Consider the following 144,179-nt stretch of genomic DNA (forward strand, 5'->3'; position numbering starts at 1 on the left):
AGGCATGAAGACCTCATGATTACTTACTCGGATTAATGAGTTACATTTAACGCCACCTGGGCACTCACCTCATAGGCTAAAACTCAATATTTACAGAACAAAAATGGATGAATATGAACAGAAAATATACAAGTATTATCAAATAAACCTAACAGGCATGACTCCCTATTAATATTATTGCACAAATTAAATTTCACAAGGGAGAATTTTAAACTCATAAATATTTCACCACAAGGATCTCGCCTTACATAACTTCCACCGCGGCTTGCAGCCCGGTTTAATTATTTCACATCATATATAAAATACGAGGATCACAAGTATTTTGCGCATTGTGCCAAATGAAATTTTCAATTTCCTTTCTTTCTTCTTTTCAATATATTTCATAAATAATTTTCACAACATATAATGAACCCCCATACCGGCAGGGCGTATAATTCATAAAAATTGGAATCAATTATTCCGAAACACATTAAACCCACTGTATTGAATAATAATTTATTTATTTTTTCTTTTGGACTTATAGCCCTCAATGGTGCACAAAAATTAAGTGACAGACATAGGCTCATGTCTTTAAATCTCCCAACAGGGATACACATATAAGTAGGTCACAAATTTATGAAGCTCACCCATAAGTGGAGCATAATAGGAGGATTCACCTCAATATTCAGAACCGAATCAAATTAAGGAAAATATCTTTTTATAATAAAAATCAGGATCGTACCTGTAACGACACCATTTGGTATATTGGCCTCAGCCAAATTATAGTGATTAAATCAACGGGTCGGGCCTCCACCTCTTAGGCGCCCACTACCCACCTGTCCTCCACCTCTAGCTGACTGTGCACGTGGAGTATTAACTGGAATAAAGGTTGTAGCTTGAGTACTCTGATGAAATCTATCCCTCCCAAGTCTAGGACAATCTCTCATGATATGCCTAGCATCACCACTCTCATAACAACCCCTCTGAGGTCGCGGCTGCTCGAACTGAGTCTGTGGCAGATAACTGAAATAATCATTATAGGAATCTCGTGTCGGTGGTGCATTGTAAGAACTTGCTGGAGCAATCTGAGTAATCTTATGTGCGGACTGAGCTGACCGACTACTCGAGCCTCCGCTATAATGGGTTGTAGCTGAAGAGTAAAACCCACTGAACTCTCCAGATCTTCGAGACCTTTGGGCCTCCTTAAACTCCCTTTCCTCGCCTAAAACACCCTCAATCTTCCTTGCAATCTCCACTACTTATTGAAATGGAGTATCAGTTTGCAATTCTCGAGCCATGCATATTTTAATATCATAATCGAGCCCCTCAATGAATCTGCGGACCCGCTCTCTAATTGTAGGAACCAAGATAGGTGCATGACGGGCTAACTCACTGAACCTGATGGCATATTCTGACACTATCATAGTGCCCTGACGCAACCGTTCAAACTCTATGCGCCGCGCATCTCTGAGAGTCTGGGGAACAAATTCTTTCAAGAACATTTCCGAAAATTGAGCCCAAGTTGGTGGTGTGGCATTGGCTGGTCTACCTTCTTCATAGATTTGCCACTACCGATACACTGCGCTGACAGTTGAAATGTAGTAAAGGCAACTCCGCTCACCTCTACAATACCCATGGTGCGGAGAATACGGTGATAATTTTCTAGAAATTCTTGGGAATTCTCTGTAGCTGTACCACTGAAAGTAGGTGGAATATACCTCTTAAACATTTCAAGTCTCTTTTGTTCTTCTTCTGATGCCTCGGGCCTGATCTCAGGTCAAACCGGAATAACAGGTTGTACTGTTACTGCACCCGGAACCTGACCAACGTGAACCTGTTGCTCTGGAGTGGTGGTAGGAGTTTGAGTTACTCCCTCAATCTTCGAAATATTTGGTGCAACAGAGATCAATCCCGCCTGAGTTAATGTACCAAACATACTCAGGAACTGTGCTAAGGTCTCCTAAAGTCCAGGGGTAACAACAGGTGCTTCTGGTACCTGTCCCCCAACTGGAGCTACTAGTGGCTCCCCATCTGTTGTTCTGACAGGTGCTATAGTCGCAGCACGTGCCCTTCCTTGACCTCTACCTCGGCCTCTACCTCGGCCTTGGCCTCTTGCAGCCCTAGCAGTATGTGCGGATTCCTGCTCAGCTAACTCAGTAGCACGTGTCCTCACCATCTGTGAGAGAATGGAGATACAAAGATTCAAATTTCAAATTCAACAAATTCCGCACGACATGAATGAAAGAAATAGAAATTTCCTAACAGTTCTGTAGCCTCTCGAAGATAAGTACAGACGTCTCCGTACCGATCCGCAAGACTCTACTAGACTCGTTCGTGACTCGTAGAACCTATGAATCTAGAGCTCTGATACCAACTTGTCACGACCCAAAATCCCATCACACGAGTCGTGATGGCACCTAGTCTCTAAGACTAGGTAAGCTGATTTCCATTGAATTTTTTTTGAAGCCATTTTTTTTAATTAAATAAATAATCAAAACCAACAACAGAAATAATTACAATATACAACATCCCAAGACTAGTAGTACTGAGTCACGAACTCTAATTAAAGACATAGAATGATCACGAGGACCGAATATACAATATTGTTTGATTACAAATGAACAGTACAATGAAATGAAAAGACTCCAAGGGACTGCGACAACCAAGCAGCTTTACCTTGAATCCTTACGATCCCGTTTTAACTCTGCTCAAGTCCGTTATCTTCAATACTGGCTCTGCACAAAAATATGCAGAAATATAGAGTGAGCACACCACAGCTTTGCCCAGTAAATATCAAGACTAACCTCAATGGAGTAGAGACGAGGTACAGTCAAGACACTCACTAGTCTAATAACCTGTGCAATATAATATACAAAATAATAGGAAACAAATAATCATAAAGGCAGGATAAAACAACCAGTGATATGCGCAACCGACAACAAGAATACCATTAATATCACTCAACAATTAATAAATACAATTACACCCAATTAAATCAAGCCCTTCAAATAAATGTCTTTCACATAGTTCTTCCAGATAACTCTCTTTCAAATATAATTTTCTCAAATAATTATTTTTCAAATATAATTCTTTCAATAAATCTTTTCAAACACAATTTCCTCAAATAAATATCTTTCAAAATACAATTCTTTTATATAGTACTTTCTAAGTAAAACTCCTTTCAAATAAATATTTTGAATATAATTCTTTCAATTAAAAAGTCACCATGTGACACCTCATTTCAAAATCATCAAAATACGGGTCTCAGCCCATTTTTATATTTTTCGTAAATACGAGTCTCAGCCCATTTTCATATTTCCACGGTACCTCGTGCCCATAATTAAATCATCATATTTGCCCGGCACCTCGTGCCCTCATTTCATATCACAACTGCACGGACAATTCACGTGCCAAATATCATTATCATTTCATTGCAGCACCTCGTGCCCGTATTTTTATATCACATATGCATGGATAATTCACGTGTCAATATCCCCATCTCATATCACAATTCACGGCACCTCGTGTCCATATTTTATTTTATAAACCGCCTGGCAATAGCCACATACTTCCAATTTTAACATAAATCAGATTATTATCAATTTACTAACAACTAGACAATTTGCACAAGGTATAAAAATAAATACAAGAAAATCACATCACATGAAAATTGTCAACACCACAACCCCACATCATCACATATCGTCCCTGACAATAGCCACCCTTATCGCTCCTATTGCCACCCTAATCGCTCCTATAGCCACCCTTATCGCTTCGCCCAGACAATATCAATAACCATCCTTATCGCTCCTATTGCCACCCTTATCGCTCCTATAGACACCCTTATCGCTCCCCCTAGATAATATCAATAGCTAACAAACACAACAGTGAAATGCCACCCTTATAACCATATAATATCAACGGTAAAATGCCACCCTTATCTCCCCAAAATAACAACTCACAACACAACAATTTACACGGGAAATTATCACAACAACATAACAAAAATCAATTCATATCACAATTTGCCCAATGGCCACAACCAAATTTCAAAGCTACAACCAAATCAATTAATTTCACAGCAAATAGTCAAATGCTTCACACAATGTGTACAACACCCAAAGACAATCAATAGAGATAGAAATTACTCAACATAAAGCAAAGTCTTCATAAAAGATCAAATTTTCAATAATTATATAAACACCTCTTCTTAAGCTCATTTAATTAGTTATTTGCAGAAGGGAAAATCCAAAATAAAATTAAATTCTAATAATTATCAAACCAGCAAATTTACGAAATTTCATAAATAATCAAATAACAATCACATCACATTGTCATATAACAACAGAGTCAACAACCGGGGTTTAGGCACGACAAGTAGATTATTAAATATATGACAATAATTATCCAATTTACTACACAATATGTTCAAGACTTTAACTCAATAAAATTTGCACATATAAACCAAGTACGTACTCGTCACCTCCCGTACATGGTTTTCAATTACCCAAGTTGCACATAAAACTCAATGCCTAAGGGGAATTTCCCCGACTCGAGGTTAAGTAAGATACTTACATCCTTGAAGTTATGCCGATATTCCAAAATCGCCTTCTTGCTTGAATTGACCTCCTGATAGATCAAATATATCCAAATTAATTGTATAACTTCATTAAAATTCATCGAAAATAATTCCGGATAATAATACGTCGACTTAAAAATTTTATTCCAAAAAGTTAACGAGGAACCCGCCCCTCGGAACCTGACATAATTTTCATGAAATCCGAACACCCATTCCGATACAAGTTTAACCATACCAATTTTATCGAATTCCAATAACAACTCGACTTTCAAATCTTAAATTTTCGTTATTGAAAGATTTTACAAAAATCTTGATTTTTCCTCCATTAAATCTGAATTAAACGATGGATTCAAAGACATAATCATGGAAATTAATCAAAACTGGATAAGAATCACTTACCCCAAACACCCTCGCAAGAATCTCTTCAAAAATCGCCTTCTACCAAGCTCCAACTTTGTTTTGAGTTATGAACTCAAACCCCCACTTTTGGCACTTTTAATTCTACCCAGATAGGCCCTCTTCGCGTTCGCGACCATTTCCTCGTGTTCGCGAAGGCCAAAACCCAATTGCCTCAAATCCTTCATCGCGTTCGCGACCTCCTCATCGTATTCGCGAAGGCCAATTGTTTCTGCCCCATCATTTCCTCTTCGCGTTCGCGAACTCCTCAGCGCGTTCACGATGACCAGCTGACCAACTCCTTCGCGTTCACGTTCCATGCTTCGCGTTCGCGAAGGCCAAACGACCCCAGGCCCCTATCTTCCTTTCTTCTTCGCGTTCGTGTTGCCTGGGCCGCATTCGCGAAGGCTTGTCATGCTCCTTCTTCGCGTTTGCATTCATAGCTTCGTGTTCGCGAAGGACAAATCATCAGCCCTTCAAATTCCTCTTCGCGTATGCGGGACTTCCTTCGCGTTCGCGAAGAAGGAAACCAGACTTCAGCAACAGCAGTCCAAACAGCTCCAATTTGGTCCGAAACACACCTGAGCCCCTTGGGACCCCGTCCAATCATGCTAACCAATCCCATAACATATCACGGACTCTCTCTAGGTTTCAAATCACATCAAATTATGCCGAAAATACAAATCGTACCACAAATCAAACTTATGAACTTCAAAAACTTCCAACTTCTAAAACTCATGTCGAAACCTATAAAACCAACCCGGAATGACGTCAAATTGTGCAGGCAAGTCCCAAATAACATAACAGAGTTGTTCCAACTCTCGGAGTTGTATTCCGACCCCGATATCAAAAAGTCAACCCCCCAGTCAAACTTTCCAAAATTTTGAGTTTCGCCATTTCAAGTTTAATTCCACTACGGACCTCCAAATAATTTTCCGGATACGCTCCTAAGTCCAAAATCATCATACGGAGCTAACGGAACCGACGAAACTCTATTCCGGAGTCGTCTTTATAAAGTTTTGACTACGGTCAAAATCCTAAAACTTAAGCTCCCTTTTAGGAACTAAGTGTCCAAAATCACTCCGAATCATCCGAAATTCAAACTTGACCACACACGCGGGTCATAATACATATTGCGAGGCTGCTCGAAATCTTAAATCACTGAACGGAGCATAAATGCTTAAAAAGACAAGTCAGGTCGTTACACTACTTTGCTGATTCCTCACTTGGCTGAAAAAACATGCTGGTTTTGTCATGTTTTTTGATGTCCATTACTGAAGCAATCGCTATTTTTTCTACCAATATATGGATGTATTCATTCTTGAGGTTTCTTTTTGGATTTGGAAGAGCTACAATTGGTACTTGGGTGCTTATCTTGTCCACAGAACTCGTGGGAAGACGATGGCAAGGCCAAGTTGGAATCACTGGCTTTCTCTGTTTCACTATGAGATTTATTTCATTACCAACTGTCACGACCCAAAATCTAGCTAGTCGTGATGGCACCTAACCCAACCCGCTAGGTAAGCCAGTTAACCACTAATTAATTCCAATAATAATTAATAAAGTAATTAAGTAAAGAAATTATCTGAATCTTATACATTCCCCAAGAACTAGTAGTACAAATCATGAGCTTCTAAGAATAGAGTTTACAAAGCTGGTATGAAATAAATACATCATCTGTTTGAAAAGTACATAAAAGAGTTTTATGAATCTAAGGCTACCATGAACAAGAGGCAGCTACCACCGAAATGCAGGTACGTCTTCAGTTCCGGCTCCCGTCGAACACAACATCATCAACAACCAACATCTGCACGCAAGGTGCAGAAGTGTAGTATGAGTACAACCGACCACATATATTCAATAAGTAACAAACCTAACCTTAAGTTGAAAGTAGTAACGAGCTTGTACCAAGGTAGGGTCCCAACTTCAATAACTAACAATAGTTCATAACAACTTAAACAAGTAATAACCAGAAGTAACTCAACAATCAAATGATCAGCAAAAATATAATTTCTGAAAATAGTTCTGCCTTTCAAGTATATCAATGAAAACCCAAATCGTTTATCAAAAATATAAGTAAGTTTGAAAAAAGTAATTTTTCCCAAAATTCCTTTCAACATTGATAAAATATTTTATTTCCTTTCCAGATAACTAGTGGAAAATGCATCACTATGCCTGTATGTAAAATATGCATGTCAATGCGATGCAACTCAATGATAAAATCATTTCATTCAGTCCTCCCAATCACTCAGTCCTCCCAATCACTCAGTCCCCACAGTCACGCATGCCTCAAAGTCACTCAATCCTCCCAAATCACTCGGCACTCGCGCTCAGTAGGTACCTGCGCTCACTAGGGGTGTGTACAGACTCCGGAGGAGTTCCTTCAGCCCAAGCGCTATAATCTGCACGGACAACTCGCGTGCTGCACGGACAACTCACGTGCTATAGTATCAATATTTGTATTCGCACGGATAACTCACGTGCTATAATAAGCCAATCTGGCCTGCTGCGGTGTGCAGTCTGATCCCATAATTATTCTCACAATCAGGCCCTCGGACTCACTCAGTCATCAATCTCTCCAGTCTCTCAGGCTCACAATGTCATGAAAATCAGCCTAAAATGATGATATGATGAATCAATAAATAGGAACAGAGACTGAGAGATGATATGAAATGAATGAACATGACTGAGTTTTAAAATTTCAATTTAAATAAATTCAACAATAATATGACCTCTGTGGGTCTCAATAATACTGGCATATAGCCTCAACATGATTTTAACATGATTCTCAGCTCAATAGCTCTAGTACGTAGAGATTTCCATGATTTCAGATAAGTTCAGGTAACCAGTGTTTTAAAAGGTGTGGGCGTAAGGCGAGGCGTTTTACATATGCCTCAGCAAGGCGGAAGCCCCGAGGCATGGTGCGTAAGCCCCATAGGTATTTAATTTTTAATATTTTATAAAATAATATAATTACAGTAAATATTTATAAATAAGTAAAATTGCATAAAAAATAAAGAAAACTATAAATATGTGACATATATATATGTGTGTGTGTGTGCGCGCGCGCGCGCACGCACTTCATCCCCACAAAAAACTAATTAAAATAATCTATTATACGCTACTTAGAAGTTCAAGTAACTTGAGTCGAAACGAATAAAGTTTTCTACATGGAGGAACAGAAATGATGACTAACCTTCAATTTGAACTTTGAACTTGTTGCTGCGAAGGAGAATGGAGTTCTATTTGTATTTGTAAAAAAAATTGAATATTCGTTGCTTTTGGAAGATATTAGCAGACTAGCAGACAAGATAAAGAATCAGGAAAGACCATGAATTGGGGCTCCAATCAATAAAAAAGGTCTTGACTTTTAAATTTAATACATTTCATATCCTTTTTAAAACTTTTGAGCAATTACCAAGCTGAATTTTGATAATTTGGGTATTATATGAAGGACTTATTCAACAAATTTTATTTTAATTTGAAAAAAAATCTCTGGGGCTTACGCCTCACTAAAAACACTCGCCTCAAACGCCCGGGGGTACGCCCCGAATTACTTGGCGTACGCCTCTTGAGACTTTCTCCCCACACCATCGCCCTAGGGCATTTTTGGTGCGCCTCGCCCTAGGGCTCGCCCCGAAAATGCCTTTTAAAACACTGCAGGTAACTACACAGTACCACCAGAATAACGGAATCAAAGTTCACACGGTGCACGCCCGTCATCTAGCATGTGCGTCACCTCAACACCAAACACATAACACGTATAATTCAGGGTTTATACCCTCAACTCCAAGATTAGAAGAGTTACTTACCTCGAACAAGCAAAATCCAATACCGATCAAGCTGTACAATACTCTGAAAATTCCATTCTGCGTGTATCAACTTCCATACGCCTTCCTATTTCCTCAATTCAAGCCAAACGACTCGTATCTATTCAAACAACGTGTAAATTAATCACAACTTACTCTAATGCTTACAATTTAATAATTTACAAAAATTTCCAACTCCGCTCGAAACATTGACAGTGGGGCCCACGTATCGAAATCTGACGAAACTCACAAAATCTGAACACCCGTTCCGATACGAGTCTAACCATATAAAAATTATCAAATCCCGATATCGGATTGACCTTCAAATCTTCATTTTATATTTTTGGAAGGTTTTATAAAAATCTAATTTTTCTTCCATAAATTCACGGATTCATGATATAAATGAATATGAAATCATGAAATATAATCAATATAGGATAAGGAATACTTACCCCAATGTTTTCCCGTAAAAATCGCCCAAAAATCGCCTTTACCGAGCTCCCCAGACTCAAAAATGAGTAAAAATGGTAAAACTCCCCATTTTATGGGGTTTTTACATCTGTGGCACCACAAGTGGCATGGGGCGCTGCCTGTGGCGCCCTTTTCAGTACCTCCAGCAGTCCCAACGCCAGGGATAGCGCCCCACGCTACCCTGGGCGCTGACGGCGACAGGAAATCATTCTTGACACGAAAATGGGCATAACTCTCTCATACGATGTCCGAATTCGACGATTCTTTTTGCTATGGCTCTGTAATTCCAATACGGACCTAATGCTTTAATAAAACTGAATTTTGAGCTCATTTTATTAATGTGGTACCACGTATTCTTGAAGAATCGACATCGAACATTCTATGAATATCCAACTTAAATTCCGTTAACCACCAGAAATCCATACGAGGCCCTCGGGACCTCAACCAAATATACCAACAAGTCCTAAAACATCATACAAACTTAGTCAATGCCTAAAATCATATCAAATAACACTAAAACCACGAATTATACTCCAATTCAAGCTTAATAAACTTTAAATCTTTCAACTTTCAAACCTCGCGCCGAAACATATCAAATCAATCCGGAATGAACTCAAATTTTGCATACAAGTCATAAATGACATAACAAAGCTATTCCAATTTTCAGAATATGATTCCGACCTCGATATAAGAAAGTCAACTCCCCGGTCAAACTTTCAAATTTTTAATTTCCTATTTTCGCCATTTCAAGATAAATTTAATTACGGACTTTCAAATAATTATCCGGATACACTTCTAAGTCCAAATTCACCATACGGAGCTATTGGAACCATCAAAACTCTATTCCGGAGTCGTTTGCACAACAGTCAAACACCGGTCAACCCTTTTCATTTAATCTTCCAACATGAAATTCATTCTTCCGAACTAATATCGAAACACCTGGAAATCAAAACCGGCGATTCACACACGTCATAATATATCATATGAAGCTATTCAAGACTTCAAATAGTATAAAGGAGAGTAATTACTCAAAACGACAAGTTGGGTCGTTACACCAACTTTAGCATTCATATGCAGAGGTTCTACATGGAGAATTCTTTACTTTTGGACTTGTTTGCCTACAATTTTATAGGGAACTTTATATAACTGTCACAGTTTAAAAGAAATATACCAAATTCTTAGCATGAAATCCAATATTACACTTGTGGCAGGAAAATATTTATATTTGTAGCACACAATTCCATTAAAATAGGAATATTAATTATTAAACTCTAAACATAAGCAATTTTAATGTAAAGTCAATAATTCTTTGTACAAAAATCATGCCTTTTTTCTCTCTTTATCTATTAGTTTTTCTTCTTTTTTTTCATCTTCTTAATTTTGTTTTCTGCCAAAACCAATATATTTTCTAAATTTGTTTCATTCGTTTCTTTTTAATTATCTTTCTTAAGTTTTTCTCTTCCTTCTTTCTTCCTTTCTTAGCATAAAGATCTTACTTCAATAATAATATACGTTAATATATACAAAATGTATATATATATATATATACACACACACACACACACACACACACACACACACACACACACACACACACACACACATTGACTTAACACATATAAAATGTATAAAAAAATATACATTAAAAATACATCTTCAATTAAGATGACACTTAGACATGTGAAATATACATAAAAAATATATATCTTAAATTAAATTAAGATGACATATAAATATACAAATATATATATATATATATATATAAAATACATCCTGAATTAAAATGGTACTTGACATATAAAATATATTTGAAATATACATTAAAAATACATCTTAAAATAAGATGCCACTTCACAAATAAATATACAAAAATTATATACATAAAAATACATTTTGAATTAAAGTGATACTTTATATACAAAGTATAAAAAACGTATAAATCAATACATCTTTAATTTATGTGGCATTCACATATATATATCAGATTTTCAAAAATGGAGTAAAGAAGATGAATGTTGGAAAGGGAGAATGGAGATGGACAAAAAAAGTACTTCCCTTGATTAGTGAGTTAGTTAACTTATTAAATGTTGGGCTTAATTTTTATAATATGCTAATAATAATAAAAAGTACTATTTATGAAATAAATAATAAATAATGCTATTTTTTAAAATAATAGTTAAAAAAGGATCAAGCGCGTAAAAAACTCAATTTTATACCCATTCTTAGTCGATCCCATATCTCTATATAAGAAAATAATAAAATCTTATATTAATTAAAAAGACTTGAAAAAATACTTATAGCGTACTATAAAAGGAGATAATGATGCAGCCAAAATAATGGCTTTAGGCCCCTAAAATTTTGGGGGCCATTTTTCACTAATAATATTATTTTTAAAAAAATTAAATATCTCAAAATAAAAAATATACAATTTTTAATAGAAAAAGGAAAAGAAAATTTTGATTTGTCATTGATGATGATGATGACCTTTGAGATTTAATAACTGAAGTATATAAAATTATTTTTTATTTTTTATTTAGTAAAAAAATTGAGATCACTAGAGGATAAGAATCTAAAGAGATACTGCCTTAACCTCGATAAAAATATAATGGTCACTCTTATATTGATAGTTTAGACTTTTTTTTTTGAATTAAAAGTATTAAAGAAAATTTACAAATAGAAAATAATACTATAATCGATATACTCAATTAGATAACAAGACTTAATTCATATATCAAAATTAGATAACAAGACTTATTATTTTCTAAATGTCTATATTTCTTATATAATAATGTCCCTATAACAGTTGCAACTACAGAAAGAAATTGTAATCTTACTTAGGATCAACAATATTTCAGGAAAGATTAAATGGATTAGATATACTATTAATTGAAAAAAATTATTTAGAATAACTCAATTGTAAAAAAATAAGCTTCAAATAAAAATATATAGGAAGTTTTCTTAAAATAAATTAAGGCCCCCGAATAAAAGAAGTAAATATTGATATAGCCCCCATTTGTTTGGAACTAAGACGTGTTGGTACCTTCTTTTATTTTCCCACTTCTTTTCATCCCTTTTTCCCAAACAAAGGATAAATAGAATCAAATCTTCATATATATATTTCCGCCTAAAAACATTATCAGCTCCCCCCCCCCCCCCAAACCCCCGCCTCCCCCATACAAAAGAATATCTATAATATATATAACCACACTACTATACATTTACACGAATTTTATACACAAAATCTCATTTTCTAATGGCAGAATCCGAATTGGAATTGAAGTCTCCACCAAACCCTAACTCCTTAATTGTATCAGCACCGCCCTCAACTCCACCGGAATCACCGCCGTCGACTGCCGGCAGCAGACCGATATGGCTCCGGCAACGGCCAAAGATAAGAGTAACGACTGAATTTGACAGCGACAGCTCTGTATTCTTCCACAGGATTTCATGCAAAGTGCTTGATAGTTTTGCGAAATTGAAGTTATCGTTTCAGAATAACGGTAAGGGAGAAATATCGGACCCGCAATTGGCGTTATCTACGAAGTATTTGTCACTTCAGTATGACATTGAAGACAAAAATGCTCTTGTTAACGCTTCATTTAGTATGGCTCCTGGTTTGCAGTTTAAAGCTGCTCATGCTGTAAAGGTGTGAACTTTATTTACAGCTTTATGCAATTTCTTGTTGTGAGCCCTAAGTAATTGTGTTTGTATTCTGATAGATTTTAAGACGGTGTAAAGAGTATGCACTGACGGTATTAAGACGAATTACACTATCAAGTAACTTATTACAATATTTACACTATCAAGTCACTTATTAGTATTTACACTATTAAGTCATTTATTAGGTAACTAGAGGTAATTTCTTGATAAGCTTAGGTAATATGATAAAAATGGTAACTAACCTGGTATGTCGGTGTATAGAACTTATATCCATTTTGATATGGATTTTTGTTTTGAGTTTAACATATGACACCATAGTGTAAGGAAAATTTTACACTATCAGGTTGCCCAAAAGATATCTACATTTAATACTCCGTAAAAAAAATAGAATTCGTAATCTCAAAAAATAGGGCTAGTCACCTTCTATAAGAGATACAAGTGACCTGATAGTGTAATATGCTTTATGTAACACTTGTTGTGTGTACTGTGTAAGGGTGTTTGTATTTTGCCATGTTGTGAAGAGCGTGAAGCGAGGAAAAGCGACAACCCCCATTTCGCTTAAAGCGAGAAGCGAGAAGCGAAGCGCTCGCTTTTTTGAAGTGAAGCGGAATTTTTAAAAAAAATAAAAAAATAAATACTGCATAGACAACACATGTAATTGCAAGCAAATGTTCAATACTTCAATGTAAAAGATATAAAAATTAGAGGAAGGGCAGTTTTTCTCTGTTAAAAACTGGGCAGAGAAAGAAGAACCCAAGGATTGGCATCAATTCTGAGAAAGAATCGAAGGTAAAAAAAAAAATTCGCCAGCATTTCGCTGCTATTTGGACGTTGAAACAGTGAAAGAAAAAGAAGAAGAGGAAGAAGAAGAAGAAGAAGAAGGAAAATCAGAACATACCTGTTGCCGTTGAAGACTTGAAGTTGAAGAATAAAAGACAGAACAACTTCGTTTTTAATTAAATAGCCTGGGTCTCTTTAAAAACAAAGAAGCGGTCGCTTCCTTCGCATCGCATCGCTTGGTCGCTTTTTGCTTTTTAGTGGGAAGCGGTCGCTTTTTTATACCTGAGTCGCTTCACCTATGTGAAGCGGGCACTGAGTCGCTTCGCATCGCATCTCGCTTAAAGCGACGAAGCGAGCGCTTTTTTAATCACTGGTATTTTGATATGGAATTTTGTATTGAGTTAAATTTTTATACTATCAGGTCATTCAAAAGATGTCTACATGTAACCCATATCAAAAATTTTGATATGAGAATTTGTTATCTTGGAAGTACGGCAAGTTACACGCCACAACATGTATAAGTGGCCTAATAGTGTAAATATGCTTTACACCCTTGGTGGATATTAGTTAAACTCGAATTGTATTCAATGCAATTTGACCTTCATTTGGTTAATTTGTATACTTCTTTCATTTCGAAAAGAATGATGGGTGGGGTAGGAGGGTTAAATTTTCTACTTTTCAGTGAAAATGGGATATGGGTTCTCATTATTTTTGAAAAGTAAGATTGCTGAAAAGGTACTATAGTCATGCTTTTTTATAATTAAAAATATTTAGGGAATTTTGGAAAATTTAAATCAAAGAGTACATTGCTTGACTTCCCAATCTTAAATAGTATCAATGCTCCTTAAATTGTTGTTTGCATTTTATGCTTTACACTTTACTGAACACTTGTTGTGGGTACTGTAAGTCTGTAAGGGTGGTTAATAGCCTGTTTGGATAAGCTGAATTTAAGCAGCTTTAAGCATACGTGCTGAAAAACACTTTTTAAGTGCTAAGGCTGAATTTTTGAATAAACCGTTACCGGATAAAAGTGTTGAAACTGAAAATAAGCAATTACTATGTTTGATAGATACTTTTTGTCTTCGGACTGAAAAGTCCCTTAAAGCTGTTAAAACTAAAGATAAGCTTATTGGTGCATTATTTTTAAATTATAATTAATTCAAATACAAATTAATTTGTGTATCAATTCACTTTAAGTTATAAATTGATTAGATAAGATTATTCTAATAAATATAAATTATATATTTAAAAGACAAATTCTAATCAATGATTTGAGTAAAATTTGTAAATAAAAAACGTACTTTAGATAGTTTATAAATAAAGCGATGTTTAATTATAAAAAGAAATTCAATGTAAAATATTTTTCAAAATCAAAGAATCATGTAAATGCTTTATTTATGAAAAACTTGATTCGATGGAACTTGATTCGGCATATAAAAAGAATATTCGATTTCCATTGTAAAGAAACAGTACTCATTTTGCATAGAGAAGAGTATATAAAACTTGAATGAAAACGATACATTGCTACAGTACCTCCTTCCTAGCCTACTTTAGTTTTCTTATGCTTTGGATTTTGAATATTGAGAGAAATTTCAGATAGCTGATTATGACATTGTGGTTGAGAGGAACTAGCAACAAAGGAAAAGAATGGATTAGGGCTTTTAAAATGGAAAGGGTAGTTTGGGGCTTATAAAAAATGTAACGGACAATAATGTAAATTACTTGGTCAAATCCCAGTTCTTTTATGCAAAAACTATAAGTTAGGGTACGCCAACTTAGGGCTTTTGGCTTGTTTTGAGTTGTTTTGGTTCAAAAGCACTTGGCTCAAAAGCACTTTTTGAGTTTTTCAAACACCAAAACAAGCCAAAAAGTGATTTTAAGCTGAAGTTTTGTATTCAGTGCAGTTTAACCTTTATTGGGCTAATTTTTATTCTTTCTCTATTCCAAAACGAATGACAGTGTTTGGGTATCGACAATTTGTTTTGTATATATATATATGCTCCATCTATGTAGATTCAGCATCTATTTTCAGAGGTCAAACTCCCTAGTCCTATGTTTCCTTGTGAATTTGGATAGTACAACAACAACCCAGTAAAATCCCACCAGTGGGGTCTGGGGAGGGTGGAGTGTACGCAGATCTTACCCCTACCCCAGAGGGGTAGAGAGGTTGTTTCTGGGAGACCCTCGGCTCAGAGACAATAGATCTTTGACAACAAAACCCTAAAAATAATCAGCAACGTGAGAGAGCAAATAAATGGAAAAGCAGTAATACAAATATTATGCAAAAGTGTGAAACACAACATAAATCGCTAGCAGTGCTAGACAAAACACTATCATACTCGTCGGTACAAAGAGGGAAACCGGGACAAAGAGGAAAATCGCTCGACTACCCTTTAACCTACAACCCTAATGTTCGATCTCCATACCTTCCTATCAAGAGCCATGTCCTCGGAAATCTGGAGTCGCGCCATGTCCTGTCTGATCACTTCGCCCCAATACTTCTTGGGCCGCCCTCTACCTCTTCTCGTACCTGTCAAAGCCAACCGCTCACACCTCCTAATCGGAGCATCTAGGTTTCTCCTCTGTACGTGTCTGAACCATCTAAAGTCGCGCTTCCCGCATCTTGTCGTCCACCGGAGCCACGCCCACCCTCTCCCGAATATCTTCATTCCTAATCTTATCCGGCCTAGTGTGCCTACACATACATCTCAATATCCTCATTTTTGCTACTTTCATCTTCTGGATATGTGAATTCTTGACTGGCCAACACTCAGCCCCATACAACATGGTCGGTCTAACCACCGCTCTATAGAACTTACCTTTGAGTTTCGGTGGCACATTCTTGTCACACAAGACTCCAGACGCTAACCTCCATTTCATCCACCCCACCCCAATACGGTGCGTAACATTCCGTCGATCTCCCCATGTCCCTGGATAATTGACCCTAAGTACTTAAAACTTTCTCTTTTGAGGATGACCTGTGAGTCAAGCCTAACTTCCACATCCGCTTCCCCCGTCACGTCGTTGAACTTACATTCCACATATTCCGTCTTAGTCCTACTCAACTTGAAACCTTTAGACTCCAGGGCTTGCCTCCATACCTCCAGTCTCCCATTAACGCCGCCTCGCGTCTCATCAATCATAACTATATCATCAGCGAACAACATACACCATGGCACCTTTCCTTGGATATGGTGTGTCAGTGCGTCCATCGCCAGGCCAAATAAGAACGGGCTGAGCGCAGATCCTTGGTGTAACCCCATAACCACCGGAAAAGGCTCTGAGTCACCTCCCACAGTTCTAACCCGAGTCATAGCTCCATCATACATATCATTTATCGCCCTAATGTAAGCCACCGGCACACCTTTCACCTCCAGACACCTCTAAAGGACTTCCCGGGGACCTTGTCATACGCCTTCTCTAGGTCAATAAACACCATATGCAAATCCCTCTTCCTATCCCTGTATTGTTCCACCAACCTCCTGATAAGGTGGATAGCTTCCGTAGTAGAACGACCCGACATGAACCCGAACTGGTTTTCCGATATAGACACCGCCCTTCTTATCCTCCCTTCCACCACCCTTTCCTAAACTTTCATGGTATGACTTAGTAACTTGATACCCATATAGTTGTTACAATTCTGGATATCACCTTTGTTCTTGTACACTGGAACCATTGTACTCCACCGCCACTCATCAGGCATCCTCTTCGTCCTGAAGATAACAATAAACAACCCAGTCAGCCACTCCAAGCCTGCTCTACTCGCATATCTCCAAAACTCTACTGGAATCTCGTCTGGTCCGGTAGCTTCCGGTCGCTTTGCCCCGACTCATCTTACCTATCGCACGCACGACCTCATCAACCTTAATACGCCTACAATACCTAAAGTCGCGGTGGCTCTCGAAGTACCCCAATTGCCCTAACACGATGTTTCCATCCCCCTCTTCATTCAAAAGTTTATGAAAGTACGCCTGTCATCTTTGTCTTATCTTGGCCTCTTCCATCAATACTCTATCGTCCTCGTCTTTGATGCACCTCACTTGATCCAGGTCGCGAGCCTTCTTTTCTCTCGCTTTGGCCAACCGAAATAACTTCTTGTCCCCACCTTTGCTCCCAAGTTCCTCATACAGCCGACCAAATGCAGCAGTCTTAGCCTCTGTGACCGCTAGTTTCGCCTTCTTCCTAGCCTTCTTATCTCTTTCTCTGTTCGCTCTCCTCTGATCCTCGTTGGTGTTCTCTACTAACTTAATGTAAGCCGCTTTCTTGGCTTCCACTTTACCTTGGATCACGTCATTCCACCACCAATCGCCTCGGTGCCCGCCAGACTAACCTTTCTAAACTCCCAACACCGAAAACACAAATGCGTAAAAGCTAAAAGCCCAACAAGGAAAAATGAAATAAAAAAGGGTAAAAATTGTATATACACAAAGAAACAAAAGGCGAGTTTCCGGCGGATGATGAGATCGGAGAATACAACGGATTTGAGAAGAAGAAGATTGAATCAGAAGTTCGTCTCAAATGTAAATTTAAAATAAAAAATCTGAATTTGGATAGTGATTCTCAATATTTTTGAAATTTAAGATACAAAGTAACAGTTCCAATTTCGGGTTAATTCTATATCAATTTCTTAATGTATTTTAATTTACTTATTTGAATCTTACCTAAAAAGTAATGTAAGTCTTAATTTCTTATAATTAAATTATTTAGGAAATATTTCAAAATAGAGTAGTAAAAGAAACATTGTTTAAATCCTTAAACAGTAATAGTATCATATAAAATTGGATAGGCAGAGTACATCTGTTTCGGCCCTAGGTTTTTGTATGTCTGCGAAGTGGGAGACTTGCCCAAATTCCCCGCTTGCACTACCATAGGACCTGTTGCCACCAATTCTGCATTGTCTCGACCTATTCCTATTTCCTTGCTGGCACAAGCATTGAACAGTCTAGAAACTGTCTGTTGATTATCTTCTGCAAGTCAATGTTAATTTGCAATTCATTTAACTTAAGGAACAGTGATACAAGTACTGAAGGAACGGAAAATTATTTAGGGAATTGACTTTGAAAAATAACTTAATGAATGGAGAAAAGAGGAATTATCCCACTTTTCCATTGAAAAACTAATACTTTCTTTGTTTTATATATCGTCCTTCAGTTTTAGGGTATTCCAACATGTTTGACATCATCCCACTATTAAATTTTTTCTCTATGACTTTCACAACTTTCAAGAATTCAAATGCATTTAAATATTAAAATTTTAAAATCTGATGTGATGTTTTCTCTAAATAAAGTATCTTTCAACCATTACCGTAGCATTTTCTTCTACTGTCACCAATTCAATATATATGGTAAATTTACAACTTAAACTCCCATATCCAGTCATACACCATCACACTAAATGGTTGGAGAAGGTAGATAGCTTGGCACTTATAGAGATGCACATGCTTTCTGTGCTCTCTTTTATGTGGGATCCTGTTGTGAAGCTTATGGAATTTGTACTGAAGTTATGAGCAAGTTATCGTACACTAATATTGCAGGATTGTAATCAAACTCTATTTTTCTTGAAATTTTGTGGACTCTTTGAGTACTTTATGATGATGCTTCAGTCACCATATTCCTATCTACTTCAGGATGTAGTATGATTGATTCTGTTTACATGCTGTGTGTGCACTATACCACTCTTACACCTCTTTTGGTCATGCTACTAGGCACAACAAGGAGAACTGGCAATGGTAGCTGATCTGGCGGGTCCAGCCTACAAGTTTGAGTTGTCATCTGCTTATCCATCAATTGGCATGGTAAGACCGAATCTCTATGTACAGTATTTTATTTGGATTCTTGGTTATCTTTGAGAAAAGTGCTGTTCAAGATATTATCAACTCACTGGCTCTATAGTATCGAGTATGGTTCCTGGTTTACATTTGAGAAGATTATAGGGAATGTAATACTGAACAATACAGTACTTGCAGCTTCTTTTATCATACTTCTTAAGCACGTGTCCGCACATATGGATCAGCACTTCATTCACTGGTAGATATAGGACTGTAAATTCTTGTGCTATACAAAAAATTCTTACCTTCCTGCTGAGGTAGTGAGAAGAAAGCTTAGATTTTCGGAATGCAATTAGTTTCTTGTGTCTGACAATTACTGTGGCATCTGAGAGGTGGCTCTATCTATCTGTGCTTTGTTATACAGCATCTACTTTTTTCCCTTATTCATTCTTTAATCATCCTGCTGCAGCCAAGAGCAACCCTCAAATTTCCTCTGGGTGAAGTTTCACTACAGGAAAAAGAAGAGGAGGAAGAGGAGGAGCAAGCAAAGAGAATTCTGTCAGTGAATGGCATCCTCAAAGGCAACATCCTGAATGGAGTTTGTACTGCAAAATACAAGGATGAAAGTTTGGATCTGACATACTGCTATAAGGTAGTTTCTTTTCACCAACTGTTCATGTTGTTTTGACCCAAGTTTTACTGGATTGCAGATGTTTAGTCATTTATTCTTTTCTTGAGTTCTTCTTGGCTGTTAAGTGGATTTGACTGTACACCCCATGAAATGCGTGGTCTCTCTCTCTCTCTCTCTCTCTCTCTCTCTCTCTCTCTCTCTCTCTCTCTCTCAGTACCATACAAGGTGGCCTATTGCTCTTGAAGGGAGAGCTCATGAAGCATATTTTTTAGGCGCTAAACATGTGAAGCGAAGCAAGTTCAGTGAAACATTTTGTGACAAGGCTAAATTTGTCTTATCTTATAGTGCTTGTGAAGGATTTGTTTGATGTGTTTTACGTTAATGTGATAGACCTTTTTGTATTGAGTGACATATGGGTTTAATAGAAAGAAAAAGAAAAAAAATGAAATAGATAATAGGGTGAAAAGAGAATTATACTAGATGCCTAGAGTGGCAAAGCAATCTTTTGAAATTCTGATTGCCACTTATCTGTTTTTCCCTTCTCAAATTGATACCCTGTGGTAGATATTGAGAATGTCTGAAATAACAGTATTTGCTGCTCAAACTTATGCTGTGAATCACATCATCTTGCAGATTTGCTGTGGAGCTTGAACTTGAAAAATGTGCTTATGTGCATGGTATTGTGGAGTTATTGATCCACAATTGCTTCATTTGTGTATTTTCTGAAATTTTTTCCATTCCGTTCACTTTGAATAGGATTAAACATTCATTTTGATTCAATTGGGTCCTTCTGTGATTTCATGTGTCTGTATATCTGAAACTCGCACCAAATTTTTTTATTTGGAATGGAACACCAAAAAATTATTTTAGAACTTGCAGCATCTGATCCCACATGGTTAGGAATTTTTCTGTCTACATTTGAATCTATATTTGGAGTTGACCATTCCTATGTTGCAGGATGAGCAAATGGCATTTATTCCCAGCATTTCATTGCCTTCAAATGCAATGTCATTTGCCTTCAAGCGTCGATTTGGTCCTTCGGACAAGTTGAGGTGAAGCCTCTATCTTCATTTGACCTCCTTTTAACATAATGTTTCTAAGTTTTAATTTTATGATTTTCTTATGCAAAAGCATATCATATGAGAAAATATTTAGCTTCAATTGACTGAGCTGCTTGAAGTTAGAAAACAATGTCATAAGATATTAGATGTCACTGTTCGATTAGATATCATACAGTGATATCAGTGTGTGATATCATGCTGCAGGAATTTTGTATACTGTGTCATTTCCTAAATATACCAAAAAGGTGGGAACTACTTGTATATATGGCCTGAACTATAGAGCTTCATCTGGAAATAATAATAATACGCGTTAATTTGGAAAATATTGATCCAACAACAACAACAACTTAGTAAAATCACACAAGTGGGGTCTAAGGAATGGAAAATATTGATCCATGATAAAAAATTACATATTTAGGTTCAATAGACTGAACTGCTTGAAGTTATGAATAGCATAAAATGTACGGAAAAGGGCCAAAACTGCCCCTAGACTATTCGATTTGGTATAAAAATGCCCTCCGTCCACCTGCACCTATTCGAATAAAAATACACCTACTGTTATCTTAGTGGCTCAACTTTGCCCTTATTACTAACAGACCTATGTGGAAGAAAAAGAAAATTAAATTAATATTCATATGTTATCGTCCCATTAGTCTAACTTAAACCCCATCCCAAATAGAATTAAACCGGCCTGTAACCCGCCCGATTATAAAACACAACTTCTCCATCTCTTTGTTCTTCCCTCGTTTCAACCGTTCTATTCAATCCAGATATAGATTCAGTTCTCATGGATGGACATAGATTTTGTTCCAATAAAATTTTCATGGATAGACATAGATTCAGTAATCATCAATCCGGACAGCAAACAGAGAGGAAAAAAACTCAATAGCAACCGAGTTCAATGGAGGTCGCCGGATTCTGACAAATCTACCGAAGAAAGAAAAATCATTTCTCTTTTTGTTCTTCTTTCTTTTAGATATGTATGTTGTGTCATGTGTGTATATGTATATAATATAAAAATTGAGGCTCGTCATACATCTGGCGATATCGTAGGCCCGAAAATCTAAAATAAAGTCAAACTTTTCGGGGCGGATTGCTTACTTTGTCTTCTCTCAGCTTACTTTTTCTTCTCTTAGCTTTTTCTTCTTTTTCTAAAAGATGTTGCTGGACTGTTGTTTGAGATCTGGACAGTGATAGATACAACCAGAGAAGAAAAGAGTAAGTTACTGGGAAGAAAAGAGAGATGGAGAAGTAGTGTTTCAGGCGTTTAATTCTATTTGGGGTGGGATTTAAGTTAGGCCAATGGAACAGTGACAAGTAGATATTAATTTAAAAAATTTCCTTCAGATAGGTCCGTTAATAAAAAGGACAAAGTTGAGCCACTAAGATAACGGTGGGGGTATTTTTATTCGAATAGGTGGACGGAGGGTATTTTTGTACCAAATCGAATAGTCTAGGGACAGTTTTAACCCTTTTCCATAAAATGTACTATATGTTGGATGTCACTGGTAGTTTAGAAATCATATAGTGATATTATGATGTAGGAGTCCAGATACATCTGTCATTTCCTAAATCTATACTATATTAGCAATTTTGTTCGCCTTTTTTACCTTTCAAAATTGACAAAGAGTGGGTTGCTCTAGTGGTGAGTACCCTTCACTTCCAACCACTTCCAACCAAGAGGTTGTGAGTTCGAGTCACCCCAAGAGTAAGGCGGAAAGTTCTTGGAGGGAGAGAGCCGAGGGTCTATCGGAAACAGCCTCTCTACCCCAGGGTAGGGGTAAGGTCTACGTACACACTATCCTCCTCAGACCCCACTAGTGGGATTATACTGGGTTGTTGTTGTACTAGACAAAATAATCATTTAATTATTTTTCTAATACTTAAGAATAGACATTTAATTATTTCCCTAATATTTAGGTCTTCAAAATCAACAAAATTAGTGTATTAAATTCTTTCTTATTTATACTATATAATTTCACAAATTTGTAAAGGAAAAACATAACTAAGTCTTTTTTTCCCGATCTAATTTTGGCATATTTACATTTCGAGCACTTCCATTCCTCTTAGTTTTAGGAATGGTTTTCGTCTCAACTAAATTTGTGACATTTGACGTCATGATGCCAAGTAATTGGGTAGCTTATATGTTATGTGACTAATTCTATGGTTTTATTATCTGAATACGAGCATTTTCATATACTCCCTTTGTTTCAATTTATGTGAACCTATTTTCTTTTTAGTCCATGCCAAAAAGAATGACCACTTTCCTTATTTGGAAACAATTTACATTTATGCAATGATTTATAGCCACACAAAATATATGTGCCTCATTCTACACCACAAGTTCAAAAGTCTTCTCTTTTTTCTTAAACTCTGTGCTCAGTCAAATGGGTTCACATAAATTGAAACGGAGGGAGTATATTTTTTTTCAGTTGTGCATTCATTAATTGGCATCACCTTTGTTAAGATGATTGAATTTTGAACCCATAATTAAGTTTGTATTATAATACATTTTCATATTATATTTTAACTCTTTTCTACTAAAATAATATTTTTCTCTTTATCGGTTTTTGTATAATATTTGAAAATTACACTCAACACTTTGAATAAATAACCAAAAAAAAAAAACTAACAATAGAAAAGAGAGAGAGAGAGAGAGAGAGAGAGAGAGAGAGAGAGAGAGAGAGAAAAGTGATTGACAAAGTTAATAATACTAACAGTGCCGTAGACACAAAGATTCGGAACTGAAATATACATCAATGTCTTATCCTTTAAAAATAGAATTCTTACTCAATAAAATTATAATTATAATTAAATACTTAAAATTTTGGATGAGCTAAATTCAACAAAAATAAATGATTTCCTATAATATTGAGAATAAATAATTAAGTATTTGAATTAATAATTATCAAGAAAATCCATTTTTTTCTCAAATTAGTCATATAAGTAAAAAATAATTTTAAGCTTACACAACCTAATAATATTAAGAGTCATTAAATTTTGCAAAGTCACTTATACTATGATCTTAGAGTCAAAATGATTAAAATGCAAGCTCGAAGGAATACATAAATAGGGTACACGCGCAAACCGCATACTCTAAAGCTAGTATACCAAAAAGGTGGGAACTGCTTGTTATACAGCCTGAACTATAGGGCTTCATCTGGATATAATAATACATTTTTTGTTGATAGAGAAAATATTAATCCATGATTTAAAGTACTTTTCATGATTACAAATGCATATACTTGTATTTATTAATGAATTTGTTAATTTTAACTACAAGAGATTTCCAGCCATTTTTTTGTGATTAAGTGGGTGCTTCTCTATTGATATCTTTTGATCTGGGGTTCAGCTACTGGTATAATTTGGACACGAACTACTGGAGCACAGTTTATAAACACAATATTGGAAAAGACTTCAAGTTTAAAGCTGGTTATGATTCAGAAGTGCGACTTGGTTGGGCATCTCTATGGGTAAGTTATTTTGGTGCTTCAGTCCTTTCATAGCAAATAGGAACAAACTGCTTTTCAGCTTTGATTGTTATGCTGCTTTAATTTGATGTAGTAGTTATCTTCAATTACTTAAATTTTTTCACTGAGATCTCCAAGTATATTGATAGCTTTGACGTGTTTTTTCCCTTTCTTCCATTGTTTTTTTTTTTTTAAAAAACAAAGTTTTGTATGCCTTTTTAATTGAAGTAACTACTACTTGCGTTTTTAAATTAGTATTTTTCTTAGTGGCCAGAGGAGACGATTTAACTAAAGATAGAAACAATCGAAAGGAAGGTCTCTTTATTTTTATGCAAACAAACTCAATAGAAAATCGCTATTGGAACAAAGGGTTTTTTTCCTTTTCAACAATAAGTCTATTGCAATGAGCAGGGTTGACAGCTTTAACATTAAGGTTTGCTAGCAAAGGCAATTTTCTAATAGTGTTATTTTCGTTCATGCTACATTACTGATATGAGCGCCCAATCTTGGTGATTGAACATTTTCTCTTGATTTACGTTGATAAAAACTGGACCATGATGACAGGAAGTAAGGAAAAGGAAACAGGAAGTGATGTTGACGATGTTGTGCACTAATTCCCATAGCTTAAAGATATCTATTAATCTTATGGGATTATATGGGAAATCGCGTGTTGTGCTAAATGCTTTTCCTAGCGTTGTCCTTGTGTTACTTTCGTTTTGGCCTTCTGATTACAATACTCAGTTTTAGTTTTGTATCTTTGTATTTTTGCTTCGGTTTTATAATTGGTGTGATTGTTGCTGCCCTTCCTTTTATCTTTCAAGGTCTGCGTATGTACTACCCTCCCCAGACCCCACTTGTGGGATTACACTGAGTCTGTTGTTGTTGTTGCTAAATGTTTTTCCTACTTGTCCAAAAAAAGAAGCAAGAAAAAAACTACAAAGTTATGATACATAATAATAGCATCTGCTCCTGCCACATTTTCTTTGTTAGGCTGGCGAGGAAGCTGGAAAAGCGAAGACAGCTCCGATGAAGATGAAAGTTCAATTTATGCTTCAAGTACCTCAAGATGACATTACATCTTCATCTTTGATGTTCCGTGTGAAGAAGAGGTGGGATATATAAGACTCCTATCTTACCTTGCTGTAATGAGATAGTAATTGTTTACAATGGAAATATGGATGTTTCTTTAGCTGTCACAAATTCTGAACCTTTCCTACCAAATTCATCCTTGTTACTTTCATATGCTAGCAAGTCTTCTTGTTCGCTCTTTACAAAGCATGTAAAGCTTGAAAATATCTCATGTTGCACTCAATAAGCCCCCATCTTTCAGCTGAATGAGAAATGTCATGCTAATTTTCCTGCCATATTTTTCGTTAAACCAATATTGACCTTTATCTCGCCAGCTACGGGAAAAATTTGAGCCCCGTGTTCTAGCTTCTGTGAGTTGGGCAATCTTAAAATGTTCAACAAGAAAGAGACTGGTTACTCACAATCTGTTGTCTTTCATCCTACTTCAATTAGTGCATAACATTGTCGTCTAACATCGTGATGAATTTGGCTTATCAGACTAAAATTCGTGATATTAACTTCTAAGATTGAGTAGGGTAGAAACACATTTTGTTAATAGTTTCTTTTCCATAAGTTACGATTTTTATTGTAAAAGTGGAGCCAATACCATCATAGGATGTGTTCGGGATGATTGGGATCCCCCAACTTAACCATGGAAAAACTTGATACGGATCAAATCTCCATTAAATGAATTCTAAGTAACACAAATCTGAATTAGTCAGACAATTGAATTCCGAATGCTGAACCAAATTGCAAAGCTCAGATACTTAATAATTATTTAGCTCGCAAATGTGATAAATATTTTCAAAACGCAACCTTCATAAGAACTCTTGTGCACTTCCTCTCTCCCTTACAATTATCAATAAAACAAAAAATTAAAGCTATATAATGGTATCGAAAAAGTTACGGGCACTAAAGAGCCAGTTGCCCTCGCTCAGAGCAATAGGCACTCGTCTTAAACATCTATTACTCCAGGTTCTCTTACCCAAGGAGAATGCAAAACAATATTTAGTCCAAAGTGAAAAAAAATGAACTACCAATAGCATAACAAGGTTGGAGTGATAAAATTGACATACTTGACACCAAGAACTTATCATAATTATGTACATGTTTAACAAAATGTACAGACTTTAATAGCATCTTATACAACTTCCAAAGCCAAGATACTATAATTTAAGGCAAAATAACGGAAAAGAAAAAGGCAGAAAGTTTTTTTTTTGTTGTTGGCAAGTAGAAAAGGCAGAAAGCACTCGACCAGTAGGATCTATGATCGACATCCTTGCCCAGTGGTCATAAATAAAATGTCAGATTTACATCATTATGTAAATCCATCGGTTCACTCCCAAGTGAATGAAATAATAGAATTGGCAAGACCTGATTCCTCAAAGGTTATGTTGCTATCGTACTCCAAAAACTTCGATGCGCCTGGGATAGCTTGAGTAAATCGAAATGGCCTTGTCTCGGCTTCCTCAAGCTGAGTAGAACAGAAGGACCATAGCAGCTGAAAAGAGAAAAGACCAATAAGGCAGCTGCATTCCAAGGACTCCAAATAATCATACAGGCAAAAGAATGTTGTGCCTTTATCAGATGTAGTTCACTTTTCTTGCATTATGTAGATAACATTAAATCTAACTAAGAAGCTGTATCCACGTGAGCTAAGGAGAGTTGACTTCTCTTAATGTAAGTATCTTATGCAGTATTATTTAAGCAGAATTTATATCTCTATATGCCAAGAGTATTCTTCATATCAAAGGGGAGAAGTTGACATGTTAGCCTACAAGACTGGCTTCTGGAAGATTAAATCAGAATAAACCACAGGTCAAGCTTGAGAGGCATCAGCTCTATAGAACAGAAAAAAGAAATAAAGCTTTACCTTAATTGAGTCAGTTCGTAAGAAATTCCTTTGAAGCCTGCGACCATCAGGAAAGCGAATTGCAACTCTGCAGAGGAGGGTCCTGTCACCCTTGGGTTCTTCAGGTAAAGAAGGATAAGAAGGCTTCTTTATCAAGTGCTTCTCTTCTCCATCATCATTGGCTTCATTAGTTTCTTTAGAGGCAACTGCACCAGGATCTTCTATGCCTTCCATAGAGGCTGCCAATGCTCGTTGTAGTTCTTCGTCCTCTTCTCCAATTTCATCTGCACATAACAAAGCCTTATAAATGAGGTTCAATCTGTATTTGGTACGGCATCTGACTCTTATGTTTCCTATTTTCTTTTCTACTTTTCATTGCGTGGAGATGGCGGTGAGACATGCTCAATATTGTGTAGTTGGTCAAAATGAAGACGTGTTTGGCTAAGGTGGACCACAGACGCAACTCGTTGCACGATAAGGTTTAAATCAGGATGAAAGAGATAGAGACTTCGAATATGATCTGTGTTTTGAGGCCATATTATGAATCTGGAGTGTCACCTCACCAAAAAGTTTCATTTTGCCTTTAAAATATATAGCTCTTCCGAGAACACCAAAACCTTTTTCTTTGTATACCCCCCCCCCCCCCCACAACAGCTAGCATCAAACAGCAGAGAGACTAAACAGTATTAAAAACATTAAACTTACTCTGAGGTAACAGCATTAAAAACATTGAACTTACTCTGAGGTTGAGGTTGACGAGGTGCCTGAGGAGTTTCTCTAGGTCGTTTATGAGAAAGATTAACATGATATTCTGAGGGGCTAGCATCCATGAAAGATATGAGATCCTGCATCAGCACACAAAAAGTTACTCAAATCCTACAAGTTATGTAGGCAAATATAACAAGGCAAAAGAAAAAACAACAAACCTCTAGCAAAGTTTCTGGCTGAACCATTCCACGCCAAGAACGCATCTTTTGACCTGTTATAGGATCAAGTACCAACACGACAGGCATAGAATCTAACTTGTAGTAAGTGCAAACTTTGCTGCCCTCCTCAGTATCATCATACACCTGCATGTAAACAAGCAAAAAAGAACAGTGAGTGAAGCACAAAAGAGATTCTAAGAGTTTTTAACCAATCTTGACTCGGACCAAAAAAAATAAGGAAAAACACAAAAGTCACCAAGCAACTCCTTTCAGAATCATGCAGCCAATAAAACGATAGCGTAATTTAGTCCCCCTGGGGACATCCAGTAAAATGACAGTAATTTAGTAACCCCTCCACAAAATCACCCCCAAATAGAACAAAGGAGACAGCCCAGCCTGCTTAATCCTTTCTGTCATTTTTACATTTTCCACATAGTACTCTGGTTCCCCCATCAGCTCTTTCAAGTATGAATCCAAGATTGTGACAAGATTTTACCGGCCAGATGTGCAGCATGGATCTATTAATTGAAACTTTGCCCTCTGAATGAATAAGTTCATAGGTCCATTTAGTCTATCAAGACAAAGTTACTCATACTAATAATTATTTTCAAGTTCTCTAAAAAAATCTGACTCTTCGATCTTACCATGTAGGCTAGTCCATTAAGGTTTAACTTGGAAACCAGACTAACATCAACTTACATACCCATTGGTGGTCTTATTTCTAGCTGCTAGCTTACGACATCAAAGTTGTCACAGATGTATTTGGGATCGTGTCCTCATCTAATTCCAACCATTCACCCAGGCACCATCAGAAGTGTAAGGACTGCATGCCATGTGTTCCTTTGAGTGAGTGCAGAACCATATTTTTTACTTGCTTTCTTTCCCTGTCCAAGCTCAAGGCTAAAGAAGCTCATGTATTTCAAACTTAGAATGGACAGATAAAACCTGGCACTATGGTCAGTCACATTGGCATTACATGCGTAAAAGTAGCCATATAATCTCTTATTCTTCTTCTTTCTTTCAAGACCAGAAGATTCATTTCAAGTCGTCTAACATGACAACAAACGGAGCCAAATTTCTACCAGATTTCAGCACAAGTAATTCTAACAAATTTAGTGACCTCTGGAGGATATATCTAGCAAATAAACTAGTTACACATAATGGCAACATTGTCAAAAGGTCAGCGTCATGTGTAGAGAACCATAACTGGTAAAGAGCCAATGAAACAAGTCCTTGATTAATGTAGACAAATAAGAGATGAGACACACAGGTAAAACTGCATGCATTCTGACTATAGAGCTAGTTTAAAAGAAAGAAAAAAGTAGCACCAACCTGCCAGAAGATGAAGTTACTTTTGATAGTTTGAGCAACAGCCTCATTAGCCCAAGTGTCTCGGTTAAGCTTCAAAAGCAGGTTACACAAACCAAAAGTGAGCCAAAAAACGTAACAAGGAAAAGAAATATTGTGTCAGCTTCTATGTTCCCAACATTTTCAGTTAAAGGGGGAGATGTTAAGAGACTACCATATGTGAGCTGAATTCTCGTGTGGATTGCATATTCACCAAGAGCCATTTGTTCTGCGCTCTAGCAGCATCTTTCGCCTGCAATTACAGATTATTCAGGGAAACAGTATCCACCAAGGAACACAGCAATATAGGTAATGTACTCCCATTAGTAACAATATCACAATGAAGTACGATACAAAGTAACTGGGTTAAAAAGTGACAAGCAACCATTGACCACAAGATTTTGCTCTTTTCCACAGTTTAGAACAACCAGCTTGATAGGCATAAAACAAATGGGTTAAGAATCAATTCAATACAGTACTAGTACTAGGCCTCCAGAACATTAATAGAGATTGCTATTCAACTTACTTGTCCTTTTAAAATGAATAAATTATACCCATTTCATAGAACTTTCTCTATTTTTGAAGCTTCAAAATATCCCCATTCGTACAGATAGTAGGCTGTTGTTTGTGGCCAGACACTTGTTTTTGTAGGACTTCCTACATTACAATATATAGTATATGGGTTGTGTTTTTCGTATTTTTTGTGGATAAAATAAGGTTTTTTTTTTATAAGGTATTGATAAAGTAAGGTATATGGTTTGTGTTTTTCGTTATTAATGCAAATACTCTTTAACCAACCAAAAAAAGAATAAAAGATCCGTTGACCCATGACATTACTATTAAAAGAATATGGCTACTACGATAAGATAAAAAGTAAATAAGCAGTGGTAGAAGCAAATAAAATAATAAGAAGAAAAGTTTACGTCTAACATCTACGAAAAACCAAATCCAACAAGATTCGAAGTTACTTTGTTAACCACCCTCTACTTAATCAAAGGAACACAAGTAACCAAACATCATCATAAGTTGTGAAGGGAATAACTTTTTGTTACTTAGTTTTGACTTTTAAAATGCCACAAAATAATAAGGTTCTTTGGCTAACATATAAATTTGCAACCTCTCTACTCACTAGTTGCCAGAACAGACTGCATAAACTTTAAAAGTATAAATCAAGAAAAACCCTCGCAAGAGCAACAAGAGCAAGGAAAATCACCACAGAAACAAATAAAGTACTTAGTGAAGCAGGAAACTGAGCAACAAATCTTTCCGGTAAGAAGGTCCATTTACCTTCTCAAAAGGCCCATGGTACATCAAGGCAAAAGGAGGACGATACAAAGAAGCAAGATTGTCTTGAGCAGCATCTGCTGTAGAAATAGAACGTTTCTCTGCCTCCCAAACTCCAGGACGCTTCATTTCCTCCTCAAAATTGCGGAAGGGAACTACTAATCGAGGTTCACGTGATGAACCTCCCACTCCTGATGAACTAAAGAACAACACAGGAAAATCAATTCAACAAAATAAGGGTACAAATGAATGGGGGAAAACATCCTTTAGAAAGAAAATTAGAAAATGAAAATGGCAAAATAGTATAGATAAGCTATGCACACAACCGCTAGTATTCTTTGTCAAGACAGTCAATTAGCAAGTTTTGATATCTAAGTGCATATACATCATGCATTCGCACTCCAGATACTGAAAAAATTGGAAAGAAAGAGCTGTACCATCTGTGAAAAAGGTAGACAGTTCATAGTACTTTGGTCGCATCAAAACCATAATAATGAAAAGAGAAAGACATGAAGAGGACCACAGTAGGTCTGAATTTATGAGTAGCATCAATTATTCTGAGTGCTAAATATCTATAATAATGAGGAAACACATTTTCGCCTGGATAAATATCTATATGAGAAACTCTATGATGCCTCACATAAGACAAGAATTTATAACAATTCTTGTGCAACACAACAAGCAGAGAACTACAATCCTGAACTACTGCAACCAGCCTGATCCTTATTGTAATTTTGAGTAATTCTATTAGGCAAATGCATCTTATTTCCATATGTAGAAGAACAATGATTTGAGCTTTTCTTTTGATAAAGATGATTTAAGCTTCTCCTACATTGGAAGCCAAAGATTAACCTAAAATCTCCAAGTTTGTTGTGGCTGACGAGTGTTGGAATGTACAGTGAAGACATAATTTCGGGAAGAAACCATATCCCCTAACCCCAAAAAGTTGAGTGGAGATGCAAAATATTAAAGCCAGAAACAATATAGGGAGGAATGTCGTGAACCTGGTGTGATGTGCAAGCTTGACATAGAAAAAGCATTTGACCAACTCAACCGGTCCTATCTCATCTCTATACTTGGGAAAATGGGATTTGGAGACAGATGGATAAGATGGGTCGGATTCAGCATCTCAACTGTGAAATACTCAGTGATAGTCAATAGGGGTCCAGTGGGTTTCTTCTCTCCTCAAAAAGGGATCAGACAAGGAGATCCCCTCTCCCTTTTTTGTTCATTATAGCAATGGAAGGTCTGAGCAAAATGTTGGATAAGACCAAATAACTGCAGTGGATTCAGGGATTCAATACGGGTACTAATCCTGGGAACTTAGTCACAGTGTCACACTTGCTATATGCTGATGATACACTCATCTATTGTGATGCTGTAACATCACAATTATTGTATTTGAATTTAACACTTCTCCTCTTTGAAGCACTATCAGGTTTACATATCAACATGATGAAAAGTATCATGTACCCAGTAAATGATGTGCCTAATTTAGAGGAACTGTCTAACATTATGGGTTGTACAATTGGGTCACTCCCTACCACCTATCTAGGTCTCCCCCCTGGAGCCAAATACAAGAATACTGAAATCTGGAACGGGATCATTGGAAAGTTTAAAAAGAGACTGGCAGCTTGGCAGATGCAGTATCTTTCCATGGGAGGGAGATTAACTCTCATCAATAGTGTCCTTGATAGCATCCCCACTTACTACATGTCATTATTTCCCATCCCTAGCGAGGTACTTAAGAAGCTAGACAAGATCAGGAGGGACTTTCTTTGGAAAGGAAACAGCAGCTCCCACAAATACCATCTCGTCAAGCGGTCCAAAGTCACTTAATCTAAAAATGGAGGACTGGGTATTAGAGACTTGGCCTTACACAACAAAAGTCTGCTCATGAAATGGTTATGGAGGTTCGGTACAGATGAGACAAGCCTTTGGAAAAAGTAATTGTTGCTAAACATGGTAGAAGGGACAACTGGAGAACAAAAACATCTACGTCATCTCATGGGGTTGGTTCCTGGCAGCACATCAGCAAGGTGGGAAATGAATTCTTTGAGCAGGTATCTTTCAAAGCTGGGAATGGTTTGAACATTAGTTTCTGGAAGGATAATGATTAAACTATATTTCACTCATGGAGGTATACCCAAATTTATTCCAGATTTCCCAAGATAAGAATTCCTCTATTGCTCAAAACAGATGTGGGAACAACTGGAATGTATTATTCAGAAGATATGTTCGGGAATGGAGATAGATAGCGTGTTGGAATTACTAGCTAGTGTAGAGAGGTGCATCATTGCTGAAACCAAAACTGACGGACTGATTTGGGGAGACAACAGCCTTTTCACTGTGAAGGAATGCTACCAGCTATTAAGTTCTCAGAATCAGATAATTGACTTCTGGCCTTGGAAGCTAATCTGGAAGACCAAAGTGCCTACTAAGGTCATTTGCTTCAGCTGGATTGCTCTTAAGGAAGCATGCTTAACACAAGACAATCTCAACATAGGGGGATTTAAATTGGTTAATAGATACTATATGTGTCAAAGCAGTTCAGAGTCCGCCACCTGTTCTTGCATTGTAGAGTGGCTAAGGATCTATGGAATATGTTCTATTTTTCTTTGGCATTCACTGGGTCATGCCACAGCACGTTGATGAACATATGCAAGCTGGAGCCTATGGAGAGTTGACAGACTATCAAGAGATCTGGGTGATGATCCCTGCAGTTATTCTTTGGTGCTTGTGGAATGAAGGGAATCATAGATGTTTTGATGGGATCTCAACTCCAACTCACTCTCTTAAAGCTAGTTGTCTGCTTAATTTTTTTTGCTGGACTAACTTAACTCCTGTAATTAGCTTTGATCAATTTTTTGATTTTGTGCTCTAGTGCTTTTGTCTTTTGTAACTCTGCATCTTCTTGATGCCTTTTATTAATAAACACCTTACTTCATCTTTTAAAAAAACAATAAAGGGAGGAAGATTGCTCTATCGAACCTAGAGGATTGGTGTGACGGAAAAAATATGAAGAAAAAGAGTAATTCTAAGACAGAATAACAAAGACTTTGTCTGGTTCAATTTACTTGTTTTCGTTTATAATAAGAAAATGTTCGTAATTATTATGCTTAAACAACTTCCAAAATCAAACTTTTGGTATAGTGCAGTTTTTTTCCCGCAAGCATTTTTAAACTTTAGACTTAAATTGAACGTAACAAAAAGTACAACTTAACCAAACACTGTTTCTCCTTCCTCTCTTACTCCCTTTTGAATCTAAAATGTAAGCTTGTGCTTGAGGACCCTGATCTTGGTAGACTTTCATGCGGACTAGGAGCATTGAAAGGAAACAGTTTTGAATTAAGTAATTGCTAATTGCAGCTTCTTACTCTTCAATGCTTAACCGAATAACATTAGGTGCTGAAGTGAATTTCAGTCCTTAGTGGTGGCGAGCATTTTTGGGTTCACCAACACATCCGGCATAAAACAATAAAAAGAGGTCCTCAGTTTTTTTTTTTGATAAGGACAAAAGGAAGAGGAAGAATCTAGTCTAAGATTGAGGAGGATGAACAAGTCCCTTGCTTCAACCCAAATAAAGAAAAATTTAAAAACAAACAAAATATTGATCAATTTGCCCAGGCATTAAGAAAGAGCATTTTTTTTATGAGAGAAATTTGTCTGCAGCCAACCTGACAGCCTTCGAAACTCGGGGATAATGAGCATGCCCTCTAACCTTCTCCACTTATACCAGGCTTAGTTCACGTGACACAGGGCTTGAACCTGTGACCTAAGGGCAAAGTCACAAGTCCTTCAACCTTCGCCACTCGAACTAAGCCTTGGGGGGCACATTAAAAAAAGAGCATCTTACTCCTACAGTGAGGATAAAAGTTTTCTCCAGCGGACGTGTACTGATTTTACAGCTTCCTAAAACCTCATGTTCTTCATATTTTCTAGCACATGGAATTTAAGGCCGTAGTTGCTATTACATAAAATGACCATGCTAACTCCAGTAAAAACATGAGAATGAAATAGAATGAGAAAACAACAAAAACAAAAGGCTCACAATACAGTACAAGTGAGTAGATTCAGAAGCATGAGTAGAATAGCATACCCATATAGTACCGCATTGTCATAAAGAACTTCCCTTTTTACAGGTAAAGGTGGTCGTATATCATCTCCATCGCCTTGTCCCCAGCTGTTGTCTGCGGACTCCTTCACAGCTCCACTGGACCAAACACAAAAATTGCAAAGATAGAGAAAGTAATTAAAAAGCAGTGTTGTCAAGGGCGAAAAGCGTTAAAAAGCGCTTCGGGTCTATCAAATCTTTAAGCGCAAAGCACAATTGAAGTGTGGGTTTTAGTTTAGAAAGGTGCAACGAAAAAAATAAAAACATATATGCAAGAAAAAAGTTACAATTTTATTCATAATGATTTCCTTAACAATTAATATATCTTTTTGCCAATTATATTTATTGTTTTTTACCGCTCTATTAACATAGAACTTATGGGCAATGAGGCGCCTGCCTTAGTGCTTTGCCTATATTGAAGCGCAGCCTAAGTGAGACGAAGCGCATACTCTGAGTTTTTTTGAGCTTTAGGGCTTAATCGCGCCTCAAATGAGCCTTTGACAACACTATTAAAAAGGACAAAAGAATAACTAAAATAGAAAGATCACAGGGTGTATCTATATTTAAAATACCTCAAGCTCGAACCACCAAGAAGTGCATCATTTCCCAATTGCGAAGAATTAAAAGATGCTGCAGCCCCCGCCTCATTTCCGATGTAGAAAAGCTGAATTGCTTCGTCAAGCTTCCAGCTTGTTGCCTGCGCGCACAGAATATTTACAATCTCCACCTTATAGTAACTAGGCACTAAAAATTACCAAAAAGGAGAAAAATCATCAATTCCAATTGACCATAAATAAATGTTCTGCATAGGCCCCTGATGAAAACAAGATGCAACAAGAGCCAAAAAATAGCTAAAATCAAGCAAATGACAATGCCATCAATAGCAACAAAACCCTCTACCTACTCAGCGTTTCACTATCTGCTTACTTTTCCACCCATTGACTCGTCTTATTACCAATACATGAAATAAATGTATCTTCACACCCCAATAACTAAAAGATCCCAAACTAAGTTGTCACCAAAGCTTGAGGAAATTAATTTGACTGTGATACAGAATCAGAAGGTCCAACTGAATGGAAGAGCTCAATTGATATAACCGTAAGCAAATTTACCAAATCTAATATACAAGTCTCATCCATCTAGTTTCTGTCCTAAAAGTTGTACATGCTTTGCCGAAACAAAAGAAAACCCCTAAATTCATTTAACTTCCACAAGATTGACAGGATCTCATATTTGAGTAACAAGATAAAGACAGGACGTAATAATGGGCACACATCATAGCATAAACTCTAGGCCCCAAAGGTGATAATTCTTCTATTTTCCGTAACGGTGGACAAGGCCGCGAGCACCTCAACCTACATACATCCTTCGACTAGCACATGCCCCAAAGCTGCTAACTTTATCCATCGGTTGCTATTATAAATGGAAGAAGGATCATTAAGTTATTATTCCAAATCTCAAATCTGTATATACTCTAACTATTAACTTTGTTCATTAACGAGTTCTACGGGCCTAAAGCCACAATCTAATCCAAAAATAAAAACACACCTTACGGAAAACATCATACACTTACAGGTTCAAGAACGAAAATAAAGCAATTTCAGTCCAATTTTAAGCTAATCTTTTGTGCCGTAAATCCATCATGGAGTCACTCCTGAGCCATTAACAGCGAACATTCTTCTTTATAAAGCTCGAATCTTTTTCCTATTTTTTATATCTTTATCTTTTTTATGACCGACAAGAGTGGGTTGCTCTAGTGGTGAGCACCCTCCACTTCCAACCAAGAGGTTGTGAGCTCGAGTCACCCAAAGAGCAAGGTGGGAGTTCTCGGAGGGAGGGAGCCGAGGGTCTATTGGAAACAACCTCTCTATCCCAGGGTAGGGTAAGGTCTGCGTACACACTACCCTCCCCATACCCCACTAGTGGAATTATACTGGGTTGTTGTTGTTGTATCTTTTTTATGACGGTGGTGTCTAAGCCAGCTTGGTGTATCTCGAATGTTCCATGGGATACTTGCTGCTCCAACCAGCATAGGTCCCGCGTGACTCTGTCCACCAAGACTTAGGTAGATGCATGTTTTTGCCTTGGCTAGGAATTGAACTTGAGACCTCATGGTTTACCTCACTTCATTGTCCACTACGCCACACCCTTTTGTGCAAAGCTCGAATCTTTATTTCTTTCTTTTGATAAGTAAATAAATTCTTCATCATAAAGCTTGGATCTTTAATAGATAAGATTTAATTAAAATCACCTAGAACAAAAATTAAAGCTCAAAAACATTAATTTTATCTCAACACGATAATGCTGGGGAAAAATCTTTTATATACAAGTAGGAAAAAGTTCGAAACTAACATAAAATTATGCTAGTTCACTACTCTCTTTAACTCGAACTACACCATAGGCGAGATAGGCGAGACTTAAATCATCGATCTACTACTACTGTACAGAAAGTAAAACACATACATTATAATATTAAAAGAGGTATTTTTAGAACCTGGAGGAACTGACGGGCAGTATCGGCGGTTTGACCGACGGCGATTTCAAGGAAAGACGAAACTAAAATCTGCTGGTCCGTCGCAGACATTACGCCGTCCATTGCTTCTCTCTCTTCAATTTTCCGGCTGTTAAGTTTTAGAAAGAGAAAAATTAAACCCTACTTTGATGAATTTTGTAGATTTCTTCTGCAACGCACCGATTGTGTGTATCTATGAAGAAGGTGAGGAGGTGGGATTTTGGGGTGGGGTGGGGTGGGGGTGCCAGGGGTGGGGTTTTGATATATGAGTCTGTTCGTTCCTTCTTCGGCTCGGAAAAGAAATTATTATTATCATGTTTAAATTTACGTATACCTCCACTGATTTTTGTTCTAATTACAGAAAGCTCCCTTGTAATTTTATTACTATATATATTAATATTAATTTGAATGCCCAATACTCTAAATGCTGTTTGATTTTTTATTTTATTTTTATATTTGTCTTGTTAGCTCTCTACTAGTATTTGATAGTGTTCTTAGCATGCTTGTACTTTTAAAATGTTACTCCATTTTTGTTAGCAAAATGAAAATGATAAGTTCAATCACTTTCTTTATCTCAACACTTAATTTGTATTCGTCGTACGTATGGTTGCTAAGATCCACAGAACTTTACTGAAAAAGGATAGACCTTGAAATATAAAATATGACTTGCACTTTAGTGCTTTAAAGAAAGTTTAGTAAATGTAATTGTTTACCCGAAAAATCGGATAGAGTTGAATTTGTACGTAGTTCTAAGGGTATGTGGTACAACTTGATACAAAATCGTAAAAAGAAATAGAAATATACAATCTTGACTATAAGAATGAAAGATAAAAACTGTGGAAAGGAGAAAAATGGATAAACTAGATAAGATGAAGTAAAAGAGCTCGAGGGATTGATTTTTTAATATGAGAAGTAGTCTTTTGTTACAATGTGTGAATGTTTTGATACCTTACAGAAACAATAATCATCATTTTTATAGTGGAGGGATCCCACTTTAGATATAATAAAAAATACATAGTGGGAAACCATGATGAATTAGTTTTTCCCTAATTACCGCCAGGATTCTCTCCCCTAGTGCAGTTGCAACGGCTCTTGTCTGTGAGTTTGATATTGATTCGAGCTCGGTACTGACTCGAGCCCTCGATCTTGACTCGAGCTCGATTCTGACTCGGAGTCCGGTATTGATTCGGAGTCCGTGTCAGTCGGTCTATGCGTCTTAAGCTCGACAATTTCGCTTTGCCTTGTAGTTCGATTTGGATACGAGCTCGATAATGATACCGAACTTTGTCATTGATCGGTCTTAGAACTCGAAACTTGATGACCTTACTTCGGACCTCAACCTGATATTACGCAGACGCCCTTCGATCAAAGTATTATCATCTCGACCAGTTCGTACGAAGGACTAACCGATTTTGACTGTATACAGATAGTCCCCTAGTTTTTCGGGAAGGAAGTAACGAGAAATGATATGATTTTCCAACGGTATGATTAGATATATACTGACGTTTGCATCGAGTTCGATCGTGACGTACGTGGTAGTTGTCCCGTCGGTTCAGTTTATCGAGGCATTTAATGTGTGTCAGACGATGGTCGGCCATTATCGATATTGAACCGCCACCGCTCAGCCTATAAATATCTCCTTTTTCACCATTAATCACTTTTACATCTTCTGATCTCAAAAATTCCTAAGCATTTTCTCATACCTTCTGAATTCGTTTGTGAGTGTGAAACTTTCCTTCTATGGTTTTTACTGCAAAATCTATCTTTGAAACACCACATCTTCTTTATTTCCTTCTCCTAAACTCAAAAAATGGTAAAAACATCAAAAACCGTCCCTCAAAAAGAAGAGGCTTCTTCTTCATAGCCCGCCACCGATAAAAAACCGGTGGAGCCACGGCCTGAGGAGTGTGTTCCCGGAACGTGTCTTCTCACCTCCGATTTTAAGGTCGACAAAGGCTCGTTGGTTCCCGATTGGTGTGAGTCGGTATCGAGGTATTTATGCTCGATAACCAAAAAAGCAACTTGCACAGTTAAAGACAGATTGCAACTGGGATAATAAGGAAGTGGTAATTCCGGCTCCCGACAAAGATATTACCACCCACGTAGAAGGGTACTTAAGTGTGTATACTTACCCTTTTACGTTAGGACCTTTCGACCCTGTTATCATCGATTTTTGTCGTCAATACCGAATAACTCTATGCCAGATTCATCTTTCCTTTTGGCGGATCGTTATTCTAATCCGTTTTTTTGCAAACAAGATCGAGGGGATGCCTTTCACCCTCGATCATCTTATTAGATTGTATAGTCCTCGCCTCTTTCGAGGTGGATTAATAAAACTTCAATGCCGGGCTACCAAGGTAATGTTCTCGAGCATAAACGAGGACAAGGATCAAGGTTGGATGAGCAGGTTCATTCGAGTAAAGACTTCGGACTTGATCCCAACCGAAAAGATGCCATTCTCCGAAGAGTGGAATATGAAGCGTAAGTGTAATTTTGGTGCTTATTCCCTATCGCATTGTCTCTTTGTTTCTCTTGCCGATATCTCTTTTGTGATGCAGCAGTTCCTTGGATGCCCGGTGTCGTTCCCGACCTTAAGAGCTGGGTTCGGGCCCTAGCTTCAACCTCTACATACGCCGAACGTTCGTGGCGTGATTTGGCAAAGGGTCGATGGGAGGCCAAAAATCATGGTAAACCTATTTCTCATGTCTTTGAGAGTTCGAACGAAATATTTTCCACATAATCAACCAATTTTCTTGTGCGTAGGCCTGGGCAAGGATGCGGTTTTGAGGCCTCTATCCGGTGAGGAAGAAGCCTCAGCCCCGGTTTCTAAACTGGCGAAGGGAAATAAGAGAAAAAAGGGCCTCTACTTCCAAAAATCCAAAATCGAAGGCAAGGTCGACTCGTAGGTTATCTGGATCGATGAAGATGAGGAAGAAGAAGACAATGGGTCCGTACTGGTGGCCCGAGCGAAGAAAACCATTGATGATCCACAGGCAGCTGGATCGATGGTGGTTTATAAGGCTCCGCCTCGAACTGAGGATATATCAGATAAAGATTTGGGCAGAGTCCCTGAGTCGTTAGAGATCGAGGATGCTTCCCATCGAAGCCAACGGATGGGGGATATGTATGAAGGGGCTGTCCCAGAATCTCTTCGAACCGAAGAGAACGCCCCAAATGACTCACTTGGGGCAGTAGCAATCGAAGACTCGACCACCCTTCCTGCTTTTTCCGAAGGGGTGATTCGGGAAGCCCAAGTTTTGGGGGCCTTCGAACTAGACATGCCTCATGAGGGAGAGGATCCTTTTTGTGACATGTTTATCGGTGTCGAGGACGCTACCAGCACTAGTGATATATCAGATCTTTTTCACGGAGTGCAGCTGGCTTTGAATCAGGTAAGCCTTAAATTATTTTGTTGGTATTATCTCTTATGTCTGTTTTTCTTTTCTTACTTCATTTCTTCTTTCTTCGTAGGCCGTAGCAGCTCATCGAGAAGCATGTTCTCGATCCCGAGCTAAGCTGCATCGATACGAGTCCGACCTCCAACAGGTCACGGAGGAGAGGAATGCCCTTAAACTCCTCTTAGGGAAAAGGGGATAGGAAATCAAGGACCTCCGAGCTGAGTTGGCCAAAGCTCACCAAGATCAGACCGATATGTCCGAGTAGGTAATGATACTATTAAAAGCTTATGGGTTCGATAGTGGAACGATGGCTAATCGTTCGGTCTCACAGCTGCAGCAAAAGCTTGAGATGATTGGGAAACTCTGTGAGGAGGTCGATGTGATAAAGGCAGAGTCCTTGAAATGGAAAGGAAATATGGATTGCTTTGCTGCAGAGAAAGAGGCTGCTCGAGCCCAATTATCATCGGCCGAAAGTCAACTTCAAAGGCTGAAGGAAAAAAGCTTGGTTCAAGCAAGGAAAACATAGGAGCCCGAGGCTCGGTTGGCTTCTAAACTTGCCAAGGCTGAAAAGACAAAGGCCGATGCAGACACATTTGTGGCTATTTATCGGGTCGATGCTGAAGCCGCTCAGTCACATGCGAGAGAGGTAGCCGAGATCGCTCGAACTCGGGCACATTGGATTGCTGAATTTGCCAAATGCCAATCTCAGAGAGAAACCCACGAGAAGATCCATGCTCGAGGCTTCGATCTTGAAACCGATGATGGGGCCTTGGCCTCCGACGATGACGATAACGATGACGGGAGCAAGAGCGGGTCTAAGGGTGGGGAGGAACCCGATGGAGAAAAGACTGCTCCCGTAGATAATTAGGGTTTTTATTGTTTTGATCTTTTCGTGTAAGGTCCTGATCAGACTTTTTAAACATCATCATATATATAAAGGTCGTTTCTTTTCCCAACTTGTCTCTGTTTTCTTTTCTGCCTAGTGAAGATTTTGTTTTACTTGTGCCTTATGAAAATGTTCATAAGTTTGAGGCTTTAGGCAATTTTGATTGAATTCGGACTTTGTAGTCTTTATAACTGAATGAGTACTTGAATTATGAGTGGCCCTTAGGCTTTATAGTTGAGTGAGTGTTTGCTCGAACTTTAAGTAAAATAGCCCTTATGCTTAATAGTCGAGTGAGTGATTGCTCAAAACCAAACTCAGAGTATTGTATTTCGTGGGCTTTATGGTCGAGTGAGTGGTTGCTCGAAGTAAGATAGCCCTTAGGCTTAATAGTCGAGTAAGTGATTGCTCGAACTCGAAGTATTATAGCCCGTAGGCTTTTATGGTCGAGTGAGTGATTGTTCGAACTCGAAGTAAGATAGCCCTTAGGCTTAATAGTCGAGTGAGTGATTGTTCGAACTCGAAGTAAGATAGCCCTTAGGCTTAATAGTTGAGTGAGTGATTGCTCGAACTCGAAGTATCGTAGCCCGTAGGCTTTATGGTCGAGTGAGTGATTGCTCGAACTCGAAGTAAGATAGCCCTTAGGCTTAATAGTCGAGTGAGTGATTACTCGAACTCGAAGTTTCGTAGCCCGTAGGCTTTATGGTCAAGTGAGTGATTGCTCAAACTCGAAGTAAGATAGCCCGTAGGCTTTATGGTCGAGTGAGTGATTGTTCGAACTCGAAGTAAGATAGACTTTAGGCTTAATGGTCGAGTGAGTGATTGCTCGAACTCGAAGTGAGATAGCCCTTAGGATTAATAGTCAAGTGAGTGATTGTTCAAACTCGAAGTATCATAACCCGTAGGCTTTATGGTCGAGTGATTGATTGCTCGAACTCGAAGTAAGATAGCCCGTAGGCTTTATAGTCAAGTGAGTGATTGCTCGAACTCGAAGTAAGATAGCCCTTAGGCTTAATGGTCGAGTGAGTGATTGCTCGAACTCGAAGTGAGATAGCCTGTAGGCTTTATGGTCGAGCGAGTGATTGTTCGAACTCGACGTAAGATATCCCTTAGGCCTGTTTGAATCATGAAGTAGAACGAACCTTTCAAAATATGAGGTATCGGTAAAGAAGAAGTTTCTCTTTATAAGTCATTATATATGTGCCAGGGCTCGAGCAAAACTATGCGGGCATGGTTCGTTTTGACCATTTGGACCTTACACTTTTTCCCTATCGAGACCTTGCTTGACATTAATTTGATATGAAATAACTATCTTGTACTGAACTCGATTTATTTGATGGTAAAGCCCCTCATTATTTGAGGTTGATTGTAAAGAAGCCTTGGATACTATTGAATTGTCCTCAGGTAGCACATAGTTGTTGTCTCGTTAAAAACCTCGCCGGAAAAACCCAGTTGGGATAAAAGTCGATCTAAGGGAAAAATAGTGCAACACGTACTTTAAAACCTGAGGTCTCGATGTCTTTGGTTGAACTCTTGCAATGAGTTAGCGTCGAATATATATGTATGTATGTATATATATATATATATATATATATATATATATATATATATAGAGAGAGAGAGAGAGAGAGAGAGACGAAAGAAGGGAGAAAATCATACCTTAACAATAATATCGTTTGAGAAGTGATATGTTCTAGTTGTCCGATAATGGTTCGCCATCCATCGTTCCTAGTTTATAAGACCCCTTTCCGACTATATCGAGGACTTGATAGGGTACTTCCCAATTAGGACCGAGCTTTCCTTCATTAGGATCTCAAGTGTTGATGGTGATCTTCCTTAGGACTAAGTTCCCGACCACGAAGTGGCGGAAGTTGGTTCTTCTATTGTAGTACCTTTCGATTCGTTGCTTTTGTGCAGCCATTCAGACAAGTGTCGCTTCTCGTTTTTCATCTAATAATTTGAGGCTAGTATTCATAGCCTTGTGGTTTGATTCCACTGATGTATGTCGAAACCTTGCGCTGGGTTCTCCGACTGGAATTAAGGTTTCAGAGCCATACACTAAGGAAAATGGAGTTGCCCCCGTACTGGACTCCGATGTTGTTCGATATGCCCAAATGACTTCGGGCAGAATTTCTCTCCATTTCCCTTTAGCTTCTTTCAACCTTTTCTTCAGGTTTTGGATGATGGTCTTGTTTGTCGATTCGGCCTGTCCATTCCCACTAGGGTGATACGGTGTTGACAATATCCTTTTTATTTTATGGTCTTCGAGAAATTTTGTCACTTTACTGCCGATAAACTGCTTACCATTATCGCATGCTATTTATGCAAGTATCCCAAATCGACACACGATGTGATCCCAGATAAAATCTATAAGCTCTTTTTCTCTCACTTTCTCGAACGCATGTGCTTCAACCCATTTAGAGAAATAGTCAGTCATAAACAAAATGAACTTAGCTTTACCTGTGTAAAATATTACGAAGTGGGTAAGTGGTTAAAACGCATATGAGGTGAGTTGTGACATTGAAAGTATGGTCTTAACTTCCTAAAGGCGCTTATTAGTGCAAGTGCCAATTTCTCTAAGTGTGGATATCTAGTCTCTGCTTCTCCTAAGGCTCGACTTACATAATAAACAAGAAATTGCGTACCTTACTCTTCTCGAACTAGGACGCCACTTACCGCGATTTACGATACCACCAAGTATAAGTAAAGTTTCTCATCTGTCTTTGGAGTGTGAAGCAGTGATAGGCTCGACATGTATCGCTTCAATCGTTCTAATGCCTGTTGGCATTCCGGGGTCCAGGCAAAATCGTTCTTCTTTTTGAGTAGAGAGAAGAATCTGTGGCTTCGATCCGACGACCTCGAAATGAATCGGCCTAAGGCAGCTATCCGTCCGGTTAGCTTCTGCACTTCTTTTACACTATCCATGACGGTGATGTCTTCGATGACTTTGATTTTATCGGGGTTGATCTCGATTCCCCGATTTGATACCATGAAGCTAAGGAACTTGCTCGAACCAACCCCGAAAGCACATTTCTCGGGATTGAGCTTCATGTTATATTTCCTTAAAATCTCGAATATCTCCTGCAAATGAGTCAAATGGTCCTTTGCGCGCATGGACTTAACTAGCATGTCATCAATATAAACTTCAATTGACTTACCTATTTGTTCTTCAAATATTTTATTCACTAGGCGTTGGTAAGTAGCTCCTGGATTTTTAGCCCGAAGAGCATTACATTATAACAATATGTTTCATACTTGGTGATAAATGATGTCTTTTCTCGGTCCTCCGGGTTCATTTGAATTTGATTGTACCCGGAATAGGCATCGAGAAAAGTAAGGATCTCGTGATCGGCTGTGGCATCGATCATGCGATCGATGTTAGGCAGTGAAAAAGACTCTTTGGGGCACACCTTGTTTAGATATTTATAATCTACACACATTCTAAGTTTGTTCCCTTTTTTAGGGACTACAACTACATTGGCTAACCATTCGGGATATTTTACTTCCCGAATCGACCCTATTTTGAGAAGTTTAGTTATCTCGTCCTTTACAAATGCGTGCTTTATCTCGGACTGAGGTTTTGTTTTTTTGCTTCACCAGTTTGAACCTAGGGTCCAAGCTCAACCGGTGCGTTGTTATCGACGGTAGGATCCTGCCATATCTAAATGGGACCAAGCAAAACAATCTATATTATCAATAAGAAATTGAATAAGTTTTTTCCTGAGTTCGGGGGTCAATCCCGTTCCCAGGTATACCTTTCTCTCGGGCAGATGCTCGATCAATATAATCTGTTCCAGTTCTTAGATCATTGACTTGGTGGCGTCAGAATCTTCGGGGATAATAAAAGTTCGAGGGGTCAGAAAATCCTCCTCCCTTCTTCTATTTCCTGTTTCCCCGATTCGGTCGAGATTGGCGGTTGTGATTGCTATTTGACTCCTCGTTTACCTATAATGCTCAATCTTTCTGAGGTTGATAGTGTTGATATCGGTGTTACCTATGGGTGTTCATAAAAAACCAAAAAAATCGAATCAAACCGAAAACCGAACCAAACCGACTAAAAAACTGACACTTTTTAGGTTTGGTTTGGTTTTGATTTTAAATTTTAAAAACCGATCAAATTTGGTTTGGTTTTGGTTTTAATAAAAAAAATAACCAAAAAATCGAACCAAACCGACTATAAAAGTAGCTATATAAATTTATTATTACACCTATATATATGTATATTTTTATATAAAGTTTCTAAACTTTTATGGTACATATTAGTCATTTGTATTTTTGGTCTAGTTCTTTGCTATTATAATAATCTAATTCTTTGTCTTCTAGTTTGATTGGTAGTTTTCTTTTGCTAAGTACAAGAATTTATTTCATGTTAAAAATAATTGATTTTTAATTGAGTACTTAAATTATTCATCACTATTTGAGTCAATTATCATCAATATATCTTGATAAATGATAGATTTCTCAAAGAGCAATTAGTTTGATAGTGTTACGTTGAAAATATAGTCTCTGGAATATGCGTTTTGTAGTGTATGTCTCATATTTAAGAAAAAACCGATAAATAACCGAAAAAACCGACAAAAACCGAATCGATAAAAACCGACTTAATTGGTTTGGTTTGGTTCCAATATTTGAAAAACCGACTTACTTGGTTTGGTTTCTTTTTAAGGGAAAAACCGACTCAAACCGAACCATGAACACCCCTAGTGTTACCTCATCGACAACAAACATTTTCTTCGCAACATGCTGTTCCCCGTATACTGTTTTCACGCTGTCCAACATTGGGAATTTCATTGCTTGGTGGAGAGTCGAAGGTACTGCCCTCATATTATGGATCCAAGGCCTTCCAAGTAGGGCATTGTACCTCATGTCGCCCTCGATTACGCGGAACTTGGTATTTTAGATAGTCCCAGCCACGTTCACCGGTAGAATAATCTCCCATTTAGTCGTTTCACTGGCCATATTGAAGCCGTTTAGGACCCAAGATGTGGGCACGACTTGATTTTGCAGACTGGGCTGCTCCACGACCCTCGATCGGATGATGTTCGCAGAGCTACTTGGATCCACTAAATCACGCTTAACTTGAACTTTACTTAATAGGATAGAAATTACCAGAGCGTCGTTTGTGGGGATAAGAAATGCCTTCTGCTTCTTCGTTGTCGAATGATAAAGTGCCTTCAGGCATATAATCTCGGGTTCATTTTACCCAGTGGTCGGTACCTTAGTGCGTTTGAGTACGGGTCCCTGTGGAGTATCGACCCCACCGATGATCATATGAATGAAATGTTGAGGTTCCTCTTGTTCATTTTTTCTGTTAGCGTCCCTTTCTCTGAAGTGATTCTTGGCTCGATCGCTGAGGAACTCTCGAAGGTGGCCCTCGTTGAATAGATGGGCTACCCTCCCTTAATTGCCTACAATCCTCGGTCTTGTGGCCATGCGTACCATGATATTTGCACATCGAATTTGGGTTTCTTTGGGAAGGATCGGTTTGCATGGGTCTGGGCCACCTAGTATCTTTGATTCTTGTAATTGCCGATACAATGCCCGATGCATCGACGATGAAGTTATATTCCGATAACCAAGGTGCCTTTATAGGATCAGTATATTTGTCAAAACCATTCTTGCTCATAAATACCTGAGAATTTTGTCCTCTATCACTTTCTCGATTGTTCCGGGCGGAATTGCGTCCTGAACCATTGTTCCTTCAATCAACAATGTATGGTTGATATCGGTCTCTGTTTGACCTTGGATCTCTGTCGATGTCCCTTTGGTTTTTAATAGCCGACCTATTTGGATGTACTGATCCGGAAGGAGCTCCTAATTGGTCGTCTTCGACCCTGATTTTGATTGGTATCGATTGTGCCTATCTGCCCAAGTTATTGTTGGATACTCGATCAAATTTTGTTTCAGCCGGCGTGATGCTATTGAACTTCGCTCGTTCAACCCTTGGGTGAAATCTTGAACGGCCCAATCGTCTGTGACCGGTGGTGATTCCATGCGTTCCATTTGAAATCGGGACACGAAATCCCTCAGCATTTCATTATCCCTTTGTTTTACTTTGAAAAGGTCTGATTTCCTTGTTGCGGCTTTTATGGCACCAGTGTGTGCCTTTACAAAAGAATCTACTAACATGGCAAATGAGTCGATGGAATTCGGTGGTAGGTTGTTATACCAAATCATTGCTCCATTCGAGAGGGTCTCACAGAATTTTTTTAACAACACAAATTCTATTTCATCGTCTTCTAAATTGTTCCCCTTGATGGAACACGTGTAAGAGGTGACGTGTTCGTTGGGGTTGGTCGTTCCATTATATTTGGGAATTTTGGGCATACGGAATTTTTGGGGGATTGGTTTTGGGACTGCACTCGAGGGGAAAGGCTTTTGCACGAATTGTTTGGAATCTAGTCCTTTTATCATTGGTGGAGCTCCCGAGATCTGATCGACCTTGGAGTTATATATTTCTACTTTTTTATCGTTGGCTTCGATCCGCTTTGTGAGCTCCTCAAGCATCTTAGCAATTTCGGGTGTAGTCCCCGATTCTTGCTCATTTGACCTCACTATGGCTGGCTCCGTTCTGTGGGCAATTTCTCGAGGTGGACTGGGATCCTGCCTGCTTGGTACTTGGGTTTGGCTCTACAACAGAGCTATCTCCACCTGTTAGGCTTGCAGCATTTCAAAAGCCATACGCAAGCTGACCCTGTTTTCCTCAGCGTTATGGGTGTCTCGAGCTGCAGATTGAGTGCCACTATGAATGTTATTTTCAGGTTCATAACATTGGTTTTCCCCAAGGGCCACATGCGAATTAACGTCCAGTGGTACTTCGACTCGAGCTTCAGTACTCTGGTTCGAGCTTCAACGACATCAATAAGCGGCCTTCCGACCTTGGGCGTCATATTGTTGGTTTCATCTTGAAGGCCAGCTTTGTTATCGATAGGTAAAGCCATTAATCGAGGGTTTGTCATTGCTAATTCTGAAGTTAAAGATACTTCCAAAAGACAAGCATAAAATGGTGTGTGTTGTAGATTTGTATCAAACAACCACTGTTATCCTTATCCCCACGGTGGGCGCCAAACTGTTTACCAGAAAAATCGGATAGAGTTGAATTTATACGTAATTCTAAGGGTATGTGGTACAACTTGATATAAAATCATAAAAAGAAATAGAAATATACAATTTTGACTATAAGAATGAAAGATAAAAACGGTGGAAAGGAGAAAAATGGATGAACTAGATATGATGAAGTAAAAGAGCTCGAAGGATTGATTTTTCAATATGAGAAGTAGTCTTTTATTACAATGAGTGAATGTCTATTACAGAAATAATAATCATCCCTTTCATAGTAGAGGAATCTCACTTTAGATATAATAAAAAATATATAGTGGGGAACCATGATGAATTAGCTTTTTCCTAATTCCCGCCAGGATTCTCTCCCTTAGTGCGGTTGCAACGACTCTTGTTTGTGAGCTCGATATTGATTCAAGCTCGGTACTGACTCGATCCATCAATCTTGACTCGAGCTCGATTCTGACTTGGAGTCCGGTATTGATTCGGGGTCGGTGCCGGTCGATCTATGCATCTTAAGCTCGATAATTTCGCTTTGCCTCGTAGTTCGATTTGGATACGAGCTCGATAATGATACCGAGCTTTGTCATTGATCGGTCTTAGAACTCAAAACTTGATGACCTTACTTCGGACCTCAACCTGATATTATGCAGATGCCCTTTGATCAAAGTATTATCATCTCAGCTAGTCCGTACGACAGACTAATCGGTTTTGACCGTATACAGTAATAATTTAGGATTTACCGAAATTCTTTAAATTTTAAATAGTACTCCTTCGAGTCCATTTTAATTGATTTTTAGTTGTTTTCATACATATTATGAAATTCACATTTTAGCATTAATTAACAATAAAATTGATCATTGTCACGACCCAAAATCCAACTAGTCGTGATGGCACTTAACTCAACCTGCTAGGTAAGCCAATTAACAACTATCTAATTTAATGAGATTTATTGAGACAAATGAATGATAAAATAACTGAACCTTTATACCTTTTTCAAGGACTGGTAGTACAAACCATGAGCTTCTAATATTTAGAATTTACAAAGTTGGTATGAAATAAAATACATCATCTATTTGAAATATACATGAACATATTAAAAAATCTAAAGCTACCAAGATCAAGATGCAGCTATGACCGGAACGCAAGTACATCTTCAAATCCAGCTCCCGCCACACACAACAACATCAACATCCAATATTTGCACGCAAGGTGCAGAAGTATAGTATGAGTACAACCGACCACATGTACTCAGTAAGTAACAAACCTAACCTTAGGTTGAAAGTAGTGACGAATTTGGACAAGGGTTAGAGTCCAACACCAACATCCAGGAACAACTCATAACAATATAACTAAAGCGGTACAAGTAATAACTCAAAGATATAATGCTCAGTTCGTTCACAGTTTCGGAAAATAGGCATGCTTTTCAAGTATAAAAATAAAACCCAAGTCTTTTACCGAAATCACCAAAATATGAGTAAGTTTATAAAACTGTGACTTTTCCCAAAACATTCAACAAGTAAATGTTTTAATATGAGAGGCATGAGGAAAGTACATCTCTATGCCTACATGTCAATGTGTATGAGAAGTAACAAATGACGTAATACCGTACATCATGATGAAAATGTATCTCTATGCATGCATGTCAAATGCAATGCAACACAGTGATAAAACTATATGCATACTCTTAGAGTATCAATTCACTCAGTACTCCCAGTCACCCAGTCCTCACAGTCACTCATTCCTCACAGTCACTCAACACTCACTATCGGCACTCGCGCTCGCACTCGACACTGTACAGGGCAGATCCAGCCTAAAGAATCAATAGCAATTGTGCTCACTGTGGGTGTGCAGACTCCAGAGGGGCAGATCCAACCGAAGCGCTATAATAAGCCAATCATGGCATGAATCAATAATACCTACTGCGGTGTGCAGCCCCATCCCATAATGAATCAATAATACTTGTTGCGGCGTACAACCCGATCCCATAAATATCAGTCACAAATAGGCCATCGGCCTCACTCAGTCATCAATCTCTTCAGTCTCTCGGATTCACAATGTCATGAAAATCAGCCCAAAATGATGATATGATGTATCAATAAATGGCAACAGAGACGGAGATATAATATGCAAATGAATGAGTATGACTAAGTATGTAACTACAATTTAAGAAAATAACTCAACAACAAATATGACCTCAATGGGATCCCAACAGAATAAACATATAGCCTAAACATGATTTCTAACATGTATCACAATTCAATCACTCTAGCACGCATAGACCTCGTGGAAAAAAATAAGATAAGGTAACAACATTGTACCACAAAAACAACCGAGTCAAAATTCACATAGTGCACGCCCACACGCCTGTCACCTAGCATGTGCGTCACCACATCACCGATACATAACACGTATATACAAGGGGCCATACCCTCATCACAAAGTTTAGAAGTATTGCTTACCTCGAACAAGCCAAATCTAATACCGAGCAAGCCAAAAGGTACTACAAAACTGCCATTTCGCGCGTATCGACATCCGAACGGCTCGAAACTAGCCAAAAGTAACTCAAATACATCAAATAAAGACTAAGGAAACAATTCCAAATGATAAATGTTGAATATTTAATCAAAAGCCCAAAGTCAACCAAAACGTCAAATCCGGGTCCGCTCCTTGGAACCCGATGAAACTTACAAAATCCGACAACTCATTCAATTACGAGTCCAACCATACTAGTTTCACTCAAATTCGACGTTAAAAACTCAAAAATTCACTCTATGAAACTTTAAACCACCCCCTCCCCCAAGAAATCATCAATCAAATGCCCAAAACGAAGATTGATTCATGAAATAAAATCAAAATCGAGTAGGGAATACTTACCCCAATCCATGTGGTTAAAATCACTTCAACAATTGCTTTTATCCGAGCTCCATAGCGCCAAATATGATAAAATGGCTGAAACCTCCAAAATGGAGTATTTTATATTCACTGGACGAAATAATGAATCGCAATCGCGAAGCAGAAAAATGCACTGACCAGAATTACCCTACGCGATCGTGGAACAACCTTCGCTAACACGAAGGACAACCAACACTGCCTCCCAACAATATGCTACGCGATCGCGTAAACATCCATGCGAACGTGAAGCACACAGGCGACCAAGCATCACAAACACGTCCCATCTTACGCGAATGCGTTGAAGAATTTCCAGCTCCCAGCTTCCTGCCTCCCAGTGCTCTCTCGGCGGCTAGCTCGTCAAAGTACCAAACCCTGACTTTCTACCCCAAACATTGGGTATGGCCTCCACTATGCGAACGCGGACAGTATCCAGCTCCAAGCTACGCGATCGCAGCACTCCAATCGTGACCGCGATTAAGAAACTGCCGAGCTCCAAGTTTTCAGCTACACGATCACATCACATACTTTACGATCGCGAAGACCATTTGGCGCACCAGACTTCAGCAGAAACCAACAATGCGATATGAAGAAGAAATGGTCCAAAATCGATCCGAAACACGCTCGAGCCCCTTGGGACCAAGTCCCATAACATAACACGAACCTACTCGAGGCCTCAAATCACGCATAACAACATCAAAACCACGAATCACACCTCAAATTGAACTTAATGAACTTTGAATCTTTCAACTTTCAAAATGCGTGCCGAACCATATTAAATCAACCCGGAATGAACTCAAATTTTGCACACAAGTTCCAACTGACATAACAAAACTATTTCAATTGCCGAAACCATAATCTGAACCCGATTTCATTAAAGTCAACTCCTAGTCAAACTTATGAACATTCCAAATCTTTAAATTTCTTACTTTCACCAATTAGTGCCGAAACATTCTAGAAATATCCAAATGTAAATCCGGGCACACGTCCAAGTTTAAAATCACCATACAGACCTAATGAAATCATCAAAACTCCAATCCGAGGTCAAATACTAAAAAGTCAAACTTAGTCAACTCTTCTAACTTTAAGCTTAAATCATGATATTCATTCTTCCAAATCAATTTCGAATAACCTGAACATCAAAATCGACGATTCACACAAGTCATAATACACCATAAGATGCTGCTCAAGACTTCAAATAGCTAAACGGAATGCAAATGCTCAAAATGATCGGCCAAGTCGTTACATTCTCTCCAACTTAAACGTACGTTTGTTCTCGAACATACCCAAAGTCGTTCCAAAGCTATCAAACCGCCATGTAACCTTACCATGTGCATACTCGGGGGTGATCCCATGTCACCCTATTCTATATAGGTCCGACAATACAATATAACTGAAGATCATTACTTCAACCTTAGTCCGTAAATCACAGAATCCAATTTCCAACATCCGGAATTTTCTATTAGACCTGAATCTCGCATCTACACACTGTATAAGTCTGAACAAGCTGTACCAAGCCATAACCATAACCCCAGATTAATCACATGATATACCGCATAACTCGCGTACTTGTAGCAATAATTTCCAACCACAATAACTGCTCAAAACAAACCCGGTACCGGTAATAAACCTCATATCAAGCAAAACCTCGTTCTAAAACCTTTGCACATTGCCGATGATGAAAGAAACATGAAGAAACTCATAACCACTTTATCAGATCAGCAAGTCATAGAGTTCCCTTTCGCCTGACAAAAACTTAAGTTAAATCTTAAGCCGACTTTAGATATTATTCTTCCATATATGTTGTAATTAAATCTGATAGTATCCATCCTAGGTCCAATGACCTCGTCTCATCACACAACCACTCTAGTGACATGCCACATCAATACAACCTAAAGCCACAACCCGTGCAATCTGTGCACCAATAAGCAACAACCCAAATGTACCCGATCATGGAAAATGACTCAAACGAGAGAACCATCCCGCAAGTTCAACAAGTACCACCACAACCGCAATGCTACAAACCAATCGAACATAGTAGAACCAAGACAAACGAATCTAACATAAAGGATCATATCCTGACATAACCCAGCTGCAATGTGTGACCCCATCCAAACACTGGTCCATATGAAATACCTTAAGCCACAATGCTCAAAATCAACAACCACATGCAATTCGACATCCAATACCCAAGGTGCATGACCGTAATCATGGTGAAGCAAATAACACAATGCCATAACCCGAAAGGACCATAACCAAGACGCAATCAACTATTCCACACCCCAATCACCAAATCACACGAAGTCCACTATAAGGCCCAAACAGAACCACATCATGTGTGCATATAACCAACAAATTACAATCCCTCGGAGCATAGAAGAGCATTACATAGAACCCATCAGATACACATAAGATCAATTCTAACTGAATAACACACCTTTCTGCAATAACGGTGCTGAGTCAATAAATCCGACCCGGTGTAGGATACACACCCTCATTAGGCCTACCAATGAGCCCTTAAATTAACCCTGGTCAACAACAAATAGATAAATAATCCCTCCGAAAGTCCACACTGATCTAACCATAACACATTCTATCATCTGTCTAGCTTTGGCCATATCTTCACATCACACAACCACAAAACAATTTGCTTCTAAGAACTCCAGTCTCAAAATTCATAGAGCACATGAATCACCATAGCTGATCCCAACTCAAGCAATTGAATGTCTAACACATCTCTCATACACGATCATCCCATGAGGAATACTTCTATAATTCTTCTGTACCACATAGCAACACCTGAACATCGGCAACCGATCAACCAGACGAGTATCGCAATACCAATGAAGCATCCGTAGGTCAAAACTCAGCGCGCCTTCTAAATGTACACTGTCCTCAGGCAATTCCAAGTAGTAACATCATTCATCTAGTCATATGAAACCGTCCATGTTGCCTAAGAATTCATGTCCTTCCCTTCAAAACTGAATTGTGACCTTGCACATGCAAATCTCAATCTCACACAACATACCACATCCACCATGCCATCATATGAAAAGTATGATAATCTTATAATCAACTCTAAGTCACCACCAGAATACATACCCGATCAGTTAGAAACATGTCACTTAATACCATCCAGGAGAAAATCATAATACGCAACATGCTCCTTATGCCGGTAGGAAATATCCATCTCAAACTGTGGTAGAAACCATTGAGAACTCTCCGAAACTGATTTGCACATAACCAAACCATCAAAATTGAATCTCTTTAACTCAATCAAGCCACGCATGTCGCCAAACCAAAGAGTATTTCCACAAAACAACTGTAGAGACTCACCACATCATAAGCACCCAAAGAACTGATCATATCTATTACCGTGCTGATCCAAGCTACTACCAAGTTGTCCTATTTCTCTGAGTTACTTTTGAATTACCCTCAAGTTGACACTTCCCCTTGCTAGAACACCACGATCCTCAACCAAAACTCACCACACGAGACCCTAACATAAAACCACACCGCCCTAAAGCCCATAAGTCGATGTATTCTGTCTTTGCACCCCAAAGTACCACAATCGAGACACCCACTCTGAAGAGACCTCATGTGAACCTAAAATTATTTCCTTTACCTTCCTGATACTAAAAATGTAGAATCCATAGTGATACAGAAATACCGTGAGTCTCGACACCATCCAATGCGAATCCTAGATCTTGCCATATACAAATCCGAATAAATTCTCAATTGTTACATATCAATCTTAAATCCATTAGAACCTTCTCGAGAGTCATATACTATGCTCAAATCTCAATTGCACCACCCAAACGGGCCGAACGACCTGCGCCCCATTAGCATAATAAAACCCAAAGAAGTAATTCATACCTCTAAGCAACCGAGTAAATTCCTACTCCATGTGCATTACGTCTCTCACGAATAACCATTCAAATCATTCCATGATTTCCATATACCTATAAAGTGTAATATACCATGCATCCAGAAATTTCCTTGCTTAAGTCATCCTCCAAACCATCATCTGCAAGCCATAACTAATCCACAAGTATGCCTCAGACCGAAACTAATGCAACACGTAACCATGCAATCAAATCGTCGATAACAGACTCCCCTTCTTGGCTCAGAACCATGGAATCAAACATCTGTTAACTTACAATAACCAACCCCATCACTACCATAATACTGCAATGAGATTTAGCTAAATTCTTCATAAGCTCGTGTAACACAAACCATCTAATATCTCAAATCATCTGCAAATCTTGCATTCATCCTCATGATGGTCAGGTCAACTTTCTCAACCACTCCAAACTCAAATCATAACACATATACCCACTGGTAGAAAAGAAAGCCTCCACACAATATCATAAGGATCACAAATCCGTAGATTACCGCGCAATTGATAACCCACCTGCTTAGCCTCAAACTTACATCTCTTTATACACTTTCACAGCCACAACTACTACACAATCAATTAATCTTCCTGAGTCTGAACTTATCAATAAGAATGGAAATCTACTTCGTTCCACAAATGAAATAACATGAAAGAATCTCTCAACAATCTTCATAACTCAAGACTGTATGACACATCCACAGAAATCGAGCATCCAATAGTCCTTTTCACATCTCAAGCAAACTCTTCCCGTCATATTCAAACCATTTGAACATATCCTGCAGTCACATCCTACCCATCATATAGCCATCCAACCACTCACCGAGCCACCAATCACATTCGTATGGACAATACTGAACATAAAAGTCCAAAAGCATAAGCTCACACAACTAAAACTACCGAGCCTAAGTTGCGGTCTAAACCGGGCCTCAAGTCCTCCAGACTGGCCCATCACCAAAACACAAAAAACACATCTTGCACCTGATCCACGGAATCCACATGCCAATGATGCACAGTTGATACCGAGCGCTCACATGCTCATACGAGTGTGTGGAAGGATTTCAAAGAGTTACGCTTCAAGCTGAATCAATGTCGCACGGTAAGGAAAGAAAGATGGGAAGTTTATCCTAAATGCCATGTAGCCTCTCGAAGATAGGTGTGGACGTCATCATACTGATCCACAAGACTCTACTAGACACTTGCTCATGACTCGTAGAACCTATGAACCTAGAGCTCTGATACCAACTTGGTACGACCCAAAATCTAACTAATCATGATGGCACATAACCCAACCCGTTAGGTAAGCCAATTAACAACTATCCAATTTAATGAGATTTATTTAGACAAATGAATGATAAAATAACTGAACCTTTATACATTTCTCAAGGACTGGTAGTACAAACCATGAGCTTCTAAGATTTAGAATTTACAAAGCTGGTATGAAATAAAATACATCATCTGTTTGAAATATACATGAACATATTAAAAATTCTAAAGCTACCAAGATCAAGAGACAACTATGACTGGAAAATAGGTACATCTTCAAATCCAGCTCTCTCCACACATAGCAACATAAAACATCTAACATCTGCACGCAAGGTGCAGAAGTTTTAGTATGAGTACAATCGGCCCCATGTACTCAATAAGTAATAAACCTAACCTTAGGTTAAAAGTAGCGACGAGCTTGGACAAGGGTCAGAGTCCAACACTAACAGCTAGGAACCACTCATAAAAATATAACTAAAGCGGTACAAGTAATAACTCAAAGATATAACACTCTTCTCCTTCACAATTCCGAAAAATAGGCATGATTTTCAAGTATAACAGTAAAACCCAAATCTTTTACCGAAATTACCAAGGTATGAGTAAGTTTGTAATACAATGTTTCATTATTTGATAGAATGAGGAAAGTACATCTCTATGCCTACATGTCAATGTGTATGAGAAGTCATGAATGACGTAATACCGTACAACATGAGGACAATGCATCTTTATGCCTGCATGTCAGGCGTGCATGCCAAATACAATGCAACACAGTGATAAATCCATATGCATACCTTCATAGTATCAATTAATTCTGTCCTCCCAGTCACTCAGTCTTCACAGTCACTCAGTCCTCACAGTCACTCAGTCCTCCTAATCACTCGCTCTCGACACTCGGCACTGTACATAGAAGATCTAGCCCAGGGAGAATCAATCCCAAAAAATCAATAGCAATTGTGCTCACTGTGGGTGTGCATACTTCGGAGGGGCAGATCTAGTCCAAGCGTTATAATAAGCCAATTATGGCATAAATCAATAATACCTGCTGCGACGTGCAACACGATCCCATCATGAATCAATAATAACTGCTACAACATGCAACTCGATCCCATCAATATCACTTACAAACAGGACCTCAGTCTCACTCAGTCATCAATCTCTCCAGTCTCTCGGTCTCACAATTTCATGAAAATCAGCCCAAAAATGATGATATGATGTATCAATAAATGGTAACAGAGATTGAGATATAATATGCAAATGAATGAGTATGACTAAGTATGTAACTTGATGGTAGGCTATAATCTTGTGTTTTAGTCGCTTATTACATTCCGATTTACTGCACCTTAATTGAGTTTGAGCATTAATTGCTAGTGTTTTGTACTAATTGTGTATTTTATGCCTTGTATAATTGATTTCGAGCTATGTAGATGTTATGGAACTAATTCGAGTTAATTAAAACTTTGAAGTCTGAGTAAAAGCCCAAAGGAATAATTCGGAATCGTGTTCGGGGGTCGAGGATCACTTCTGGGCGTCAAAATTCAAGGAAGAATAATCTGCTAAAAAAATGCACTGGTGCGACGCACTGGGCAACGCACAGTGCGATTCATCAGTGTAAAAATCTTTCAAAAAATAACAAACTTCAGAGACTGGATTTTTGGGGTCTGTCAGGAAAAAGCACTAATGCTACGCACAGTGCGACACATGAAATACAATAAGTTAGCAAGTTTTTCTATTTCGGCTAGGAAAGAGTAATTTCGTTTGGGCCCGACCATACTTAGTATAAATACATGGGAAAATGATATTTTCTAGATTTTTGACACATCTAAGACCTAAGGAGGCTAGAGAGAAGGTGGAGAACCAAAGCACAAGGAATTCATCATTCAATCCTCACTCAAGACAAGAGTTTGGATCGTTTAATGCTTTTCTTTATATTTGTGATGAATTACTCCATATCTATGGAGTAGTTCTCTTTAGGGATTGATGGATTTGGTGTTTTGATGATTGTTTGTGGATATTAACTCTAATTTTTATGTATTGAATTTTTTTGGGTGATTTAATTATTGCATCTATATTCACATGTTCATGTAATCGAGAGAGGCATAACTTGTGATGTTTTTACATCATCTTGTTAGTTGAATTCATTGATTCTTCTTAGTAATCGAAAGAGGCTAGTTGAATTATTGTTTAGACCTAGTTAGGAGGATAATCGAAAGAGGTTCTCCTAAAGACCAATCCACTACGAATTCGTGCATATCTTCACCGAGCACAAATTGGTGCATATCTTGCACCTATCCAATCAACCCCTATTTTCTCCCATTGATATCTTCTTTGCTTACTTTTGTTCAATTGTCATTAGTCAATTAGATCTAGAGTCTTAGTTAATTTTAGTTCTTAATCATATAATCTCAATTGTTGATCATCTTGGATATCATTCTAGCTACAAGCTACAAAAATACTGTTTAACTCCAATCCATGTGAATACGATAATTTTCTATACTATCTTTGACTAGCGAGCATATTTAGGTGTGTGTTTTGAGCTCATCAAATTTTGGCGCCTGGGATTGGCAATCAATAGTGTTTGAAATAGTTTGTAGTGCTAATTCAAGAATTTCCCCTTTTTGTTTTATTATGTTTTTCCCATTTTACGGTTGGTGTTCTTTGACTGTGCGTAGGTTACAGGTTAGATTGGTGCATGAATCGATTTTCTAGGAAAGAATTGCTACCGTACGAGCCAGAAATAGAAAAACAACTGCAACAACTAAAATGGAAAAAAATCTCACCGAGACGTTAGAAAAGGTTGGGAAATCCTCAACCAAAGATATGGCCGGAAACGATGAAGATAATATGGACCTAGCTGCGAGAGAGGAATCCCAACAACGAGAAAAAGTGGCACGAGATGCTGCAGAAACAGCTTTTAGAGATGCATAATGTATTTATGAAGAAGAGAGGGGTCACATACATAATCAAAATCAGCCCGTGTGTGCAGGCCAGTTTAGAAACGTAGCTCCTGATGCTGGGAGACCACTTGGTGATTACTCTAGACCGATTTACAACCAAGGTTTTTCAAGCATTCGACCACCTCCAGTTGCACGAAACAATTTCGAATTGAAGCAAGGGTTGCTTCAAACTCTGCAAAACTGTTGTGTCTTTAGAGGAAATATGAACGAAGATCCAAACAATCATCTAATGGACTTTGAGGAGATCATGAACACCTTTCAATATAATGGTGTTTCACAAGATGCAGTTTATCTAAGGGAATTCCCCTTCACACTGAAAGATGATGCGAAGCAGTGGCTTCAGAGCTTGCCTCAAGGATCAATTCGAATATGGGAAGCGATGACCAGAAATTTTTTTGACAAATATTTCTCCTCAGCTAAAACGGGCAAGTTTAGAAGAGAGATCCATAACTTCTGCTAGAAAGATAATGAAACAGTTTTTGAATCTTGGGAGAGGTTTAAGGAGATAGTTAGAAAGTGTCAACACAATGGTATTGAACTATGGATGCAACTCCAGGATTTTTAGGATGAGTTGACACCGGCCTCACGCAGAACGTTGAGCAATGTAGCTGGAGGTCCGTTAATGAAGAAGACACCAGAGGAGATAATCACTATTCTCAATGAATTATCTGAAGATTCAAATCAGTGGCCCTCTGAAAGTACTGAAAGAAGATGGACGAATGGTGTTCACCCGGTTGATGCTAACACATCTGTCCAGGGAGTTTTACTATACCTTGCTCTTTAGGCTTTATTAAATTTGATAAATCTTTATGTGATTCTGGTGCCTCAATTAATTTAATGCCTTTTTCTATTTACAGGATGTTGGAGAGTGATATTGGAGAGATAAGGTCGGTACCAATATCTTTGCAGATGGCTGACCAAACAACTTTGATACCCGAAGAGATAGTGGAAGATGTTTTAGTGCGGGTAGATAAGTTTGTATTTCCTGTGGACTTTATTGTAGTAAATATGGAGGAGAATAAGGAGGTCCCTCTCATTTTAGGAAGACCATTCTTAGCAACGGGTAGAGCAATATTAGACATACATGATAGAAAACTCATGTTTAGAGTGGGGGAGGAGACTGTAACTTTTGAGATGAATGTAGAAACGGGAGCACAAAAAGAGAAGCCAACTGCAAGTGTTGAGTGGAAGGTAAAGAGTTCGAAAGAAAAGGCTACAACGAGTGAAAAATATAAGTGTGGGGTGTACCCCAAAAAGGCTGAGAAGAAGTTATCTGCATGGATGTGTGCACTGGTTCGGGCGCATGGAATGGACCCCGACTTCGACTCAGACCCCGACTAGATATTCAGGAAAGTTTCCTCTACCTTTTACTTTTTAATTGTGTGTCATAGGGACATGCCACAACTTTAAGTATGGGGTAGGGGATAATTATATGTTGTATTCTGTATGTATGTTAGTTTTAGTTTTAGTTTTGTAAAATTGAAAAAAAAAACATAATTTTTTTAAAAATTTTTGACTTTTCCTGACGATAGATATCATTCGACAAGTTTCTTGAGGGATTTAAGTAGAAAGAAAAAGACAAAAAGATTTTCTTTTGTTAGGTAGTGTAATAATTTTCCCTTGGTTTTTCTTTGTGCCGCGATTCTTTTCCAAGGGTTTTGTTTGAATCAGGTGTAGTTAGTTTTTTATTTTTAGAAGTAGGAAACCTTGTGCTATAATTTGAATTGGAAGTAATGTCTCTTGATTTTATTATGCCTTGAGAATAGTGAGTATTTTAGTTGTAACACTTAGGCTCAGTTTTTGACTCTTGCATAAGTACCTTAAATTGTATAAGTTTAACTTTGCTTAACTGCTTTGACTAGAGAGTCTTGATCATCCAATCTTGAGTGAGTTATGTGCCATGTGTGCATGTGAGAGAGGTTTTTGTGTTATTCTATGCATTGTATTTGATGTCTAGAACTTGCCCCGTGTATTTGCAAAGCAAAATAGTAGTTTTGTTCAGTCTGGAAAGTGATATAGGCATTTCTTTGTTGAGCTAGTTATATGATTTTACCCACCTAATTGTTATGTATCTTAGTTAACCCTGTTAAGCCTATAATCCTGTTTATTTTGGCAACCACATTACAAGCCTTACCCATTTGTTTGAATTGACCATCTATTTGAACCATTTACCTCTTGTGAACACTTGAATTTAGTATGAACTTTGTAAAAGTTAAAGTGTGGGGTGTTGGTTGGCCTTTCGAGTGGAACTATTGAAATAAGGAAAACGATGCACTATTTTAAAAAGTAAGAGCCGCTTGAATTGGAAAAAAAAAATATTAATTGTACGATTGTGAAAATATTCCTTGATAGTGGTTACTTATGATATAATTGTGCTTAAATAAGTTGGGAGTTAATGTATATTGATGTGAAGGTGGAGTTATGGTTTGACATAAGTGTGGGGTTTCGAACAATGAAATATATGTATTAAAGTGCTTAGAGAGGTGTAGTCACTCTTATATCTAAATGTCACGCCCCGAACTCAGGGAGCACAACCGGTGCTCAACCGAGTAAACCCAGTCGAGCAAGCCTAATTTATATTAACCTCTCATCATTACTCATGCATGATTTACCATAATATAATTAGATCTTGACTTTCATATTGAATACATTTGGCTCAATGGCCCATAAATTCTTTCTCATGATGGTTACACAATTTTATAAATAGGTGTAAATATTGTGAGCATAAATACATGACAAAACTCAAATCTTTAATTACATGACCCACAGTGTACATAGAGCTTCTATGACAATAGATACCTAAATACATAAAATGAACTAGACCCAAACACCCACTAGAACTGTAGCGGGCTCACCATAAGTTGAGTAGTGAAGAAGATCCCTATCAAAGATCCATATCATCCTGTAGAAGCATACCTGCATCCATTAAAAGATGCAGCACCCCCGGCAAAAGGGACGTGAGTACATGTGGAATAGTACTCGTATGTAAGGCAGTCAAAACAATATATGAAAATACGGTAACTCAAATAAGAGGCAAATAAAGTACATAAAGAAACTACGAAACATCCCAAAGAATCACATTTCAAGTCTTATTATACTTGCATCATTCTAAACTTCTTTTAGGGTCAACTGATCCATATGAACTGTATGTGGAATACATAATATAATGTAATTGTAACAACATGTACAAACAAGGCCAATGAAAGTGGCACCTTCCTCCCTTATTTTACACATATACATTTCATAGACCGTCCTTAGTGTTCACATATCATATTATACACATATGCGTCTCATAGACCATTTACAGTATCACCTATACAATACACGTGTATGTTTCATAGACCATTCATAGTGTTTACTTACACAAAATACATGTACGTTTCATAGACCGTTCACAGTGTTTACTTACACAATACACATGTGTGTTTCATAGACTGTTCACAGTGTTCACTTACACAATACAAATACACCTATTCAAGGGATTTGAAATACAACATGAATATGATGAATAATGGTAACAATCATAGGGCTTAGATACCCAAAACTCTACACAAAACGTCCTTGCTGCCTTACCCCAATATATGCGGGTGGAGGTGTATTCCACATTACCAAAACTCTACACAAAGTGGCCTTGCCGTCTCACCCCAATGTATGCGGGTGGAGGTGTATTCCACAATACCAAAACTCTACACAAAGCGGCTTTGCCGCCTCACCCCAGTGTATGCGGGTGGAGGTATATTCCACAATACCAAAACTCTACACAAAGCGGCCTTGCTACCTCACCCTAGTATAGGCGAGTGGAAGTGTATCACAATACCACAATCTCTACACAAAGTTTTCCATGCCGCCTCACCCCAATATATGCGGGGGGAGGTGTATCACAATACCACAATCTCTACGCAAGGCGTCCCTACCTCCTCACCCCAATATATGCGAGTGGAGGTGTATCACAATACCACAATCTCTACACAAAGCGGCTTTACCGCCTCACCCAATATATGCGGGTAGAAGTGTATCACAATACCATAATCTCTACACAAAGCGGCCCTACCACCTCACCCCAATATATGCGGGTGGAGGTGTATCACAATACCACAATCTTTACACAAAGCGACCCTACCGTCTCACCCCAATATATGCGGGTGGAGGTGTATCGCAATACCATAATATCTACACAAAGCGACCCTACTGCCTCACCCCAATATATGCGGATGGAGGTGTATCACAACACCACAATAACATATATAACTTAAAGCGACATAACTTGTCATTACATTTAAGGTCATAATTTCCCATATCATTGGAATACTTCATGTTCATGCTCATCATAGAAAAACACAACTCATTACATTAGCACATACATAGTAAATCAATAAATCGATTTCAATGGCACATGAGCCCAATTTCTTTTCTTAAGGTTCATCATCATTTAGCATAGGACATCTCCCTTCCATCTCGTTATTCATTCCCTTGACATCTTGAGATCATTAACTAGGTTCATGACTCTTGGGGACTTAACAATCGAAGTAATTTACATACATTATTTCAGAAGCATACAACTATAGTTGAAACCATTGGGACATACAACACCTCATAATTCTCTTTTTGGCAAACGACTTCATTTCATGTTCATACCATCACTTACTTGTACTTGCCATGGGTGATCATAGGATATCAAGAACATTTAAAATATTTAGGAATACCATAGCCTCTCCTCATGAGGGTGTAGGAGCTTATAACACATTGGAAACATAAGTACAAATACGTTCATCTCATAACCTTTCATACTATATATCACTTCACAATTACTTTCAACTACTTACACCATCATTATTTCATTGGTTCCCTTGGACGTACATATTATTCTTTATTCATGGAACTGTGGTCGTATATCATATTCCACACTTTTATTTCTTTACTTTCAAGGATTATCATCATAAACATCATCATATAGAATACTCTTGAAATACCTTTCCCCAAAAAGGGCAATACACAATCTCGACTCATGAATATGTAAGAACTCAAAACATATTGGAAATACCCACCAAGCATAGCATTAGTTAGAACAACCACATTTGGACATGACTTGAGTACATAAGCTTTTGGATGATTCTATTTTTGGAGTCAATTTGGAATAGTTGAATCAAGGCTCATTTCATAATATTTCACACATCATTTCATTTCATTGGCGCTATTGGCTTAACTTTCATTCTTGGAACGGTGTTCACACTTTATATCCTCAACTCCACACTTTCACTTTCAAGCATCTTTATAGATTATCGACAACAAGGAATCCATAATCATGACTTTTAGTACACCTATGAGAAATTAAGAGTCTTATGCATATTGACACTTCTTACACAATTAAGCATAATAGCCTTTACTTGAAACACTACTTGGAGTCATTTTTATACTCAACTCATGCTTTGAACACATTCTCGAAGGATAACATCATATAATAAGAGCATCTGAAACACATTTTGAACATATACTTTTCAACACAAGGCTTATTCGGAATAGTTAATTTATAATGAATAACTCGAGACTTACAAGAATCTCATGGGATTCAATTCTAGGAGAGAAGTTAAGCCAACATAACTCGCTTTGAGCTTTCCTTACATTACTACAACGTTCTAAAAATCCTAGCAATCCCAATCTATTTAAGACATAACAAAATTGAATACAAATTAGGAAGATATTCATGGTTTCAGCTCATTCGAGCATTTCATCAAACACTAGATGTGCAAATTTGACTACAAGGTTTTTCTACAAGATTTCTTCATTCCACAACCCAATCTTTACTTATTTGAGCTCAACAATCTTTTCACAAACCTTATTGGTGCATGCATGTATAAATAACACCCAAGAATTATACTCCTAATCAACCATCTTCTACCCAAATCCGAAATTGAAAACTAGGGTATGGAACCTTACCTCTTAGATGAAGAACTTGAGGGATTTCTTATTGGATTTCAAGGCTTGAGCAAGATTTGATGAACAAGGGCTTAGGAATTCCTCCTCTCACTCTAGGAAACTTTCCCGTCTCTCAAAATATCATATTATCCATACAAAATGACCCTAATATCGTTTTATAGGAACTAGGGTCGGGTTATGAAATTAGAAAAATGGACCCTCAAAAATTCAGACCGGGCTACAGACCAGGCTAGGCACGGTCTGTAGCGAGCTACAGACCTTGTGCTGCGAGGTATATAGCACGGTCTACCATGCTACAGACCTTGCACCGTGAGGTATATAGCACGGTCTACTGCGCTACAGACCTTGCGCCGTGAGGCATATAGCATGGTCATATTCTTCCAGCCTTTGGGAAGTTGGTCATAACTTCTTGTAGGAGTGTCCAAATGATGAACGGTTTGAAACGTTAGAAACTAGACTCAAAGGGATTTAATTTGATAGGTAGATAACCTTTTAAGTAGTTATAGTTTGGTAGAAGCATGCATTTAAAGTAGGATATTTTGCGAATTGAGACATCTTTTTCACTTAATGTATCCAACTTGTTCCGCACGAATTCTTGCCATTCACAAAACTCTTTAGTATGTTCCAACACACCTTAAACATATATTTTTTATTTCAAAATAATGTGATTCTATCCCATGGGTTTCATTTAGTACACGAACACGTTATTCCCAAATATCGTTGGCACACTTTAAAATCTTAAATCATTAGGAAATTTTTACGGGGACTCACACTAAATGTATCCTACCCGTCCCGCAGCTTACATTAAAACCAATGGAAGTCCTATTTGATCTGTGACTGAATGGGCTTGATTAATTGAGTAGTATACTACGGGAAAGCCTATGGTGCATTTTTTGTGGCATATTGTTTCTGAGAGTGAGTGAATTATTTCTATCTTGAGTTTTTAATTATTCTTAACTTTTATTGTGTGTGGAACTACTATCTATTATTGTGAGGGAACTTGATTCATGAAGGAAATGCAATGTTGTTGACCTCTATATTAGAGTAAGTGAGTGAGCGGTAAATAATGCATGGTACTTTTGAGTTAGTTCTTGCGGTGAAGATGTTACACTATTGTGCTTATTCTATTTTAAATATTATTGGTATAATGAGTTAGGAGAGTTGCTTAGTAAGGTTACGCCTATAAAAAGTGTGGTGTGATTGCTCAAGGACGAGCAATGGTTTAAGTGTGGGGTGTTGATGGTAGGCTATAATCTTGTGTTTTAGTCGCTTATTACATTCCAATTTACTGCACTTTAATTGAGTTTGAGCGTTAATTGCTAGTGTTTTTCACTAATTATTTGTTTTATGCCTTGTATGAGTGATTTCGAGCTATGTAGATATTATGAAACTAATTCAAGCTAATTGGAGCTTTGAAGTCTGAATAAAATCCCAAAGGAATAATCAGGAATCGTGTTCGGGGGTCGAGGATCACTTCTGGGCGTCAAAATTCAAGGAAGAATAATCTGCTGAAAAATACACTAGTGCGGTGCACTGAGCGACGTACAGTGTGACACATCAGTGTAAAAATCTGTCAGAAAATAGCAAACTTTATAGACTGGGTTTTTGAGGTCTGTCAGGAAAAAGTGCTAATGCTACGCACCCTGCTACGCACAATGCGACGCATGAAATACAATAAGTTTTCAAGTTTTTCTATTTCGGCTAGGAAATGGTGATTTCGTTTGGGCCCGACCCTACTTGGTATAAATATATGAAAAATGGTATTTTCTGGACTTTTGACACATCTAAGACCTAAGGAGGATAGAGAGAAGGTGGAGAAGCCAAAGCACAAGGAATTCATCATTCAATCCTCACTCAAGACAAGAGTTTGGATCATTTAATGCTTTTCTTTATATTTGTGATGAGTTACTCCATATCTATGGAGTAGTTCTCTTTAGGGATTGATGGATTTGGTGTTTTGATGATTGTTTGTGGATATTAACTCTAGTTTTTATGTATTGAATGTTTTTGGGTGATTTAATTATTGCATTTATATTCACATGTTCATGTAATCGAGAGAGGCATAACTTGTGATGTTTTTGCATCATCTTGTTGGTTGAATTCACTGATTCTTCTTAATAATCAGAATAGGCTAGTTGAATTATTATTTAGACCTAGTTAGGAGGATAATCGAAGGCGGTTCTCCTAAAGACTAATCCACTACGAATTCATGCATATCTTCACCGAGCATAAATTGGTTCATATTGTGAGGTTGAGACTTAATCGAGAGAGGAGTTTCTACTAAACGTTTGAACTAATAATTGAGTGAATTCGAGAGATTTACTTGAACATTAGAATTTAGAAGTGAATTAACGAGAGTTAAATCCCAAACAATTATCTTGATATCTTCTTTGCTTACTTTTGTTCAATTGTCATTAGTCAATTTGATCTAGAGTCATAGTTAATTTTAGTTCTTAATCATATAATCTCAATTGTTGATCATCTTGGATATCAATCTAGCTACAAGCTACGAAAATACTATTTAACTATCCATGTGGATACGATAATTTTCTATACTATCTTTGACTAGCGAGCATATTTAGGTGTGCGTTTTGAGCTCGTCAATACTGCAATTTAAGCAAATAACACAACAACATATATGACCTCAATGAGTCCCAATAGAATAAGCATATATCCTAAACATGATTTCTAACATGGATCACAACTCAATCACTTTAGCACGTAGAGACCTCATTGATAAAAACAAGATCAGGTAACTACACCATACCACAGAAACAACCGAGTCAAAATTCATACGGTGCACGCCTGTCACCTAGCATGTGCGTCATCACAACACTGACACATAACACGTATATTCAGGCGTTCATACCCTTAGCACCAAGTTTAGAAGTGTTACTTACCTCGAACAAGCCAAATCCAATACCGAGCAAGCCAAACGATACTCCAAAAATGCCATCCCGTGAGTACCGACCTCCGAATGGCTTGAAACTAGCCAAAAGCAACTCAAATACATCAAATAATGCCTAAGGAAATAATTCCAAATGATAAAGGTCGAATCTTTAATCAAAAGCCCAAAGTTAACCAAAAAGTCAAATCCGGGCTCGTGCCTCGGAACCCGATGAAACTTACAAAATCCAACAACACATTCAATTACGAGTCCAACCATACTAGTTTCACTCAAATCCAACTCCAAATCAACGTTCAAAACTCAAAAATTCGCTTTATAAAACTTTAGACAAAACCCCCTAATTTCCCTCTTGAAATCATCAATCAAATGCCCAAAAGGAATATAGATTCATATAGTAAAATCAAAATCGAATAGGAAACACTTACCCTAATCCATGTGGTGAAAACAACTTCCTAACTGATGTTATATTCCACTAGTTACACCTTTTGATGTTCGGTCCACCAAACTTCTTAGCTGTAAATATCCTTTCTCAAGCAACAAGAGATTTTCTTTGACATTCAGAGTCCCTCTATAGAAATTCTCTGCATTTCCTGTCAGTTTCCTTAACTACACTCTGTGGTAAGATAAACATAACTCCCCAGAAATTGTAGATAGAAAATAGTACAGTATTGATAAATTCTTTTAGATAATTGTTGACAAGATCAAGTATGGAGTAGTAGTTTCGAAAACAACAAATTAAACAAGTAATATGTTAAAAGAAATATTTATCTAAATTTGTCTATCGGAAATGGCCTCTTTACCTTACACAAGTTAGGGGTAAAATTTGTGTACACCTCACCTTCTCCATGCCCCAATTGTGGAATCACACTAAGTATGTATTGTTGTTGTCATCTACATCTGTCATTTGTTGATCAAAGCTTACACAAGGGATGAAGGTTAAAGATCACTTAGGTATATATGTTTTTCTTGATAAAGCTATTATTGATTTCTTGGCCTATTTTCCTAATCAATGGGAAAACTAAAAAGAAAAGACTAAACAAATAAAGTTGGACTATAGAACTTAACTACAACAAATGAAGTCTTTTCTTGTTTCCTAAGACTATATATATCTAGAAGCAAGTTTCTATGAGGTGTTTGTCCTGATTATTTTTACCATATTTGGCTTTCCTATCTCTTGAAGGAAAAGACAACATATTTACTATAATTAGATTTTTCTTCTTGTAGAATAAAATTATAATATCTCATATTTGGCTAGTCTCTTTTCATGAAGAAAAAGATTTTAGACTTCTATAAATTAAGGATCCTTCCTTCTCATTCAGTAGCATCCATAATGTAGTCATATGGGATTTTAAAATCTTGGTTCGGGGGAGAATTTTGGGACAAGTGTTAGCGTACCACTTGTGTTTGCCTCTTTGTGAGGTTGTTCTCACAATATTTTGTACTCTCTTTTATATAGTGGATTGCTCATCTCTGCCTATGGACGTAGGTCAATTGGCCGAACCATATTAAATATTTGTGTCTCTTTTAGTATATTTCTCTTTTGTTTTCTAATTCATCGTCGTTCAAGATTTTCTTTGCTAGCTTCCGCATGAAACCTAATTATTTCGATTCTACCAAGTTATCACGACCCAAAATCTCACATGTCGTGATGGTGCCTATCTCGATACTAGGCAAGCCAATAACCTCAATAAATCCTAATTTCTTATAAGTTTAAAAACATAATAATTAGATTTTTACAGAAAATCCCATAATATCTGATACAATTACACTCCCAAAACCCGATGTCACTGAATACATGAGCATCTAAATAATAATAAAGTCTGGATGATAAAAACACAGTATGAAAATATAGAACAGTACAATAACTGAAAGGAAGAGAGTAAAGGTCAGCGGATGCCAGGCAGCTACCTTGATAGTCTCCAACTGATAACACTCTGATATCTAACAGTCACCGTATCCGGAAGCACCTGGATTTGCACACGAGGTACAAGGTGTAGTATGAGTACAACCAACTCAATAAGTAACAAGACTAACCTTTGGGCTGAAAGTAGTGACAAGCTCAGCAGGTACAATCCAGTATGTAGACATGCTTTCAAGTTCAACAGTTAACTTCGTACAAGTAAAATAGATCAATACTGAATGATATGAGAAATATGACATCTCAGGGGAAAACCTCGTGTACTCACGACCACAAATTACTTGGTTTCTCAGCATTGTATATGGCCAATCCAACCCATGGAAGTTCCATCCCGTATATATATACCTCACGTGACAGTCAGTGACTCAGTACCGTATAAGACCAAATCTAGCCCATGGGTAAATTTATCCCCAAATTATAATGATTCAGACTAGATCCATGTCCAGAGAAATTCATCAAAAATATAAATAAGTAACGCAAGTCCATGTCCTGGGAAGTCCATCCCAAATATATAATCATCTACGCTCAAAATATAAATAAGGCAATTCCATGCTATGTGAAATCCATACCGAATATATAATCATCTACGCTTACTGTGTGGAGTGCAGACTCCGGAGGGGCTCCTTCAACCCAAGTGTGATATAAAGCTGATGTGGCTTGTTCCAGGCGGGCATCCCCGATCCATATAATAATAAAGCCAATAAGGCCTGTTGCGGCATGCAACCCCGATCCAGAACAATAAAACCTATAAGGCGTGATGCGGTGTTCAGCCCGATCCCATTATAATAAAGTCTATAAGGCCTGTTGCAGCGTGCAAGCCCGATCCAGAACAATAAAGTCTATAAGGCCTGCTGCAGCATGCAGTCCGATCCCATAATAATAATAATATATATATATATATATATATATATATATATATATATATATATATATATATATATATATATAAAGTCAATATGGCCTGCTGCAGACGGGCATCCCCGATCCCATAAATATCCTCACAATGGATGAGTATGACTGCGTATGAAATATACATTTTAAAATAATTAATTCAATAGCAACACGACCCTATGGGTCCCAAAATATTGGCACGTAGCCTAAATATGATCTTTAATACGAGCCTCAGCTCAATTTCTCTAACACGTGGAGGACACGCGGATAATAACATGAATCTTTAATTTTACAACTCCACAATATTTATTTAAGCCACAATTTCTATGGTGCATGCCTACACACTCGTCACCTAGCATGTTCGTCACCTCCAATAATTGATATAACACAAAATTCGGGTATTCATACCCTCTTAACCAAGTTTAGAAATGTTACTTACCTCAAACCGCGTAATTCTTTTACTTCGCTATGCCTTTGCCTCACGAATCGACCTCTGAACGCCTCGAATCTAGCCATAATTAATTTGATTCAGTCAATACAATTTATAGGAATCAATTCCATATGAAAATATAAATTTTGCCACAAAATCCGAAATTTAACTCAAAAATCGCCCATGGGGCCCACGTCTCGGAACCCGACAAAAGTTACGGAATATGAAAGACAATTCAACCACGAGTCCAATCATACCAATTTTATTAAATTCTGACATTAACTCGACCTCCAAATCCTCAAATCTTTTTTTCAAATCCCTAGGTGCAAATCTCCGATTTACACCTCAAAATTATTTAATCTAGTCAGATTATTCGATTATAATTCAATATTATGGAGTAGAAATGATCATAAGTGACTCACCTCAAGATTTCTCGCTCAAAAATCGCCCCAAGTCATGTTCTTTCGTCCAAAAATGTTGAAATGAGCTAAAAAAAAATGAAACTGCTCAATAAAAACACTATTCTGGTCGCTAACAGCCCAATTCCCGTCGCGAAAAGTGCCAAATCTGGTAGCTAAAGGTGCGCATCAGAACCTGTTGCACTAGCAGTATTTATTTTCACTAAAAAGGCTCTAACTCCATCATACGAACTCGGAATTCCACGATGCTTGTTCCTATGAGTCACAAATAATAATACGAACCTAGTCCTTCAATCGAAACTCAATACGGAGCTCATTTGCTCAATTCGATACCAATTTCGCTCGTTAAATAATTAACTCATGATTTGCTCTAAAAACCCAATCGCGACTTGATGAAATTAGACCAAACTTTCCAGATCATTCCTATAATTCATTATCAAATTCCCGGAAGTCTCGAAATCGAATTTCGATCTCTAGAACTAAAAATGGACCTTTGAATCATTACATGCTTATGCCAAAAACATCAAACTATTCCAAAACTCATCCGAAACTCATCCGAGCCCCATGGGACCCCATCCAAGTATACTAACAAGTCCCATAATATGACATGAACTTAGTCGATGCCTCAAATTACATTGAACAACACTAAAACATGAATCGCACCTCAATTCAAGCCTATTCAGAACTAACAAATTCCAAATTCTACATTCGATGCCGAAACCTATCAAATCAACTCCGATTGAACTCAAATTTTGCACACAAGTCATAAATGATATAACGGAGTTGTTTCTATTTCTAGAATCAGATTTTTATCTCGATATCAAATAGTCAACTCCCCGGTCATACTTCCAAACTTAAATTTCCTATTTTTGCCATTTTCAACCTAACTAGCTACAGACCTCAAAATAAATATCCGGACACACTTCTAAGTCCGAAATCACCATACATATCTATTGAAACCATCAAAATTCTATTTTCTGATCGTTTACACATAATTCACCATCCGGTCAATTATTTCAACTTAAGCTTCCAAAATAAGAATTGTTCTTTCAATTAAATCTCGAATCATCCGAAAACCAAACTTGACCACCCTCGCAAGTCATAATACACATTTCAAGGATTCTCAAGACCTTAAGCCACCGAACGGAACGCTAATTCTCAAAATGACAAGTTGGGCTGTTGCACAAGTTGTATTAGAGCGAGGTTCAAGACATGTTCATCTAAGCGGGTTTAGTTCAAGCCGTAACCTATTTGACAGTAATCATGATTTTTATTAGAGAAATTTGTCTGGAGTGATACTCACATTGAGACAAACTTTGTAGTACAGATTTGGAGATGCGGACTGTTGAAGGTTATGTGAAAAAGGAAGATCAAGTTTGTTTTGTCAAAACATTCAGGCCAAGGGGAGAATTGTTAGGTGTTTGTCTTGATTTTTTTTTATCATATTTGATTTTCCTATCGCTTGAAGGAAAGGGCTACATATTTACTATAATTTGATTTTTCTTCTTGTAGAAGAAAATTATAAATCTCCCATATTTGGTTAGTCTCTTTTCTTGGAGGAAAAGATTTTAGACTTCTTAAATTAAGGATCTTTCCTTCTCATTCAGTAGAATCCACAATGTAGCCATATGGGTTTTGAGAGTCTTATTTATGGGAAAAATTTTGGGATAAGTATTAGCGTACCACTTGTGTTTTCCTCTTTGTGAGGTTGTTCTCTCAATATTTTGTACTCTCTTTTATATATTGGATTGCTCATCTCTGCCTGTGGACGTATGTCAATTGACGGAACCACGTTAAATGCTTGTGTCTTTTTTGGTATATTTATCTACAGGGTGGTGCCAAGGAGGTTTCTATCAGCGAGGATGGTGTTCTGTGACTCCAGGGTCATCTATGTGTTCCTAATGTCGGTGGATTGAGGGAGAGGATTCTAGAGAAAGCGCACACTTCTCGATATTCCATTCACTCAGGTGCTACAAAGATGTATCGGGACCTGAGGCAGTATTTTTGGTAACTGCGGATGTAGAAAGACATAGTTGAGTACGTAGCTAGGTGCCTAAATTGTCAGCAGGTTAAGTATGAGCACTAGAGGTTAGGTGGCCTACTCCAGCAGATGACTATACCTGAGTGGAAGTGAGAGCACATTACTATGGATTTCGTAGTTGGGTTGCCGTGGACCTTGCGGAAGTTCGATGCAGTTTGGGTCATTGTTGACAGATTGATCAAGTCGGCACACTTAATCCAGTTGTGACTATATACTTCAGAGAGGTTGACCCAGATTTATATTCAGAAGATAGTTCGGTTGCATGGTGTGCCTGTTTCTATCATATCAGATAGAGGCCCTCAGTTTACTTCGCATTTTTGGAGAGTAGTACAGAGTGAGTTGGGGACCCGTGTAAAGCCCAGCACAACATTTCATCCACAGACCAACGGGCAGTCAGAGCAGACAGTTCAGACCTTGGAGGACATGCTCAGAGCATGTGTGATTGACTTTGGAGGGCAGTGGGATCGATTCTTGCCCTTGGGCGAGTTTTCTTACAACAACAGTTATCAGTCCAGCATCGATATGGATCCATTTGAGGCTTTATATGGTTGGCGATGTCATTCTCCCATCTGGTGGTTTGAGCCCGGTGAGGCTAAGTTATATGGTACTGATTTGGTGAAGGATGCCTTGGAAAAGGTAAAGTTGATTCAGGAACGACTTCGCACAGCACAGTCCAGACAAAAGAGTTACGTGGCTCAGAAGGTGTGTGATTTATCATTCATGGTGGGTGAGAAAGTTCTCTTGAAGGTTTCATCGATGAAGAGAATCATGATGTTCGGGAAGAAGGGCAAGTTGAGCCCAAGGTTTATAGGCCCATTTGAGGTGTTGAGACGAGTTGGGGAGGTTGCTTATGAGCTTGCTTTGCCACCCAGTCTATCAAGAGTTCATCCGATTTTCCATGTATCCATGCTCCGGAGGTATCATGCCGACTTGTCACATATGTTAGAATTCAACATGATTCAGTTAGCTGAGAGCCTAGGTTATGAGGAGGAGCCAGTAGCCATTGTTGATAGGCAGGTTTGCCAGTTGATATCCAAGAGGATTTCCGCGGTAAAGGTCTAGTGGAGGGGCCAACCAGTCGAGGAGGTGACTTGGGAGTCCGAGGAGGACATGCAGAGCAGATATCCACACTTATTCTAGAACCCCATTCCCCTAAATAAGACTTCTCATACGTGATTTTACTGTTTTATGACTTGCGGGGATGGTTAGTTCGGGATTTGGAAGGGTTCGGGTTGAAATCAGAACACTTGGTTCCTTAAGTTGGCCTTAAAAGGCTAAGTTTGACTTCGGTCAACATTTTGAGTAAATGACCTCAGAATCGGGATTGACAGTTTCAATAAGTTCGTATGATAATTTCAAACTTAGGTGTATGTTCAGATGGGGTTTAGCATGACCCGGGAGCGTTTCGGCGTCTAATAGTGAAAGTTGGTTCTTTGAAGGTTTTTGAAGTTCTTTAAACTTGGTTTGAAGTAGGTTTTGGTGATATCGAGGTCCAAATGGAATTCCGAGACTAGGAATAGTTCTGTAATGTCATTTAAGACTTGCACGCAAAATTTGGGGTATGATTCTTGGTTTTGTTGTTGTTTTACGAGTTTTGAGAGTTCGAGCAAGTCCGTATTATGTTTATAGACTTGTTGGTATGTTTGGGCGGGACCCCTGGGGCCTCGGGTGCCAATCGGACTTGGCACGGACCGAATTTGGACTTGGATGGACAGCTGAAGCACCAGGTTTCTGGTGTAATCATACCTGCAGAGGGCTAGCCGCAGGTACGAGCTCGCAGAAGCAACGCAGGCCAGGCTGCACAGAGTTCGCAGAAGCGGCAAGGTGACCGCACCTGCGGAAGCGTAGGTGCGAAGAGGGCGATCGCAGAAGCGTAAAGGGGTCGCAGGTGCGACAAACGTGCCGCAGAAGCGATCTCCCACTCACAGAAGCAAACCTAGTCAGCTCAGGCCCCTCTGCAGAAGCGGACCTTGGTCCGCAGAAGCGATGCCGCAAATGCGAAAATCGCTGAGCCAGACCACTTCATTTAATACGAGACTTGGGCATTTTTGCTCATTTCTTACACATCTTGGGGGCGATTTTGGAGCTGGTTAGAGAAGGATTTTCATCAACTAATTGAGGTAAGTAATTCCTATCAAATGTGAGTTAAATACATAGTTTATGGGTAGATTATAACATGTAAATTAGTAAAAATCTTGGGGTTTAGGTGAAAACCTAAGTTTTTGACAAAATGAGATTTAACCACGAAATTTGTTATGGAATTTAGTAAAAATCATATATTTGAGTTCGTGAGATTATGGGTAACAACTTTCTTCGAAATTTTTTGGAATTCGGGCACGTGGAACCGAGGGTGAATTTTATGAATCATGTATTTGGGGTTGGGTAATCCCTTCAATAGTTGGAATATGAACTTTTGAACATGTATTGATTATTTTATATAATATTTGACTAGTTTTGAGTCATTTTGGCACCGAATTTGGGGGTTTGAGCACAATCTTGGACCAAAACGTAGGCTTTGAGACGAGGTAAGTCTCTTTTCCAACCTTGTAAGAAGGAATTAACCCCATAGGTGAATTAATTAATATGTGCTCCTATTTGTGGGGGGCTACGTACACACGAGGTGATGAGAGTCCGTACGTAGCTACTAATTATGCTATTGTCCGGGTAGTCTAGAACCCATATCATGCTATACTTTAAATGTTTGCACTCTACTTATTAACTAAATTGCTTGAGTCATTTTGAAAATGTATAAAAGAATTGTAAAAAGTTAAATTTCACTCACTTGAAGTCGTGAAGGGGACACTTGACTGTTATTGAGAATTTTGTGTTTCTTTAAAGTATTTTCTTTCGTGGAACGGGCCGAAGGTAGCAGATAGATGTATCTATGGTTCGTGCCGTTCGACCATCGGCAATGCACAGTTTAAATATTCTTATGTTGGATCGGGCCGTACGATCTCGACATAATTTGCGCATGATAAATCTTTGAAACTATTTATAATTGATATTGCTTCAATGTCTTGAGATATAAATTGTTAAATGATAAAAATTAATTCGAGACTTAGTATTTGTGAAAGGATTATTTACTATTTCCTGTTATTGAGTTTTCAGTATCATTCATGTAATCCATGCTTAGTTATAATTCTTACATAATATTGTTAGCTCATTGTAAGTGTCAAAGTCGACCCCTAGTCACTACTTCTTCGAGGTTAGACTGGATACTTACTGGGCACATATTGTTTATGTACTCACGTTATACTTCTGCACTCAAATGTGCAGGATGTGAGGCATGTGCATCTGGGTATTAGTCTGGCGCGCACGCTTGACCCCCTGGTACGAGACTACACTGTGAGCTGCCTTTCCGAACCGTTCTGCAGTAGCCAGAGTCTTTCTTTTGTTATTGCTCTGTCTATTTCATTTCAAACAGTAGAGTAGTAATCTTTTCTATATTCTACTAGTAACCCATACTCTTGTGACACCAAGTCTTGGCACACACTAATAGACTTGTGCTCTTGGTTTATTTCATGGTTATGAATGCACTCAGTTGCTTTCGTTTTATTTATTTTAAATCTGTGTTTTTCTTAATTCTTTTAAATTAAGGAAAAAAATTTAATTACTTGGAAATTTATTAAAAAGAGAAATCACGTGGCTAGTTCATTGTTGGCTTACCTAGCGTCGATGATGGGCGCCCTCACGACCTATTATAAAATTTGGGTCATGACATCCCAGCGACGTACTGTAGATTGTGCTCGGATTCAGCTACTAGTAGAGACTTGATGTATAACTGCACGACATTCGTAGTTCTGAAGTCCCCTTCTACTTTATTTTAGTTGTGTGCTTTCTTTCAGACAACTTTATTTTATTCAGACCCTTGTTTGTATTATTTTAGAAGTTCGTGCACTTGTGACACCAGATTCAGGGATATATTTGGATGGTTCATTTGTTATGGTCTTCCACACTTTATTTCAGTAATGAACTTCTGTTTAATTTAATTTATTTTAAAATGATAAAAATTATTCTAACCTTGGCTTACCTAGTAAGTAAAATGTTAGGCGCCATCACGATCCTGAAAGTGAGAATTTCGGATCGTGACATAAATTAATATAATTTTATTTAAACACCGACTACACGTAAATTTTTACCCGCAAAAAAAAAGCATATACTGCCTCAATTCTATGTGTGTGTATAGCCTGCATCACCCGCAACTTGGTACATGCGCTGGAGAGAACTGAATAGTTTTAGGTAGATGGACAATAACAACAATAATAATTACACTTCAATTAAAAATTAATTTGAATCTCATATGAATTCTTCCTATCTATTTTGCAGAAAAGAATAATTATGTAGGTATTCACATAGAGATTCTAAAATAACTCTATTGCACACTTCATTTTATAAATTTTCAATAAGGCACTTGTAAAACGCATTTGGAAACACCTCCATAACTAAGTATATTAAATTTATCACTAGAAACATATGAAAATTTCTCTAGAATCAGCAAGAATATAAAGTAAATTATTACTCCAGCAGAACTAAACCTTATTTAGCAGAGCACCTAGTTCACCTTTGGCGCGTTTCACAGAAAATTCACAATAAAATCATAAATTGATTGAGACATGCTTTTAGAATAATCTAAGAGTAGATGTTAACATATTGCATGTCAAAAAGAAAATTTGTGTTGTAGCATCTGATCATCAAAATAAGATTTTGGGGAAAGAGAAGCGTAATAAGACAGTTTTTAGATGAATAAGTTATATACAATACCTATAAAAAAAATTTACATTATCAAATCATTTTTACCCGTTATAGTACGTAGATACCTATAGTTTGTAGATATCCTTTCCGTAATCTAATAGCACAAAATATTCTTTATACATTGTATATAACTTAAACTCCACTATAACTTACTAATCCAAAAGAAAAGAAATATACATACACAAACAATGAGACTGAAATATTTAGATGCAAATAAAAATTGTACTTTCTCATTACTTTTCATGTCTAAGAAATAGGAGTACTATTTTAAAAAATAATAATCTTTTACCTTTTTATGCTTTCCTTCAAATTTTACAAACTTTCTATACCTATATATAGTTCTAGTTCTTCTTTTGTCTAATCTTTTAGTGTGGGATTCCAAAACCCAATTATATAAATATATTATGAGCTGTCCTTTTCTGGTACAAAAATATATATGTACTTTTCTTTTTCTTTTCCTTTTCCTCGTCAAAATAAGAAATATAAAAAATTAGAGTCAGGATGGAAAATATATGCATCATATTATCAAAGCTTATACAAGGAATGGAGATAATATATATAAGGTCTATCTTTTTTTATAAAACTATATTTTTTGTGCCTTGGCCTACTTTCTTGAATAATTGGAAAACTAAAATGAAAGGACTAAATAAAATAGAGTTGGACTATATATATAAACAAAATGAAAAACAAAACCTTAGCAATTAAAGGACAAAAAGGAAAAAAGAACAACAACAACTCCAGAAACAAGTTTTTCTAAATATATTGTCTGCTAAAATCTTGAAGAAGACTTCAAACTACAGCTATCTGCTTCATCAGTTAAAAAATTCTCCTTTCAGACTAAGATACCCTGCAAATTAAACCATCGTATTAAATCAATAAAGATGTCCTTTTATGCATGGGGGGAAATTATTATGGAGAATAACATAGAAGAAAAATAAATTAAACAAAACATTCACAAGCAAGAATATTATGCTACCCTTAGAGATGGATAAAATAATACCAAGTTTGATGGGAGAATTAAGGACTAAGTTTATACTACTCTTAAGTCTAGGATTAAGTTTATATTATGTTTGGTTGACGGTATAAATTTATCCCGGGACAAAATTTATACCATCAACCGAACATAGTATAACTCTAGTATTCAATCGAACATAGTATAAATCTAATACCACACTTTATCCTATCTTATCGCACCTTATACCGCATAGCAAACAACCCCTTAAGAGTCAACAGAAATGAAAGGATGCACATACAAACACACAGACACAAAGGTATATTTAATACTCCCTCATAGAATCTTTAAGTTTTTTAGTAAAATTTATATATTTATAAACTATATAAAAACATGTTATAATAATTAATAATTCAAAATATTTTAAAAACATTTGAATAATAACGGTCAAAGAGACAGAAAATTTTCCCTAGAATAAGCAAGGATATAAACCAAATTATTGCTGAAGCAGAATTAAACCTTACTAATTAATTAGCAGAGCACTTGGTTCACCTTATATAGAGTGAGACATTCTTGGAATAACCTAATAGTACTAACTTTTACCTGTACTTTTTTGTGCTTTCCTTTTGTCGTCCTTGAACTTTTCACCTTTTCTTGAAAGTCACTGAAAATTTCCAGCACTTGCAAAACCCTGCTTGCTTTGCTGTTGTTGCTGTTGCTCTCTTTGGCTACTAAATCCCCCACTCATACTTCTTCTTACTATCTCTCCAACTCCAAGGAAATCTCTAGTTAACTGTTTCTTCTGTAGTGGTAATTGGTGCTGTTGCTGCTCAAAGTTCAACTTGGTTGCTTTGTTGTATCCTCCTCCATAGTCATTTTGGTCATGTCCATAAGCATTGAAAACATTCACAATGTCACCGGTCGGACCTACGTACAAAGGGTAGTCAGTCGAACATCCTTAGTAGAAAGTTTTATTGTGTATATACTATGTATATAGTTTCAAATATTACTTCTTATATTTAATAGAAGAATTGACCTAAATAGCCGTCCATCTAACCACTTAAACGAAAAATAATCAGTAGATTTATAATATATATGTATAATTCATATATAATATGTATTAATTAATATGTGTATAACCAGGTATAACCCGCGTATAATCTATATATACCGACACGAAAAAGTAAATAGTGAATTTGGTCGGCTATTTTTGTAAAGACCCCTATTAGATATTAGATATCCTTACCGAAAAATAGCAAGCTGTTAATATGTGTATAAACATGTATAATAAATGTATAATTTATGCATACAGACTCGAAAAAGTAAATAGTGAATTCGATCGGCTATTTTTGTAAAGACTCCTATTAGATATCCTTACCGAAAAAATAGCCAGTTGTTAATATGTGCATAACCTGGTATAATCACTGTATAATTTATGTATACAGACTCAAAAAAGTAAATAGTGAATACGATTGGCTATTTGTGTAAAGATCCCTATATTGGACATCCTTACCGAAATTCTTGGCTTCGCCATTGATTTCATGCAAGTGGTTCCCACTATGGTCATATAGGTATAATCAGTGTATAATATATGTATACCGATTCGAAAAAGTAAATAGTGAATTTGATAAGCTATTTGTGTAAAGATCCGTATTAAAGATTGGACATCCTTACCGAAATTCCCGGCTTCGCCATTGATTTCAGGCAAGTGGTTCTCACTATGGTCACTGAAAATGTCGCCAAAGTTGACAGCTTGATGATCAGATTTTGTGCCACTAGAGGATGAATTACCACCATTAGTACTATTTCCAAAGGCTTTCAGCAATGAGGCAGTAGTGCTAATATTACTTGTAGTAGATCCAATTTGAGCTGCCTTTTGAAGAAGTGCAGTGGCTGACATTGGTGCAACTGAAGAAGTAGTATTATTAAGATTATGGTTCTGAACTTGTGAACCATAGAGAGAAGGGATTGAACAACTAATATTTTGATCACCCAAAATTCCACTGGGCAAATTGATATTGCCATCATTATTCTGGAAAAAGTTGAGGTTAAACATATTGTTGTTGTGAAAATTTGGGAGTTGCATTAGGCTATGGATTGGTTTAATGTTGGCATAATCTTGATTGGATTCTTGAAAGAAAAAGGAATTACTAGTACTTGAGCCAATATTGGATGTACCAATGAGGTTGTGATTAGTATTGCCCAAACTCAATTTTTGATCAGAAATTGTGGAATTCTGCATTTTGGAGAAGTTGCCTAAATTTATGTTGCTATTACTTCCATATAAATGGCTGCCAATTGTGCTAAAATTTGGTACTGGATTTCTTGCAGTTTCCTGAGCCAAGGCATCACAAAAAGCTCTGTGTGTGATGAAACTGTCACGCCTGTGTAAAACACAAATGAGATACAACCAATTAATAGAGAAACCATAATATAATTAAGAACTCTTTCAATTAGAAAATAATACGTAAAGTAAAGGCTAAAGAGAAGAAAATAAAAAATTAGAGACAAATTAGATGAAGTTCGTAGCTGAAATTGAAACGACCAAAACATAAAGACTGGAAAAATTCAAAGCACCCTTGTTAAATCTGATTGCAGTTTAACTTCTATAAACTAACACGTAGAAAACATTTGTACACTATGAGATAATTCGTAATTACAAGTAATGTTAATTGAAGTATAACAAGTGAGAGTAGTAACTTGAAATATAAGACAATTTAAAAAATCAATAGTAATAGTGTAATTTTTTAAAACTGTCAGTATATATAAATTAAGTTAAGTTCAAATTATACTAATTAATGACAATGACAATCATATGTTTTTAATGAGATTGTCACATATAACCTGTCATTCTCTCTCGTAGAATAACTAAAACAAATTGTAGAACCTATAGCAAATAATACAAGAATGTCTTTAGCTAGTCTAAGTAAAAACTTCACTTTTACCATACATTGAATTTACTGAAACTCGTCATGGAAATTGACTTGAAAGTGGGCTCAAGTTTAAAGAGTGGTCCCATTCTAAAAATGACGAAACTGGTCAATTTGACCAAGGAGAAAGATATTGTAGATCAAAAGCTACTTAAGGACAAAATTTGGAGATAAAAATGAAGTTAAAAATGCATTTACATTCAATATATTCAAGCTATCTGGCCATGTCATTGTCAAATTAATGTTGTTGGGAGAACATCAGAATATATGTAAAAATTCTATATATGAGGAAGAGAAGAATTTTTTTATTAAAAACGGAAAAGAAGATGAGGAATATAATTGCCAAAAGTGACAGAAACATAATCAAGGATGGTCAGAGAATAAGTTGCCGAAACTGGATAATGAATAATGAGTGAACTTTCATTATCAATAAAAGACATTATCAATACTCAAAGAAGTGATACAAATGCCTGAACATGATATTCAGTAAATGAAATAGCCGGTCAAAAAAAGTCCATTAAATTAAAGTGAAGAAACCATATTCAACTACAGATATGGACACTGAATTTCCATACAATGCAGGAACATCGATACAAACAATCACGTTATATGAATTCGACTGAACTCATTTTTTTACTCTAATTATATTTTATATATATATATAAACTCATCCAATCTAGATTCTGAATTCGAGTGGTCTAAAACATTATCATGACTGCTAACATCTAGCCAACCCAGAAGGGAACAAACCTGACAAGGATTACCAGTTTTGCATGGCATAGCAACACGTGAATAAGTTGAAAAGGTAGAATTAACGGAAAAGGACGACTTTTCCTAGGAGATACTCTTAAGGATCGTTTGATTAACGGAATAAGAGTATATTTCCATATAAAATTTGAAAGTATAATTTGTTTCATGTTTAGTTGTAGATATATACTCTCTCCGTTCATTTTTACTATTTCACTATACTAAAAATATATTTTCACTTTTACTTGTTCATTATACTAATTCAAAAAAAACATAATCTTTTTTTTTTTATTTTACCCTTATCATTAACTACTTATTTCCTAAATCATTTCTCAAGATTTTTGGAAATGCTATCATTATTATGAGAAATTATAAAATACATAATTCATTATTTTTTAAAGGGAGTGCAAAAATCAAAAGTACACTTCTAAAAGTGAACGGAGGGAGTAATTAATTCTTTGTTTTTACAACTTAATTATATATATGACCATATGGTGTTTCACAGTGACAATTTCACGTGTACACATTGTCTGTACCAGTAAAGATCCAAAAACAAAAAACCTACCAGAGAACAAAACAAAGAACGAAGACCAAACAAAACGAAAGAAGATAAGAGAAAGGTGAAAAAAGAGTTCAAAAGGAGAATCTGTAACTGTAGAAAAACTGGAGACAACTTTTTTCTTTAATTTTCCCTCTCTTTCCTCCCTGGAAAATCTAAAACTAGCCCTAAAACCAAAGAAGATGCCAAGCATTTATCAGTATTCAAATAGCATCATCACTAACAACTAGACAATCGTGAAGTTATAGTAAAATTTGTGATGATAAATCAAATAAAAAACCAACAAAATTGATTAATCAATCGATCTGGGATGCAAACACAACTCATAGCAATGGGCACTGCAAGAAAAATATATATACTACTATATAAGAGTGGCTATTAGCGTAAGAAAAAATGGTTCCTAAAATACTGATTCTAGTCCCTAAAAGTCAATAACTCATTCGTTATAGGCGTTGCCGCTAAAAATCAATAATGATGAAGTCTCCGTTTCAATTTAAGATGTTTACCTTTCTTTTTTAGTATGTTTAAAACAGAATGTCCATACCTGTATTTGGTAACTCTTTAAATTCAACATTCTACATGGCATGATTAAGGTTACAAGATTCAAAGGGCACTTTGATATATTATACAATCAGATCTTTCTATAACAACATCTCTATATAACAGTCATTTACTATAAAGCTAATTAGTTTTTCTCGAAATCAATTTTTATGTTATGTTAATATATATCCTCTATAACAGAACTTTATTATAACAGCCAAAAAGTATCGGAACAAATGAGGATGTTATAAAAAAGTTTGGTTGTATACATTTTTAGTTTAAGACAACAAGATTCAAAAGTCTTTCTTAATTTTCTAAACTCCGTGCGTAATCAAACGAAGACACTTAAATAGAAACGGGGGAGTAAATGATTTTTTGGATAATTTTTTGCAACTAAGAGAAAAAAAGAAGAAGAAGTAGAAGAAGAAGAAGAAGAAGTAGAAGAAGAAGATAGATAGTAACTAAGCTAGTTGAATGTGTACAAACCTTGAGAAAATAGTGCCACAATCACATTTATATTCACGAGTGCCACAAGTTTTTGTATGAGCTTTCCAATCAGACTGAACTGCATATTTCTTGGAACATTTCTCACACTTGAATTTCTTCTCACCATGTTTTCTGAAGTAATGTTTTTTAATCCCAGTGAGATCACCTAATGCTCTGGAAGTTTCATGGTGTACACATGTGATTTCAGGACAAAGATAGACCTTGCGTTTTACTACTTCTTTTGTATTCTTCTGTTTTAGTTTCCAAGGCAAATTGTGTCCTCTTCTGTGTAGTTGTAAGTTTTGTTCCCTTTGGAATCCTTTGTTGCATACCTCACATAAGAATCTGTTTGTTGCCATTAGTGTCTTTGGTGATAAAGCTATCACTTCTGCATCTGGATCTGCTCATGTTTTCATCACCCAAAATAAAATAAAAAAAGTTAAATTTTTTTTCTTGATAATGACAAATTATACAACAATAAACCCAGTTAAATCCCAACAAGTTGGGTCGGAGGAGGGTAATGTATACGCAGATCGTACTCACACCTGTGAAGATAGAGAAGTTATTTCTAATAACACCCTCGATTCAGGAAAAGCATAGTCACAACATGATAATGACAAATTATAATAATTTTAATTCATCATCTATATATGGTGGAAATTTACAAAGATTATAGAGGGGATATATATCATATGAAAATGAAGAGAGATAGGTGTTTTTTTGTTGCGGAATTTGCGTTTCTGGTTGGTTTTAACCATCCTCAACGTTAATGAATAAATTATATATGAAGAAATTTGTCAAATGGTTCGGATTTTTGGTCAATTCTAGCCTTTATAATCCATTAGCAGGTAGGATGGTTTTTGTTGCACTAAATTCAGGACCTATCAAATTAGGGTTTCCTCATATTTTTAGAAGGTAAACTTGAATTTCAGCTGTAAATTAACTTTTATTTTTTATTTTTGTATATATTAAAAAGAAGAAAAAAGAGAGAAGAATTTAGTCCTCTCTACTTGTGTTCTTTTGGTTCAAGAATTAATTCTCTTTAATTTTAAAAAAAAAACAATTAGATACTTGCATGGTGTAGTGCCAGGTTGATTTCTTCTCTTCTTTGTTGGTGCAGCTTGAGCTTGAGTTTGAACCATAGATGAAGATGGAGCTAAAGAATATTGCTGCTTTTGAAGGAGAACTTCCTGTTGAATATTCATCTTTTCTTGATTTCCCTCTTCTCTTCTTGTTTTGTTCTAATATTCTTCGGCGGCCCTGTATCGTTTCAATTTTATCGGATGTCTAGAAAGGACTAAATGACGAAAGAAAACGAGAAGGAAAAAGGAAAAGAATTCAATTCAATAAGCTTCACTTACAAACCTTATCTATATATAGAGCCTCCAGAAACTCTTTGCTGCTAATGAATTTGAGCTAACATAAAAAAGAGAGTGGCTTAGTAAGAGGAAGAGAATCATTCCATCATTAGCTGTTTGATGTTTTTTTCTCTTTCTTCTGTAATCCTTTTCTATAAATGAAATTCTCAAAAAGGATGTTATGAGGTTTTTCTATGTGTTTTAGGTGTCATGCATATGCACAAACACATATCCATAGTTCCATACCATTATTTATTTATTTATTTATTTTTCTCTCTAATATTTTCCAGTCTTGTTCATTATATATCTCTATTTTATACTTTTATATCACTAATTAAAATGCTAAAATGAAAAAATAAAAAAAGAACCTATTAAAAGGGAAAGAACACACATTATATTACTTGTACTATCTGCAACAATTGGCTTAAGTAGGACTCCTTATACTAGAATTAGACAGCCCAATTACTATTTCTGCATAGCTAGCATTCCACACTAAAATTAGATAGACTAATTTCTATTTCTGAAATCTAATGAAATATACCAAAATTAGCTCATCAACATTTACAGACAAGTTTATACGAAAAAATTGGATTCCCTTCCAAAATTTGAATAAAATTGAGAAGGGGATAAGGTATTGACGAAATAAATTTACTCACGCCTAGTGTTTAATAGGAGTATTACATATGTTTTCTTACATATACTACTTCTCTTACTTAATTATATGGATAATTAATGTATATTCTCCTCTCAATTCATCACTTAATCATGATAAATTAGTCATATTTAAAAATAATTTACAAATATTATTTCAAATTTTAAATCTATGACCAATGGATTAATATAAATATTGAATGCGAGTAAATATTTTATCAATTTTAGTGTGGAATGATGTGATGGTACTGACCCCTTATGTGTAGCATTTGGGTCCCCCGACCAGCAAGCATTGCCTCTCTTTCTCTCATTTCGTATCTTCTAACTCACTCTCAGACAAAATGCTTCTTCGTCTCCTTCTTCTTGGCTGTCACAGTGAAAGAGGAACTTTAAAAATAACCAAAAATATAAAACTAATAAATCCCTTTTTTCAAATATCAATAGCTTGCTAATAATCAAAATAAATATTCCAAATGCATATAAAAATGTAAAGTCCTTGTCCAGTTTCGTTTTGCCCTTTTGTGTCATTGAAACGCATCTGCGTTTATTAGGTGTGTTCTTGTGGAGCCTGTTTGCTAAAGATCATGCATACTGTCACTTTTCATTCTTCTGTCTAACTAATAAATTAGACTGGAGTAGGATTTGAAAAAAGTAAAGAATAACTCCGGTTGGAAGAAGAGCGTTTACTGTCAAAGCTGGATAGTGAATTCATAATATAAAATTTATGAGTTCAACCTTTACTTCTTACTATAAAGTTTTACTATTACAAAAAAGTGAATCAATTATATAAATTTTACGGGTTCAATCTTTAGTTCTTACTATTGTACCCATTATACTTTTAGAACTACAAGTTTTCAAAATTAATTATTTTAAAAATAATAATTTAATTTCGTACATATATATCTATTACTCTCTGTCGACAATGGTGAAATTAGTTGAAAACATTGACTATATACTATAACATAGATCATTCACTGCTACTAGTTTTAATATACACAATTGGTTTAATTGTATAAAGTTTTACGACTAAAAAAAAAGATTAGGAATTTCAATGTGTCGGGCTTGGAAATTTTAAAAGAATAAATCAAACAAAATATGCAAGAAGTGACACCAGATGTTCCCATCTCCCGTGTGTGAACCTAATTCTAGAAAAATAAAGAAAAAACCCACAAGATTGGCATAAGATTTGAGCTCCCAACCTCAATTAGAGATGCACCCAATAATCATTACATCATATGATAGCGTGCGCGCGCGCACACACACATATATATATAACATTATTATACATGATTTATCGAGACAACATAAGTTCACATGCCGACCACCAAATACGGCCTGGCTAGAAGAGTTGGAAGGAATTAATGAAATAGGAAATTGTAGTCACCATTTGCTTACAAATGCCCTTCAGTAGGCATAGTAGCCACTAAATCCTTCGTATTCTTACTAAAGTACATTTAAGTGCGGACGTTTACAAATTTTTGATTTGGTACAACATGTGAATTTAGTCATTATCGATGTAAAAGTATAACTATGACTTGTATCGAAGTGTATAATATATGGTTGGAACAATTTGAACTTCAAATTACTAAGAAAATGTTAAAAGTTGCCCTCAAAGATCTTACTCTTGTTTACTTGTTTAAGTAAATTAAATTGTTTCTGAGTGCTAATTAGTTTTAATTAGAAGAGCTAATATGATGGCGATTATAAAGAACACAAATACAATGTATTAATTTCATTTTCGTGCAATTTTCAGCCATAATTTATGATTGGATATATATTTGCATCATAGTCGAGCCTGTTTGGATGGTCGTTACTTATGGTTTCATAATGTACAGTATCGTATTGTATTAATGAATACAATATTTAGATAGATTGTATCGTTTGTTGTAGTTTAATAATATTTTTATGAGTAACCAGCAGAAACCACCAAATCCGTGATTAAAAAATTTGAGCTTTTTCATGGTTATATAACAACAGCACACAATAGGATTTTAAGAACAATGAAAACAAACATGATATCAATAAAAATAATACAATAATAAACCACGGAAAACAACCAGCCAAACAACTAGGGGTAAATTTGTTATTCCCGCTAATATTGCTGTATTTGTAAATAATAATTCTGCAAAATATAAGTTAGCGTAATGGAACAGTAATTAATTCGAGCCCACTGAATTCACAGTGTTTCCTTAAGGAATTTAATCCCCTCCTAGTACCCAAGGTAATGGATTATTTTCTCCCAGGATAGAACGAATCACACACTGGTGTAGCGGTACTTCAAACCCCAGTGTTTCAGCGAATACAAAGTTCTGTAGCAAATCACACTTACAATTGCTTTGTTTGAAGTTAAAACAATGCAGAACGAAGGAGTAGAAACTCAGAAAATCGTATGAAAATGCTGAGAGGAAGGAGTGCAATGTATAGCCAAATCTGTTGAGCGATTTCAGGATTTCAGTTTGTGTGTTGAGTGTTGAGTGTCTTTCTTCAACAGCTGCTGCACATATATATAGCAGCCAAATGTTGAAGAAGACCAATCGTCCACCCTCCATGGTGGAGCAAGCATTTAGCTTGTTTGTGGAGCAAGCACATTCATGTTTGTGGAGCAAGCACATTCATAGTGGGAAGAGCATTAGGCGGCTGCCAAATGGTCAATACACGGATTGAAAAATATCCGTTACAAATGCGGATAATCTTACGTTAATATTTACTATTAACAAATAAATTTGGTCCAAAAAATTAATCAATCAATCATTTGACCAAATCCAAAATCCGAATCCGCCGAAGCCGAAGCCGTAGCCGAGCGAGCAACGACGACGGCACGAGGCTTGCTTTCTTCTTAACTCTTTAAGAGTTACAAGAAGAGCAATTATATATATACCCACCAAAAATCTCTTCCTCTTCCAATATGGGACAATGTCTCATTGTCAAGAGGGGGAAACTTAAAATTTACTCAAAAATTTCATTTTCCCTCCATTTCCCATTCACCCTCATTTTAAGACTATTTCATTTTAAAAATTAAAATCTCAACAAAAATTTTCTTGGTTTGAAATCGTTCTCACGATTTATTCAGCAGGTTGTCAGAAATCTTATTTAACCATAATTTATGATAAAAATATATCATTTGCATCACAGTATCCGGTTGACACGAAAATTGTGGCTAAAAAAATTATCAGACAAACAAAAATTCAATGGCTGATGATAAAGTTGAATTGTTCTCTTTCTTGTTCAAATTGCCAGCCAATTTAATACCACAATTTGAATAATATGACATGTTTTGTATGTAATCATCATTTAATGTACAAGATATGTTCAATATGACATACTGGATAAAATGTTATTAACTGCTTAGGATAGTAGTGTCAAAAGACCTTTAACAAAATGTGTACCTAACAATGTTGTTTTCTATGGACTTTATATGTAAAAACAATAATCAACAGAGGTTAAGTGATAATTGATACTGAAACAATTGCAGATTATGCGAAGTGCAAGTTGGACCAATCTATGAATCGAGCGAGCTCCCCTTTGATTATGAAATGATATGATGGTAAACCTTTTATTCTAATTTAGCGTTCTCCAACCTCACCAACTTACAGCTTGTTTGGCCAAACTTAAAAAATTAGTTTTTCTCAAAAGTACTCAGTTTGTGTTTGACTAATTAATTTTAAAAACACTTTTAAGCAGCAATTAATATTTGACCAAGCTTTTAAAAAAATATTTATAAGTATATTTTTCTCAAAAGTGCTTTTCAAAAAAGTGTTTTTGAGAAGAAACTACAATCTTCTGCTTTTCCAAAACTACTTCTGCTTGTACTCAAAATCACTTTTTTTTTTTCTAAAAGCTTGACCAAACACTTCAACTTTGAAAAACAATTAAAAAAAAATTCTTTTAAATTTGAAGAAGTTTAGCCAAACAAACTATTAATACTACTTTTGTCATACTCTTGAAAATAAGGGAAAAGAAAAGAATAACTATAATACAAAAATAAACAGAAAATTGAAAAGGATATATGCAATCAATGGGAAACTTCGGTTATGCGGATTTATGCTGGGAGTGTCATATCAAGGAATAAAAGGGCAAAAATTGTTGTATGAACAAAAGTGGGCACCACAATTACGACCCACGGACTAGGGATAAGCAATTGACTATAATACAATACTAAATTATGAAGTTACCAAAAGTTAACCAAAACAGGTTTCCAATGTAATGATACACAGATCATGGGTGAGACCGGGCATGGATTTATAGTCCAGATTATGGGACATGTGAACCAAGTCTCTCCGTTAAATTAGGGGTTTTATGTATTTATTTTTTAGAATTTGTCTAATATTATCTGTTGGTCCAACTTCAAAAAGGTTGAATGGTTCTTTTGGTTTAATACCGAGTTATTTACTGAAAGATATAGAGATTGATCCCACTTAATATTTTTTCTCTCTTTTTTTTTGGTGGGGCATCCATGTTCTAGAAATTCTAAATCTACCTCTCAGTGAGAAAAGCAAGAACGCAAGAGAATTTATTTCTATAATATCGGTCCATAATAAGTGACTTTTTGGCATTTAGCACAACCCTTAAGAAAATACTAACTCCTAAAGAAAAAAGGTATTTTGACTAACTTATCCTTAATTAAAATTTGCATATTATTAACTTGACACATTGAGATATGTAAATGAAGACAGATTTTGAAAAAATAAAATTAATTTCTTCTAGATTATATAAAAGGACACTTATTTTGGACTAAAATAAAGAGATCAAAAAATCACTTATTATGGACAGAAGGGAATAGTACTTAATTATCATATTTCATACGGTAAAGGTCCAAATATACCCCTCTACTTTCGAAAATGGTTTAAAAAAATCTCCCGTTATACTATTGGGTTATATACACCCATGCAATCATACTTTGGGTTCAAATATACCCCTCATTTAAACGGAGGGACATGTGTCATCGTCCTATTGGTCAATTCTAAATATCTCATAATTAATTAAAAAGACCCTTACCCATACCCGATTTTTTTTTTTTTTTTGTAAAACTGGAAAAAACTAAATATTTTTTTTACTAAAAACTGAAAAAAACGAAAATATTTTTTTTTTCCAGTTTTTACAAAAACAACTGCTTTAAAAAAACTGAAAAATATTTTCTAAAATAATATTTTTGTAAAAATTGAAAAAAAAAGCTGAAAATTAATTTTCTAAAGCAATATTTTTTCTAAAAACTGAAAAAACAAATATTTTCTTTTTTTTCAGTTTTTAGTTAAAAATATTTCAGTTTTTTCAGTTTTTAATTGCTTTAGAAAATTGATTTTCAGCTTTTTTTTTTTAGTTTTTATAAAAATATTGTTTTAGAAAATATTTTTCAGTTTTTTTAAAGTATTGTTTTTTGTAAAAACTAGAAAAAAAATATTTTCGTTTTTTTCAGTTTTTTGTAAAAAAAAATAATAGTTTTTTCTAGTTTTTACTCAAAAAAAAATTATTTTTCGGGTATGAGTAATGTGTCTTTTTAATTAATTAGGAGATATTTAGAATTGACTAACAGGATGATGACACGTGTCCCTCCGTTTAAATGAGAGGTATATTTGAACCTAAAGTATGACTGAAGGGGTATATATAACCCAATAATATAACGAGGGGTATTCTTAGACCATTTTCGAAACTAAAGGGTATATTTTGCCGTATTTCATATGATTATGGTTGACGCCCAAAATGTTCCAAAAAAGCTATAGGTGAGACCGATCTTTGGACCAACAAAAATCTCTCGTTTAAATGCAGGAAGAGCTCTATAACTAACTACCGGTGGATATATATGTGGAACAATCGAGTAATTTTTCTTGTTTTGATCATTGATTTGACTAACTCGAATTCATATTAGAGAAGCTCACTAAGAAACTAAGAAGTTAAAGTGCTCTTTGTCAAAGTTTTTCATTTTTAAAGATCGATTCCAAATTTTTTAATTAAGATACGTATCCCTAAATCCTATTTCATCTTTTGGTGATGAACAACGTATAACTAAACACTAGTGATTTTGTTAAGACTCAAAAGACCAACGACTTTCTTTTGGCGGTGGTTCTTGTAGAGATGTTGGGAAAGGATGATGATGTGTGTTTCTGAGACAAGAGCCGAAATTTGAAGTTTATGAGTTTAATATTCTATTTTTAGGTTAATTATTGAGTTTTAAATTAGTAATTTGTATATTTTAATGAATTTTTTTAAACAAATACAAGGATAAAACTAAAATTTTTGGGTTCGGCTGAACCTGTAATCGATATGCTAGCTCCGCCCAGAGGCGAATGTAGTGTACTACCTACGGGTTCAACTGAACTCATAACTTTCGACGCGGAGTAAAACTTTGTATGTAAGAATTCATTAAAATTACAAAAATAATAGATATGAACCCATAACTTTAAAAATATAATTGGTTCAATATTAAAAACCTTAAAATTGAACCCATATGATATAAATCCCGTATCCGCCTCTTGCTCCGCCCCTAATGACGACTGCCTGCAGGAAGATCGAGGGAGTATAGATGAGTTAAGCCTAGGGAGACCATTACATGACAACACCAACACTGTAATCTTTACGTCAAAATTGGACATTTAGCTGCAGTTTTTTAAGGTAAAAGACAGTCTTCGTTTTGTTCTTTGTTGACCTTCATGATTCATCACTAGCTTTCCCTTCTCTCGAAAATATCCAACTCCAAACCATTTTTCTGGATTTAATATTTGAAATTTATAAGTTTACGAAGATAACTTTAAGTTAAAATACAATAATAATTGAGTTCAAAATCAAAAAATTATAGATATCCAGTAAATTTCTTAAAACCTACTTGAGTTCACGTAAACTTCTGAGCTAGATCTGCCCTTATTATCTCGGCAAAAGAAGATATATTTTGTGTCATTATGGTTAGCCATATGATTACCACACCACAATATGAATTGGTCCAGTGCGCTCTTTAGTTCATTTCTTCCTCTAAGATAGTTCAGGAAGATCTACTATATATTTTGCTTAACGTGTCTTTAACATAGTAAAACAAGGAGAGGAAACCAACAAGAGAAAGCTTATTTTTGGTTTCGAGCAAATTCTGAAGTTAATTTTTTAAAAACAATTTGGGGGAACTTGGTGTTTTATTAGTTTTTACGGGACTTCTCAGCAAAAGGAATCTCAATTTTTTGTGACGACCACATGTTTTGGGCAAATTATGCTATTCAATGTTTATAGACAAACAGTGTGAGATTTAAATAATAGTATCTTGTTTAGAGAAGCCTCTAATTTACCTTATAAGAATGCATTATTTTTAGCAATGAAATAAGATGGCCTTAATTTAGAGGAACAACTTCAAGTGATTCACTAGTTTCAGATTTTGCTGTATTATTAATTGAAACTAATGTTTTAGCCATCTAAAAACGCAATCGATATATGCGCCGTATGAATCGCAGTCAGATGCAACTTAAACACCCGTAGCTAAATATAGTTTGGTAACTTTAAAAAGAGGATAAGATAACCCGGCTATATAATTGTTTTACAATGTCACTTTCCAAATTGTATTATTTGAAAAAGTAGATAAACGACAAATTGAAGTCATTCATAATTAACCAAGCCTTATAATCGACTGTGTATAGGTGAAGCATCTGTACTCCACCATGTTTAGTTCACAGGGTGCAGAAGTGTAGTATGAGTACAACCGACTCCATGTACTCAATAAGTAATAAACCTAACCTTCGATTGAAAGTAGTAACGAGTTGGGACAAGGGTCAGAGTCCAACTCCAATAACCAACAATAACTCATAACAATATAATAACAATTGTACAATAAATAACTCAGAGATATGATGCTCGACTCGTTCACAATTACGAAAAATAGGCATACTTTACAAGTATAATAGTAAATCCCAAATCTTTCACCGGAAACACCGAAAATATGAGTAAGTTTCAAAACTGTAATTTTTCCCAAAAACTTTCAAGAACAGTTAAGAAGTCTCTTTATCAGATGGCATGAGGAAAATACATCTCTATGCCTACATGTCAATGTGCACGTGAAATCATAAATATCAACAAAACTGCGTAGCATGAGAAAATGCATCTCTATGCCTGTATGTCAAGTATGCATGTCAAATGCAATGCATCACAATGATGAACTCATGTACTCAGACTCTCAGAGTACTCAATCTCACTGTCTCACACTTTCCACTCATCACGATCTATCACTCGACACACTTAGTCACTCAGCACTGAACATGGCAGATTCAACCCAAATAAATCAATAACTGCGCTTACTGTAGGTGTGAAAACTCCGGAGGGGCAGATCCAGCCCAAGCGCTATAATAAGCCAATCATGGCACAAATCAATAATACATGTTGCGGCGAGCAACCCGATCAACCGCACGGACAACTCACATGCTGCACAAATAACTCACGTGCTATAGTATCAATATCTGGATCCGCACGGACAACTCACGTGCTGCACGGACAACTCACATGTTATAGTATCAATATATAGATCCGCACGGACAATTCACGTGCTATAGTATCAATATCTCACATTCAGGCCCTCGACCTCACTCAATCATCAACCTCTCCAGTATCTCGGGCTCATAATTTCATGAAAATCAGCCTAAAATAATGATGTGATGTATCAATAAATGGTATCAGAGACTGAGATATATTATGCCAAGGAATGCGTATGACTGAGTATGTAATTGCAATGTAAACAAATAACTCAACAGCAAGAATGACCTTAGTGGGTCCCAAAAGGATAAACATATAGCATAGACATGGTTTCTATCATGGATCACAACCTAATTACTCTAGCAAGTATAGATTTCATATATACAAATAATATAAGGTAACTACACAGTATCACAAAAATAACCGAGTCACAATTGACAAGGTGCACGCCCACACACCCGTCACTTAACATGTGTGTTACCTCAACACCAAACATATATCACGTATCTTTAGGGGTTCATACCCTTAGCACCAAATTTAAAAGTGTTACTTACCTCGATCAAGCCAAATCCAACGCCGAAAATCTAAACGATGCTCCAAAAATGTCATCCCGTGTGTACCGACCTCCAAACGGCTCGAAACTAATCAAAAGCAACTCATATACATGAAATATGCCTAAGGAAACAATTTCAAATAATAAAGGTCGAATCTTTAATCAAAACCCCAAAGTTAGCCAAAAAGTGAAACCCAGGCCCGTACCTCGAAACTTGATAAAACTCACAAAATACGAAAACCCATTCAATTATGAGTCCAACCATACTAGTTTCACTCAAATCCGACTCTGAATCGACGTTCAAAACTCAAAAATTTATTCTATGAAACTTTAGGCAACCCCCCCCCCCCCCCAATTTCTCTTTTGAAATCATCAACCAAATGCCAAAAATGAGGATAGATTCATGAAATATATTAAAAAACGAATCAAGATTGCTTACCCCAATTCATATGTTGAAATTTCTCTCCCAAGTCGCCCAAACCGAGCTCCAAAATCCGAAAATGGTGAAAAAACACCAACTCCCCGAAATATATGTTTTGCCCAGGCATGTTCGCATTTGCAAGCAGATTTGCGCTTCTGCGGCGTTGCTTGTGCGACCAAACTTGTGCTTCTGCGGACAATCACTGGAATTCTCCTATCGCACATGTGGAACCAATTCTGCTTCTGCGCACACGCAGGTGCGACCACTGCTTCCGTTGTTGTGACAAATCACGCTTCTGCGACCTAACCCTCCGCTTCTGCGATGTCGCAGGTGCAGAACAAATCTCATTTTTGCGGCCTTCATGCCCAGATCCCCTTTCGCTTCTGCGAAGGAAAGCCCCGCATCTACAAAATCGTTTCTGCAACCAATTGACTGCAGATGCGGCCACACCAGAACTAGCAGTCTTAGCTAATTGCAACATGCGACGAAATGGTCTGAACCTCACCCGCTCCCTCGAGACCCCGTCCGAATAAACTAACAAGTCCCACAACATAATACGGACCTAATCGAGGCCTCGAATCACACATAAAAATATCGAAACGGTGAATTGCACCTCAATTCAAACTTAAATGAACTTTGAACTTCCAACTTCCAAAACTCGCGCCGAAACATATCAAATCAACCCGGAATGAACTCAAATTTTGCACACAAGTCCCAAATGACATAACGAAGCTATTCCAGTTTCACGGAACCACAATCCGAATTCGATATCCTCAAAGTCAACTCTCGGTCAAACTTATGAACTTTCCAAACCTTCAAATTTTCAACTTTCACCAATTAGCTTAGAAACCTTCTAGGAATATCCAAATGCAAATCTGAGCATACACGTGAGTTTGAAATCACCATCCGGACCTAACGTAACCATCGAAACTCCAATTTGAGGTCAAATACTAAAAGTCAAATTTAGTTAACTCTTCCAACTTAAAGTTTCAAACATAAAATTCATTCTTCCAAATCAAACTCTGGATCACATGAAAACCAAAACTGACAATACACACAAGTCATGATATATCATACGAAGCTGATCGAGACTCCAAATAGCTGAACAGAATGCTAGTGCTCAAAACGACCGGTCGGGTCACTACAACTAATCTAATTATTCAAATTCCTAATTGATTAACTAATTAACTAATGAATTATTATTTTTGTGATTTTGGCATGCAATTTAAATCCAAAATTGTGGAGAGTAAAACATAAAATAGTTTTCATTATTTTCATGATTTGAAATGCTACTAAATATGCTAAAATTGCAAATAAATGCCAAACAAATAAAAATAAAATAGAGGAAAATTCCAAAAATTCTATAAAAATAATTAAAGATATTTGGGATTATTTTAGGGGTATTTTAGGCATAGGAAAAAAATTACGTGCTCACAACTTCCCTTCTTTGCTCGAGAACATGAAGAGTCAAAGATAAAGTGAGCAATCATGAGCAATTCTTGCTCGTTTGATACTCCATGGGAATTATTTTGAAAAGTTTTGACCGAACCTTGCTTCAGATGTTGCCTACATATCCTTGGCTATAAAGGATCAGGTTAGTGTAGTTTTGGAAATTTTGGTAGCTGGGACTACCGAAAAGTTATGATTTCACTGTTGTTGTTGTTGTTACTGCTTGCTGAACTCCTTATTACACCAAAATTAAAATCAAAAGAACCTACAAAAAGCCTCTCGACTATGAGTTACAAGATTCCTATCTATAAGTATTCTCAAGTCTTGTCTTGAGTCTTGAAGGGTTCTTCATGCAGTCTTTTGATTTGAACCTTGATGCTTGCTACCTACAAGTGCTAGTTCCTTCTCCTTCGACTTCTTCTGATCATTACGGGAAATGCAATGCTCGTGACTTCAGTCATGTCTTGAGCAGTCCACATCTTGTCATCCACTTTTACATTTTGGATTCACTTTGTTTTTCTTTTTTTTTCTTTTATTTTGGATTGAGACTTATTCTTTTGGTCATCTCGAATCTTGTGCCTCGAATACCTGCTGAGACACCAAGACAAACAAACGAACAAAATTTTTCTGCACCGGTTTTCACTAGGAAAATTTCATGAGTTATTGTAATAAAATTCTAAACTACTTCTTTATTAAAAGCAATAAAGTGTCGGGGAATGGTGTACACGGAAGAGATCATGATTGTTTTTTGGGATGGTGTTCCCTTATTATCAAAATGATGCCTCAATTAAGGATTGGTGTACCTTATGTTGGGAAAATGCGGCTAGAGAATGGTGTACCCTATATTAGCAAAGATATCAGAGAGTTGTGTACTCTGCACTTAAGATCAAATCAACTAGGGAGTGGTGTACCCTATGTTGGAAAATATAGCTAGGGATTGGTGTACCCTATATTAGTAAAAACTAGGAATGGTGTACCCTATATTCGGAATGATATTAGGGAGTGTTGTACCATGCATTTTAGCTCAATCAAATAGTAATGATATCAGGGAGTGTTGTACATGCATTTAAGATCAATTGGTAATGATATCAGGGAGTGGTGTACCTTACGTTTAAGCTCAATCAACTAGGGAGTGGTATACCCTATGTTAGAAAATAAAGTTAGGTATTGATGTACCCTATACTGGTAGGGAGACTAGGGAGTGATGTACCCTATGTCTAAAATATCATCAACTAGGGAGTGGTGTACCCTATGTTGAAAAACACAGCTAGGAATTGGTGTACCCTATACTAGTAAGGAGTCTAGGGAGTGGTGTACCCTATGTATAAAGTATCATCAACTAGGGAGTGTTGTACCCTATGTTGGAAAACACATCTAGGGATTGGTGTACCCTATACTGGTAATGAGACTAGGGAATGGTGTACCCTATGTCTAAGTGATATCAGGGGGTGGTGTACCCTGCATTTCAGGTCAATCAAATAGTAATGATATCAGGGAGTGGTGTACCCTGCATTTAAGATCAATTGGTAATGATATCGATGAGTTGTGTACTCTACGTTTAAGCTCAATCAACTAGGGAGTGGTGTACCATATGTTAGAAAACACAGCTAGGGATTGGTGTACCCTATACTGATAAGGAGACTAGCGAGTGGTGTACCCCATGTCTAAAATATCATCAACTAGGGAATGGTGTACCATATATTGGAAAATACAACTAGGGATTTGTGTAACCTATAATGGTAAGGAGACTAGGGAGTAGTGTAACCTATGTCTAGGAATGATATCAGGGAGTTGTATACCCTGAATTTCAGCTCTATCAATAATAATGATATCAAGGAGTGGTTTACCCTGCATTTAAGATCAAATGGTAATGATATCAGGGAGTGGTGTACATTGCGTTCAAGCTCAACTCAACTAGGGAGTGTGTACCCTATGTTGGAAAACACAGGTAGGGATTAGTGCACCCTATACTGGTAAGGAGACTAAGGAGTGGTGTACCCTATGTATAGGAATGATATTAGGGAGTGGTGTACCCTGTATTTCAGCTATATCAAGATTAATGATATCAGGGAGTGGTGTACCCTACATTTAAGATCAACTGGTAGTGATATCAGGGAGTGGTATACCCTGCGTTTAAGTTCAACTCAACTAGGGAGTGGTGTACCCTATATTGGAAAACACAGCTAGGAATTGGTGTACCCTATACTAGTAGGAGACTAGGGAGTGGTGTACCCTATGTCTAAACATCAACTAGGGAATGGTGCACCCTAATTTGGAAAATGCAGCTAGGGATTGGTGTACCCTATACTACCATGCTTTTGAATTTTTGATTTGATTTTTTTTCTTTTTTTTTAATAGAAAATGAGTAAAATGCGGGAAAGAATTTTGAGAAGACTTCCCCTTTTGAGAGTTTTTGCTATTGTAGAGTTGTTTTTAGTCTCCGCACGATTTCCTTTCATTGGCATCTACTTTTTTGCAAGGTTGTTCTTCCTTCATTGCGTGTTTCCTATTTAGCAACAAAGAACAATTGTCAGTTTAAAATGGTGGTTGGTTTTGTGGCCTTGAGTGTTCCAATCATCGGATCTCGGCACATCTTCTTTGATGATGATTTCAATTACAACTGGTAGTTTCCTGAATACCAATTGCACTTCTGGCCCCAGGAACCTTTGGTTTTTCAAACATTTGGCATGACGGTTGGTCGCGCAGGGGGATTTAACCTTTTTGACTTTATTTTGACTTTGCGCCATTTTAAATTTGACTTTGTGTTTCTTTTCTTTTTTTCAAAATTTCCAATTTCAGAGCATCTGCCAATCATGGCCAATCGGGATCGACTTTATGCCTTTATTGAGGCTGGGTGCCTTTTGAATGTATCCGCTTGCTTCAAATGAGAGCCCTATAATCGATCTTGCCATCCTTTCTTTGCCATTATTTTGACACGAAGTTAGATCGAAAGGGATTCAAAGAAAAACAAACAACGAAATAGAGAATGAGTTTAAACAAGAAGTGTCCCTTTCAGGGAACGGAAATAAGGACTTTTATGGGAGTACATGCGGACTTCAATGAACATGCATGCCTTTTGGACTGGATGCCTGATCCGTATAAATAGTCCGACTCTCAGAAATGTATCACAACTTTTGCCTCGAAACCGATAAACTCTGCCTAGGATTGTGTTGATTCTATGGCTGCAAGGATCCTCTTTGCAGTCAGTAGTTGACCTCTCTCATTTCTCTTCTCGCCATCACCATATAGTGCCCTTTGTGGGTTTTCACTAACAAGACTCTCTCATTTTTATTTTCTCTACTCATCATCGCCCTATAATGCACGTGAGGATTTTTACCAATAGGACTCTCTCATTTTATTTCTCTCATTTCTTGATGGCTGCAGGTCCTAATATTCATTACCTCTGATTTTACACATTCCCGCCAATTGATTGGAAGGACTTGAAAGGAATTTGAGTAAAAAGAATTTTAGATTGAACTAAAACTTTGGAACCTTCCAAACAAAATCGTTGGCAAAACGTCATAACTGTTGCCCCAGTTTCAACTTTTGGGGGGAATATGAATTTTGTATTTTGTGTGACCGAACACCAGAGTGAGGTTGCCTACGTATCCTTTCAGAATCAAGCCGGATGTAGTTCAATTAACATGAACTTGTTTTGATTGTTTTGTTTTTCTTATGTTTTGTTTTCTTTTCTTTTTCTTTCTTTTTTTATTTCCTTTTTTGTTTTATAATTTTTTCTTCTCTTTTTTGTCTTCTTTGTTTTTTCTTCTCTTTTTTCGTTCTTGTTTTTTTTTTCTAATAGCACCTTTAGGTTCCAAAGAGGGTAATCAAAAAAAGGTAACCTACTTAAAGGGTTGGCAAAACGGGTTAATGGATTTTGGGTATCGAGAATGAAAGCCTTCGTCATCCCAATCAGAGAATGTTAAAGCTGTGCAGGGGGTCAAACATAGTACCTTTGATTGCATCTACATTGACAGTTGTCTCTAGGACAATTACTTCGATGTTTCCCAAGTACAACGCTCTCTTTTGGCAGTACTCTCATTACAATGTATGGACTTTTTCAATTTGGAGCCAATTTTCCTTTAGCTTCTTCATGAGGTGGGAGGATACATCTCAAAATGAGTTGTCCCACTTCAAATTTCCTGGGTTGCACTTTCTTATTGCAGGCACTTGCCATTTTTGTTAGTACAAATGTCCGCGGCAAACCACAGCCAATTGTTTTTTCATCAATCAAAGTCAATTGTTCTAATCGGATCTTGACCCATTCTTCATCCTTGATCTCGGCTTCAACAATGATCCGAAGAGAGGGAATTTCAACTTCTACTGGTATCACGACTTCAATGCCATAAACCAATCATGTAAGCCGGTTTCATTTGGACTTGGTTTAGGCTTACTATTTCAATTTTCTATTTATTTTCTTACAAGCCTTATATTCAACACATTCTGCTTCTTGATTCATTATTTCAAGGTCTGACAACATTTTAGGATCTGGACATGAAGTCCACAAGTATGTCATGTTATTAAAATCTGCATTAACAGAACTGAAAAGAGAATAAGAAAGGTGACTAGATTAAGAAAAGAGATATTTGTGGATGATAAAATATTAATTTCATTTGATTATTTTTATAAATTTTTTAACTATATAAGGGTTTACATCTAAAAGTAAGACAATAAAGTAAAACACCCGGATTAAACCCTGAAATAATTCGAACGCAGAAAGGACACTAAGACCGGCTACCGGGATTCCCATCTGACGGGGAATGTTTCAGGTTTGGCGACCATTTTTCGGCTTTTCTTCTGTCTCGGTAATGGTTGTAATGGCCTTCAGCGCCGGATCAAATTCCCCATCATCACAAATCATTCCAGTGACTGGCCTGTTGTTGTGAGTAGGCAAAGGATTGTTAGTCACATTAGGAGCCTTTTCATCCCGAAGAACGATTCTTTTAGCTTCAATCAAGTCTTCAACTATCCTCTTGAGGGTCCAACAATCCTCTGTATCGTGTCACACTGCTCCAAAATCTTATTCATATCTAGCATCAGCCCGGTGTGAGGGGGACTCTTAAGGTTCGGCCGTTTCGAGGCCACTACTGCAACAGACCTAGCCTGATTAACTTTTGAAACAAACTTGAATACGATTCACCAATAGGGGTGAACTGGTTCCTTCTAGGAGGCTCTCTTAGGCAAGGATTGTATTAGGAAATATTTTGTTGGGGATTATATGGATCTTGGTAGGACGGGCATTTCTGGGAAGTGGAGCTCGGTTTTGGTTGAAATATTATGGTCGCATGTAAGGTTGCACGTTCATCATTGCATAGTAAGGTGGTTCCATGGTATAAGCAGCAACTTGATGGGGGTAATAGTGTTGTGGAACATTAAGAGGCATATATGATTGGTTGAATGACTTGCGAGCCCCCTTCGAACTCGAAGCTATCATGGCTCCCTTTTATCTCATGTTTCTGTTCACCGAGCCTCCCGAGCAGTTCTGAATGGCCTGTGATGTTTCCTTGAAGGCGGCCTGACTTAAGATTCGGCCCATTTTAAACCATTTTCGACCATCTCCCCCATTTTGAGAGCCGCAGCGAACGGCTTACCCATAGTAAACATCATGTTCTTTAAATAGTTGGCCTCATGGGCCTGCAATAAAACCGTGACCATCTCTATCTCATCTATTAGAGGCTTCACACGGGCAGCATGCTCACGCCATTTAACATCATACTCACGGAAACTTTTCATAGATTTCCTTTTCAGATTAGATAGAAAGTTTTTATCCGAAGCAATATCCATATTGTATTAAAATTGGCGAATGAAATCTCTGGCAAGGTCGTCCCATACGTGCCAGTGAGCAATCTCCTGGTCCATATACCATTCACAGGCAACTCTTACCAGACTCTCTCCAAAGTATGCCATCAGAAGTTCCTCTTTTCCACCAGCTCCCCTTAACTGGTTGTAGTACTTTTTCAAATGAGCGATCGGGTCTTCGTTCCCATCATACTTTTTGAATTTTGGCATTTGAAACCAGCCGACAAATGGACATGTGGAAACATGCACAAGTCGGAGTAGGAGACACTCTTTTAGCCGTTGTAATGATCCGGTCGGTCGTTTTGATAGTATTAGCCCTGAACCCTTATTTATTGCTTCCTCTATTTTATTTTGTAGTTACGTGACTCGCCGGGAGGTTTTTTTTTTTGTTTCGGAGTGAAATGGGACACATAGTCCCTAAAATGAAAGCTTAAGTCGTAGGAATTGACCGTAATTTAATTTGTATGGAGACGACTCCAGAATGAAGTTGTGACATTTCCTATAGCTCCGTAGGGGTGATTTTGGTCTTAGGAGTGTGTTCGAATATTGAATTGGAGGTCCGTAGGTCATGTTAGCGTCAATTGGCGAAAGTTGGAAAATTGGATGATTTTTGGGAAGTATGACCGGGAGTGGACTTTTTGATATCAAGGTCAAGCTCTGATTCCGGAAGTTGGAGTAGGTCCATAATGTCAATTATGACTTGTGTGCAAAATTTGAGGTCAATCGGACTTGATTTGTTAGGTTTCGACGTCGGATGTAAAAGTTTGAAGTTTTAAATTTCATTTGGCTTGAATCGATGCGCAATTCGTGTTTTTAGTATTGTTTGATATGATTTAAAGGCTCGACTAAGTTCATATGATATTTTAGGACTGGTTGATATAATTGGTCGAGGTTCCGGGGGCCTCGGTGGATTCTGGATGGTTAACAGATCAATTTGGACTTGTGAGAATGGCTGAAGGCACCAGTTCTGGTGCAATCGCACTTGCGCAAGATTGACCGCAGGTGCGAGCTCGCAGAAGCAATGTAATTTGGCACAGATGCGAGGCTCAAAGAAGTGGCATGTGGTCGCAGGTGCGACGTGAAGAACGTAGAAGCGGAGTCACTTCTGTGGAAGAATGAGCGCAAAAGCGGAAATACATGGGAGGCTTGTTGATCGCAGAAGCGGACATGGTCCGCAGGAGCGCGTACGCAGAAGCGTTCCTCGGTCGCAGAAGCGGAAGTGTAGGTGCGCATTTGGGTCCACATAAGGGATGCTCCTGGACTAAGTTAGAACCGCACCTGCAATGAAAATTCCGCAAGTGCGGAGCCGCATATGCGGCTGAGGACTTGCAGAAGCGAAGTCGCTGGGCAGATTATATTAAATCGAGGGTTTGCCATTTTCTTCATAATTTGAGATATAGAGCTCGGATTGAGGCAAACTTTCGAGGATTTTTCAGAGAAAATATTTGGGTAAAGATTCTATAATCGTTTTTTATTAATGTCTGCTAATCTATCGTTATTCTTCATTTAATCAAGGATTTGGGTTGAGAAATTTGTGAAAAAGGTGGAAACTCCTTAGGCCGAATTTTGAAGTTTTGATTGAGAATTTTATATCAGATTTGAGTAATTTTGGTATGAGTGAACTCGATATTGAATGAGTGTTCGTATTTTATAACTTTTATCCGATTCCGAGACGTGGGCCCGGGTTGACCTTTTGGGTCAAATTTTCAATTCTTTACTAAAGTCGTAGTTTCATTATTTAAATTAGTTTCTTGTAGTTGTATTTATAGTATGTAATTGCTTTTGGCTAGATTTGGGCCGTTCGGAGTCAGAAAGTCGAGGGAAGGGCATTCTTATCGACTGATTGAGCGAGATTTGAGGTAATTGACTTGTCTAACATCGTGTGGAGGAAAGTCCCCTTAGGATTTGGTATTGTTGTAAAAATTTGTGATATGTGAGTGCCATGTACGCGAGCTAACAAGTGCGTACATGGCCTAATTGTGGAAATTCTGGTTCTTGTTGAGTAAACTTCTTTTAAATTCCTTAACTGAGTTGCCTTAGCATGTGTAGCTGTCATGTTTAGCCTAGTATCACATGTATACATGTCTTAACCTTTACTTGAAATTTGTGCAACATGATTAGTTGAATTACATGTTTCCTCGATTATTGTATTCGGTCTTTAATTGTAGGATTCCTTGCCGTAAATTCGTTGTTCCATAATTTATGAGTTGTATATTTACTTTTGGGACTACGAGGCGGTACCTCGGGAGATCCCCCTCTCGTGTATTTACTTTTGGGACTACGAGGCGGTACCTCAAAAGATCCCCTTGTTGCATATTTACTCTTGGGACTACGAGGCGGTACCTCGGGAGATCCCCCTGTTGTGTACTTACATTTGGGACTACGAGGCGGTACCTCGGGAGCGCTCCTGTTGTTTAACTCTATTTGTTGTGCTGTTACTTTTCTGTAATTTCTCGTTGTTCATTTCTCAGTCATTTTATTATAATATTATATTTTTTGCCTCATTTCCTTTTATTCCAGTAGGGCCCTGAACTAACCTCATCACTACTCTACCGAGGTTAGGCTTGGCACTTACTGAGTACTGTTGTAGTGTGCTCATACTACACTTCTGCACATCTTTTTGTGCAGATCCAGGTTCTTCCTACCAGGCTAGATACTAGTGAGCTCGATCATACACGAAGACTTCAAGGTATATCTGCCAGCATCCACAGACCTCAGAGTCCCCCTCTATCCTTATTATGTTGTTTTCCTCATTCTCTTTAGACTCTGATGTATAAAGAAACTTAGTATTTTCTCTTAGAAGCTTGTGACTTATTTCTACTGGGTTTTGGGAGTTGTAATTATTTAAATCGCAGTTCTTGTTTATATTTCATATGTTGAGATTTGAGTTCGGTTTTATATTCAGTTATTCCGCAAATTGTTAGGCTTACCTAGTCTTAGAGACTAGGTGTCATCACGACATCCTACGGAGGGAAACTTGGGTCGTGACAAGTTGGTATCAGAGCACTAGGTTCATAGGTATTATGAGTCATAAGAAGGTTTAGTAAAGTCTCGCGGATCGGTACAGAGACGTTTGTACTTATATTCGGGAGGCTATGGAACTGTTAGGAAATGCTTCACTTCTTTGATTCCTTATTGTGTGAGATTTTGACTTAGGATTCTAAATTTATGTCTTTCTATTCTCTCACAGGTGGTGAGGACACGAACAATTAGATCAGATGACCAGACACCCGCGCCCCTTGCTAGAGCCGCGAGAGGCCAGGGCCTGGGTAGAGATCGAGGACGTCCACGTGGTGCAGCCAGAGCAGCCACACGAGCTGCCACAAAGGAGCCACTAGTAGAACCAGTTGGAGGGAAGGCACCTGAGACACATATTACTGCACCATCCCTCGAGGAGACTCTAGCCCAGTTTCTGAGCATGTTCAGCACCTTGGCTCAAGAAAGATTGATACCACTTGATCCTGCCACATCTCAGGCAGGGGGAGGGGCTCAGACTCCCGTCGCCCGTACCCCAGGGCAGCGGGTTTAGGTCAACCAGGTTCTAAAAATTTTACCGATGTAGCCGGTAGCTCCAGTTCATCCCGAGGTTAGGGTAGCAGTTTTTGAGGTGGAGCAGCTCAGGCTCGAGAGGTACAAGAAGTAACACCCTCCTACTTTCAGTGGCTTGGCATCAGAGGATTCCCAGGGTTTTCTTGAGGAGTGCCACCATATCCTCCGTACTATGGGTGTTGCAGAGACTAGTGGGGTTTCTTTCACTATGTTCTAGCTTAGAGGAGCGGCTTATCAGTGGTGGCAAGCTTATGAGTTGGGTAGTCCGGCCAAGGCAGCTTCACTCTTGGACTCAGTTCTCAGATATTCTTGAGGGAGTATGTCCTTCAAAGTCTCAGAGATGCATGGCATGCAGAGTTTGAGCAGTTGCGCCAGGGTTCTATAACCGTGTCAGAGTATGCGGTCCGATTTAGTGATTTGGCTAGACATGCACCAGCCTTGGTTGCTATTGTTCAAGAATGGGTTCGTCGGTTTATTGAGGGGCTCAACCCCAATATCAGATTTAGCATGGTCCGAGAGTTAGGGATGGATATTGCGTACCAACAAGTAGTGGGGATTGCTAGGAGGTTGGAGGGCATGCTGACTTGGGATAGAGAGGAGAGAGAGGCTAAGAAGTCTCGAGCGTCTAGCACTTATAGTGGTACTCGTGCCCCAACTGCAGCTCGTCAAGGCAGGGGTTATATGTGTCGCCCTGTTCATTCGGCACTTCCAACAGCCACTAGTGCTCTAGCCACTCCTAGGCCCCAGGATTCCTATTATACACCGCCAGTGTCTAGTGTACCTCCTGTACGGGGTGCTTTAAATGGTCAGCCCAGCCGATAAGGCCCGAGCCAGTCACAGAAGCATCATAGTCCGATAGATTGTTTTGAGTGTGGTGACATTCGTCAAGTGGTGAGGGATTGCCCCAGACTCAGAAGGGATACACCTCCACCGATTGCTCAGGCACCACGTGCTCCACCGAATCCTCAGGCTATGATTACAGCACCAGCTACCACTCCACCTGCACAGCCAGCTAGAGGTGGAGGTCGGACAGGTAGAGGTCGCCCTAGAGGGGGAGGCCAGGCCGGTTATTATGCCCTTCCTGCTAGGACGGAGGAAGTTGCATCTGATTCTGTTATCACAGGTATTATTCCGGTCTGCTATAGAAATGCATCAGTCTTATTTGATCCAGGCTCCACTTATTCCTATGTGTCATCTTATTTTGCTTTGTATTTGGGTGTATCCCGTAATTCCTTGAGTTCACCTATCTATGTGTCTATATCCGTGGGTGATTCTATTATTGTTGACCGTGTGTATCGGTCGTGTTTGATTTTTCTTAGTGGTTTTGAGACCAGAGTCGATTTAGTTTTGCTTAGTATCACGCTATCACGCTATCCTTGATTGTCACGCCAAGACGATGACATTGGCTATGCCAGGTCTACCATGGCTAGAGTGGAGAGGTACCTTAGAGCATATTCCTAGCAGGGTTGAGAAGGGGTGTGATGCATATCTGGCCTATGTGAGGGATGTTAATGTTGATATTCCTACCATTGAGTCAGTTCCGGTAGTGAAGGATTATTCAAACATTTTCCCAGCAGATCTTCCGGGCATGCTGCCCGACAGGGATATTGACTTTGGCATTGATTTTTTATTGGGCACTCAGCCCATTTCTATTTCACCTTATCGTACGGCCCCAGGAGAGTTGAAAGAATTAAAGGAACAATTGCAAGAGTTGCTCGATAAGGGCTTCATTCGGCCTAGTGTGTCGCCTTGGGGTGTTCCTGTCTTGTTTGTAAAGAAGAAGGATGGTTTTATGCAAATATGTATTGATTATCGCCAGTTGAACAAGGTTACAGTAAAGAACATGTATCCATTGCCACATATTGATGATTTATTTGACCAGCTTTAGGGTGCCAAAGTGTTCTCTAAGATCGACTTGCATTCATGCTATCATCAGTTGAAGATTCGGGAGCCAGATATCCCGAAGACCACTTTCAGGAGGTATGGCCATTACGAGTTCCTTGTTATGTCTTTTGGGCTGACCAACGCCCCGACAACATTCATGCACTTGATGAAAAATGTATTTCAAACCTATCTTGACTCCTTCGTTATTGTGTTTATTGACAACGTTCTGGTGTACTCCCGGAGTCAAGAGGATCATGAGCAGTACCTGAGGACTGTGCTTCAGATCTTGAGAGAAAAGAAGTTGTATGCAAAATTTTTGAAGTGTGAGTTCTTGATAGATTCAGTGGCATTTTTGGGTCATGTGGTATCGAGTGAGGGTTTCAAGATAGATCCGAAGAAGATTGAAGTAGTGCAGAGTTGGCCTAGACTGCCCTTAATTATGGAGATCCGGAGTTTTTCTTGGCTTGCCGGGGTATTACTGTTGATTTGTGGAGGGTTTCTCGTTTGTTGCAACACCTATGACCAGATTGAACCAGAAGGGTGCTCCATCTAGATGGACCGAGGAGTGTGAGGAGAGCTTTCAAAAGCTCAAGAATGTATTGACTACAGCCCCAATATTAGTGTTGCCTACTAGTTCGGGGTCATATATGGTATATTATTATGCATGGTACATTGGTCTCGGTGCGGTGTTGATGCAGGATGGTAGGGTGATTACCTACGCGTCTAGACAGCTGAAGGTGCATGAGAAGAACTATCATGTCCACGACCTCGAGTTAGCAGCTATTGTTCATGTCTTGAAGATCTGGTGGCATAGTGTCCCTTGTGAGGTTTTCACCGATCAACGGAGTCTACAACATCTGTTTAAATAGAAGGATCTTAACTTGCGGTAGCGGAGATGGTTGGAGCTGCTTAAGGAATATGACATCACCATCCTCTATCATCCCGGGAAGGCCAATGTGGTGGGCGATGTCTTGAGTCGCAAGGCAGAGAGTTTGGGCAGTTTAGCATACCTACCAGTAGTAAAGAGGCCTTTAGCCTTGGATGTTCAGGCCTTGGCCAACCAGTTTGTCAGATTGGATATTTCCCAGCCGAGCAGAGTTTTGGCTTGTGTGGTTTCTCATCCTTCTCTTTTTGATCGTATCAGAGGACGTCAGCATGATGACCCCCATCTGCTTGTACTTAAGGACACGGTTCAGCACGGCGAAGCCAAGGAGGTCACTAGTGAAGATGGCGGTGTATTTAGGATGTAGGGCAGGCTATGTATGCCCAATGTAGATGGTTTGCGTGAGTTGATTCTCTAGGAGGCTCATAGTTCACGGTACTCCATTCATCGAGGTGCCGCGAAGATGTATCGAGACTTGAGGTAGCACTATTGGTGGAGGTGGATGAAGAAGGCCATATTAGAATATGTAGCTCGTTACCTAAATTGTCAGCAGGTGAAGTATGAGCATCATCGACCGGGTGGATTGCTTCAGAAGTTAGAGATTCCAAAGTGGAAATGAGAGCAGATCACTATGGATTTGGTTGTTGGGCTCTCACGGACTCATAGTAAGTTCGATGCAGTTTGGGTGATTGTGGATAGATTGACCGAGTCAGCTTATTTCATTCATATGGTTATTATGTATTCTTCGGAGCAGCTGGTTCAAGTTTACATTCATGAGTTTGTCAGGCTTCATGGCATACCGGTATCTATCATCTCTGACCGGGGTATGCAGTTTACATCATGGTTCTGGAGAGCCGTACAACATGAGTTGGGTACTCGGGTGGAGTTGAGTACAACATTTCACCCTCATAGGACGGGAAGTCCGAGCGCACTATTCAAATATTGAAGGATATTCTTCATGCGTGTGTGATGGATTTTGGGGGTGCTTTGGATCAGTTCTTGCCACTCGCGGAGTTTTCCTACAACAACAGTTATCAGGCGAGCATTCAGATGGCCCCGTATGAGGCTTTGTATGGTAGACGGTTCCGGTCTCCAGTGGGTTGGTTCGCGCCGGGCGAGGCTAGGATATTGGGTACAGACTTGGCTTAGGATGCTTTGGAAAAGGTTAAATTGATTCACGATTGACTTCGTACAACCCAATCTAGACAGAAGATTTATGCAGATCGAAAGGTTTGCGACATTGCATTCATGGTTGGGGAGCGGTTCTTGCTCCGGGTTTCGCACATGAAGGGTGTTATGAGGTTTGGAAATAAGGAAAAATTGGTCCCTAGGTATATTGGGCCTTTTGAGATTCTTGAGAGGGTTGGAGAGGTGGCTTACAGACTTGCACTACCACCTTGTCTCTCGGCAGTTCATCCAGTGTTCCATGTTTCCACGCTCCGGAAGTATCATGACTATCCGTCTCATGTGTTAGACTTCAGCTCAGTCCATCTATACAAGGATCTATCTTATGTTCAGGAGTCGATGGCCATTTTGCACAGATAGGTTCGAAAGTTGAGGTCCAAGAACATCGCTTTAATGAAGGTTCATTGGAGGGGTCATCTGGTCGTGGAGGCGACTTGGGAGACCGAGCATGATATGCGCAACCATTATCCTCATCTTTTCATCACTTCAGGTATGCCCCTATACTTGTTCAAGGACAAACATTTGTTTTAGGAGGGTGAGGATGTAACGACCCAGCCGGTCGTTTTGAGAGTATTAGCCCCGAACCCTTATTTATTACTCCTTCTATTTTATTTTATGGTTACGTGCCGGGAGGTTTGGATTTTTTGGTTTTAGAGTGAAATAGGACACATAGTCCCTAAAATGGAAGCTTAAGTCATATGAATTGAATGTAGTTTAATTTGTGTGGAGACGACTCCAGAATAGATTTTTGAAGGTTCCTATAGCTTCGTAGGGTGATTTTGGTCTTAGGAGCGTGTTCAGATGTTGAATTGGAGGTCCGCAGGTCATTTGTCACGACCCAAACCGATGGGCCATGACGGGCACCCGGTACCTTACTCAACCGAGTACCAACGTAATGTATCTTTCTTATTACATCATCATATACACGTGACATACAGGCCTAATAGGCCAACATGATCATTTATAATTTCAAAACATAGGCCGACAAGGCCGCACTATCTTTCACGTACACAACATATGTCTACAAGCCTCTAAGGGTACAGAAATGTCATAAAGGTCAGGACAGAGCCCCGCCATACCAAACAATACAAATCTAAATCATACTGACCAAACAAGCAACTCCGGAGCAAATGGAGTGCATCCATATTTTCCGCTGAGCTGATCGCCTATTTGGAGGACTCTCGACCTGTCTATCGAGACCTGCGGGCATGAAACGCAGCGTCCCCAGGAAAAAAGGACATCAGTACAAATAATGTACCGAGTATGTAAGGAATAAAAATCAGTAAATAATAGACATGAGAGAAACATGGAGTAAAAGACTCGACATGTACGTTTGTATAGCTCTGTGAATCATTTCATTTTTATAATGTCATGCATATGCATATAAATGTCATACCATGCATAGGTATATACGTTCATAACATCATCAAGTCTCTGAGGGCATCCCATCATATCATTTCGGCCACTGTGGGCAAATCATCAACGTATACCAACTGATCAGGTGGTGGTGCGTATATAACGCCATAACCTTTCCCATATACCATATACATACACACACACACACACACACACATATATATATATATATAGTCAATGTGCATGTATAAAAGCATAAAATACATATGAAATACGTTAATAAAATCTCTTAGTACGTCATAAGACCATTATGCCTCTGATTAATATCATGAAATAAACTTTACCAACTTACGTATTTTTTTTAGACCTATGAACATATGATAAAATAATATGACACGTAGGGAATCAAAAACATAAACATCTCTAATATTTCTCTGAATAGAGTCATGTATGGATATTGTGCATTTTATTGTTTCGTTTGTGCCGTATGGATCATGCCAAAAGAAATAAGGGATAACCTTAACATATATGAGTCAATTATCTTGATAATCCCTCTAACACACGTTAATTGCGATGAAACACGTAACAACGAGATCGAAATAGGGAACAATCCGTATGAAATGCTCAAAGCAATAACGTTGCTATTGCAAAATCATCTTTGTCGAAACTCTTTCTCAAGAGATTTAGAATTAATGTTGTGTAACGGAAAGCTTGCTGAAACTCTTCTTAAGAGTTTAGGAATAATGTTACATGAAAATGGAAAGCTTGGTTGAGCTCTCTTAGAAAGAACGTTACTGTGTTCTTTTCTTAAGAGATTTGAAGATAAATGTTGAATTTGGAAAGTTATCCTTAATTATTAGGTGGACCCCACATGTCTAGCTTAGTGTCACTTAAGTTCTTCAAGTGTGACACCTTTCATTCCTAATATAGGAGTCATAACTCTTGGAATGGTGGCTGCCACGTTTTTGGCTTGGTCTTTATCCAAAGACTTTAGTTAATCAACCACCAATTAATAATTAACTAGTTAATTCCCCCATTAACTAATAATTCACATAATTAAGAATCATCTCAAATTATTTAAAATACTACTCACTTTTAACACACCTTATACACCTTACTATTATGGTCATGTGGTATCTTATATGGCACTAGTCCATAAATACCGGGTATTATAGCTCGGATCGTATTTTATTCCAAAATATTAAATTTCGACGAAATTCATTTGCTTCGATTCGCTTACCCTCTCGCCTTCACAAATTTACTTATCCCTTGTTTGAAATAACATAATACTTATAATCTCAAAATAATCTCATTTTCGAGCTTATATCAATTTACTTATGGCGTACTTCCACGTACGAAAACATGGGGTGTAATATCATTCCCCCCTTTGGAACATTCGTCCTCGAATGTTGACTGACATACTTATCATTCTCATAACCCATAGCTCTTGCGAATGCCTTAGTACTCTCCTTTCCATTTAGGCAACTATTCTATGAATATACTCAAAGGCCTGGGCATTCCCCCCTTTAGGCCTCTTTCTCACACCACGACTTGTGGTCAGAATCTTTTCAATCTCGTAATTGTTGCTACCTTCTATCATGCAGCCTGTACGATTCTGACCTTGTAAATGTGACTTTGCGACTCTTCTCTCCTTTTTCCTCTAGATTTTAGCCAATCTCTCGGCCTCACTTTGTAAACATATATAGAGCTTGATAAGATGTTTCTCCAGACATCTATAGGTATACTGAAGTTCTTTGCTCAATACTTTGTTGAACTTATGAATATTGCTATATCTTATTTCATAGACCCGGTTATCCATTCGTATGACTTTACTGCATCTAGGTAGGTCATACTATACCATAACTCTTACTTCGATTTATCGTTGCTGAGGTCTGCTACCAAATTCCAGCTTACTCCTGTTGTTTATCTCATATGTATAAATCTAAGTCCTTTAATACTTCCTCATTACTGTTCATCATAAGAATGACGACCTAATCTCATTTTATACTTTGTGTCTTTTGTCCATCCATTATTGATTCGCCTCAATATTGATCTACAATATACCACTGATAACTTGAAACTTCTTACGTAATACCTTGCCACTAGGGCTTAGGTTGCATCGAGGAATATTTGAAGTGACTTTCCTGATCCACCTGGGGGCGATACGATATTATACTTCCATAATCGTATTTCATAGCATCCCAATGTGATTCTCCTTATGTGGGTATTTTAATCCTGTACAATTCATCAAATCATTACTCAATCGAATGTCCAAACGTCATCCTTTATTTATCGCGATTATACCCTCAATCTACTACCAGGGCAGCATTCTATCTCTCCTAAATTCTATTAGTCTTAGACTTCTTTGAGTTCATTCAGGCTATACTGAGCTTTCTTAATTTAGAGAAACCACTAGCTCTCTTATTTTCATGAGCTTAATCTCGAGGACTTATCCATTCTCGTCACCTTCTTACTTGTCTTTTCTCATCCTTACTCATGTCATAAAACTCCGTCGCTTTACTATACTTTAGCTTGCGACCTCTACGTATCTATTTATACTATTCGCAACCTTCTTTCAACTTGCTTGCACCATAGATTTCCTTATGTTATTCCGAAACATCAAGTGAGACATCACATTGTCTCAAATTCTTCTTTACTCTTTTAGCTAGACCTCTCGATATTTAAAAACCATAGGTTGGAAGATATGCCACTGACGACACTGCTATTATTCCTGGATACTGAATCCTAGTGCTTCTAGCCTTCTATTCGAAGCATGGACTATTCTCAACCTTCTGATTTTGAGTATCTTGTACGTCGTTCACCTTTACCTTACTTACCTTAAAATCTCGCATCGTATCTTTTATCTCTTTCATGACCTCCCTTCCACATAGGTATAATTCATGTCCATAACTTGAAGCTCTATTATAACACTTGCACCTCTGGTGCATATACAATCCGGCGAAAGCTTCATACTGACTTCTGATGAGGCTGGTACTCTTCTAACTGCCTTTATCATAGATCCGTTATAGAATATGGCTACTGCACTATCTCTCTTGTACCTCTGATATTAAGGGTGATCCTGTAATGTTCTCAATCACGATTCCTATAATTTTCTGGGTCCAATAATTAGACTCCTGATTTACTTGGTTGATATAACTCTTTAGTTTCTTCTTCCTTCTGATCAGCCTTCATGTAGGCTTAAGCTATCTTCCGATCTTCGGCTCCTGGTATTAGTGATTACTTTAGCCTTTCATGGATGATATAGAATATCCATGATATAATCTTCTAACAATTCAATCCTTTGTTTATACCCTGGCTCAATTCTTTCTTTTAACTTATACCGGAGTCTTCTATGGTTGTATGATTGTCAACATATATGTTGCATGGGTAATACTCTAAAATCTTAAGTGCATTCATAATGTAACTCACTCTGGATCACTGATCGAATAATGCCTTTCGTTCCTTATTAACTTTCTTTAAATGTAAGTAATTACTTTTCCTAGTCGTTTTGCCACTTGTTGCATGCGTACTTAGCTTATCTTAGTTCCCACGCATGCCGAAATTTTCGTGCAACTCATATGATCTCGAATATTACTTTTGATTTTTCTTCCCGTTCCTTAGCCACGGTAGGTGCCACTTTCTCATGGAGTGCATACAATGTTATAGTGAGACTATTTTTTTACATGACCATTACTTCTTTAGGTCATTGTGCTTAGGTTGAAGCCTTCTTCCTTATTTCCTCAGCTAGTCTTTCGTTAGAGTACTTAGGGAAGACCTTCTTCTTGTAAAGCTGTGAGCTTATTACATCGTATACTTGACGGAATTTTTGATGTTTTTCCTCGCCTATAATTATCCGTAGTTACTTATTTCCACGCCCTTGTACTTGTAGGGTTGCTCCTGAACTGAAGTTTTGACTGTCTTCCTAGTGAGACTATCTTTTATTTCCATAACATTTATATGATACCTTTAACTACCCTAACTCCTATCTGAATATTTCTCAAGGGTCACGATGTCATATTTGCGAAGCTGAATTCCCCATATTGGGGTTCAATCTGTTTATCTTTCATGATCTATTGATTTGTCTGTATCCTCTTATCTAGCTATAACTAGGCACTTCCTAAATCAACTACTAACTACTCGTTGGCCCATTCTCATATCAATATTCTGTGTAATCTTGTTCACCAACCCGTATTGACTTCTATTATTTTGGGGTCTAACTTTTCCTTTCGGTAGTTGCGTTGGAGTCACAAACTTATTTTCGAAGTGATTATATGACTTTATGGCCTATACTCTTTTATTGTCTCAAGGCCTGTCACCTCTCGTCTTTTCTTTCACTTGACTATAGACTATGTAATACTGTCATTTCATTTGTTTTTCTACTGTTGTCATCCATGCATCACATCTTACTCATAATGTTTCGTTATCTCTCTTCTTATTTCCCTGCTAATAGTTTTGTCTATCACTTTATTCTGAAAACTTTAACAAGACATTCTTTTGCTTTTAGCTCCCCTTGCTTCATCTGTTGGCTCTTTGGGTTGCCTAACATTCTTCCTTTACTAGGGATGGGAGCCACACTAAGATAATATTTATCCCTTCAGGATTCCAATGCCTATCTTTGTAGTACTCATATCTAGTTGTACTATTTTAGAGTGCATCATCTGGGTGTCTCACAAGGAGATCTATTAGCACATTTGCAATATCCTTCAGAAATGTCAACTGACACAAACAATCCATTTACCATTTTGGGTTACTCTAACCCCATCCGGATTCTGATATCCGTCCTTCTCTTATACTACTTCTGTTAGCTTCCATAGGGCATAAATGAGATGGGTGTGGCCAATTGTACATACCTCTGTTACAATTGAAGGTAACTCAAAATGCTTATATCTCCCTTCGTGAATGGTAAATAATGATAATCTTCATGAGCTGGGTACCTCGTACCCTTTTTCATCTTGCTTCTTTTACTTGTTGAAGCTTGTATCTACCTTCTGATTCTCTTGTTGCTTTTTACCATATGGGTGGATAGATATTCATGACTTAGGTATCCCTTTCCAGAAGCTCACGCGTCTTGGTACACACATGATCTGCTGGAGACCTCACATTTGCTCATCATAAGCATGATACAAAATCGAGTTCCTATGACTCAATTCTTCCACAACCGCATTCAATCCCTTACCAAACGTCTTTCTATATGCAGGCATCATCGTATTATGAATAAGATAGAGTTTAGGAAATTGAGTTCTTACAACTGAGCTCTACCACACGATCTAGAGTAAGAAGAAAGAGTGACAGTCCTAAATGCCCTGCAGCCTCCTGGTTATAAGTGTGGTGCACGACACACCCATAAACAAGACTCTACTAGACACGGCTTGTAGACTCCTTAGGACAGAACTGCTCTGATACCACTTTTGTCACGATCCAAACCGATGGGCCGCGACGGGCACCCGGTACTATACTCAACCGAGTACCAACGTAACGTATCTTTCTTATTACATCATCATATACACGTGACATACGGGCCTAATAGGCGAACATGATCATTTAAAAATTCAAAACATAGACCGACAAGGCCGTACTATCTTTCACATATACGACATATGTCTACAAGCCTCTAAGGGTATAGAAATGTCATAAAGGTCGGGACAGAGCCCCGCCATACCAAACAATACACATCTAAATCATACTGACCAAACAAGCAACTCCGGAGCAAATGGAGTGCATCCATATTTTCCGCTGAGCTGATCGCCTACTTAGAGGACTCTCGATTTATCTATCGAGACCTGCGGGCATGAAAAGCAGCGTACCCAGGAAAAAGGGATGTCAGTACAAATAATGTACCGAGTATGTAAGGAATAAAAATCAGTAAATAATAGACATGAGAGAAACATGGAGTAAAAGACTTGACATGTACGTTTGCATAGCTCTGTGAATCATTTCATTTTTATAATGTCATGTATATGCATATAAATGTCATACCATGCATAGGTATATGCGTTCATAACATCATCAAGCCTCTGAAGGCATCCCATCATATCATTTCGGCCACTGTGGGAAAATCATCAACGTATACCAACTGATCAGGTGGTGGTGCGTATATAACGCCATAACCTTTCCCATATCCCATACACACACACACACACACACACACACACACACACACACACACACACATATATATATATATATATATATATATATATATATATATATATATATATATATAAATGTGCATGTATAAATGCATGAAATGCATATGAAATACGTTAATAAAATCTCTCAGTACGTTATAAGACCATTATGCCTCTCATTAATATCATGAAATAAACTTTACCAACTTACGTATTTTTTTTAGACCCATGAACAGATGATAAAATAATATGACACGTGGGGAATCAAGAACATAAGCATCTCTAATATTTCTATGAATAGAGTCATGTATGAAAATTGTACATTTTCTCGTTTCGTTTGTGTCGTATGGATCATGCCAAAAGAAATAAGGGATAGCCTTAACATACCCGAGTCGATTCTCTTGACAATCCCTCTAACACACGTTAATTGCGATGAAACACATAATGACGAGATCAAAATAGGGAACAATCCGTATGAAATGCTCAAAGCAATAACGTTGCTATTGCAAAATCATCTTTGTCGAAACCCTTTCTCAAGAGATTTAGAATCAATGTTGTGTAACGGAAAGCTTGCTGAAACTCTTCTTAAGAGTTTGGGAATAATGTTACATGAAAATGGAAGGCTTGGTTGAGCTCTCTTAGAAAGAACGTTACTGTGTTCTTTTCTTAAGATATTTGAAGATACATGTTGAATTTGGAAAGTTATCCTTAATTATTAGGTGGACCCCACATGTCTAGCTTAGTGTCACTTAAGTTCTTCAAGTGTGACACCTTTCATTCCTAATATAGGAGTCATAACTCTTGGAATAGTGGCTGCCACGTTTTTGGCTTGGTCTTTATCCAAAGACTTTAGTTAATCAACCACCAATTAATAATTAACTAGTTAATTCCTCCATTAACTAATAATTTACATAATTAAGAATTATCTCAAATTATTTAAAATACTACTCACTTTTAACACACCTTATATACCTTACTATTATGGTCATATGGTATCTTATATGGTACTAGTCCATAAATACCGGGTATTATAGCTCGGATCGTATTTTATCCCAAAATATCAAATTTCAACGAAATTCATTTGCTTCGATTCGCTTACCCTCTCGCCTTCACGAATTTACTTATCCATTGTTTGAAATAACATAATACTTATAATCTCAAAATAATCTCATTTCCGAGCTTATATCAATTTACTTATGGCGTACTTCCACGTACGAAAACATGGGGTGTAACATCATTTTAGCATTAATTGGCGAAAGTTGGAAAATTGGATGATTTTTGAAAAGTTTGACCAGGAGAGGAATTTTTTATATTGGGGCCGGGTTCTAATTCCGGAAGTTGGAGTAGGTCCGTAATGTCAATTATGACTTGTGTGCAAAATTTGAGGTCAATCGGACTTGATTTGTTAGGTTTCGGTGTCGGGTGTAGAAGTTTGAAGTTTTAAAGTTCATTAGGCTTGTATCGATTCGAGATTCATGTTTTTAGCATTGTTTGATGTGATTTAAAGGCTCGACTAATTTTTATTATGTTTCAGGACTGATCGGTATAATTGGTCAAGGTCTCGGGGGCCTCGGGTGGATTTCGAATGGTTAACGGATCAATTTGGACCTGTGAGAATGGCTGAAGGCACCAGTTCTGGTGCAATCGCACATGTGCAAGATTTACCGCAGGTGCAAGCTCGCAGAAGAGATGCAATTGGGTGCAGATGCGGGGCAAGAAGAAGTGGCATGTAGTCGCAGGTGCGACGTGAAGACCGCAGAAGCGGAGTCGCTTCTGCGGAAGAATGAGCGCAAAAGCGGAAAGGCCTGGGAGGACAGTTGATCGCAGAAGCGGATATGGTCCGCAGGAGAGCGTGTGCAGAAGCACTCCTTGGTCACAGAAGCAGAAACGCAGATGCGCATTTGGGTCCGCAGAAGTGGACGTTCCTGGACTAAGTAAGAACCACACCTGCGATGAAAATTCTGCAGGTGCAGAGCCGCAGATGTGGTTGAGGACTCGCAGAAGCGAAGTCGCTGGGTAGATTATATTAAATCGAGGGTTTGTCATTTCCTTCATAATTTGAGATATAGAGCTCGGATTGAGGCAAAATTTCGAGGGTTTTTCAGAAGAAACATTTGGGTAAGGATTCTATACTCGTTTTTGATTAATGTTCGCTAATATATCGTTATTCTTCATTTAATTAAGGATTTGGGTTGAGAAATTTGTGGAAAATGTGGAAAATACTTAGGCAAAATTTTGAGGTTTTGATTGATAATTTTGTATCGGATTTGAGTAATTTTGGTATGAGTGAACTCGATATCGAATGGGTGTTCGTATTTTGTGACTTTTATCCGATTTTGAGACGTGGGCCCGGTTCGACTTTTTGGGGTGATTTTTCAATTCTTTTCTAAAGTCGTAGTTTCATTCTTTAAATTAGTTTTTTGTAGTTGTATTTATAGTATGTAATTGCTTTTGGCTAGATTTGGGCCATTCAGAGTCGAAAAGTTGAGGGAAGGGCATTCTTCTCGACTGATTGAGTGAGATTTGAGGTAAGTGACTTGTCTAACCTCGTGTGGGAAAAATCCCTTAAGGATTTTGTACTGTTGTAAAACTTTGTGATATGTAAGCATCGTGTACGTGAGGCGACGAGTGCGTACACGGTCTAATTGTGAAAATTCTGGTTCTTGCTGAGTAGACTTCTTTTAAATTCCTTAACTGAGTTGCCTTAGCATGTGTAGCTGTTATGTTTAGCCTAGTATCGCATGTCTACGTGTCTTAACCTTTACTTGAAATTTATGCAACATGCTTTGTTGAATTACATATTTCCTCGATTATTGTATTCGGTCTTTAACTGTAGGATTCCATGCCATAAATTCGTTGTTCCATAATTTATGAGTTGCATATTTACTTTTGGGACTCCGAGGCTGTACCTCGGGAGATCCCTCTGTCGTGTATTTACTTTTGAGATTACGAGGTGGTACCTCGGAAGGTCTCCCCTATTGTGTACTTATATTTGGGACTACAAGGCGGTACCTCGGGAGCGCCCCTTTTGTTTACCTCTATTTGTTGTGCTGTTACTTTTCTGTAATTTCTCGTTGTTCATTTCTTAGTTATTTCATTGTAATATTATATTTTCTGCCTCATTTCTTTTTATTCCAGTAGGGCCATGAACTGACCTCGTCACTACTTTACCGAGGTTAGACTTGGCACTTATTGGGTACCGTTGTGGTATACTCATACTACACTTCTGCACATTATTTTTTTCAGATCCAGGTTCTTCCTACCATGCCAGATACTAGTGAGCTCGACCGTATGCAGAGATTTCAAGGTATATCTGCCAGCGTCCGCAGACCTTGGAGTCCCCCGCTATCCTTATTATGTTATTTTCCTCATTCTCTTTAGACTCTGATGTATATAGACACTTAGTGTTTTCTCTTAGAAGCTTGTGACTTATTTCTACCGGGTTTTGAGAGTTGTAATTATTTAAATCGCAATTCTTGTTTATATTTCATATGTTGAGATTTAAGTTCAGTTTTATATTCAGTTATTCCGCAATTTGTTAGGCTTACCTAGTCTTAGAAACTAGGTTCCATCACGACATCCTACGGAGGGAAACTGGGATCGTGACAGCCACTCAGCATGTTCTTTAAATTCTGCTCTAGGCTTTTCATTTTCTAAGCCATTTCTTCCTGCTCGGGATTTTTGACTATTCTTTCTGGTACATCCGGAAACTCATGTTGTGGATGTTGAGTATATCCGGAGTGACATTGGTCATATCCTGCAAAACTTGTGGGCTCTGGAATGTGAAAGTTGGAGGTTCAAAACACGACCTGGGCATAGTTGGCTGCGCTGCGGAGAACAATGTTGGAGGTGCCCTGGAAACCGGCGCCTGGGGGCAAACTATAGAAGTCATGCCAGGACCGTTAGATGATATTGGAGGGTGACAACATGCGGAGATGCAACATCCTATTCTCTTCAACACTTGTTGATTCTGGCTGTGGAATAGCCGGTGTCAGGCTACCCTCAGGGTTGAAAATCTATAGATTGCTTTCAGAGGCCATCAGAACTTTTCCTTTTGATCTTGTGAAATAAGGATGGAAAGCCAGATTACCAACAAGTACCAACCACCAAATATAGAACCTGGCCTTAGCACACATAACAACATTTTTAGTTCGAAGTATTTAGCAGATAGGAAATCGCACGTTGGGATGCAATACACTTAAACAGTTAAACGTTTCTATCATGGGTTTGAATGGTTGCGTGTTTCATCCCGGCTTTAACAAATCCTTTGCCACTGTATATCTCTTTTCTTTTCATTTCACGCTCTCTTTTATTGGATCTTTCACATCTTTATTTTTTCTCTTTTTGTTGTTTTTTCGCTCTTTGTTTTTCTCTGTTATTTTTGTCACTCTTTTCTTTCTTCTCTCTTTTTTTAATCACTTTATTTAATGGATATGATCGCATCCGATGAAGATTGCCTACGTATCATGACGCTGCATGAATCAGATTATCACGTCGTTTAGTGGCACCAGAAACAAAGTACATAAGCTAACTCTTTTTTAATTTATCCATCAATTTTTCTCTCTTTTTTTTTAATGAAAATCATACCAAAAAGCTCTTAACAAGGAAAATATTTTAGATTTTCACTTTTCTTTTCCATTTTTTTTGGTTTTTTTTTTTTTTGAAAAGTTTTGAAAGAAAGATTTCTAAAGAAGAGGGAAGATATATCCTTTTTTAGGGATTTTTTTTAAAAAAAGAAAGGTTTCTAAAGAAGAACAAAAATAATTTGGATTTATGAGTTTTTCCTTTTTTATTTCTGAAATCAAGCTTTTGAAAAAGAGCAAAAATATTTTTGGGCAGCAAATGTTTTTCATAATTTTAATTAACTTTACGAAAGGAAGTCTTCTAAAGAAGAAGGAGAAAATATATATATATATATATATATATATATATATATATATATATATATATATATATATATATATATATATATATATATATATATACGTATGTATGTACATACATACGTATGTATGTATGTACATACATATGTATATTGGGTTCTTGGTTTTTTTATTTTTTGTTTTGAATTTTTGGGAGAAAAAATTCTAAAGAAAGGAAAAACATATCTTGGATTGAAATTGTCTTTTTCTTTCTTTTTTCTTTTTCTATTTCGAATGAAAAACTTCGGAAAGAAGGAAAATATTTTTGAATTTAACTTTTATTTTTGGATTTTCTAAGGAAAGACTTCTAAAGAATAAATTAAGAAAAAGGAAAATATTTTTTGGATTTCTTGAAAATTGAGGCCGAACCCGATGAAAGTTACCTACGTATCTCACATCCGGCGAGAATCAGACATGCGTAGTTCGGTCAGTTTTGATGAAACAGGGAAAACATGACACTTGAAATTTTTGCCTCATTTTGAAATGACTTTTCTTTTCTTTTTAAAAAATTTGAACGTGTTTCGGGATTTTTCAAATACCAGAATTTTAAAACCGGATGATTTTTCTCTCTCCTACCTCTCATTCTTGCTTTTATTTTAAAAGTTTTTCCAACTCTTTTGTCCCTATTCTAGAAATCGGTCAACATGTAAACCAGATCAAACAAAATGGACAAATAGCACATAAGATGTATCAGGATGGTCTTGTAATTTTGGGTGCACCTGTCCTAGACGGACCCAATCCCTGTGTTGATTTTTCAAAGTTAAATGTACGTGATACAAATAAACGTTCCTATTAGGAATCCGACATGAGGCTATGTTATTCTAGATTTAAATCTTGGGGGTATATTTTAGACCCGGCTTACCCAAGCGGATAGCTCGAGCCGAGGTGGGAGCAACGTACTGGGAGAACAAAAGTCTATCTGGCCTAGTTACTGAACCAACCCCATTCTAATTGGTATGACCTCTAACAGAAAAGTGGGTCACGCGCACGTGTGCACCATAAATTCAGAAGACTCAGAAGGGAGGCGTAAAAAGGCAGTTTATACAATTCAAATAATATCAAAGCGGTAAATGAGCGGGAATTAGTACATTAGGCCCATAAACATAGTAATATCAACACTCAAGAAAGCAAAGTATATATCATATTTGTAACGACCCGACCAGTCGTTTTGAGCTCGAACGTGTCGTTCGGAGGTTTGAGGCCTTGAGTAGCTTCACTTCAGGTATTATGATTTGTAGGTGTGGTCGGAATTTAATTTCGTGAAGTTCGGAGTTCGTTTGGAAAGAAAATTTTAAATTTGGAAGCTTTAAGTTGGAAGAGTTGACCAAATTTGGACTTTTGAGTAAACAACCTCAGAATTGGGATTTGAAGGTTCCAATAGGTTCGTATGATGATATCGGACTTGGGCGTATGTTCGGCTCGAATGTCAAGTAGCCCGGGAGTATTTCGACGCTTATTACGGAAGGTTGGCATTTTGAAGGTTTAATAATTTCCTAAGTTTGGGTTGAAGTAGATTTTGATGTTATCGATGTCCGTTTGGGATTTCGATCCTGGGAATAGTTATGTATGGTGATTTTGGTCTTAAGTGCGTATCCGGACGTTGATTTGGAGGTCCGTAGGTCATTTCAGCGTCAATTGACAAAAGTTGGAAATTTGGATGCTTTTGAGAAGTTTGACCGGGAGTGGACTTTTTGATATCGGGTCCAGATTCCAATTCTAAAAGTTGGAGTAGGTCCGTAATGTCAATTATGACTTGTGTGAAAAATATGAGGTCAATCGAACATGATTTGATATGTTTTGGCATTGATTGTAGAAGTTTGAAGTTTCAAAGTTCATTAAGATTGAATTGGAGGGTGATTCGTATTTTTAGCATTGTTTGATGTGATTTAAAGGCACGACTAAGTTCGCATGATGTTTTAAGACTTCTTGATATGTTTGGTTAGGGCCCCAGGGGCCTCGGGTGAGTTTTGGATGCTTAACGGATCGATTTTTTAACTAAGGGAATACTGGGATTTTTCTGGTTACAGGTGCAATCGCACCTGCAGAAAAAGGGCCGCAGGTGCGACACCGCAAAAGCGGCCATGCAAGCGCATGAGCGGGTTTCCATGGGCAGTGATGGGACTGCAGATGTGGTCATCTCGCCACAGCAGCGGGACCGCACCTGCGGAGTGGGCAGCACAGAAGCAAGGGCGCAAATGCGCATACGAGCCGCAAAAGCGAGGGGCGACCTGGACTTGGGTCTCGCAGGTGCGAGATTTGGAGCCGCAGAAGTGGTTGTCACATGAGCGACCTTCTGGGCTGCAGAAGTGGAAATCGCGACTGTGCAGAACCCTTTAAGTTCGAGGGTTCGATATTTTCACTCATTTTTCGGATTCTGGAGCTCGGTTTGAGCGACATTTGAGAGGAATTTCACCATACAACTTAGGGTAAGTATTCTTGACTCCCTTGCAATTATATTTCATGAATTAATCTTCATTTTTCATGTATGATTATCGAATCTTCAAGAGAAATCAAAGGAATTTCATAAAATCGAATTTTCGTTCTTTTGAATGTCGATTTGGAGTCGGATTTGAGTAGAATTAGTATGGTTGAACTCATAATTGGATAGATTATTAGATTTTGTAAGTTTCGTTGGGTTTCGAGATATGGGCCCCACTACCAACTTTTCGAGCGAAATTAGAAATTTGTTGAAATTGATTAGTTATGGGTATTAAAACCCATATTAATTTATTTGCACATTGTTTGTATAACTTTGTATCAACAAGCATCAGTTTGAGGTACTAGAGTGGCGTTGGAGCCGGCTATGGAACTTCGGAGCGAGGTAAGTCTCTTGTCTAACCTTGTAAGAGGGAATTTACCCCATAGGTGATTTAAATAAATAATTTTTGCTAATTGTGGGGGCTACGTACGCACGAGGTGACGAGAGTCCGTGCATATCTATTAATTATGCTATGTCCAGGTAGTTTAGGACTCAAATCATGAATTACTTGTAATAATTGCATCCTTTATTAATTAAAGTACTAGAATTATATTTGAAATTGTTAGAGGAAATAATAAAAGACCGAAATTTCACATACTTGAATTTTTGAGCAAATTACTTGACCGTTAATAGAAATTGTACATCCTTATGTGTTAGCCTTATAATAACTTCTCATTTCGGAGGTTCATAAGGAAATGTCCTCCTTTCTTGTGGAGCGGGCCGAATGCCTCGGCAGTATAGATGCATCTATGGATCATGCCGCACGTCCCTCGACAGTGTACATGATACTCTGGATCGGGCCGAACGACCTCAGCATAAATCGTACTTAATAATAAAAATTACACGATGCCTTGACATTTTATTGTAGCTTGTGAAGAAAAATGATTAATTGGAAATTATTGAATTTGAAAGGATTATTTATTTCTGCTTGTTAAGAAAATTATTGTTATTCACCTATACCATGTCTATTTAAATATTTCTATTTTAATATTATTGACCCATAGTGAGTGTCAAAGTCACCCTCTCGTCACTACTTCTTCGAGATTAGACTTTATACTTACTGGGTACACGTTGTTTACGTACTCATACTACACTTACTGCTCATTCTTTTTATGCAGGTACATGTATGTCTAGTGATCTTTTGGGTTCATAGGTGCAGCTATCGCAAGGACTTATGGTGAGCTGCATTCCATGCTACGAATCCACTGCTACAGAGTCTTCATCAAAGTTATTTATATACTCCTATCTAATTTGTGTTCCAGACAGATGTTGCATTAATCATATTTTTCCTAGTTGATGCTCATGTACTTGTGACACCGTATTTTGGGGGTTCCTACTAGATGTTTGGTACGGTAGTTCACATAACCATCATTGTTTCACTCTGTAAATCCTATTTTATACTAATTACTTAGTGAAAATTTAGATTTCAAAGGTAATAAAGATGAGTAATTTAATTAGTAAATTACCGTTGGCTTGCCTGACGGCGGCGTTAGGTACCATCACGATCTAGAGTGGATTTTGGGTCGTGACAACATAGTATTTGAGCACTAGTTTCACTTAGGTCTCACGAGTCATGAGTAAGTCTAGTAGACTATTTCGGATCGGTATGGAGACGTTTGTACTTATCTTCGAGAGGATACAGGGCTGTTAGGAGCATTTCCCTTCTTGATTCCTTTATTTTGCAGTTTTATTCCATTAAGTCTTGTGCCTTTATTTCCTCCCTACTCATTCTTATACGATGTTGAGCGCTCGTGTCAATTGGGCATCGAGGAGTTTCAGTGGTACTATAGATATGGAGCAGGATGTTTCTCCCTGCGCGTTTAAACAAGTTATTATCGTCTTCTTGCGAAAGGAAGTTATGTCATTTCATCTTAGTATCGGTAATTCCTACGGTTTTGAGACTATGCACGGTGTTGGTGTAATGGTAGGGTGCATGTCTATGTGTCAAGCTAGTGAATGACTCGAAATGAGGATATCTCAGTGCATGATTTAAAGGTTCAGTATTTAATTCCAGCAAAGGAAAGGCGATCGGACTATGAATGTTCAGGTTTGGGCTGATGGAGTAAGGAGACTTGGGATTTTCGAGCGTGGTGGAATTTTCATTGTGATGCGGCGGCATCCTTGCTTGAATGCATTTTTGGTTTGCCGGTGCTAGGGTCTTTTTGATTTTTGCCTTCGGGGCAGGGTGTTGTGAAATGATGCCTGAGCTGCGGTGTGCAGGGGTTCAGGGTCGAATTGGTATTTCTAATGTGACAGCTCGAGGAAGATGATCTTCCAGGAGGCTTAAAGCTAGTAGCAATTCATTAGCTCAGGTTTATAGAGATGGATTTTTATTTGATGCCACAATGGGTAACGAAGAATGAGGAAGGACATGTGGGAGGTGTCTTGCGGTGGTTAATTTACTAGCATGTCAAGTATGAGAAGCGAAAGTCAGGAAGTTGCTTAAAAGAGATGGTTTGACCGAAGTGGGAGATGCAGAGTAACATATGGGTTCGGTGGTAGGATAGCCACGTATCTTCAGAAAGTGTAAAATAGTTTGGGAATTGGGGTGGAAGGTGATTTGGTATATGTATTTTACTTGGAATGATGGTCACCGTACGGAGAAAGAGTGAATATGGCAGAAAGGAGTTTGCTTGGAATGAAGAAGGGTGTGAAGATTTTACTATCATTTCATATGCGATATGACTTTAGTTTTGATGATATTGTTGAACTCTCAGTTAATGTTAATGAGGAAGGAACAGACTTATACAACGTCGTGGAAAGAGGTCGGATATGAGATCGTGGCTGATGATTCAGAGTGTTCATGAAGAGATTTAACAAAACACTTCAAGAAATTTGGAGGGTTCATGGTATGAGATAAGGGTAATCGAGAAGAAGGAATCATTATGGGCTCAACATTTTGTGATTATAGCTTAAAGCTAAGTGGGGGAGCCCCACCAGTTACGATTGGATAGCGTGGTTGTCTGCTTGTGCAGTTTATGGTTATCGATGCGCTTGAGGATTAATTATGACTAGGGAAAAGGAAATGTCAGGGGTAATTCGAATAAGGAACTTGATGAATGGGTGCTATACTTCGCCTTAGCGATTGAGGTGTATGATTTGGGAAGACTCAGATTTATGTTTATTGTGGTGTAGTGTACAAGGAAAAGAATTCAACCGGTTCTTTTTTGAGAGGGTATTTACGTGCTAGCAGAGCAATGAAGTTTGGTTATATTCGAGACTAGGTCAGAGTGGGTGACTCTTAATAATGTCCTAGTGAGTTCAAGAATTTAAGTCCAGTACCTAAGGATTTTGGGTCCGTTGTGTGGTTAAGAATCGAGTTTTCTGCAGGGGATTGTGAACGGGACTTAGAGTGTTTTATGTTATCATCGGGTATGCGGTGCGGTATTGGAAGAAAAAAAAATAGCTTCGGATTTGCGGGAGGTCTTGCGGAATAGGTATACCAGTTGGAAATGCCATTGTGCGCATGAGGAAGGTATGGGATGCGTTATGAGTATTGAGGCGATGTGCTCTCGTGATGCGGGTCACATGGTATGAGTGCGGATTTAGTTCGTAATATTTGAATAGAGCGGCTAGTATTTCTAAGGCAAGTCAAGAGTGAAGTTGAAGAAGTTGGGTCGGTTAGTAATGGTTGAATCAGCATGATTGTGGCAGTGATTAGTCCCTTCAACGTGAATTTATACATATGGTTTGTGGTTGTACTCGCGGGCTTGGCAGCCACCATAACTTGATAGATCTGAGAGGTATTGATTCAAATGGCTTTGTAGAGTAAATGAATTTCTATGAGAGTCATGGTGGTGTATATCATGACTTGAGGATGTATTTTTTGTGATTTAGGAATTTAGTTATGTGTTGCATTGGTTCTTCTGAAATGAGCTATGTGAAAGGTTTTCTAGTCAGTGAAGTGTTCATTCTACTAGTAGTTCAGGAGTTATGATGAATTCCGATATTTTCGCGTAGCGGCATGATAGGTGCAGTGAGTGGCATGGGGATTGGAAAGTTGAGGATAAAGGTTGTGGTTCGGTGTTGACAAGAATGTCACGAGTTCGGATGAGCAGGGGTGAATTCAAATGTTTAGAGTAAGATGGCATTTTCTTTAGTGTTACCTGAGGACGGCGTAGTGTGTAAGAGGCCTTGTGTACTGAATTGCGTATTCTTAATTTGTTTTATGAAATTTTAACGATTGGTGGTATAGATGTGTGAACTTTGCTACATGAGCGAAAGGTTGTGGGAGCGTACCCCACGGGGAAATCTGTATAAGTGTGATATATTAGTCACTTGATTGCTAAAGATTAAAAACAAGTATGGAGATTTTTGGGTACCATCGTTAATGTGGGAGTTTGCTCCGGATTGGGACGGTTGCTCGTGTGTGTCATGAATAGGGTTATTGTGAATCCCTGAAAGGTTATTAGCCCAGTATGGTATGATCAGAATCGGTTTGAGGTCCGTTGGTGGGTCGAATGTGAATGTGTGCTCTATGTAAGGTCGGACATGTTCATTCGTCATAAAATTCATTACGAAGGAGTCGTCAGACATTGGATGTTATTTCCATCGTCAACTATTCCATGTAGCCTATATTGTTCCACGTGGGTTGTGAGATGGCTTGATTATTCGCACATGTGTTGAGGTCCCGTGTAGCTTGCGGTGTTATATGAGCAGGATAGCTATCGAGATGTAGGTCACTTATCACACATTTGTTGTGCTTGAGTTTCGTAGTGTGTGGCATTATTTGCCTTCCCAGGATTTTGTATTATGCACTGGGCTTGCTTGTGGTCGATATTCAGGTATTTCGCAAGTATAAGTGTTACGGTATTATGTGTGGATTGGGTTGCATGCCGTAACAGTGAGATGTTGATTACGGTTCCCTGTATTTATTATTGTGCATTTTGTTTCTCATTTTCAGGAAAAAAAAGTTCATAACATCTTTTCGGTTGTCGTATTAGCTACGTGGACTGGGTAGTTCTTTTCCAGAGTTTGTTTTTCCTCATATATCGTATTCGAGTTGTGACTTGTCGGCACCTTGATGGCGTCATATGAGATTTTGGTCAGTGGTTGAGATGGCTTATTGCCTGAGTAGCTTGTACTAGGTGAGATGAGGTTATTGGACTTGGGATCAGTGCGATCAAAAATTATGAGAGGTATGTTAAAGAATAAATATCGTGATTCAGTTCAGAATAAGGTAATGATTCTTGTCAAGAGGAGAGACTCCAGGATTTCTTGATTCGGCAGGTGGTTATGAGTTTCTACACATCTCGTCCATCATGGCAGCATTGGAGTATTGGAACCGGGCTTATAGGTGTTATGAGGTATGCTTCGGGTTTCGGGTCAGTGACGTTCCAGCTGTTGTGCTTGGAAGAGGTTGCCTTGGGCAAACGAGTTATGCGGTGCATTTTGTGATGTCAGCCTGGGTGCATGATTATGTGTGGATTCAGCATGTGGGGATTTGCACTGTGTTCGTGCATTAAAATCTGATCTTGTAAAGAAATTCAAAAGTTGGAATTTGGTTCTAAAGCTAGTTAGGTAAGGTTATATGGAGGATTTTCAGTCTGGCTCGAGCTAATGTGTGCAATTAGATTGTGGTAGCATGGGCAGTTGGACGAGGTGTTAAACAATGATTTTGGACAACTCTGGAGCAGTTCTTAGCACGTTCAAGTACGAACGTATGTTTAAGTGGGAGAGAATGTAACGACCCGACCGGTCGTTTTGAGCTCGAGCGTTCCATTCAGTAGTTTGAGACCTTGAGTAGCTTCAATTTAGGTGTTATGATTTGTACGTGTGGTCGGAATTTAATTTCGGGAAGTTCGGAGTTGGTTAGAAAGAAAATTCTAAATTTGGAAGCTTTAAGTTAGAAGAGTTGACCAAACTTGGACTTTTGAGTAAACAACCTCGGAATCGAGATTTGAAGGTTTCAATAGGCTCGTATGATGATTTCGGACTTGGGCGTATGTTCAGGTCGAGTGTTGGGTAGCCCGGGAGTATTTCGGCGCTTATTACGGAAGGTTGGCATTTTGAAGGTTTAATAATTTTCTAAGTTTGGGTTGAGGTATATTTTGATGTTATCGATGTCCGTTGAGGATTCCGAGCCTGGGAATAGTTCTGTATGGTGATTTTAGTCTTAAGTGCGTATCCGGACGTTGATTTGGAGGTCCGTAGGTCATTTCGGCGTCAATTGGTAAAAGTTGGAAATTTGGATGATTTTGAGAAGTTTGACCGGGAGTGGACTTTTTGATATCGGGGTCGGATTCCAATTCCTGAAGTTGGAGTAGGTCTGTAATGTCAATTATGATTTGTGTGCAAAATTTGAGGTCAATCAGGCGTGATTTGATAGGTTTCAGCATCGATTGTAAAAGTTTGAAGTTTAAAAGTTCATTAAGTTTGAATTGGAGGGTGATTTGTGTTTTTAGCATTGTTTGATTTGATTTAAAGGCTCGACTAAGTTCGTATGATGTTATAGGACTTTTTGGTATGTTTGGTTGGGGTCCCAGGGGCCTCGAGTGAGTTTCGGATGCTTAACGGCTCGATTTTTGAACTAAGGGAATGCTGGGATTTTTCTGGTTGTTGGTGCAATCGCACCTGCGGAAAAAAGGCCGCACGTGAGATGCCGCAAAAGCGGCCAGGCAAGCGCAGGAGCAGGTTTCCATGGGCAGTGCTGAGACCACAGATGCGGTCATCTCGCCACAGAAGCGGGACCGCAACTGCGGAGTGGACATCGCAGAAGCGAGGGCACAAATGCACATACAGGCCGCAGAAGAGTGCGGGCGACCTGGACTTGGGTTCTCGCAGGTGCGAGACTTGTAGTCACAGAAGCGGCTGTCGCAGGAGCGACCTTCTGGCCCGCATAAGTGAAAATCGCGACTGGGCAGAACCCTTTAAGTTCGAGGGTTCGATATTTTCACCCTTTTTTCGGATTCTGGAGCTCGGTTTAGGCGACTTTTGAGAGGAATTTCACCACACAACTTGGGGTAAGTGTTCTTGACTCCCTTTAGTTATATTTCATGAATTAATCTTCATTTTTGGTGTATGATTATCGAATCTTCAAGAGAAATCGGATGAAATTTCTATAATTTCATAAAAATGAATTTTCGAGTTTTGAATGCCGATTTGGAGTCGGATTTGAGTAAAATTAGTATGGTTGAACTCCTAATTGGATGGGTTGTCAGATTTTGTGAGTTTCATCGGGTTCTGAGATGTGGGACCCACTGCCAACGTTTCGAGCGGAATTAGAAATTTGTTGAAATTAATTAATTATGGGTATTAAAACACATATTGATTTATTTTCACATTGTTTGCATAGCTTTGGATCGACAAGCATCGGGTTGAGGTGCTAGAGTGGCATTGGAGCCGGCTATAGAACTTCGGAGCGAGGCAAGTCTCTTGTATAACCTTGTAAGGGGGAATTTACCACATAGGTGATTTAAATAAATAATTATTGCTAATTGTGGGGGCTACGTATGCACGAGGTGACGAGAGTCCGTGTATATCTACTAATTATGCTATGTCCGGATAGTTTAGGACTCAAATCATGAATTACTTGTAATAATTACATCCTTTATTAATTAAAGCACTAGAATAATATTTGAAATTGTTAGAGGAAATAATAAAAGATCTAAATTTTACATACTTGAATTTTTTTAGCAAATTACTTGACCGTTAATAGAAATTGTACATCCTTATGTGTTAGCCTTATAATAACTTCTCACTCCGTAGGTTCATAAGAAAATGTCCTCTTTTTTTGTGGAGCGAGCCGAATGCCTCGGCAGTATAGATGCATCTATGGATCGTGCCACACGTCCCTCGATAGTGTACATGATACTCTAGATCGGGCCGAACGACCTCAGCATAAATCGTACTTAATAATAAAAATTACACGATGCCTTGACATTTTATTGCAGCTTGTGAAGAAAAATGATTAATTGAAAATTATTGAATTTGAAAGGATTATTTATTTCCGCTTGTTAAGAAAATTATTGTTATTCACCTAAACCATGTCTATTTAAATATTTCTATTTTAATATTATTGACCCATAGTGAGTGTCAAAGTCACCCTCTCGTCACTACTTCTTCGAGATTAGACTTGGTACTTACTGGGTACACGTTGTTTACGTACTCATACTACACTTACTGCGCATTCTTTTTGTGCAGGTACATGTATGTCTAGTGATCTTTTGGGTGCAGAGGCGCAACTGTCGCGGGGACTTACGGTGAGCTGCATTCCATGCTATGAATTTGCAGCTACAGAGTCTCCATCAAAAATATTTATATACTCCTGTCTAATTTTTGTTCCAGACAGATGTTGCATTAATCATATTTTTCCTTGTTGATACTCATGCACTTGTAACACGGGATTTGGGGGTTCCTACTGGATGTTTGGTATGGTAGTTCACATAACCATCATTGTTTCACTCGGTAAATCATATTTTATACTAATTAGTTAATGGAAATTTTGATTTCAAAGGTTATAAAGATGGGTAATTCAATTAGTAAATTACCGTTGGCTTGCCTGATGGCGACGTTAGGCGTCATCACGAACTACAGTAATTTTGGGTCGTGACAACATTACAAGCTCGAATTTTGAATCCTGAACCAAAGATTCTAGGTTCATCCTCAGCAGAGTCGACAGAGCTGTCATACCTCATTTTTACGGGGAAAAAAATTTTTTCAATTTAAGTGACATTATTTGAAATGGGATTGATTTTTTATTTAAAAGAGTTTCCACTTTATTTAATTACGGTGTTCTGAGTCGCCATTTATTTTTTAAATCTGAAATGAAGGAAAATTGACTTTGTTTAAAGTCTGCAAAACACAGAAGACCGGGTAAGAAAATCTGTTAACCTGGGAGAAGGTGTGAGGCACTCCCGAATTTCGTGGTTCTAGCACGGTCGCTTACAATCATAACTTGGCTTAATTAACGAATTATTACGGGTTTTTGAATCTATGTGTATTTTATTCTTCTACCGCATTTGAATTACTTAAAGTATGAAATTATCTTGAAACGAACCACGTGTATGTATTTGCTTGGTTTTGTGTGTCAAACCCATATCACGCATACGTGTACACAATTAATAACACTTTATTATTATTAAGATTGTTTGTCCAAAGCCGCGAAAACGCGTACCTTGATTTATTTTTGGGAATCATAATTATGTGACGCGAATGTGTACATAATCATGATAATAAATGAAAGCTAAGCCTAAAGAAATCTATGCATGTTTAAGAGTTGATTAATTTCTGAAGGTTCGAGTTTGTTTGTGAAAACGTCTAAAGTTATGGAAAATACTTTGTGGGTGATTAAAATGAGTTAAGGAAGAGCATGAACCTTTAATTGGGAAAAGCCTAGAGTACTGAAGTTCGTTTGAAACCCACATATAAAGCACGTGAAATTAGAAAGATAACTTCGATGAATAATTCTTGACTTGTCGTTATTACTGTTTGGGCAATGGTGTTGAAAGCTAAAATTAATTAAAGAATTGCATTATAAAAACCATCCACAGGTATGAACAAGGATACGATTGAGCTAACAATCAAAGCCCACCACCTCATGGCCCCTCTGAAACGGTCAATCTTCTCCAAACACTTTATCAGTCATTGTAGGCTTAATCAATCAACCATTCCAGACCCGACTGAACTCACAACAAGCTAAGCCCAGCTTTAAAGCTTTAAAAGAGTACGGGCTTCCCAAAGAGCCCAACAACGTCAAAATTGGACTATGAACAAACAATTAAAACTTATTGTTTCAGCTGAGTACACAACGCTAAAGGACTTGGTAATCAATTATACATTTTACTAATCACAACATGGATTACAGGATTTCGTATATCTGGAATTAATTATGTGCTTCCATTGCATGCTCCTTCGTGAGAGAAACTCTCTTTGGCTGAATACAACAACAACAACCCAATATAATCCCACTAGTGGAGTCTGGGGAGGGTAGTGTGTACGCAAACCTTACCCCTACCCTGGGGTAGAGAGACTGTTTCCGATAGACCCTCGGCTCCCTCCCTCCAAGTCAATGATCATTTTTCACAATCATACAGCTACATAAATTTTTATTTTTATTTTTCAATTCAAGTGGCTCTTACTTTTTCAATTCAGTGCACCTTCTCCTTATTTCATTAGTCCCACTCAAAAGCCAACCTAATCACCCACACTTCAACTTTTACAAAGTTTATACAATTTCAAGTGCTCAAGAGAGGTAAATAGTTTAAATAGGTGGTCAATTCAAATAAAAGGGTAAGTCTTATAATGTGGTTGCCAAAGAAATATTATTACAGACTCAGCGGGGTTAACTACGATACATAACAAGTTGGTGGGTAACCTATATAGCTGGCTCAACAAAGAAACGCTTATATCACTTCCAAGACTGAACAAAACTACTATTTCGCTTTGCAAACACACGGGGCAAGTTCTAGACATCAAATGCAATGCACAAACTACACCAAACCTCACACTCACATGGCACATAACTCACACAAGATTGAACTCATCAAGACACTCTAGTCAAATCAGTTAAGCAAAGTTAAGATCATACGATTTAAGGTACTTATGAAAGAGTCAAAAAACGGAGCCTAAGTGTCACTACTAAAGCACTTACATTCTCAAGGCATAATAAAGTCAAGAGATATTATTTTCATTTCAACCCATAACACAAGGGTTCCTACTTCTAAAAAAAATAAAACTAACTACACCTGGTTCAAATGAGACCCTTGAAAAAGAACTGCAACACAAAAATAAACCAAGGGAGAATTATTACACTAACTACACAAGAAAATCTTTTTGCATTTTTCTTTCAACTTTAATCCCTCAAGAAACCCGTCGAATGATATCCATCATCGGAAAAAGTCAAAAACTTTAAGCTTTTATGTTTTTTTTTTCGATTACTAAAACTAACAAAAGAAACTAAAATTAATATACATTACTACATACATACACTATACATACAATATATCCCCTATCCCACACTTTAAAATGGTGGCATGTCCCCATGTCACACAAAGAAAAATGTAAGGTAAAGAAAATTTCCCTGATAGAGTCAGTATGTGTCGGAGACAGTGTTGGGGTCTAGATGGCAAGCTCGGACAAGCACATGCAGCCATGCCATGACCTTTCTCTCATACTTGGAATTTTGGGTAGCAAGGGCATCCACTCGAGCTCCCAAGTCTATGACAGAAGTACACATCCCTACCATTTCTTGCTCTAAGGTGCTCATTCTTGTGTCTCATCTGACAACTGAGGTTCCCTCAACCACCTGCTCGTGCGGGGGCGAAGCAGCCACATCCTCAGCTTGCACTTCATTACCCTCTTCTGGTGCATCAGATTCATCACTATTTTCCTCAACAGGTCCACCGGGTTCCTTCCCAATTACCACTTTATCAGCCCGGAACTTTTGTTCCCTTTTTACTTTCCCATCCAAGTCCATGTATTCCGGTACATGTGCCTGACAGCATAACCGAGTGATTAAGGATAGAAAGAAGAACCCATACCTTTGTACAGGACAACGAATGAACATCTCGTCGTGGATAACCTTAGCCACATCAAAGTCATGGCCACTGATAAAACACCAGCTCAGTGCATCCCGGGGACCATTCACCTTAGTGGTATTTGAGAAAAGCAGCAGACGGCTATTTATAATGTGGAGCCAACACTTCCCTTCAAAGGTAAGCGATGCCGAATGAAACTTTCGCCCCGACATAACCCACACTACCTCCTTATTGGGCACACAGAAATTTCTAAAGAACAATTGCCACAGGGGTTGGTTCTCTGCTATATATGTCATAGTAGTCTTCTGCTTCAGGATTTTCCCCAAACACTAGCAACCGGTAGGCCCTCCGAATGGCCTCTATGGATGCGTCCACACTCTTCTTTCGAACCGTGCAGACATGGTTAATATGTTCCGGGCAGTTCAGATAAAACTCCCGAACAACCATTAAATTGGCTTCGTCAAGTTCTTCAAACAATATCCCCAGCTCTCGCCGGACCAATTCACGATACATATTGGGGCAGCTATTTTGGAGGGACCCCATATCGATTCCCCTCTCCGATATGGGTTTCTTGGGTGCCTTTTTATATAAGCGTTCATGGACTGCACTGGATACGAACTTGTTATTATCAAACGGGCGAGCATTGGCAGAAGCTCGCGGTCGAGACGAGCCAGCGTGATCACTGGAGGAAGCACTTGTGGTTTTTCGTTTCTTGGATGGCATCATAATACCTGTAACAAACACCAATATCAGCTAAAAGCATGGTGGTTGGACAAAAAATGGTTACTCAGACTTCACCAGCACACTTGGTCACAAACTTACATTCTCAAACTCTTTGGGGCATTTATACAAACTCTTGATGTGCACAGTACCTGAACCCCCAAACAACAATTCTTTAGCCCTCAATTTCGACAAAAGATACACCAATGTCACACCCAACCCATCATGGTGAAACTTAACTATTACCCCAACACAAGAACTAACAAAAATCTACTACAATTCAAGAAAAAGAAAAGAAACAAAACTAAAATAAGAGGGGGGGGGGGGGAACATCTCACTTACATGAGGGGAACTTGTGAGGATTTGGGTTGGGGAGAAGAAGGAGGAAGGCACTTCAATTGATGGTGGGGATCTATGTAGAGAAGAGATGAGAGAAGGGGGTGGGGTTAGGGTTGTTTAGAAGAAGGGAAAAAGGGGGGAATTTGATATTGTGAGTGTTTAGAGGGGGAGATTTGAATTATGTGAAGGAAAGAGGAGGGGCCGAAAGTTCTAAAGAACCAAGAACGAAAAGAAAAAAAATAAAAAAATAAAAAAAATTACCTTTGTGCGGTCGGTGCGCGGCCGCGCACGTGTGGCAGTGAGGGGCCAAAAGTATGTGCCCAGGTGCGCGTCTGCGCATGTTTGGCAATGAGGACCTGAAAGTGCGCGGCCGCGCACGTTTTTGTTTTTTTTATTAATACCTACTACATCATAGTACACACTAAAGAAAAACAAATCTAACTAGCAGAAGGGTTAGAGGTAGTTCTGAGTTATATTCATCAGCTTGACCCAACCGGGCATCCTCAGTTGATTTTGATGCTCGAGGATTGCTGTGCAAATCATCCAACAAAATACGATTTTAGTTTGTGCCCATTTACTTTGAAACTTTCTGTTCCATCTTGGTTCTAGATCTTAATTGCCCCGTATGGTGATACATGCTTCACCACATATGGTCCTGTCCATCTAGACTTGAATTTTCCGAGAAATAATCTGAGTCTACTGTTGTACAGTAAGACTCTGTCCCCTTCGTGAAACTCCTTTAGCTTAATCAGACAATCATGCCACCTTTTAGTCTTTTCCTTGAAGATCCGCGCACTTTCATACGCGCCTAGTCTGAACTCTTTCAATTCATTCATCTGCTCCAACCTGTGATCACCTGCAAGACTAAGATCTAGATTAAGCATTTTAATTGTCCAATAAGCCTTATGTTCTATCTCAACAGGTAGGTGACACGACTTACCATACACTAATTTGAATGGTGAAGTCCCTATGGTCGTTTTGAACGTAGTTCTATATGCCCATAGTGCTTCATCCAACTTGACAGACCAATCTTTAAGAGAAGCACTAACCGTCTTTTCAAGAATTCGTTTTAGTTCCTGGTTAGCCATTTCGACTTGCCCACTAGTTTGGGCATGGTACGGGGTTCCTGTTTTGTGTGTGACTCGATACTTGGACAGCAGTGTAGCAAACTGCTTATTCACAAAGTGCGACCCATTGTCACTGATAATTGCTCGAGGTGTCCCAAAACGGGTAAAGATAGTTTTTTGCAAGAACTCACACACCACCCGAGCATCATTGGTCCTAGTAGGGATTGTTTCGACCCATTTAGAGACGCAGTCAACAGCTACTAGTATATACTCATGAGAATGCGACATCGGGAACGGACCCATGAAGTCAATGCCCCAAACGTCAAAAATTTCACATACCAGAATGGAGTTGAGCGGCATTTCATCCCTCTTGTTAATATTACCTGCTCTTTGACACTTGTCACATGCAGCTACATATGCCCTTGCATCATTGTACAGAGTAGGACAAAAGAAACCAGCTTCCATGACCTTTGATGTTGTGCGATTTCCACCATAGTGACCTCCAGCTGCTCCATCATGGCAATGAGACAGAATGCTTGCCATTTCTCCTTCAGGCACACATCGTCGAATCACACCATCTACACACTGTTTAAACAAGAACAGGTCATCCTAGAAATAACTTTTTATCTCACCTTGAAGCTTCCTTCTTTGATCATGAGTGAGGTCACGGGGTAACCATCCACTAGCCCAAAAGTTGGCTACATCCGCGTACCAAAGCGGCCTTTCGAAAATCGCTGCTATGGAAAATATCTACTCATCAGGGAACTCTTCCCTTATTTCAACTGTTTAAACTGGAGGATTCTCAAGCCGAGATAGATGATCTGTGACTTGATTCTCTATGCATTTCCTATCTTTTATTTCCAAGTCAAACTCTTAGAGCAACAATACCCACTGTATCAGACGCGGCTTGGATTTCTTTCTTACTCAACAGGTAATTCAACGTTGAGTGATCAGTGTGTACAATCACCTTGCTTCCCACCAGGTATGATCTAAACTTGTCAAAAGCAAAGACCACAGCAAAAAACTTCTTCTCAGTAGTGGCATAATTTACTTGAGCATCATTCAATGTCCTGCTTGCATAGTAGATGGGTCTAAATATTTTATCTCTTCATTGCCCCAGAACCGCTCCCACAGCTATATCACTCGCATCACACATTATCTCAAATGGCTGGCTCTAATTAGGTGTCACCATAATAGGAGCACTCACAAGCTTTTTCTTTAACAATTTGAATGCTCCTAAGCACTCCACATTGAAAATAAACTTGGCATCCTTCGCTAGCAATTGTGCCAATGGCTTGGTAATGCTGGAATTATTTTTATAAACCTCATATAGAACCCAACATGTCCCAAGAAGCTTCTTATGCTCTTCACCGAAGTCGGGGGAGGAAGCTTAGCAATAACTTCCACCTTAGCTTTGTCAATCTCAATTCCATGTGCAGTTACCTTGTAGCCCAGGACAATTCCCTCATTTACCATGAGGTGACACTTCTCCCAGTTAAGAACCAAGTGAGTAGCTTCACAACGTTCAAGCACGAGCTTCAAATTCATCAAACAATCCTCAAAATCATCACCAAAAGGGGTGAAATCATCCATGAAAACCTCTAGACACTTTCAGTTTAAGTCAGAGAATATAGATATCATGCACCTCTGAAAGGTGGCAGGTGCATTACATAGCCCAAACGGCATCCTCTTGTAAGCAAAAATACCTGACGGGCAAGTGAATGTGGTCTTCCCAACATCTTCTAGGGCAATTGTTATCTGATCGTAGCCTGAATACCCATCCAGGAAGCAGTAGTATCCGTGTCCAGCTACCTTCTCGAGCATTTGATCAATAAAAGGGAGTGGAACGTGGTCTTTCCTTGTTGCCTCATTCAGCCTTCTATAATAAATGCACATTCTCCACCCGGTGACTGTTCTTGTGGGGATCAATTCATTATTTTTATTTTTCACCATTGTCATGCCCCCCTTTTTGGGTACAACTTGCACTGGACTTAACCACTGGCTATCAGAGATGGGAAAAATCACTCCCGCATCTAGCAATTTGATGATCTCCTTGTGCACTACTTCCTCCAAATTTTTGTTCAGCTTGCGTTGAGGCTGTACCACTGGCTTGCTATTTTCTTCCAACAGGATTTTGTGCATGCATATGGTTAGACTAATTCCTTGAATATCAGCTATGCTCCAACCAATGGCCTTCTTGTACTTTGACAACAACTCCACCAGATTTTGCTCCTGTATACCGGTCAAATCAGCAGAAATAATCATAGGAAAGTTGTTAGTTTCAAGAAAAGCATATTTCAAGTGAGTTGGGAGGACTTTCAATTCCACATTAGGCTTAGAAGCCTCCTCTTTTAGTTTCTCCTCATCAACCACTTGATCCTCAGTTTCAAGAGCTTCAGCCTCTTTCTTTATTTGAGGATCTTTATCATCCATTGTGCTAGATTGAGTAATACACCTCTCTAGAGTATCCCTCGCAAGCTTGTCAAGCTTGAACTTTTAGCCAACTCCCCAATGACATCTAGCTTGAAGCACGAGTAGGAATACACCTCATCACTGGGGTATTTCATTATTCTCTTCATCTAGAATACTACTTTCTCAGTTCTCACTCTAAGCATAAGTTGCCCCTCATAATTATCAAGGATGGCTCTACCTGTACATAAAAATGGCCTCCCTAGAATTAAAGGCACCTCCTTGTTCCCTCCATATCCACCACAATAAAATCGACGGGGAACACAAACTTGTCCACCCGCACTAGAATATCTTCAATGATTACCTTAGGTAGAATGGTGGTCCGGTCGGCCAGTTGTAGGGACACTGGTATTGATTTGATCACTACAAGTTCACCTTCTAGTTTCGTGAGTACAGACAGAGGCATTAGATTTATAGACGCACCTGAATCACGGAGGGCCTTGTCAAAATTTTCACTCCCCAACGAGCATGGTATGGTGAAGCTTCCTGGGTCCTCACACTTTAGGGGAATTTTGTTCTGCAATATAGAACTGCAGTGGGCATTCAGCTTGACCACTATTGTCTCCTCTAATTTTCTCTTTCTAGACAGGATTTCCTTCAAGAACTTTGCATAAGCGGGCATCTGAGTGAGTACCTCTGTGAAAGGGATGTTCACATAAAGTTGTTTGAGCATCTCCAAGAATCGCCCAAAACACTTGTCAAGTTTCTCCCGCTTCATCTTTTGAGGGAACGGTAGAGCTGGCATATGTCTACTTTTTTCAATTTCTTTTTGTACCTTACTATTCTGGCTCTTTTTCTCTTCATTCTTTTCCTATGCTGGTGTCTCAGTCTGCTTGTTGACCACTTCCAATTTTAGCCTTCACTATTGGGCCAGTCAATGTTTTTCTGCTTCTCAGAGATGCAACTTTGATTATTTCCTTCGAGTTCTTTTCAGTGTCGGATGAGAGAGTCCCAGGAGCCCTCTTAGATAACAAATTTGCAATCTGTCCCATTTGCCTTTCTAAGTTCCAGATAGTCGTGCCCTGAGTCACGAATTTTTCATCTGTTTTGTTGATGAATGCCTTCATGAGATCTTCCATATTTGACTAATTTAGATATGGTGGCTGGTATTGTTGCCTCTGGTGGTTCTGAAAATCTGGTGGTCCTTGACCCTGGGGTCTGAGATTATTTTGCTACCATGAGTTCAAGCTCCCATTAGGTGAACTCCACGAAAAAACTGGATGTATTTGACCCATAGCATTAAAGTTGTTCCCACCTTGGTAGTTTCCTCTATTAAAATTTCCCATAGCGTTGACCTCCTTAGTTGTAGCTTGACACTCATGTGTAGGGTGTCCCATCCTACAGATATCACGACCCACATGTGGTTGAGTTTGCACCTGAGCCATAGTCAATTGCTTGATGTCCTTAGCCATTGCTGTTATTTGGGCCTGCATTGCTACAAATGATTCTACTTGGTGCACCCCTGCTGATTTTCTCCGATCCCCTTGGTCTGTG

The 144,179-nt window shown here is 37.9% G+C and overlaps 5 protein-coding genes and 1 non-coding gene across 7 annotated transcripts; 2 read left to right on the top strand and 4 right to left on the bottom strand.

The window, feature by feature from the left end:
- Positions 1 to 12,370: 12,370 nt before the first annotated feature.
- LOC104085496 (outer envelope pore protein 37, chloroplastic) lies at positions 12,371 to 25,967 on the top strand. Its single transcript, XM_070199640.1, has 6 exons — positions 12,371 to 12,880; positions 19,379 to 19,468; positions 19,911 to 20,093; positions 21,030 to 21,124; positions 24,486 to 24,606; positions 25,594 to 25,967. Exons 1-6 carry the CDS (start codon positions 12,488 to 12,490, stop codon positions 25,723 to 25,725), a joined length of 1,014 nt encoding a protein of 337 aa, XP_070055741.1. The 5' UTR covers positions 12,371 to 12,487; the 3' UTR covers positions 25,726 to 25,967.
- A 723-nt stretch (positions 25,968 to 26,690) lies between these two features.
- On the bottom strand, positions 26,691 to 37,938 carry LOC104085497 (plant UBX domain-containing protein 7). The gene is made up of 10 exons (XM_009589543.4): positions 37,689 to 37,938; positions 35,767 to 35,891; positions 35,180 to 35,293; positions 31,084 to 31,279; positions 29,972 to 30,049; positions 29,782 to 29,850; positions 28,450 to 28,593; positions 28,263 to 28,368; positions 27,545 to 27,807; positions 26,691 to 27,172 (listed from the first exon to the last, which is right to left on the bottom strand). The coding sequence occupies exons 1-10, from the start codon at positions 37,788 to 37,790 to the stop codon at positions 27,008 to 27,010; spliced, it is 1,362 nt and encodes a 453-aa protein (XP_009587838.1). The 5' UTR covers positions 37,791 to 37,938; the 3' UTR covers positions 26,691 to 27,007.
- Positions 37,939 to 60,480: 22,542 nt separating this feature from the next.
- On the bottom strand, positions 60,481 to 60,587 carry LOC117273603 (small nucleolar RNA R71). The gene has a single exon (XR_004503604.1). It is a non-coding gene; the product is annotated as a small nucleolar RNA R71 (small nucleolar RNA).
- A 19,402-nt stretch (positions 60,588 to 79,989) lies between these two features.
- LOC104098193 (protein indeterminate-domain 5, chloroplastic-like) lies at positions 79,990 to 87,137 on the bottom strand. 2 transcript variants are annotated; one of them, XM_009604863.4, is made up of 6 exons: positions 86,926 to 87,137; positions 86,636 to 86,820; positions 85,561 to 85,960; positions 81,973 to 82,682; positions 80,902 to 81,225; positions 79,990 to 80,193 (listed from the first exon to the last, which is right to left on the bottom strand). In XM_009604863.4, exons 2-5 carry the CDS (start codon positions 86,763 to 86,765, stop codon positions 80,960 to 80,962), a joined length of 1,506 nt encoding a protein of 501 aa, XP_009603158.1. In that variant the 5' UTR covers positions 86,766 to 86,820; positions 86,926 to 87,137; the 3' UTR covers positions 79,990 to 80,193; positions 80,902 to 80,959. The 2 variants fall into 2 exon arrangements, with proteins under 2 accessions (XP_009603158.1, XP_070055742.1); XM_070199641.1 differs by lacking the exon at positions 86,926 to 87,137 and having other exon boundaries at positions 86,632 to 86,764.
- Positions 87,138 to 110,178: 23,041 nt separating this feature from the next.
- LOC138909348 (uncharacterized) lies at positions 110,179 to 110,910 on the top strand. The gene is made up of 3 exons (XM_070200542.1): positions 110,179 to 110,256; positions 110,359 to 110,487; positions 110,611 to 110,910. Exons 1-3 carry the CDS (start codon positions 110,179 to 110,181, stop codon positions 110,908 to 110,910), a joined length of 507 nt encoding a protein of 168 aa, XP_070056643.1.
- A 31,983-nt stretch (positions 110,911 to 142,893) lies between these two features.
- LOC104106759 (uncharacterized) lies at positions 142,894 to 143,430 on the bottom strand. Its single transcript, XM_009615376.1, has one exon. It carries the CDS (start codon positions 143,428 to 143,430, stop codon positions 142,894 to 142,896), a length of 537 nt encoding a protein of 178 aa, XP_009613671.1.
- Positions 143,431 to 144,179: the final 749 nt, after the last annotated feature.

The sequence above is a fragment of the Nicotiana tomentosiformis genome, chromosome 4, assembly GCF_000390325.3.
Source record: "Nicotiana tomentosiformis chromosome 4, ASM39032v3, whole genome shotgun sequence".
Taxonomy (NCBI): domain Eukaryota; kingdom Viridiplantae; phylum Streptophyta; class Magnoliopsida; order Solanales; family Solanaceae; genus Nicotiana; species Nicotiana tomentosiformis.

Excerpts from the sequence above, each read along its gene's own strand:
- LOC104085497 (XM_009589543.4), bottom strand. The coding sequence starts at position 37,790 with ATGGACGGCGTAATGTCTGCGACGGACCAGCAGATTTTAGTTTCGTCT. Across the intron at positions 30,050-31,083 it reads ACCATGGGCCTTTTGAGAAG|GCGAAAGATGCTGCTAGAGC; the intron begins GTAAATGGACCT and ends CTGTAATTGCAG. Across the intron at positions 28,369-28,449 it reads AGCCAGAAACTTTGCTAGAG|GATCTCATATCTTTCATGGA; the intron begins GTTTGTTGTTTT and ends GTGCTGATGCAG.
- LOC138909348 (XM_070200542.1), top strand. The coding sequence starts at position 110,179 with ATGACCAGATTGAACCAGAAGGGTGCTCCATCTAGATGGACCGAGGAG. Across the intron at positions 110,257-110,358 it reads GCTTTCAAAAGCTCAAGAAT|GATGGTAGGGTGATTACCTA; the intron begins GTATTGACTACA and ends GTGTTGATGCAG. Across the intron at positions 110,488-110,610 it reads GGCATAGTGTCCCTTGTGAG|GCCAATGTGGTGGGCGATGT; the intron begins GTTTTCACCGAT and ends CATCCCGGGAAG.
- LOC104085496 (XM_070199640.1), top strand. The coding sequence starts at position 12,488 with ATGGCAGAATCCGAATTGGAATTGAAGTCTCCACCAAACCCTAACTCC. Across the intron at positions 12,881-19,378 it reads AAGCTGCTCATGCTGTAAAG|GCACAACAAGGAGAACTGGC; the intron begins GTGTGAACTTTA and ends TCATGCTACTAG. Across the intron at positions 19,469-19,910 it reads CTTATCCATCAATTGGCATG|CCAAGAGCAACCCTCAAATT; the intron begins GTAAGACCGAAT and ends ATCCTGCTGCAG.
- LOC104106759 (XM_009615376.1), bottom strand. The coding sequence starts at position 143,430 with ATGCCAGCTCTACCGTTCCCTCAAAAGATGAAGCGGGAGAAACTTGAC.
- LOC104098193 (XM_009604863.4), bottom strand. The coding sequence starts at position 86,765 with ATGAATATTCAACAGGAAGTTCTCCTTCAAAAGCAGCAATATTCTTTA. Across the intron at positions 85,961-86,635 it reads TCAACCTGGCACTACACCAT|ATCCAGATGCAGAAGTGATA; the intron begins GCAAGTATCTAA and ends AAACATGAGCAG. Across the intron at positions 81,226-81,972 it reads TGGCGAAGCCGGGAATTTCG|GTCCGACCGGTGACATTGTG; the intron begins GTAAGGATGTCC and ends CTTTGTACGTAG.